The sequence below is a fragment of the Colias croceus genome, chromosome 10, assembly GCF_905220415.1.
Source record: "Colias croceus chromosome 10, ilColCroc2.1".
Lineage (NCBI taxonomy): Eukaryota > Metazoa > Arthropoda > Insecta > Lepidoptera > Pieridae > Colias > Colias croceus.
This window is the reverse complement of record NC_059546.1, coordinates 6,170,106-6,308,826: the sequence shown is the minus strand read 5'-3', so window position 1 is coordinate 6,308,826 and position 138,721 is coordinate 6,170,106. Positions and strand designations below refer to the sequence as shown.

The following is a 138,721-nucleotide window of genomic DNA, read 5'->3' as shown; positions in this document are numbered from 1 at the left end:
TGTACTGTAAATCTAAGATTTCGGAGTTATTCTAAAATAACTTATGAAACATGATAGTTTATTTACCTATAAGATTCACAAATAAATGTATTTTGCATTTATATAGCAATAAAAACACATTTCAAAATCTTAAATCTATATTCTGTTCTTATATGTCACACTTACGATACGAGCATCCTTCTTAAAAATTATGGAATTTAGTAGACACCAACTATCTCTTTACTAATGAATACCTAGGGAGAGATCACGACTTTATAAATCCACGTCTACCGCGAATCGTTTGGACGACGCGAGCGATGTGAATAAAGGATGCGGAAAAGGGACCAATAAAATATGCAGATTTGACTGTGGCCGTATTTTTCTCAGTGTAATCTGCATTATTCAGGCTTTGTCACGAACTTCGACAGTTTAACAGCGTTTATCTCTCGCCTTGCAAATTGAGCTACGACTTTAAGACAAACGGGAGTCACTTTCATTATCATAATGGACCTCGGCCGATTCTTCACTGGCGAGTCGTAGATAGATTGGAGCGGACATTTAAATGCGAATTGCATTTTTGTTTAGATTGTTTTATCCTCTCGCTTCGTAACAAGCTATGCTTTAAATCTCTGCAACAGGTCTTACGTAATTGGATACAGAATTAATATTGTAGCAATATTTTAGACACCGGGGATTTGAACTAGAACTACAACTAGTTCGAAAAATATTTTTATATTTTTATAAAATGAATGAAAATACACATGAAATACTATTCATATGTATAAAAAGAACGTGAATATATCTCCCATACGCTCCACACACACACACTTGAAACTCTATGCATCATAAACTATGAACTCCTTTTTCATTATCTTTAATAGAACAAGTATAATTTCATTACAAGAAAAGATGTATTTAGAGGTGACTTGCCTTCACCAATACCGTATATTTCCATTCTATTCCACCCTACTGTGACTTCCCAAACGTAATAGACTGGAATGTGCAGTGGTTTTATCGTAATTGATATCTACTCCTGAATCCAATATGATAACACGCTGCTTTCTATTCCGCTGTGCAACTGTAGCTTCGTAATATACTTTGTTTGAAAGAACATGATCTAATGCAATACACATAAAAGTTTTATAAACGAGTTGTTTTAACAGCTGCGAAAATTGTGATTGATAAAGTTATTGAGCAATTTATTTTAAAGCTTGAGTTTTGAGATAATGTATCTATATACAGAGCTTTGTTTTGTTTTCGACTGCATTTCAATGCTATTTAACTGTGTCTATAAAAATATTATGTTTCAACCCCAATTTTAGCTCTTCTTATTACAATTATCTTAGGATTTATTCTTAGGATCTATCTTTGTACCTATCAAAAGTCATCTAAATTCGCAGACTCATTCAGGTGCAGACATTTACGAATTCTAACCATTAAATTGGTTAAATTTATCTTTTCTGCGAAATCGAAGTTCATTCAGTATATAACTATCTTGTAACTTTCCCAGGGTTGCATTTATAACTTTACTAGGTAACTTTTTTAAATCTCTTTAATAAGCTTATGAGTTTACATACTTGCAGAGAAACAGACTAGACTTAACAGATAAAACATAAGACGTGTAGTTTTATAGTTGGACTATAGTTAGATATGTAAGTTCTTTCATAAAGACAACAAATGCAGTGCAATGCTCCGTGCAGTGGCGCTCGCGTCCGCTGTTCGCGGAGAGCCTGCTCCGGACGCGAGCCGCTTGGAGTGCACCCACGCATCATGCACTCAATTTGTTAAATAAATTCTTGCGTGCTAAATCTGAAGTGGACCTGTTTAATGTTAATATTGTATCGTTTGTCTCTAATTGTACCTTATTTTTAAGTCAAACTTTGTAATAATTGTTATCTTTGTGCGTGTTGGTATGTTTTGTACTGTAAGTCAAAGATGAATAAAGAAATGTAAATCTCTCTAAACGCTTTAACTCTAAAATGACTGAATCACTCTAAAAACAAAATATTATGTGCTTGAGATCACCACTGTTCAACCCACTAAGCTTCATTATTCGTCATCATGCTTAATGATACGCTTATCTTTACCATTGTGCAAATTTTGAGCCCGGAAATTTAGGTAAAATTTCACAGACCATAATTAGTAACTACAGGTGCAAAATGCGACATTTTGCTAAGACGTGTATAGTAAAATCAAAACTACTGAGATATCTAACTTACCCTTATTAAAAGGAAAAACAAGATAAAACAAGTTGTGTAATGTACTAATAGAAAAGAAAAGAAAAAATTCAAGCAAGAACTATTACATAGAAAAGTTCATAAAATACTGTGTTACGTGATAATAGTGCACTTATACACATAAGTAAAAGGCAAGGAATGGGCATGTGGTCACTAGACCAAAACTAATCGCTGATAGAATGGCCAGCCACTTGCCTCAGATTGAACTATTGATTCACAGACCACTCTAATGTAGAAATATGTACCCACACTTCCATTGCCTACACGGTTTTGCTTTAATGTGGAAAAAGAACTGTGTATCATTTGAATTCACCGAGCGCGGAACAACTAATACTTTCATAATATAAATAATACCTACATAAAGAAAAATTACAGAACAAAGTACAACAAAAAATATACAATGCAATTGATTATGCCGAAGATTTCTAATATCGCAGAACGGAACTCGTTATTAAGGTCTTAATAAAAAGCGTGAAATGTCTGTAAAAGGCTAAAAACATTGAATCTCGGATTTGTCGCAAAAAATGTGACAAGTCATCAAATCTACATATTTTATTAGACTCTCCCTCGCCAACTTCGACCCTCTGTTGTCGGTCCCGGCCGATCTCCGCAGTGATGTGTTCTTTCTTCCGTGTATCGACATTCACTCGCAATATCGGTGTTATTTCAGACATTGGCTGAATATTTCAAAATTCATTTGATAGTTCCCAAATTGTACGGAAAAAATTGTCTTCAAATGCAACCCGTTTTACTAAGTCTTGAAAGAAAAGTAAGTATTAGAATGTAATATTTCAGTTATTCTGCGCCGTAATTTCCGTGTTTATTAATTAAATCCCGAAGCTTGTTGAAGAGTCAAGTTGACTATCAGCTCACACTGTTCAGTGGTGTATCATTATCATCATTAATCATGTAATTTTACACTATTTTGTATAAAAACTAATTCAATATAAAATTAAATTAAGAAATTTAAAATTAGTTAAAAATACATATTGCTTAAACAAATAAACATACGACTGAAGTAAAGGCATCACTATCGTTGACGTAACATCACTACTCGATATTACAGGAGTTTCAAATAGGTATCAGCCGACCGGCCTCGGCTGCGGCGACACTTCATAAAGAATACTTTTATACTCAAGCCTTTTATTTATGGCACTCTTTCATATCTTGGAATTCTTTTTATTGTCTAATATACCAGACGTATTGTCAAGTGTTGGTTTTGAATATTAATTCATAGACATCTTTTAATGCTTTTACACTGAAAAAATTCAATTTCCATTAGATATTTTTTTTTTTCGATTCGAAGTCGTATTCTAGGTAAATCAAGAATTTTTACCTTGCTTACGTTTTATTACGCGTATTGAATTGAAGCTTTTTTGTGCATATAGCCCTTTGTGATAATATTATATTATAACCATGCTTAGTTATAACTTTCAGGAGTTCTGTAGGAAAGAATGTAGCTCAAACATATATAACCAAAACAAAGTTTAATAAGAATCCAATTGATGGAAATACATTAAGCAAACAACGCACCTTTCTCATGTACAGTAAAGAATTAAAGAGTTACTATATATTATTCAAATCCGTTCTAGCGGGTCTTTTTACTGTAGAGTGGCGGTTGCGCGCTACATCGCTCCGCACTTCGGCACGTGACCGAGGGAGTTGGCGCGAAATCACTGCATATATGTGTCTAGAAGGAACATACATTCTGCATTTCATAGACAGTTGCACGGGTATAGCTTGTGATTAGATTTGACAGAACAATCCTTGATCAATGTATTGAAGGTTACATCTTTCACAACGTTGTGTTTTGCCCGCAATTTTAAAAAATTGTACCACTTGAAAACCTCTTTACCTATATCATCAGTATTACATTTTCATCCTAATTTTATAAGGAAATGTCATACTTCCGTAAAGAAATAATGCTTTTCACTTGGGAAGTATCTTCTACTTGCTCTATATCAATGTACAAATGTTTTATTCGAGCCAGTGAAATGCCACGAATGGGTCGGGACCGAATTACTTGCTCGCAAAAATTGTAAGGTTAGCTTGTTGGAAATAATGGACATCCGATACCTACGTAGAAAGAAAACAAAACAAGAAACTCGATACCATAACAAGCAATTGTAACCAATATGTGCTGCCAACCTACGATCATAAAATATGGGATGTAAGTATTTCGTCCAGGCTTTTTATGATCTAGGTATGGGAATAAGTACAATAAACATAAAAAGTTTTGAGAACTGTATCTGCTCTAGCTGCCTACAAGAATATATAGAGAAGAATATATTACTATTGACCCGTAAAAAAGGGTTCTAACTATATTGTATTACTTTGTGCGGTTATAAACATAATGATTTTTGCTTTAAATAAAACTAAATTAATCAGCTACGCCAAGCCCAGCCTAATAGCAATTACAACAGACGCTATAAGATGCAAAATCATCTTATGCAACTCTAAATACAATTGTAAATTTTAATAGCAATTATAAATTTCAAACATAAATTGAAAACTATAATAGCTTTGGCTATTACATACTAGCAACTACAATATCTATATAAATTTATAAAGAATAGAAAAAATTCGATCACGAGGCGGGACTCGAACCCGCATCCTTTCGCGCCATTCCGAGGGGATGCCTGACCAACTCGGCCACTCCTGACCTTATTTATAAATTTATATCTATAAAAGCATTTGAATTCCATAAAACCAAAACTATTAATTTCAACTACAATATCTATTCAATTCATATCTATAGGAAACTTTAAACAAATAATATAATAAAAATCCATTACTATTTACATGCTTCCATTACAAGTTTTTTTTTATTGAAAACATAACATATTATATAGAAGAAAATCTTATTCGAGTGAAATCCTAAAAGGTAGGTATGGGAAAAAGCGTAATTTCAATATTATCAGTACGGAAAGTACAACATCAAATATGTTCGCGAGTATTAAAGTCACGCCATGTCGTATAAAAGACACCTGCGTTATATAACGAATGGATATTGTTCAACTGAATCCCTATTATTATTATTTAAGCTTAAAAGCAAAGAGATTTTTCATGAAATTAAATATTAAATCGGTGGCTGTATTGGTAAATCCTTAATGGTAATACAACAAGCTGCTGAAGAGTCCACAGTGTTTTAAATTATTTTCTGTTGTGTTTTAATTGTGAGATATACTTTCATACCTATTTAGTATAAATAGCATGTTTACTGGAATATCTAGTTGTAATTTAAAATTTCATTGGTTGTTTAACATAGTACCTATGTTGATGAGGATTGACGACATAGTGTAAAACGTACTTCCACATCTGTTTAATTTAGGCAACATTTACCACGTAATATCAAACTGTCTGTACACCAACTTCAATAGTACATATGTACATTGTTACAATGCACAGTTTGCAAGCCAAAGCAAGGTCATGTCAAATTAACAAAAAGTAAACATGCGTTGAACTTCGTGAGTTGCCAAGTTCTACACTATCTTGAAACTGAGATGATGAGCCTCGAGGGTGACTAACTTATATATTGAGAGCAGATTCCTTGTTTGAATACGAAATGTGGCGATGCGCTCCCAAATATGACAAGCTAGAACTTAAATTAATAATAATTATGCTTATGATGTCCCTGTTCGTATTAAAGTTAAGATAAAGATTAGTGTTTCATGTAATGTAGACGTAAATATCGTATGATGGTATTCACATAATTTAATTTTCAATAATTATGTATATTTCAGTAACCATATTGTAATAAATAAAGATTAGTGGAAGTACAACATAACTAAAATAATATAAGAAGAATGTGAGGGATTTTTTTGTTTATACAAACAACATTGCGACAGAATTTACTAAAAATTTCGTGAGAAACAGCTGTTTTTACTACAGCGCTTAAATCATACTCCAAATACAATTTCAGCGTTTAAATACCCGTTCTAAAGTTGCAATTACTCCATTTATTCGCAATGATAAAGCCATCAGCTATAGGCATTAATTAAAGTTAAAATCTTATCAAAATACACGTAATAACGTAACATATAGTATCGTTATAAAACTAATTACTGTTACATGCGCCTCGGCAGAGCTGGCAGAGGCATCAGGGTTCCATTGAACTGTGAACGGACGCAGACCGTGGAAATCTAACTAAAAACTTCCATGAAAATAACTTGACGCTTGTTTGTTCGAGGTAACTCTATTCGAGGGATCCGGCTCGCTTTAATCCCTGATTGAAATTTGAAAACAATTCTTAAATATCAACTCAAAGAATATCTAATTTGAAATGAAATTTCCTTCTAAAAAGTGTAAACGAATTGTTTCGCTACTGCCGAGTTTTATGTTTATTGAAATTCTGGTATTCCGTAACATGTTTTTGTTTGAAGAATTAATGTTTCTCTCAAAACTTTTCTTTACAATTATAGCCCTACTTTAGATTAATTCCAATGTTATCTTTATAAATATTAAAATTAAACTATATTTCTGTGCTTTTGTTATTTACAGTAGTAAACATGATTATTTGTAGAGGTATTCATGTAGAGGTATAATAGTAAAAAAAAAAATAAACTAGAGCTTATTGGATTTTATCTATGATCTTGTATTCTTGTAGATATAATGATGAAAACGTTATAACATTGTTATAACTTATAATGTTATCCACGCCAATGCATGACATAACTCCTCATTTCCGCAAAGAAAAAGCGTCATCTCAACACCGCCATAACATTTTCCCGGTACACAAGTTCAAGTACAAAGTTACATCATAAAGTTGAAAAGTGGCGTTGCTCTTGAAATCTGTGTCAGTCTGAAATCCTTTCGGAACTCGGCGACACTCATCTGACAGGTAGGCGAGAGACCATTAACGTTTACGGCGGCTCGGTAACGCGATGCGACGTACCACTAGATGCATGCAAGAATAATGTGTAAATGTGCGTTTTGCTCTGAGAACATTTCTTTTAAGATCATTCACTTCTTTAGCTTCGTGCGCATACTATGACATATTATTGTCCTAATAAAAGCCTTCCACATCATTCACAAATTGCGATAACGCCACATCGTCGCCGTTCGCTAGAAAATGAATGTATCATCTGTCTCGAATGATGTTATTTTGCTTAAATAACATAATATTACAATTATTTTAAACACTCTATTGATGATCGTAGTAATAGTGGAACTCATATAAAGTTCGCAAACAACCCGAAACTTTGCGGTAGATATTGATTATCTTACTTCAATATATTAAGCGTAGCACAGCACTAATACACGCTACACGAGAAATGCAGTTATTAAGCCCTTCTCTGTAGAAATACCAGTTTCGAATTTAGATATTATGTGTCTGAAACATGTCCGGAGTAAGTTTAGTTCTAATATGGATTCCTTACCTGTATTATGACATGCAATTCATATAAAGTTAAGCAATAGCTTTTGCATTGAGTAGTTACCCTCGCGTTTAATGACTGAATGTGAAGTCCTAATTTTCAGTAGTATTTTAGAACAAGTATTAGCTAGAAACAATTTCTACGTGTACGAGCATTGAAACATTATTATATTTCTCTTCAGAAGACTACATTCCTTCGCTGAAAGTAAACAAATGTAAAATATATTATTTCTCGACTATTTTCAATATATTGGAAGAACGTTCATATTGAATAATATAAATATGAAATGCTCATATTATAATCGAATACATCTACATCCAGGAAACAAAGCTTATATTTTAAAGGTAAATGACAAAAGTTCGTTTCCCCATTCCATTGTTGAAGTACATTGAATGCGTGGATGTATGTTAGACGAGATATCGCGTATTATTCAAAATAAGCACTGTACAGCTTACTGAACAAATAAATGGGCACCTAGTATAATGAAAATAGTTGCAGCACTGCGTGGCCGGTAGAGTTGAAATGAACAAGTTGTATCCGAATTCGTATTATAAATTAGGATTAATGCCGAACATTTGTATTGCTTCTTATTTAAACGTGTGCTATTTAACTGTGTTAATTAATTGATTGTTGTGCGATAAATTATAAAATCAATATATTTATTTCATTTACATGTTTGTGGTATACTCACCTTTATGTACTTACAACTATTAGGTAATCTCGATAGTGTGGAAGTGACAAAAATGAGATCCGTTAAATATCATATTCAGCAAATTTTGGAGAGCATACACTCTTTAAAATACAGTTTATCTCCAAAATATTCTAGTCAGTAATATGCTATAAAAACCACTAGTTTTACACTACATATATAAATTCTGGAAGTCTTCAAAATAAAACATTATTCTACACAAACGCATTGACGTGAGCTGCTCAGTACATTCCAATTTGTAGCTCACTACGTTCAACGCTCACAACTTTCCAATGTTATTTCAAATATTACTACAAAATTGTTCTACCTTACTCGGATTAAATAACATCACAAGTTTTACAGCTTTCATTGCAACGTCTGTTATTAATATGAAAGTATTTTTATTTTGTTAGCAAGCTGAAGTTCTACGGCCACCCAAATACAATAAGAGGTTAATTGGAAATAAGCTCGTTTAATTAAATAATTTATCAGAGAAGCCCCTGTTTAAAACCTCCTACTGATACTTTTCTAGGAGACTTTGACTCTTCACTTTTGCTCATATAAATAAATACAAATGATAACATGTAACGTTTTATTGCTTATCTATGTTACAGTCAAAACCCTGAACCAGTCAATAACGTTATTGACCGGTAAAATCAGTTAATAAGGATATTGACTAAGGGCGTCGGTTAATATCCTTATTAACTGATTTTATCTGATTAAACCAGTTAATAACGTTATTGACTAAGGGCATCGGTCAATATCCTTATTAACTGATTTTAAGTCGAGACATCTAGTCAATATAGGTTTTAACCGACGTGCCCAGTCAAAACTCATAAAAAGTTAAGGACGTTAGTGAAATTATACAAGAAAATCATTTAAAAAGGTTCATAAAACTTTTTAAAGTGCAATATTTTGAGTTTTATGTTTTATTAATTAATTCGGGGTATTGTTTGTAAACTGCAACCGCGCGAGAATACGTGCCCCAAAATATTTTTGAAGATGGCAATTGTGTTTTAATAACAACTAGGTTTCCGCCCGCAGCTTCGCCCGCGTAGTCAAAGAAAAACCGCATAGTTCCCGTTCCCGTGGGATTTCCGGGATTGCGTTAGTTTCTGATTTGATGGAGTGACCTGCAGGTGTACTTCGAAGACTGCTACTGGATCTAATAGACGAGTAGAGCTAGGAATGCCGAGTTTGGGCACGTTTTGTTAGTTATGTCGAGACCTTACCTCCGGACTTGATGGAATGACCTGCAGGTGTACTTCGAAGATTGCTACTGGAACTAATAGACGAGTAGAGCAAGGTGTGCCGAGTTTGGGCTCGTTTTGTTAGTTACGTTGAGACCTTACCTCCGGACTTGATGGAGTGACCTGCAGGTGTACTTCGAAGACTGCTACTGGAACTATTATACGAGTAAAGCTAGGTGTGCCGAGTTTGGGCTCGTTTTGTTAGTTATGTTGAGACCTTACCTCCGGACTTGATGCAGTGACCAGCAGGTATTAACAAAACGAGCCTAAACTCGGCACACCTAGCTCTACTCGTATAATAGTTCCAGTAGCAGACTTCGAAGTACACCTGCAGATCATTCCATCAATTCCGGAGGTAAGGTCTCAACGTAACTAACAAAACGAGCCCAAACTCGGCACACATAGCTCTACTCTTCTATTAGTTCCAGTAGCAGTCTTCGAAGTACACCTGCAGGTCACTCCATCAAGTCAGGAGGTAAGGTCTCAACGTAACTAACAAAACAAGCCCAAACTCAGCACACCTAGCTCTACTCATCTATTAGTTCCAGTAGCAGTCTTCGAAGTACACCTGCAGGTCACTCCATCAAGTCCAGAGGTAAGGTCTCAACATAACTAACAAAACGAGCCCAAACTCGGCACACCTAGCTCTACTCGTATAATAGTTCCAGTAGCAGTCTTCGAAGTACACCTGCAGGTCATTCCATCAAGTCCGGAGGTAAGGTCTCGACATAACTAACAAAACGAGCCCAAACTCGGCACACCTGGCTCTACTCGTATAGTAGTTCCAGTAGTAGTCTTAGAAGTACACCTGCAGGTCACTCCATCAAGTCCGGAGGTAAGGTCTCGACATAACTAACAAAACGAGCCCAAACTCGGCATTCCTAGCTCTACTCGTCTTTTAGATCCAGTAGCAGTCTTCGAAGTACACCTGCAGGTCACTCCATCAAATCAGAAACTAACGCAATCCCGGAAATCCCACGGGTAGGGAACTATGCGGTTTTCTTTGACTGCACGGGCGAAGCTGCGGGCGGAAACCTAGTTGTTATTAAAAGACAATTGCCATCTTCAAAAATATTTTTGGGCACGTATTCTCGCGCGGTTGTAGTTTACAAACAATACCCCGAATTAATTAATAAAACATAAAACTCAAAATATTGCACTTTAAAAAGTTTTATGAACCTTTTTAAATGATTTTCTTGTATAATTTCACTAACGTCCTTAACTTTTTATGAGTTTTGACTGGGCACGTCGGTTAAAACCTATATTGACTAGATGTCTCGACTTAAAATCAGTTAATAAGGATATTGACCGATGCCCTTAGTCAATAACGTTATTAAATGGTTTAATCAGATAAAATCAGTTAATAAGGATATTAACCGACGCCCTTAGTCAATATCCTTATTAACTGATTTTACCGGTCAATAACGTTATTGACTGGTTCAGGGTTTTGACTGTAACATCTATACAGATAAGACATTTTTTATTTATGTTTCACGTTGGATTATCTTCTTTCCCAAAACATCATTAGTACTTTAAATTGAATCTGGCCAAATTTTTTAAATGCTCTGTACTCAAAACGTGGGCTATCTATGTAAATGAAAATCACGAGGATTTCCAAATAGAAAACGCGTGCAGTGGGCCGGCAGAGGAAATTGAAACAAACATTGCAATCTCCCAGCCGAACAGATACGTATTAAAAGGAATTCGGCCTGTCCGAACCGTGGATCATGTTGCCTCTTTTGACTGTACAAACCAGAATTTTTTCATTTAAGTTCCATTGAAATAATATTTCATGTCGGTTTGTTGTGAAGCCTTTCACAATGGTAGAGATTTACTAAAACCTTACAACTGAAAGCTAACCTTACATCGTTTATACGAACAATTTGCGCTTAAATTTTATAAATTAAAACCTGTGATAGGATTTGTAGATACCTCCAATGTTCTTAGGATAAACAAGGATTAAATCAGGCTTATCCAGTTATACTTAGTAACTAATTTAGAATATAATTAGTTTGGATTAAAACTAAAGTTATTATTTCATTATTATTTAAGGAAAACTTATAACGTATAAAACTGTATCGCATATAGGTAATCACGAGCATGCCACAGAAACGAATCAATTTACATATTAGGTACTAAAATCATCGTATTGACCTCCTGTTGTATGTGTCCCTAGTCCCTACTGAGGGAAAAACGCTGTCCACTTTACGAAAAAAATTGCCAGATAAATGAAATGTTCTTTTAGTGAGCAATTAAAACATTATTCCTTTGTTACTCGCCGTTGCATCACATGTCGCTGCGCCGCACAACTTTCGAGATATATCGGCGACACTCTCAAACAAAGCGCTCCGCCACAATACCACCACTTGTAATGTGAACCATTCCACATGCACTCATTATTAACATTTTACTTATAATCAACCTTAAGTGTTAGCATTTAAGGGAGAGAATAACTTAGTTTTGTTTTATGAACGTTCACCTAACGTGGGCACATAGTAAGAGCCTCGCGCCACACGCGAGCTGGAGATAAGAACTCGTCATAAAAGAGCAGCCGTGCCGAAACTTTCCTTTAATTTCTAAATGGCCTGTTTACTAATCATTGAAGTTTATATTCTTGATCAACTTATGCCAGTTGATTCAGAGATGTTATCACATAGCCAACGGCAGAAAAAAAATTAAAAAGAACCAGCTAAACAAATGTGTTTTAATTTTTAATTCCTTTTATTCATACTATTCCTGTTAAATAATAACTCTTCAATTTAAATCATTTCATAACAATGAAATTTCATCAAATTTCAAACTCAGTGCACTGTGCTAACGATAATTAGTTATAAACTTTGCTTTTCCATTTATGTCCGAGATCATATTAAATGGATTAATTTCTGCGTAAAAATTCTACAAAAATTCTACTAGGTATGCTTATTAGACGTACCATAAAATTTTGAATAAATACTGAATTCAAAACATCGAAAACAACTCTAGAATAATGTTTTCATTGTAAAAATATTTCATAATCAAAGTAATTAAAATCAATCCTTTTGAAATGAGTATAATCGTGGAACGCAAGCGTATAAATAAAGTTATCTCTCTGAAGTAAGTAAACATACATTGTGTTAAGTTGAGCTGATTTTGTTCTAGTTCTCGTTAAGCCGGAGCGGATAATCAGGCTTAACGCATCATACATGAGCGCGTAGAAAAGTTTGGCATAACTGAGAACATTTTATACATTACTAGCTGCTCCGCGCGGTTTCACCCCTGTGGCTCTACTCCTGTTGGTCATATCGTGATGATATATAGCCTATAGCCTTCCTCGATATATGAGCTATCTAACACTGAACGAATTTTTAAAATCGGCCCAGTAGTTTCCGAGATTAGCGCGTTCAAACAAACAAACAAACTCTTCAGCTTTATAATATTAGTATAGATTAGCTTACCACCCGCGGCTTCGCCCGCTTGGTCTACAACCTAATAAATTATATACTAAAACCTTCCTCTTAAATCACTCTATCTATTAAAAAAAACTGCATCAAAATCTGTTGCGTAGTTTTAAAGATTAAAGCATACAAAGGGACATAGGGACAGAGAAAGCGACTTTGTTTTATACTATGTAGTGATAGTGAAGCTCTATAGTTCACTAGTAACATGGAGGACCTGATCATGGTAAGAAGATTATACAGTACCACCATTTGTTCGTACTAACTCTATTCATTTGGAATAATATTTCATGTCATAATTTCAACAGTTTGAATATTTACTGTTTAAAGGAGATTGCCCAAGTGACTATGGCACTTGGTATCGCAATCAAACTTATTGTGTCAAGATGAAATATAGCTCAATTTAAAGCTTGATGTTAGTACTTTTAGAAACGATTAAAGTTTTTATATAAATAAGCCGCAGTTCGCGACAATAAACTCAACACTTCAAAAAAATACTTTATCGAGTTTAAACTAACGATGAACGTTAAGTTTTACATTTATTACATAGGTAATATTTTAATTTACAAGACAAATGTGAAAAGTAAATCGTAATAAACATTACCTATTTCAAAATAAATTACGTCGAACATTGCGTCGAACACATTCATTCAAGATTCATTTCAAATAGAAACTATGACATAAGACGCAGGACGCTTGCAAGAGAGATAGATATATGTGTCAAAACAAAAACTTTTACTTTTATTCTATTTATTTGGTATAATTACGACTTAAAAGTGATAAATATGATCATTATAAATACAAATAGGAATGAACAATATCACGAACACGTGACACAATTAGTATTTTACCGATTCCATACGTGGTCATATATGTTTCAAAACACAAACTTTTAATATTATTTCAATTTATCCGGTATAATTAAGACTTAATAGTGATACATATGATCATTATAAATACAAATAGGAATTAACAATATCACGAATACGTGGCACAACTCAAATTTTACCGATACCACCCGTGGTCATTCTCCTTTATTTACTTTAATAATATGATCGTATATACAGCCGTAAACAAAGCGGAATAAAGAATATTAAGATTTCATACCACACAGCTGGTCGAATAGCTAACAGGCATACCACAAGCCCAGTTTAATTAAGACAAATACAGCGTCACTGTCCTCAGCCAGTAACAAAAAACCGTTGATGATTCGCTATTTGTCACTTACGATTCCAGTAGGTGACATGAGAAACGGTCGCGGAACGCAGCCGTAGTTGATTTAGTGGCTCAGTGCGCTACGATAACTATACCTTGTTTACAGTACATTAAACTTGTGCCAAGTGCCTGCGCTATTCGAGTCGAGATGCGGATTAATGGATTATTTTCTATATAATTTTATAGTTTAAAACTTAAGTAACTCCTGGAGATATCATAATGCGGGGATTGTGCGTTCGCTGTGTACAGAAAGTTTACATAATAATAATTTTGCCTTTCGATGTTTTAGTTTTGATTTATTTACACATTGTGTTTAAATTACAGTGGATAGATATTATTATTAGAATAGGCATACAATCCCGTCATCACGGTAGGTATATCATCACGGTCAATGTTAAATCTTAATTCAACATTGAAATCACAGAATTATAAAATCGATATAAAATTGAATCGCACATGTCAATCGAATGCCCGTACAATAGCGGCGTAAACTATCAAAACCGTGAACAAGTGTCTGCGTAATTTCTGAACATTTATTTGATTGTCGGCGCACCTTGCCGCTTACAAAGCTTTGACCGGCCGGACAAACAAGCGGTGGACGCAATAAGCTCGCAATTTCGGACCACCGCTCAACAAATTTACCGACCGAAATGAAGTCTCAACTGAACGAATGCTGTCAACAGGCCACCACTTTTATTACTCGCGCCACTATTGAATTCCGATGTTCCGTTTCAGTGTGCGACATCACGCTACGCCTCTATTCGGTCATTATTTAAAGGGACAATACTAAAGTTCCAAGAATCTGTGCTGGATAAATAGCTGGTTGAAATAAAACTGGATTTAATTGTACTGGGGTGAATAACAATGTTGGATTTAACAGAAATTCAATATGTTATTTTATATAGCTTATGTACAGATTAATTTGTTATGAACAAATAATTAGTTCTTAATCAGTTCGTACAACTGCTTAGGGGACCGTTCACTGATTGGTCAATATCGCTCTGATTTACCAAATGTTAAGATGTTATAAAATAAAAGCCTTTCTATTTCAAATGCTAAAGTTATTATAAATTCTAATAGTAGCAATATCTACAAATAACACATAGGTACCTAATAACACCAATAAAAAAACGGCCAAGAAAAATTCACATAAAATAGAATAGCAACGAAGTGTATGTTTTGTGATAGCCGGGTGCATCCGGAATATCCGGGCCACTCGTTTGGCGGCACATTAATTACCCGGCCACTTAACCGTATGGTGCCACAGCCCGACTGCTTATAATGGAGGAGAACGCTATTATCAATTTGCTATTTTCATATTTATGTGTGACGAAAATTCACTATGCACGGTTAATCTTTTACGATGCACTTGTGATGCATCATAATTTATCGAATTAAAAACTGTTATTACTACTATGATATACTCTGACATTACGTTATACCTATACGCTGTACCTATAAATTTTGCTTATACTATAGGAATTATAATAATAAACAGACAATTTTACGGCGAAATCGAAGGTATTATTCATATTTTCGATGTTGCGTAATAAATAACTTAACAGCGATAACGTGTCATGAAAATAGGTTATTTGCCTCTTTATTTGCAGTTATAAAGAATAGCTATTGGTTTTTCATATTTTTATTTGCGAACGCAACCGACACTCAAAAACAAACATGCTAATATTGAAAGCGTCAGCTTGGTCTACGCCATGTCTACGCAGCTACGCGGCTACAACACTTCTCGCTCCTATTTCTGCAAACAAGAAACGATTAGTTTTCCTTAAACATTTCAGTTTGGATTTAGATATAAGATTAATTATTCTTGATGACTATAGAACCGATGTAGTAGATTATAAAATTGACAGACTAATTATATTTATTATTTATTCAATCTAAAAATAAAATAAAGAATTTTTATCGTTATGTTACAAATGATATTTTAAATAAGTTTAAATATTAAATGGTACTATTTAAGGTAACTTAATCATTTCTATAGTAATCATGAATACAACTAAATGTGTAATTACTGATTTTTGCTCTGCTCTTTTGTGCTCACTTTCATTATTTACTCTGTTTAATGAACCATAGACGATAGAAGATACATGCCAGGCATATAAAACGGGGTCCTACACAATCGTGAGTGACTAATAATAAATCACTTTAACCACAACCATCACGGGTCTACATTCATCACAGTCTAGTACATTTCTGCATGCGTTACTTTTCTACAGCACGTAACAAAGCGTGTTTGGATACGTGAGCACTGAGCACCCGTATGCAAGTTTACTAAACCACGCTGTTTGAATAGCGTTCGTATGCCTATAGATTCGTTATATCCTCTAAAATATACATTCAAAAATTCAATATCTGTAACTGGCATTGTGCGTCATTTGTAGCATAAATCGTTTATAATCAAGTCTCGTGACGTCATCAACAACTGTCTGCGGCCTGACATGTAATTTCCCGAGCGTCAATTATCAAGATGCCTCGCGGTCGAAGGCCTACTGTCAAGTCTTTGATAACACCTTATTATTACTCTTAGACTTGACGAATAAATTATTTTATCATCTAGCAGTTACAATATTAAACACAGTATTTATTGCGAATGTTTTATTTTAACCATAATATACGTAACTACAAATAGTTTGAACACAACCATATTATATCTATAACCATTCACCACACTTGTGACATGCGTAGTTTGTGATCTTTTGTTCTATCGTTTGGGAAATGCTAAATAATTGAGAACTATTAATGTTCAGAGAAGAATATTTATTTAAGTTCTAAGAATATTTATTTTCTGTCAATTCTGACTAGGTACTTCAATTTATTTGTAATCTAATTAGACCGGACTCTCAGTGGAGTTTTGTTTGCAAAAATAGCGGACCTAAATCTGACTTCTGATATATATTGTATAGATCCCAGACATCCTATAGACAGATGTTGCCAACCAGTTTTGTGGTCCCCCTCCCCCCATCCCGGTAATTAAATATGGCACACAAAGAAAAAAATAAAAATTTCCAAAACATGCCGTGGACTATTGTTAATTATTTAAAATAAAAATTTAAAAAATATATTCATGAGTTTTCAATCTATAGTGGTTTAAAGTTAACTCAAAAATGGAGCATTTTCGTAAATTTTCTAAAAAATCTTAGAGAAAGTGTAAGAAATGTTATAGTATGCTATATATTCGTGATCTACTCAATAAGCTCTTTCATTTGATACCACACACGATGTGTTTTGGAAATTTTTATTTTTTTCTTTGAATGCCATATTTAATTACCGGGGTGGGGAGAGAGGGACCACAAAACTGGTTGGCAACATCTGTCTATAGGATGTCTGGGATCTATACAATATATATCAGAAGTCAGATTTAGGTCCGCTATTTTTGCAAACGAACATCTTCTTGGAGCCTGCTCTAAATACACAGCATAAGAAAAACAAATTAGTTCAGCTGCTACACAGGACGTCGTTCCTGACAATTATCTACGTAAACCTTATTACAGCGACCAGACAATTTTCCTACTAACCTAACATCGTTTGAGTAAGATGAAAGGCACACCCAAGGTAGCGGTAGCTTTAACCGGTTAACTGGCGGATAATCAATTATCCGTTGACCGGCTGCATCCGGCTGCAACGGAACTATGATGGAACAGATAAATGGCTCGGAAATCTGGCTCGTATATAGTTATGACTATCTTAATATTATGACACATTTTAATTCGTGATTTGTAAGAAATCTTACACTGAATAGCAGACAATATAAGTGTTAAGTACATATTATGCCTAAATCTTATTATAAAGAACGCTTCACACAACTATGTAATTCAGTATTATAGCATTATCAGCCTTTTAAACTTGTGGTTAACATGGCCAAAGTCATTGTGAGCTCGAATAAATTAAGTATTAAGACGCCAAGACTAATAATAACAACAATAACTCATAATATACACAGAGCCCCAAGTAAAGTTGAATAATAAAAAAAGTTACAAAGTTTCAAACTGCTTAATTCCACTCTCGTACTCTACTATACAAATTGTATAAATAAGTACTTATCAAGTTTTATCTCTTAAACTTCAACCACGAGACGTGTTAGAAACTTTCCGACACATCAAGTTTAAATCGCTGGCCGAACCCGAGACACTAATATATCGCCGAACTTATCCTAGGGCTTCTAGCTGAGGCAATCCCGATAAAACAACCACAGAAACTGACACCAACAAATCTCTGGCCCCTTATCTTTCAATCCGAGCCCGTAGGAATTTAACCCAAATAATTTCCGTGTCATTAACCCTCTCCTCGTCCTAAGCAAGACAGACAACATCACATTTAGATCGGTATCGTGTAAATCTTGCAGCTTAAAGATTAACTGATCTCGGCTGCAGAATTGGAGTTATCAACCACGGACGCGAAGAAATCGTGCTATCTCCCAGTAATGCAGGCTTTAGGGACTCCAATCAAACTAAACAAAGCCTTCTAATCGCGTTTCCATTGCGTATCTACATCTGTGGAGTTTCGTGAGTGGGATTAGTCTACAGACGAGACTAGTTACTGTCTCGTTACCTCAAATGACTCTAAATGTTGTGAGATTGCTGGCTAAGCTCACTGCACTATCATTACAATCTATTTAGCTTTATTATTCATTAATTAATGTAAGTCTCCTCCTTTTCAAAACAACTTTTAATTACTTTTTACAATTTTTGAAACCTTTTATTTATAATAACGCTGTTACAGAGCCCCATTACCAATCTTACAAAATAGAAAAAGTTACGAAAGTCTAAATTAAATATTTTAATATAAATCTCAGAAAATAAAGGATAAAGTTGTAATAGTTTTATACCGAAGTTTCGTACAACAAAAGCTTGCCAGTGTTATTATACAAATTTCAAGAATAAAAACTTCACTTTGTTTTGTCTCAATCCGTTAAGTAAGCGCCGCGATGTTGATGCTTATTTTTTCTCTTTTTGTCTAGTTCTTCTGAGCTTGATCCATGAAAATGCCAATTCCATTTTTATCTCATTCCCAACATTTTAATAATACGATTTCCTACGATTTCGTAATAAAAAGTATACAAGTAAGTGCAATGTCCCAAGCAGTGTCATACCCTACATCTGAACCTGGGTGACTTTTTGGTCCAGGTCTCGTCATACACACTGGACGAAAAAAATGCAATAACCTATTTGGTGTGTTAACACGTTTTATGGTATGTACGTAGTACTTACTGCACGTTTCTTTTTTTTTTTCGAAATGTAACGCATCACACATTTTCAGTTCCTAGAAGTATATTTGTAAACGTAGAAAAATAAATAAGGCATTAATTCCATCTTTTATGAGCCGCAATATTTACCTTTAAAATAATATGTTAGAAATAGGAGGAAAAAACATCCCTTTTCATTTTTTCTAATATTAATATTTAATTTATTCGTATAAATCATGAGGATACCTTTTAACATTTAACATAAAATAAATTAAATCAGTCTAGTGGACGTTACATTTAATAGTTAATTGCCCTGAACCGTTCCCAAAGGAACTCTGTATTAAAACTAACTTTATACATTTTACACTTTATCGTAAAGTTATTTTGTTAACGTCAGATTAATACGATGTGCCTATTACATATGAAATATGATAATTGTTTAAATCGTACACAAATTAAAAGCATAAAGCATCTAAAATAATAAACGGACAAGTAGCGTTAAGATAATAGCTACATTTAAGTTTAAATCTTAGAAGTTTGACACAATCCTATAACTTTGAATAAATATTATCTCTCCGATATTTAATTATAAGTTCGCTTAATTACTTACAGTTTGAAAGAGGTTCTACACATTAATTATCCCTGGCCGCCGTCTTAAAACTGACACGAGCTTTACAAATATCGGAAGCGTCCCAACAAGCCTTCAGTGAGGCTGCTTAGTCACCGCCACGGAACAAAAGATAACTTTCGATGAGCACGGGAACAATTAGCCGCGTTATCGTGTTACCACGTAAAAATACCATTGCTGTCATTTTTATCTACAGACTTTCCTTAGTATAACATTTTATTAATGATTTATTAGATATAAAACAGAAGTCTTACCAATTAGTAAAAATTGCGTCATTATTGTGTATCATAAAGCTTAAATCATATATAGTAACTATTATGGACAACAACAATGAAGCCAAACAAAATTACATGCCCTATCTTACAAATTGACTTATCAATAATGTCATCACGATTATTTTTATATAGCTACTCACGCGTACATCTTTGGAAGCTCTCGATGAAAGTTGCTCGTCTTGAAAGTTAAACCGCGGATCAAAGTTTACTCGTGGGACACGAAACTTGACTCGAATGATAAGATTAAAATATTACATCGGCTACAGAAACTACTGCAGATATCCTACTGACATAGTTACAGACACTTTGTATTAAAGTTATATTACGATAGTGGAGTCGAACGAGACGCTGTGTAAATAATAATAATTCTTGCTATTCCTATTGTATCGCACAATACTCAGCTTTGAAACGCTAACTTTTATAACACTGTATAATACAGTTGTTATAGTGGTCTTTTACTTGATATTTAACAAGATAAAAATAGGACTTTACAAGACGTGTATCACATTTGGAGTAAGTACCTATGTAGAGTAAAACATATTAATGTAAGTTCTATGTATGTACAAATCATTATTTACTGATGACATTATATTTGAACATGCATTGTAGCAATTAATTTAGCTGCTTCTTGTCGCACACTCACAGAATTGTTAAAATTCTCTTTAATCGCCAAAATTTTTGTATAGTTTATTTTAATAACATATAAAATTAAAAGAAAAACTAACTAAACACTTTACAATTTATTACCCGTCCCGTGCATTGAAATTACAATGTAAAATTATATACACATGGAAATAATTATAATCTAAATAAGTAAATCCAATTAATTCATTAAATCTTATACCGTTTTATTGCAAGCTGTCTAGCTTACATAGCTAAGCATATTAGAGAGGCATAATAAAACTAATTTGGCCGAGGACTGAGGATAAGAGTGCCTGGTATAGAAGGTAGCTGAGCGGTGACGGCCTCAGGCGTCATCTAATGAGCTTCCGCGTCTCACAATGTACCGAGATGATATTCCTCGGTACCCGACGACTATTATTATATTCCAAGCGAATCGCCCCGGGCGCGCTTGCAAGCCTTTTCAAAACTATGTTTCGCTATATTCGTGGGTAAGAGTTAACCACTAATTCTAAACAAGCCCTCTTAAATCATTCGGGATAAAGAGCCAAATAAACTCTCACGATGTGTTACTCACATAATGGCTTTATTTAGTGCTTCGTTAGTGAACGTATATAATACCTAGCTATATAAAGTTTATTTAAACTGGACTAGGAGATTAGAACGAGAGTTTAAAACTTCATTATCTGCTGAGGACGTAATTCATTTATTTTCAAACTATTCATTAAATATTCAGATGTGATTTATTTGAAACAAATACTTGAGTAAGATAACATCTACATATTATATTGCAAATCATTTCAAAATTTCCAATACTTAACAGTTCGTTACGTAAATATGTAAAAACATAAATAATTACCATGAATGCAATTATATATTGCTATAGAAACGAATAGTAAATAACAAATATGTAGTAGCAATAGCAAACTAAATCATAGATCTGCATCTCCATACACTGAGTGAATACCGTTGCCTCGTCCAAATCCGACCTAATCTCGGCTTACGAGAGATCACAGGAATCGCTACCTCTACCGTGATAACGCTTTTCAGTTAATACACAAATAAAGTAGCATTTCTACTATAATGTAATATCAAGTCGTTTATTTTTTAAAGCTTTTTAATACAAGGGTGATACAAGGGTGAAACTCAAATATGTAGATAATATTCTTATTTTTAATTCTCTGTTAATAATCATTAGTAATTTTGGTACCTACTTATTAAATCATATAATTTTATGCGATACGCATACATAATATGAAACATTCTTTATAATATTAGAAGAGCACATAAGGCTCATCCCGGTTTCTTTCAGGTTAAATTATAACACAATAACAAATACATTTGCGATTTATTGAAAAAAATGTTCATGCAATAAACACGCTAAGAAAGAAAATTGGCAATTTAAAATGTGAATGTAAAAAGTAATTGTGTTGGAGTATTGGAAATCCAGGATTCGACAACGCTCTACATTTTCCATCTTGCAAGTTGATGGAGAAATAAGCTCTTGAAAGACAAACAACTTCACAGTATTCTTGGAAATATATTTAAAGCTATATAATATTTACTTTAAATTAGCGTTTGCTGAGTAGTTAATAAATTATTTGAATAAATTGCATTTCATCAAAAAGCCCCAGCAAAAACTTAATAGGAAACGCGTAACTTCAAACTTGAAAGGGTTATTTATTTCTAGTGAGCACTATTATATTTTCTTATTATTTGATTAGATGTAATTATAAATATTTTTATAGTTTCGTAGATAGGTACTCAAAAAGCATTTACAAAACAAAATACGTGTGTCATAAAATATAAGTGTAATCTTGAAATTAAAATGATAGCAGAATCAACTTCTTTAACTTTTCATTTTTACTTAAATCAATTATTCAGTTCATGGATTCCATTTTCACTCTATAAAATTCCGTACGAAGTCAATAAGACTATCGAAAACAAAAAGTTTCCAAACTTTAAGTCAACTAAACTCAACTTCTTGTTGAATAAAAATGAACAAGGAAAACATTTTCAGTTACGTTATAATGGGAGTTTAAAATCTCCTTATATCTGAAAAGTTTAGCCGTGCACAGCATAATTTTTATTTTTTGTTAATTCAGGATACCAAATACATTTGTGAAGCCTATATTTCCATAAATTCCCTTCAAATATCAGATCCTTATGTATGTATATCCTTAGTGTAGGGCCTTAGACAAAGTAACAATTACAAAACGATAACGAAGTTAGAAATCGCAAAAATGTATGGGATTGACATTAGATAGACCACGTGATCTAACGCGGCGTATGTCAATACCATACATTTTTGCCTTTTCTAACTTCGTTATCGTTTTTGAATTGTTACTTTGTCTACGGCCTACATCAACGGCTTCGGATTCTCGGAGTAAAGCCGTATATTCAAAGCCGTTCTATTTCGTAATCAGTCCGAGCTAAGTATGTCTCAAACCTGGAAACGGTTGATTGTATTGTTGAATCTGGCTGAGAATCACCGGCAGCTTTCACACTGAGTCTAAACGCGACCATTTCATGAACTAATCCTCTCCCAGAGAGGCATTAGCGAACCCGAGCCAATGCATTGTCATGCTCTTATTCTAACGCTTTTAGACTTCACTTTACACTTAAAGAGATACTTTCCCAACATTTCTAAAAATAACGCTTAAACGCCGTTATTTTAATGGGATTTAGACGCGTTTTGTTAAAATCATCACGTCAATAATAAATTTTTAAGTCTCATCATCAATCATATCTTTATCTCTAAAATATAATATTAGAGGTATTCGATTTATAAACTATTTCTTCGTAATGAAAACAAAATTATAGATAATATAATAACACAATATAGGTATTCACAATATTCACTTATCTTTTACATTTCATCATTTACAAATTCTAAATTACACTAACAAATTCAAAACTTAATTCGTCCGTTAAATACAGAACACTATTTGATGAGATAAGTTTATCCTGCAGAAAGACTGGCAAAAACGGTGAATTTTAACTAAGATTTCAGAATGGCAAGTGACGTTAAATAGACTGGCTGCAGGGAATAATCCTCGGTATGGGAGAGAGTGAAGGGGTATTATCTTACTAGCTTCAACCCGACGTAAGCACCTGCAGAGTGTTCCTGTCTCACACTATTGAATGTACTTTTTACGCCAAGACACTAAGCTTAGATATCAACATTCTACAAGTGCTGTACGAGACGAGTGGACAGCAAAATACTGAGTACAAAAATGATTCTTGTTTATTCTAGTCTGCTACATTATTTGTAGTTTAGAAATACATTTTATTTTAAAAGCATGTAGCAAAAAATGTACTGAGTTTTTTTGTACACAAGGAGTGTTCTACAACATTACTCTATTAAATTATTTTATATACAACATTTTGTGAGTAACAAAAAATATGTATTTGAAATGACCTCTTTATTAGTAAAAATCCACAATATGCGATATCCAATCATTTACTTTCTGTTATCAAAAAGGAAAAGTCAGATTTTATTACCAAACAAATCTTCACACTAAATGTAACTCGTAAATATATTTCATGCGCAACTTTTAATTTATTGTGGAAAGGAAAATGTATATCTGTTGGAAATAGTAATTAAAAGGAACATAAATTAAGATATATTCAACCGGACATATTCATTATGAGTGCTTATATTTTGGTTCAATCCCTTAAAAGCTTGCCATTGTCTCGTGTAGATTGATAGCCACTGCCTGTAACAAGCCCGTATTGAAAATATGTTCCTGTTTAATATTAAGAATGGACAGACTTTTGTGATTAAAACAAAACGTACGTGCTTTATAGCGCTGTGAGAATGACTGCAATGACTGCCATGGATGTTTTCCAAAACAGCACTCTAATCTAGACTTTTTACCTGTATTGGAAAACATACATAGAAATAACCCTTAGCTCGCACACCAAATACATTAAAGTACGAATAATATAAATACTAAAAATAGATACGTATAGAAACAATTTCAAGCATATAATAATTTATTTTTTAATCTATATGTATCGTAGAATATTGCGGGTAAAATTGTCAACATAAATTATTTCCTTAGCAAAATATTAGAGGGTGATGATCATTTATTTTTCAATTTGTTTTTTTCTTCTATTATTGAAAGTGATTTAGCTTTATAGCCCAGAGATTTATGCTCGTGCCCTTTAATTGGAACCCATTCAAAGCAGATATTGGTATCAATGGAGTAGGTCATTTCAATTTTAGTGAAATATTGAGAAATACGAGTTTAATCTACATTTTCTTCAATTGGAGAATTCGTTCTGACATTGCCGGAGTTATGTACCTCAATCCGACTTACTTTATTCATTTAAAGAACTTTATTTATAACTTTATTAAGTTTCCAAATCAATCGCCAAATAATCAAAAACAAGAAGTCATCTCATTGAATTGCATATGGCGGTTAAAAGCAAGTCTGCTATGTCGTCTATGAAAGGCTTATGTTAGTAGTCTGAAGACGTGGTATTGAGTTCACAATGGGGCCAATCACGGTGCCAACTTCCAACACCCCTAGAGGCACGTCCTTGTACTTCCGAGTTGAAACGTAGTTGGTTTGTTCCAAAGGTTGTTACAAACTATGATTTAAGAAACGGGATAAATAGATCAATTGTTATCATTTATTTGTCATTCCGTTTTTTGTGAAAAATTATTTTTAGAACAAAACGCCCTCACATTCCTTGTCACAAATTGAAATTACAAAATTAATTGATTGAAGTGTCACTTTTGTCGATGTAGATAATATTAGAGTCAAATTAAAGTGCTTTAAATGGGTCAGTTTCAATTGTTGTTTTTACAGGGAAAACAAAAAATATGCAGAAATCCTTGGCAAGAAAGACACCGAGATAAACTAGCTTAATGTAGTGTAATAGACTGACGTCTAGCGCACTTTACATGCATTTTCAACAATCTTTGCCATGTTTACACAAGCATGGGTACAGAAATACGTTTAAAATATTTATGTTCATGAAGTTGTGAATTTAAGAAGAAAGATGCTTTCCCTCTTTCCGTTAGAATATAAATCTTACCTTAATTTATTTGCAAATGATTAACAATTCTTAATAAACTAATACTTAACTGTAATCTCTACTTTAATAAAAGCGTATTAATATCAGACGTAGAATGTTATTGATAACTTCCCATATAAATTTATTTTTTATTACGAAATCGATTTTTAGAAATCATAGCTAAGTCATTAATCAAAATTACTTTTTATTCGTTTCCAATTGATAGCCAACACAAAGTTGACCGAAACATCTGCATACACTGAGTCGATATAGACGTGATACTTCGTATCGAATCGCAATTTACATCACGTTATTTGCAAGGTAAGAACTTGGTACTTCGTACATGCTCGTAGTCAAAGTATCTGCTAAATCTCCAAGATAGAGCAAGCACAAAGTTAGTGTATAGCACTCTATTCCAATGTTCCCCTGTAAATAGGTCGGCTACAAGTTCCAATTTAACTTAATATTGACATAAAATACGTTATAATTGGAGGTACGTTTTAACACTGATGCATGCACCATGCAATTTCTTATAAGTAAGATTTAGTTTACTAAATCTTTTAAGAAATTATATTTGCAACAGTATCGGCAAGCCACACTATCCATTTAAAAAAAGAGAAATCCAAATGGCAGAGTCTAAGCTTCATAAAAATTATAAAGGCGGAGTATAATTTAAACTTTAAACATTGAAGAGCCTGCAGGTCTTATGGTTTAATAATTGTCCACCGCTTTACGCAGCAGATGTTAGTGGTTGAACTCTCATACTCAGTTATATAAACCTTTTTTAGAAAAAAATATATTATTATATGAATAGTTATTTAATACATAGATTTAGTTCATATAGTAAGTTCAGATCAAAAATAGTTTTTACACATAATTATATTAATCTAAGTAAAACCAACATAACACAACCAAAATAATTTTAACCAACATTACGCCCTGATTCACAATCACATCGATTTCGGGTGGACATCGATTATATCGAGTAGATACACATGTCCAAAACTAAACCGATATCGATAGCCAAATAAACTAGCAAACCACATCGATTACCTGTCAACGACAGCCCCTGAATGACCGTAGCATCATATCCGTTGGGACCGGCCAATACCAGCTTTAATACATATAATATTATTTGCGAATGGCGATACAACAGGATGTTCTTAATTGACACTGATAACAATAATAATAATATTACAGTTTTGAGAAAATGTTCCTTTTATAAAATCTTAAATATATCTTAAGCCAAATTTACAAATTTACATAAATTTACACAGAAGGCTGATCACCTACTTGTCCCTAAAGAAAAATCGATCAGTGAAACAGATGTAGATATGCATAATGCATCTGCCCCTTACCCCACTACGGGGACATGGGACTTCACTTAAGCCAAATAACAAAGGTTTGAATATACACAAGGTATTCAAAAAAGAGCTTTAAGATTTTTACAATTCTAAGTAATATAAATATTTCTCATGCCGCCTACGAGTTATATTTGGCTTGAAAATATTTTTTTCAGTCCGTTTTTAAACTTTCATTCAGCTAGTTTCTCTTTTTTTCTCGACATGGCCTGTACATTGATTGATGAGTTAAATGTTGAATGACAATTATGGATAATAGTAAAAAATAGTGTCAGGAAAATTCTCAACACTTGTACATAAATGAATGCGCGTTGTAGACATACTATGTATATCTACATAATTAATAACCATGTTCTTATGCTATTTTTTTTTTCTAACATATTTTTATTCGCTTTACATGTAGGTATCTACCAGTCATATACAAGTACAAGCATAAGTAGAAGTTCCCTATAATAGTTCTAATTTATTTTTCATATTCTTTCTATTCGTTCAGACTATAATCAAACCACAATCAAATACTCACATACATATTATAATATGATAATATTACAGCAAGTAAAATATTATGCATTTTCAAAGCTGTTATGAAAGTCCAATTCTTTTTTTCCGACTTGATGATTAAAGTTCTACGCTTTTTATTAAGAAGGCTATTCACTGCATTCTTTTCGTTCTGAGGGGTGAAAGGGACGCCTTATCGCAATAACTCGTGACACCAGAAAATTAAAAGTGCCCTGTCATGGTTCGGCTATCTTAGGAAACAGGGTGACTGCGCTCTTATAAAGCTTAATTAATTGGCGTTTCGGCACAGATGGACATCTTTTATAGGAACCATCTATAGGGAGGTTTTATTTAAACTGCGTTTATCACTTGCGTTGACTTCTAAATTGAATCATTTGACAATGACTGGATGGTGGGTTAGTATGAAGATTTTTTTTAAGAATTATAATTACAATTTTTACATGGTATAAAACAGATTTTTATGTCCTACATAAATTATTAAGTATTTTTATTCGTTAGTTTGTTATGATTTAAGTAAAAAACAGCTCTCTCTTTTTTTATTATTAATTTGTTGTGAGAAACTTAATCCTATCCTAATTTATCCTATAGTCTATACGATATAACATAATTTATATTTGGTTTAAGCATTTGTCACATTATAAGTATGTACCTACATCAGATAACACTTTATTTATTTCTCTTACCGTGGTAGGTGAAACTGGAATTAGTACCTACCTATTATGTCAACGAAAAAATTGGTTGATTTCAATCTTATTAATTCAACGAAATTCTAAAATTATATTTTACCAAAAAAACAATAATCTTCATTTTAGTAGTGAAGTCCTGTGTCCCCTAGTGGGGTAAGGGGCACATGTATTATGCATATATCCTGCATCTGTTTCACTCACCGATTTTTCTTTAGGGACAAGTAGGTAGGTGATCAGCCTTCTGTGTCCCGCCAGACCGAGATTTCTTCGTCTCCACCGGGAATCAAAACCAAGAACCCTCAGTTCTACGCTCACGCGTCAACCACTGTACCATGGAGGCGGTCTTCAATCTTGATTTCGGTCGCTGTAAAAAATAAAAAAATATTTTAAAAGCCTGCGAATATAAAAAGTAAAAACAGTACAAGTAATATATTTATTTACTAGCGGTTCGCCCACGGCATTAACCAACGCGGACATAGAAAATTCCCATTGGAATAAAATGTTCCTCCGCGGTATAAAGTAGGTAGCGCTCTGTAGAATCCGAACTATCATCAACCACAATTATTCATCATCAAACCGTGAAATCGATCTGTCGTGAAAGCAACGTGGAAGAAAGACAAATATACACTTTTGAAATTATAATTTTTTGCTGTGCCGCTCGGCATTTTATTGGCGGATAAATCCGGGGGGTAGGTATTATATTTTGCCCGTTCAGTGGTTTTTACATGAAAAAGTAAGAAACGTACATACACATAGTAAAAATAAAAATGTGTGCGTGTACTGTACACACGTAAGAAGTGAAACTTCTTTATGACCTTATTTTTCAATAAATAATCCATACTAATATTATAAATGCAAAAGTAACTCTGTCTGTCTGTCTGTCTGTTACTCAATCACGCCTTAACTACTGAACCAATTTGCATGAAATTTGGTATAGAGATATTTTGATATCCGAGAAAGGACATAGGCTACTTTTTACCCCGGGACATAGGATAGGTTTTATCCCGCAAATCCCACGGGAACGGGAACTACGCGGGTTTTTCTTTGACTGCGCGTGCGAAGCCGCGGCACAGAATACATAATAGTAGCTAAACGCTACAGAACGGACACTCTCCGCCTCCCGCCAAAATTAAACACTTACCTCACCCCGCACGATCAGACATGTTATGGTACCCATTTCCCCGCAAGGACGATACCAACGACGTCTTTAGACGAAACGCAACGAAGATTGACAACATTAATCAAATTGACTTAAAGCAATTTTATTATTTTGGATTTGTGATTATCGTTTTTCGTAGAAAATGGTTAGATATTGTGCTGTTTACGGATGTATTTCATCAGAAAAACGCGAATTTTTTTTACGCTAGTCACAAATGTGCCAACCATAAAGAGTTTACACACACATTTGCAGTCTCTACAGTGTGACTGTCAAAACTATAATTTTGTATGGAGTGTCCGGGGTGTGGCCGCGGGTGGAAAGCTAGTTTACTATATATGCAACTTTACAGAAATACGTCGAATCACGCGTGGTAGGGATAAGAAAAAGATGGCGCGTAACGGAAAAATGTCACGCGTAACGAAAAAATGTTACACTAAATTTTTTTCCAACCCCGATAAAGCAGTTTCGACAAACAAATTATCGGTTTAAATAATAGTAATATTCAGCTTAACTGTGCCACATTGCTCCCTTCTGTAGCTAAATGTGTTAGTTCGGAAAGATAGTATTTACTATATTTCTTCTCCTACATACTACCTATGCGTTAAGAGCTAGCGCGCACGAGCAACTTTGTCTCCGCAACTATTTTGTCTCTCCCACCTATGGGCTAGTATGAAAGTGCGCGCACGTAGCGACGCAACTCCCCATTTGATGGGAGAGAAAAAATAGTTGCGGAGACAAAGTTGCTCGTGCGCGCTGGCTCTTAACGTTAGTAACCACAGAGCAAGTAATATAGTACAGTCTGCTTCTGACAATATAGTGCATAGATAATAATATTATAGTGGTTTGCTTTTTCAAAACCTACACATTAGAGTTATAGAGTAATAGAACAGTACCAAATTATATAATAAAATTATGTATAGTGAATTTCAATATTTATAAAACCATAAAGCCTTAGCTTATAGATCTTAGATCATTAAGTAATGGATGGAGTACGCTGGCAAATGTTCTAACTAAACTTTCTGCTGATTTTGGTGCGTGAGGGTAACTCACACTATTGAAAAACCATCACACATTCACAAAAATAATTTGTGTCACGAAAGTCGTAAAAATTTACGACCTTTTAAGCGACGAGTTTAAATTTAACTCTATACTCATAAAGATTAAATTTGTATTTCATTCCAAGTTGTCTTGTGGGGAGTGCGGTTCAATATCGCGTTCTAAATTCAACTTTATAGCTTAGGTCATAAAGATTAAATTTGTATTTCTTTAAAAGATAGTCTCGTTAGGAATGCGGTTCATTATCGCGTTTTAAATTTAACTTTATCTCTTAGTTCATAAAGATTAAATTTGTATATTTTCTTTCCATGATAGTCTCGTGGGGCCGCATCAATGAACGAGTAAACATGACTCGATTATTTGTCTTGATCATATCGCTAAACGATACATCGACGATTATTAGAAATTGCATTTAATTAGAAATGTACGTTAAAAAATTAAAAATATATACACAAATGAAGGGTTATTCCATCTTTTTTAATATTCGACATGTTTGAATTGCTTCTGCAAGATTTGACAGTGCAAAACGGAATTTTTAGCGGAGCACTCGCAGACGTCCTTTCGATGTTTTACGAATACGCAGAGTATTTGTAATCGATTACGCAAGTAGTTTTTATGAAAGCATAAGATTTTTCGACTCGAATAATCTTATACCTCTGCAAAAGGGGAAACGCCTGCGAGTGTTATCCATTGATCTAAGTTATAGATATACCCACAGATATACCAATAATAGTATGAATTCTTTTTATTTACAAATGGTAACATTATGGGACGCTCTTTTGATTTTGACTTTTGCGACCTGTCACAAATTACGTCAAATTAATTACTACAATCTGTGACTACATTAATTCATTCATACATTTTGTGAGTTCTAAAAGTTTATAAAATTAATACGTTTTTATTTATTTACAAGGACAACGGTGTAGTAGAATTAAATAAAAAGTTATACCTATGGAAATCTGAAAAAAATACTCTAAATAATAATAAGGCATAGGTACCATGTAATACTCCATACCAAACTGTTCATTAGTAAACAGAAATGGACCAACAATTTTCATTGTCTTGGAACAATTTTCACGGGAATCTTAGCAAAGGTTTCGCTGGCTTATTAGGCAATGGTGAATTTGTCGATGTAACGATTGCTGTAGAAGGCCACTTGCTCCAAGCACACAAAGTTATACTTTCAATATGTTCGCCGTACTTCAAGAAAATGTTCCAATTGAATCCCTGTCAGCATCCTATTGGTAATTATTTTATAACCTTTCTGCTACCAAACCAAAAATTAATAATAATTTATTTATTTGTCACGTTTGTTGGTAATTTTAAACTGTTTTTTTTTTACAGTTGTACTCAGAGATGTCTCTCACAAAGCTATGAGGGATTTGTTACAATTTATGTATCACGGCGAAGTTAGTGTTAAAAGAGAAGATCTCACTAGTTTTATAGGTACAGCTGAAGTTTTGCAAATAAAGGGATTAACAAATAAAGAGGTGAGTTTTATCAATAATTATTTTATTTTATCATTTGTTGTAGTTAATCGTTTTAATTTATAAGTACCTACTCAATATTAAATCATCTAGGTATATGATCTTGTTCAACTATTTAGTAATTTATTTCAGACTGAAGAAGAATGTTGTGAGACTGAAAAGGAACCTCAACAAAACTTAGAAACTCATAATGATAATCCTAACACTGAATCCTGTGCCTCTGATACATATGATACCTCACCAAATGAAACTCAAGAAACAAACGACATTGATATATTTAAACAAAGGCAATTCATTGAAAAGCTTCAACAGATCAGCACACTCAAAAGAAAATCAGAAGAATTTCTTAAAAAAAACTTTTATACAGATTTACTCAACGCAGAGAAGAGGCAAAAGTTCAATGAAAAATTTAACTACAATAAACAATCTAACCATTCTGTACATAGTGCATATGAGAACTTGAAGAAAATATATGACGAAAATCCTGTAGATATAACAACTTCTTTGAATCCAATTCAGAGTCCCAGTAAAAATACCAATGAAAATAATATGAGTCAAATAGGGCCAGACACTCCGATTGAACTTAAAACTGAATGTGATGATAGTGATATTATTGTAACAGACCCAGCCGTGTGCACAACTCACGATACACAATCAGAAGGAAAGAAAAGCTTGATGATGCCGTTAGATCTGCAAACAACACAAGATAGTGAGTATATTTGATATGTATATGTTATTGTTTAGAATGTTTTTAACACTAATTTATGCTATTTTTCATTTCAAGTGAACTTAATTCACTCTAGTATAATTGATATATTGGGGTACAGTTGTTTTGCTTGTTTGTAATATGTACCATTTTATTTTCTCTATAGAATATATTCTGTTTAATCAGAATCATGAGAAAATTTAACATTTTGAACATAATGTAGGATTTTGACAAAATTGTTGAAATTTTTTTGTTCTATAGATTTTTAAATATTCCAGTGATTCTGAATAAACTATTTGCTTACTTATAATAAAACCTGTATTATAATGAAATCAAATGCATTTTCTATTATTAATTGATTTAGTGTTACTTCTGTGCATCCCGATTTAATAAAACTGTGTTTTTTATACTTATTTTTTCTTATTATTTTCATTTTGTTTGCTTCTATGGCTTCTGTATCTAGCAGTTTAGATTGTGTTGAAAATGCAATCATTAATTAGTTTTCATCAATCATATTTTGCATACTTTTCCTTTACAAATCTTTCATTCATTGAAAACACGATGGCATTTTCAACATCATCATATAACTGTTCTGTTGTTAATAAATGTAATTGAAAATGCCCATCGTGATTTCAGATTGTACCGGGTTGAGTACTCTTTTTTTGGATCTGAAAAATTTAGTAAATGGAAAGATATCAAATAAAGCAATAAGACCTAGTAATGAAGAATACACGAGACCCGCTTTAGACCATCGCCTCGTCACCATACCACAGAAAGAGGATGGGAAAAAGAAGTATCCGCAGAGATCGTGTCGGCTTTGCTGGCGAATAGGGAAACGTCGCGATACTAGATTTATGTGTAGTGCTTGTGAATTACCATTTTGCAAATCGCCATGCTTTGAAGTTCATTTTAACGACGTGTTTAAAGTGTCGCACCTCCAAGGAGATTACTACGCTAATTAGTCTTTTAAGCTAATTTTTTTTCCTCTCAAGAGGAAATTTATATTATAGAGATACAAAAATAAGTGATATGATAAAATACACAAAAGAATCAAAGATTCAATAAATTTGGGACCAAATTATGCCACAAATAAAAATATATATTTTTAAAAACATAATTTTCAAATAACAGTACAATTGTGCAAAGCTCTAAAAAGTTGCAGGGAAAATAATATTTTAAAATATGTTTTATAAATCTTATTCTGTTAAGAAGTATAATGCTCATTGTATTTTTAAGACTTAATGAGAGTTGCTTTAGCATGATTGTACTGCATTTCAAAAAAATAAAAGATAATATACCGTTATACACATAATAATATACCTATTTTATATATTTTATAATGCATATAATGTACCATTACAATTTCTTCATATAAGCTGTGATATAAACTCGGCTTTTGCGTGCCAATATCTATTTTTAGAATGCAGTATTATGCATACATTTTTGGTGCCATTATTCTTCTGCCATATTTTCAAGACTTTTTTGCTCATGTTCTAGTCTTTATTTTTGTATAATATCTGTGAGTAAATGCAATTTTTACTTTGGAACATTTTCTCTTTTTGGAAGTATTCTATATCTAATCTTAAGTGTGTTTTGTAACCCAGTGTTTTTGTATTATTGATCTCCAAATTTAAACTTTCTTCATAATATGTGACTTTTCTTAGTAATATGAAGAAAAAAACTAAATTTTACATTCCATTATGAATGTGGATTATTATATAAAATCCAATTTTTATAATTATGAGTACTTTTGAAGTGATTAAAATTTTGTATTGTGTGATTATTATCTAAGGTTTATACAAATGCGTTTTATATCCATATTTAAATTTAATAAATAAAATAAAATTATAAAAAAATATTATCTTCATTTTATTTCACCACATCTATATAATCATAATCTTTACATATTAAAATAAACCAACAAACTTATATTATACTGTACTATTTATTTAATATGACCAGTGTGTTGTATGTTTTTTGCAGGTGCATTATCCCTTGTTATTAATGGATCATCTGACAGCCAGATTCCAGTGAGATATAAGTATATATACAGCCGAAAAGGACACAAGCAATTAGTCCATATGAATTTTGTTTATACAAAACACTCAACAACTCATGGCAAAACTTCATGGAGATGTGTGCAATATTTTTCACTCAATAGATGCCCTGCTACTGTCGAAACGATAGACTCAATGATATATGCTGTCAATCATCAACATAACCATGAAGACTGTTATGAAAAACTTGTAAGAAATAATATCTATGAAATGGATAATTCCTCTAAATAACTAAAATTCAAGAACTTGATAATTATCATGAAAAGTTAAATGACTTACCTATATTGTAAAAATGATTTAATTTTAAAAACATCATATTGTGATCCTGCATGTCTTGTAAAAACAATTCAAAACAAATCTTCTGCACCAAAGGGCTATAGATTGATCCGATATCTTGACTATTATATGAGTGTACAGTGCTTACGTAAATATATAAAAGTGTAAAGTTCCTACTTTATATAAGAAACTGTAAATACATGTATTAATATTAGGGTAACAGTGTTAATAAGTAAAAATGTAAATAATAGTATTGTACTCATTATTATAGTTTCTGAAAATATTTTGAAGTATTTGATACTTATATTGGATTTTGTATGACCCTTCTATGACTTAAACTCGATATATATATTCGTGAGTGCATACATTCTGCAAAAAATATTTTATTTTTATCTAGTCACAAAATCTCTGTATATTTTTATTCATATATTATTTTATTGTACTTATGATTATGAGGGTGTGTACTGTGTATGTAATGATACAACTGGATTATAACCAAAAAATGTTTTATTTACATCCATTTACAAGAATATGTACATATTAATATTATCAACTATGACTTGGAGATTTTATCTGGCATTGGTTTAGAAGTCCACATTGCTGCCTTCCTTTTTCTGGGCCTGTGCTTTTTACTGAAGCCAACCCCTAAAACAATAATAAAAGAAAATTTTAACATTTTGTATATTATAATGTAATATCCACAGACTATGTGCATGTCAATCTAGAAGCGCTATGTAAATTCAAATTAATTCTTTACATGTATTTAACGTAAACAGCTGTCTATGTTGGTATTATAGTAAAGGTTTGAATTCTGATGGAGATTAACAAAAAGGCTCAATTTATCAAGTTAAAATAGACTAATTTCCTATCCTCATTAAAATTCTAAATTGTTTTACTGAAATAATAGTTTTTGAATAGTATAAGGTACATGAAACAATTCCATATACCTTGCATTTTTACTATCAAATTAGTTCAGTTATATTTTAAGTAATGTATAACTCTTACTTATATCAACATCAGGTTTTCCTTTTAGGCCAAAAGATTTAGCAACAATATCCATGTCCATGTTGAGCAAATTAAATACATGTTTCAATTTTTTCACTTCAAATGCTCTTATGTAACCCTCAAATGCTTCAACAGCCATTTTATGAAACTTTGGGTCTTCCATTGCAGCATCTAACTAAAAAAAATATTTCTTTTATTCACATTATAACACATGATATTTACTATTGACATTGATAAACATGAAATCTTACTTTTGGTTGTAAATTATTATATTTATCCCATGTCTCGTACTTGTCTAAGAAAATTTTTGCTTCATTCAAGTAGTTGACAAACTCCTTTTCCTCTGGTCTCAACAATAGTACAGCACAGCCTTCGGCCCCTAGACCTCTTGCTGTTCTTCCTACTCTATGAATATATTCCTGTAAAAATGAATGTTCAAGTTTTTTTTTTTTAATTTTAAAATTTGGTAAGTATTTATACAATAAATATAATTTAGGTGATAAAATTATACATATATTTTTTTTATTTAATATACCAATTATTAAGCATAGAGCATGTGGTCATCAACAAAAAAAAATTGAGGGTACTTAGGTAGTTAGTTGTATAATAATTTTTAGTTTCTTCTTAAAATAATTATGGATAGTAATAAAACTCACATTTGTATCAGAAGGTGGATCAAACTGCACTATCCAATCAACAGCTGGAATATCCAATCCCCTTGCAGCTAAATCGGTACAGAACAGTGCCATTTTATCCGCATTATAAAAGCTTGTCATTACATTTGTTCTATCTGCCTGGTTCAACTTGCCCTATAAGGATTATGATCTGTGAATTAGTCACAATTTTAAATACAAAAATTAAATAAGTATTAATTATGTTTATTGATTTGCAATCTATAAATGACTAGGGGTCCGCCCCGGCTTCGCCCGTGGTACATATTTCGCATTAAAAGGTAGCCTATGTCCTTTTTCGGGTATCAAAATATCTCCATAACAATTTTCATGGAAATTGGCTCAGTAGTTTAGGCGTGATTGAGTAACAGACAGACAGACAGAGTTACTTTCGCATTTATAATATTAATATGGATTTTAATTTTTATATAAATATGATACTTTAAAGTTTAAATTTGTAGATATTATATTAACCCATTGAGCCCCAAGCGGCCCGATCGGTCCACGCCAACAATAGAAAACGCCACAATAGATTTTCTATTGTGTCTGTGATCCCGGGGCCTGAGTTATTACAAAAGGTGTAATCTATCAAGGTTTTAATTAAATAAACATTTCTATTTTTACCAATAATTCACAAGGTTTTGTAATATGTGGTTTAACAATGTTTAAATAAATGTAATGTAGCTTACATGAATGCAAAGCACTGGCATATTGCAATATTTCGATAGGAACTCATGATGAAATATAACTGATTTACAGCTTGAAAAAAATACCATCACTTTTTGATTTTGAGTTTTTTTCAGCAGTTTATGTAGCCAAAATAGTCTGTATTCTGTTTCACATATAACATATCTGTAATCAATAAATCAATTATAGAATACTATTAGAAGTGACAAAAAGAACAAGAATGCCATTATAAAAATATATATATATATAAAATACCCTTGTTTAAGTCCTTCTACAGTTGCTCTGTCGTTATCTTCATTAGTATTTATTGTGTGGAAATCATCTTTCATTGCTGATTTTATCAATGCTTCTGTTATTTCAGAATGAGTTGCACTAAATAACATTGTCTGTCTATTCTCTGAAAATTTTCAAAGTTCATTCATTCACTGAAGTCTAATGACATCAATTATCGCACAAGCTGTTGAGATAATTGGTATAATATACATCATACTCGTAATAACATCATATAGCCACAAAAAATTATCATGTTATTAATACATGAAGTTAGCATGAAACATTATATATCCTCCTATATTAAATAAATAAAATAAATTATGGAAACATACATAGAAAAAGTTTATATGAATATTAATGCAAATACTTCACAAAGATATAGATTACTAAACTAGAACTTACTCGGAAGTCTATTGATTATTTGTTTCAAATCTTCCTCAAAACCATACTGAAATATTTTATCAGCTTCATCCAATACAAGACAACATACATGTTTATAATTAAACTCCTTGGTCCTCATGTGGTCAAAAAGTCTTCCTGGTGTTGCAACTACTATATGAACATCTGTAAAAAATAATTTATGTCTTAGACAGGGGCGTAGCTACCGCCGTATCTGCCGTATCAATTATACGGGGCCCCCGCACCAAGGGGGCCCCAACATGCGCTTTTGTGAGGAATCTTTACCCTTCCTAAGGGCCCCCAAACAAATTTTTATACGGGGCTCCGCCAAGGCACGCTACACTTCTGGTCTTAGATATAAGATCTGCTAATCTTGTTTTACAAAAATAACTTCTTAATTTGGTCACAAATATTTAAAAAGTGTCTACCTTGCGCTAATAAATTGCTCTGTCCTTTTCTACTCTCCCCTCCAATAACCAATGCAGAAGTCATTCCATCATGGAATGAAATTAAGTCTTGAAGTACTGTGTTGGTTTGTATTGCTAATTCTCTCGTAGGTGATACAATAATGCAACGGGTAGCTGAAAATAAGAAATTTTTGAAACTACCGAAAATATAATTAAGGGTTTATAATGTATATGAACCAGGTAAATTCTGACCTGATGTTTCTGTATCCATTACTTTTTTGACCAATTCTACAACAGGTATTAAAAACGATAGAGTTTTCCCTGAACCTGTTTTTGCTGTAGCCACAATATCATACCCATCTAGGGCTTTGGGCAACACTTCAGATTGGATATCAGTCATGTACTTAAAACCCATGCTTTTGATCGCTTTCAATGTTGATTTTGACACACGTAATTCTCTAAATTTTGGATTTTTATTTTCTGAACTCATTCTTAAAACTAAATAAATTAGCTATTAATTTAATTTTCAATTCAATAAAATATTAAAATACAAAATTGGAAGATTTGTTTATCACAATATAATTTTCACATGTTCACTTCAAGTTGCTTCAACATTGCTTCAAGTTCAACAAGCGTGATATTGACAGTGACAGTGGTCAGTGACTTTTTATTTTCTATGACGAGGAGGCTAGGTATTTGGGCTTTTAAGCTTCGTTCAAACTGAAACGCGGGACCATGAACGCAACGTAAAGCCGTCTTACCAATGAAATACGAAACAAGAAATTATAGTCGAGCCAATTTAATAGGCAACATTTGACGTCTATCAATTTTATCTTCGAAGAGAGGTAACCTGCTTAAAAACATCGATTAAAGTGTATTAATCGATACGGATTTGAAACATTTGTCAATCGAATTTATTAATTTATGATGATTTTTATTCACAATTACAGTGCGACACAAAAGAGATGACAAAAAATGAGGGCGCCACCGTCGCTCATATAGCAACACTGATACTGCGACGCAAGCAATCTTGATACTATAGAATAAAAATCAAAAAAATAAAAAGTAATAAATACCGCGATTTAAAGTTGTTTCATTCATCATCGTGTAAATTTAAGACAAAAATACATTAGTATTTTAAATGCCCTACCTAGGTCAAATTTTACTTAAATGTATTTGGAATTAGTTTATAGAAATCGGTCAAGCCATTTAGACTGCAGAGGCGCACATAGAATCAAACATACGAACAAACAAACATACATACATACAGCTCAAACCTAAGGCTCAAACACATTATGCTCCTTCTGGGTCCGTCAAGTAAAAAAAACAAGGTGATTTGAAAACTACATATTTTTATTTATTTTTAGTAGATATTCTCCTTCATTTTTACTCCCTTGCTCCACTATCCTGCGTACTGTGCTTTCAGAAACCCCTATAACAAACGAATTAAGATGAATAAAATCAAATAGTACATTTAACATATTTATTTAGTAGCTTAAAACTATTTTTTTTTATGTCGGAGGCCAAGACTCACTTTGGATCCCTGCGTCCACTCTAGTAAGTAGCAAGTAAGGATTCATAGATAGCTAAGGATATAAGTAATAAGGATATAAGTAATAAGGATATAAGTAATAAGGATATAAGTAAGGATTCATAGGTATGAAAATAGTTATCACTATACTATTTAAGGCTGGTTGGATTGGATATAACTTCTTGACTCAAATTGTGCTGGTCGCACTATAAAAACTAGTTTTTGTTTACATACAAATAACCTCAAATTAAATTTCAAAAACGTTATAATCGCCATAGATACGTACATTAAACACTCGTCACTAATGGAATATACTATTTTACGTAGTACTGAGCAAAAATAAATGGAATCTCACCGGTATAATCTGCTGTACGTCTGTAAACGTTTTCCAAATATTTTTCTCGTTTTTCAGCTTGAAATTATGAGAAACACCGAATGAAAACTTTATATATGGCATCACGGACACCGCTACGTTTAACCTTTTTCATGATTTCTCCTTTTTTGAGTAAATTTCTTGTTTAAAATAACAATTTTATCTCAACTTCACCAAATAAACAATAAATTTTTATTCAACTTGACAGCTGCATTGATAATTCAGGGTTGCCAGATAATGAAAAAAAAAATTAGTTCCAAATTAATTAATTTCATCTCTTTTATGTCGCACTGTAATCAATGCATTCGATTCTAGATGTCAGATTTCGATTTTTAGAGTAACGTCTCTAGTATTTAAAAAAAAAAAGGTTTATTGACACAAAATTGTAGCGACGTCAGTTCTTCAATTCAGAAATTGATTATTAGAGCGTTTTCACATTGTCCGGTCCGATATCGGATATCGGAAGCCGATAGCCGATATCCGATATCGGACACAATTTGCCCTTTCACATTATCCGATAATATCGTCCCGATATCATGAGTGTTGCCAGAAACTGGAAAAGTAGATATATGGAGAATTAAAAAAAACAGTGGATGCATTTATGTTACAAAAAATAAACTTTATTTTAAATAAAATAAATAGTAGTAAATAAACTATGTTTTTCAAACCGGTTTAATCTGCTGACTGCGGAGTTTGGATTTGTACCCTCTGCAGAGTCAGAATCTAGTTTCAATATTCAATTTCATTGTGAGGCTTGTTTTTTTTATATGCTGTTTTTCTTTTTTTAATAATAGAACATGTTTATTTATTTATTTATTTATTTATTCATACTTTATTGCTCTGACTTAACTTAACTAGGAACTTAATCTAATTATAAATTTAAACAAATGGCGGTCTTATCGCTAATTAGCGATTTCTTCCAGACAACCAGACGTACGGAAGGAAGTTAGTTTGAGGAGAGGAATAGGGCAGAGCATAAATATAATAAGTAAGAATATAATTATTAATATGTAACTATGAGATTATCGAGAAATACAATATATTATATTCACAATAGTAGGTATAGGAAGGAATAAATAAAGGCCATAAAAATATGTTAATAAATATATAAAGCGATAAAGATATATAATACAAAATAGATTACCTATTAAGAACGACAAGAAGAATGATAATAATCGCGTACCATTATTTTAAACATGTTGTGTGGTCGTAGTGAATTTTAGAACTTTTTTATATTAAATCATGTAGTTACGACTGTTATGTTCATAAACAAATAAAATAAAATAAAATTCAACTCAGTATTAAAGCGACGAAACTGGCAAATATAAATTCAAATTACATTTACAAATGTAGGTGCTGTTATTACAATTTTATAGTGCTAATAATAATATATATATATTATACCTATAAATAATAGGTAGAATGTACATCATTCTACCTATTATCTGGGTGTGCAAATATTTAACGAAATAAATTAAACTAAACTAATTCTTCGTTGTCACAGATTCCGCAATGTAATAAATTCTTGAATGTCATAAAATTGTTTCTCCAATAACTATTTCGTCAGTTTCTTCTAAAATATGTCATACTATTTTTGTTGATTTATTGTACATGTTGGAAAGTGCAGTATATTTTGATACCTCGTTAACATAATATGCAAATTTACTTTTCCTTTCTTAAAATATTCTGGGTAGTATTTAACAAATATTATAACTACCCCTTTCTTTCCAAGCTAGTACCTATTTGAAAAATCAGTAGATCACCCGAAAAATCATAAGGTCTAGCAACACTGGTCATCATGGCAAACTATAATAAAAAACTTTATTTGTTGTATTTATTATATTTGAGACGTAAAAAAAGATATAGATATTTTTGTTTACTTCAGTTCAGCCAATTGCCGTATATTATAGGACGGTATTAAAATAGCTCCCGTAAAAATAGTATTTTTAATGCCTTTAAATACTTAAATGAATGTTTTCTTAATAAAAAGGTTTAAAGTAAATGAAAGGATTTTTTTTTTTACATTCAGCGCCTAGAAATGACTGAAAATACACAAACTAGTGCTTTTTTTGCTGTTGGTATACTATCTTTTCGAAAATTGAGTTGGTAACACTGAACATTATCGTCCGATAGTTCACGGGAATATCGGTGTTGGCTCCGATATCCGATATCGGACCGGACAATGTGAAAGACAGGTACCTAAATCATACATTTTACTTAGCCTCCGATATCGGATATCGGCTATCGGCGCCCGATATCCGATATCGGACCGGACAATGTGAAAACGCTCTTATGTTTAGGATGGTTTATCAGTAAAATGAAATCTTAAAATTACTTGTATCGGTCATTATTATTATAAATATGTAATCGTAATTGAAATAAGTTAAGCAAATGTGCAGTTCTAACAAAACGAAATATCATGTTATTCTATGTCGTCGTTACTAGGTTACGTTGTTGAATTTTGTTGAACTGTCAAATGTTGCCTATTAAAATGGCTCTACTATAGTGAAATAAGTACGGTGTACTGGTTGGCGTAATTTTGCAGCGTCTTTTTAAATATTCACAGCCAGTTATGTAACTCGGATATTATGAAAGTGCAATATATACACAATATATATTTATTTATTCTTTATTATTCTGAGAATGTTACAATCTGTGGTTACAATAAAACTTAGGAATACATTTAAATAACATATTGTGAGCAAAAGTTAAGGAATTAATTGAGGAAATCTTTGAACTATAATATCAGAACGGAGATATTATTTGATTATGTATTTGTCATTTATTATAATATTCTTCTGGGTTTCTTATGTTTCTGCTTTAATAATTTAAGAATTTTAATCAAAACGACGTATATTAAGCCTGCGATATATTGTATCGCATCCTCTATTCCTACTTCTTACTCATCTTCAGGCTCGTCGTACATTTTATTGAAATAAAATTACGAATTTAGTTTGACTTAGCAAATACATAGTAGAAATACTAGGTACTTAGTCTGTACTACCTACGAAAAAATGAATGTGCGGCCATTGGTGAGGGTGAGTCAAAAGAAGCTTACACAGTTTATTAGTTTTCACAGGAGTTTCATTTCAATAATGATGCGCGTGATTCGCTTCTAGAGTTGGGAAGGAAATATGCGTAGTCCACATTATATATTAGAGCTGGTATAATGCGTGACGAATGTACACGGAGCCACCATGTGATTTACTTCCTGTACCTTTTTTTGAAATTAAATCATCGTGTTAGCCGCTCGTATTGCGAATTTGCGATCGTCGTGTGGCCGCGGCCGTCTTAGATCATTATCCATGTTAGCGCATTGCTGCATAATGGTCGATTCACACATATCAGTGAGCCCACAGTTCCGGCACAGTACCGCATCAGTGATAATTATTCTTTCAAATGATGTGATTCCTTATTCATTGATCATCTATGGCTCTAAGTCAACTCTAAGCTCAGAGCAATAAGGTTTATTGCTCTGAGACTCTAAAGTAGCCTACTCACGATTCAATTTCAGTAACAATCTGCTGACACAATCTGCAGTGAGCTGACAGATTGTGTCGTGAATAGTATAGTTGAGGGCACGTTGGGGGCGTAACCCAACATGTTGTGTATTGGATCGGCGCGGAAGCAACCCGACAAATTGTCTCAGCAGATTGTGTGCGTGTTGAAACGTGAGTATTGTGATTGCTCCAATCTCGGCTCAATCGCGCTGCGCAGTAATCGCAAAATGGCGGTTTTGAGATAAACGCGGGAAAGACATTTTTACATATTTGAGGAAGATGTTTATATTATATAGCCGTTTATACTTTATAGCCCTTGAAATCTATCAATAAAATTGGAAAAAATACAAGCTTTACAAAGATAATTATCTTATATTTCATAAATTAGTATATCCATTAATAATGCGTATTATTGCGTTGAGGTTTAGCATCAGGCCAGACCAAGGGCCAGACATCAACGTGACGTGCACACGTTGTGGCAAGCAATCGCGGAATGAAATTGTATCAGCAGATTGAGGGTTGGATGAATCGTGAGTAGAGAACGCTCAATCGCGACTTCAACAAATTGTGTCAGCAGATTGTGGGTTGTGTTGAACCGTGAGTAGGGCCTTTAAGTTTTGTATTGACATAATTGACGGCAAACTTAAAGGCCCTACTCACGGTTCAACACAACCCACAATCTGCTGACACAATTTGTTGAAGTCGCGATTGAGCGTTCTCTACTCACGATTCATCCAACCCTCAATCTGCTGATACAATTTCATTCCGCGATTGCTTGCCACAACGTGTGCACGTCACGTTGATGCCTGGCCTGATGCTAAACCTCAACGCAATAATACGCATTATTAATGGATATACTAATTTATGAAATATAAGATAATTATCTTTGTAAAGCTTGTATTTTTTCCAATTTTATTGATAGATTTCAAGGGCTATAAAGTATAAACGGCTATAAAATATAAACATCTTCCTCAAATATGTAAAAATGTCTTTCCCGCGTTTAGCTCAAAACCGCCATTTTGCGATTACTGCGCAGCGCGATTGAGCCGAGATTGGAGCAATCACAATACTCACGTTTCAACACGCACACAATCTGCTGAGACAATTTGTCGGGTTGCTTCCGCGCCGATCCAATACACAACATGTTGGGTTACGCCCCCAACGTGCCCTCAACTATACTATTCACGACACAATCTGTCAGCTCACTGCAGATTGTGTCAGCAGATTGTTACTGAAATTGAATCGTGAGTAGGCTACTTAAACTTTAGCTGAACCAATGAATATTGATAAAGTAGCCTACTCACGATTCAATTTCAGTAACAATCTGCTGACACAATCTGCAGTGAGCTGACAGATTGTGTCGTGAATAGTATAGTTGAGGGCACGTTGGGGGCGTAACCCAACATGTTGTGTATTGGATCGGCGCGGAAGCAACCCGACAAATTGTCTCAGCAGATTGTGTGCGTGTTGGAACGTGAGTATTGTGATTGCTCCAATCTCGCAGTGTTACCAACTCTCAAAAATATTTATCCCTAAAGTTTGTGTCAAAAACTCCTAAAAACGCCTAAATTATTCAGTTGTCCCCCTAAAAAAACATACAAATATAAATTCATGATGATTTAGAAATAATATGCTGTAATATGTTTCAAAAGTCTTTTTATTACAAGTTATTTAATACATAAAATATTTCGTCTTCATCTGAAGATTCAGCGTTTTTGAAATCATACATGTTGAATAAATTTAACATTTTATTGGATGGATTAAAATATGTTGTACAAGATCCACCATTTCGATTTAATGTAAATCGGACCATCATGATGCTTTGCAAAATTTTATTTAATTACGTACTGGATGTCGCTATGAGTCGCTAGGTCAAGAAATAAATATTAAAACTAGTTATGTAATTATCAATTTAAAAATATTAAACAGTCAAAAAAAAATCCCTAAAAATACCCCTAAAAATTTCAGACCCCTAAAAAATTCCTGTCTCACTTATTTACCCCCTAAATCTGGGGGGAAAACCCCTAAGTTGGGAACCGTGCAATCTCGGCTCAATCGCGCAGCCGCGTTGCGGCTGGGAGTCACTTATGAAAAAGTGTAACGCTCGGTAACGTTACGATGAGTCACCGAAAGAGGCACGCGGGCATGGTTAGCCCGCCTAAGAGCGAGAGAGACAGACATAAAAAGTCGTTGTCACATAAAACTTTCGCCCGTATACCGACTTTACAGGCAACCAATTATTTTTATTTTTGTTACATTTAAAGATCATCTAGAAAAATCTGCTTCTTCTAGAGTTTCAGTACCTATGTGAAGAATAAATTTCTGTGATAGAAATTTTGGTGTGTATTGTGGTTTGGGCATATTTAATGTAAAACCATATTACTTCACAAAATTAATTAAAATACGTCAAGCTAGAAGCTACCCGCCGCGGCCGCAGCGTAAAGCGTTGCCAATACGTAGGTACCTACTGACAATTATTGTTTTTGTACACAAATACAGAATAAACATATAACCTTTTGAATCATCAAATCATACTTTATATCAATAGTAATAAAGTTTATAATCAAAAATATTCAAGAAATAGACAAACAACGGAGAATTCCCGAATGTTCGTTGAAACAACATGACACAAAATAAATCTTCCTAGTGGTTGAATGTCGTACCTTACCACTAATTGAACTCATCTAAACCACTAGGAAAATCCACCAGCCACTAAAACCAATATTTGTCCGCTAAATGGGGGAGCTAAACCACCCAGATCTAGTGGAAATTCCACTGAGTTGGCAACACTGGTCATCAGATTGAGGGTTGGATGAATCGTGAGTAGAGAACGCTCAATCGCGACTGCAACAAATTGTTTCAGCAGATTGTTGGTTGTGTTGAACCGTGAGTAGGGCCTTTTAAGGAATCACATTAGTCATTGAGCTGAACTGACATTGACAATAATTTATTCCAGTACCCCACGTGAAACTTTGATAAAGTTCGGTGTAAATTTAATTAGCGCGTGTTATTAAATGAAAAAGTTTCAATTTTAACTCTTCAAAATGCCCATGCCAGACAAGATATTAATGCGAAAAATTAAAAAGCGGGAGAAGAAAAAGTTGAAATTGATCGCAAAGAAAAGTGCCGGAGAAAATGAAGAAGGTAACCTATTATTATTTCTTTCACGTTGTGTAAATTGCATTCTTGCATAAAATTCTTAATCAAAGTTACACAATTTAAGTGTCTGTTCGTACATCTCTTAAAATACACGAGAGTTGTAAGAACAGTTTTGAACATCTCTATTTTTAAATTTTAGAAAACAATCAAGATAACGTACCGTCCGTTGTATCAACGAAGAGAGCGTCTGAAAATATTGAAAACAATACTGAGGTAGTTCCAAAAAGTAAGTAGCTTGTTATGATTTATATTAAGAATAAGAATGTTTAAAAATATTATTTAGAAAAAAAACTCATGCGCCTCAACAAAATGTGTGAAAATTTAACTTGATTTATGTAACTTGTTTGCTTTATATTATTTTTGCCGTATTTTCGCTGTTTGGTATAAAAGCATTTGTTGAAAATATATGAACGTTTAGAGTTGATGGTATTCATAATAAAGAATTGTGTAATATTATCAGAAAAAAAGAAGAAGAAGCCAAAATCAGAGTCAGTGGTGGAAGAAACAGAAATAAAAGAAGAGCCAGTGGAAAACTCAGATGATGATGCTAGCCAAGATGATGATAAGAAAAATGATGAAAGTCAATGTAAGTTCTAGTCTTGAAATTTAGAAGATAATAAATACAAGATTTTGTAAATTACACTAATTTTATAACAAACATTTTTTTGTATATTCCTTTGAATTTTGTGATATAATATATCTTTACTTCGGTTGGAGTAGGTTAAATTCCTGGTAACATGTTATTATATATTTTATGTGAGTTTATTTAAAACTAGCGGTCCGCCCCGGCTTCGCCCATGGTACATGTTTACGTTTTCTCTCCATTAAAGAACCATCCTCGTACTTCAAGGAATATTATAAAAAAAGAATTAACGAAATCGGTTCAGCCGTTCTAGAGTTATGTGCTTACCAACACATTTTGCGATTCATATATTTTTAATGTTATTTATTTCAGTACCTGGATCCAGTCTGTGCTTAGGAATATTATCAGACCAGAAGTTTTCATGTTTGGATGGAAAAGTATGTGAAGCTACATTAATGGGTATTAAAGATATGGGTTTCACGACTATGACAGAAATTCAGGCTAAGGCAATTCCACCCTTGTTAGAGGGAAGAGACTTGGTGGGCGCAGCTCGAACAGGCTCCGGAAAAACATTAGCATTCCTCATACCTGCTATTGAATTGATATACAAATTGAAGTTTAAACCTAGAAATGGTAAGTAAGTTTTGTAACTAATAAATTACTGAGACTCATTAAATTTAATGCCTCAGCCCCCGGAATCACAGACACAATAGAAAATCTATTGTGTCGTGGTCTCATTGGGCCGCTCGGTGGTCAATTGGGTTAACAAATATTGAAAATTATGCAATGATTAACATGATGACAAAAAAGGCGAATGTGAAAATTGAACTCCACATGAAGATAATCAGTTTATTAAAATGAAAATAAATTGAGTCTCCGGTGAAAACTGTCGAGGCACATTTGTTATTATTTTAATAAACTGAAAATACATGTCACACTCATTTCATGAACGAAGAATGGATATCTGATGTTTCAATTTAAATTAACAAAAATACATAATAAAAATATCAATATTACAGTTTAATAAATTTTGTTCAAGGTACTGGTGTTATAATCTTATCACCAACAAGGGAGTTGTCTATGCAAACATTTGGAGTACTGATGGAGCTCATGAAATACCATCATCATACTTATGGATTAGTGATGGGAGGTGCTAACAGAAGTACTGAAGCACAGAAACTTTCTAAAGGTAATCTATTCAAATATTTTTTTTTGTAAATTCTAAAATAATCCTCAAATGTTAATTTTTTTGTATGATTAGATCGTAATTTGTTTGATGTTGACCTGCTTCAATTGTAAGTATGTTTATGTAGGTACATAGGTATGAAGATGAATAAATAAATTAAATGAAATAAGTAACACAAAAATAAATAAAATAATTTTGTTTTAGGACAAAATGAAGTAGAAAAAGCATCATTTTATTGTTAACTAACTTACCGCCCGCGGCTTCGCCCGCTTTGTCTAAAACCTAATAAATTATATACTTAAACCTACCTCTTGAATCACTCTATCTATTTAAAAAAAACCGCATCAAAATCCGTTGCAAAGTTTTATAGATTTAAGCATACAAAGGGACATAGGGACAGAGAAAGCGACTTTGTTTTTTATTATGTAGTGATTTTACAGGAATAAACATACTAGTAGCTACACCAGGAAGGTTACTGGATCATTTGCAGAACACTCCAGACTTCTTGTACAAAAACTTGCAGTGCTTGGTAATAGATGAAGCTGATAGAATATTGGAAATTGGGTTTGAAGAGGAAGTCAAACAAATTATTAAGTTATTACCAAGTAAGTGTAATTAACCACTTTTATATATTGCCTGCTGTGAAATTTACCTTTTCATAATAACTCAGCCCCCCTAGCCAAGTGGCTTTCTGTTAGCATAGCGTTCAATAGAATAGACTACGAATGTATGAGATTGACGTAAGCTGTAGATAACGTTTATCTACAGCTTACATCACTCTCATACATTCGTAGTCTATTCTATTGACGTAAGCTGTAGATAACGTTTATCTACAGCTTACATCAATCTCATACATTCGTAGTCTATTCTATTGACGTAAGCTGTAGATAACTTTTATCTACAGCTTACATCAATCTCATACATTAGTAGTCTATTCTATTGAACGCTACGCTAACAGAAAGCCACTTGGCTAGGGGGGCAGGCCCCGGAACCACAGACACAATAGAAAATCTATTGTGTCTGGGACCGATTGGGGCGCTTGGGGCTCAATGGGTTAAATAAATAATTAAATGATTGAATAAACAGTACCTAACTAAACATTTGCTTGCTAACATCCTAGCCAAACTTTTTTGTAAAAAAATATATCCATGTTGCTACTTTATGGTGTACAGCATAGTTTATAATTCAGAACTTACTTTTATTCCTGTGAGAATATACTTTTATTCAAGACTAATCTCCTTTTTAGAACGGCGGCAAACCATGTTGTTCAGTGCCACTCAAACAAAGAAGACAGAATCTTTAACGGCTTTAGCTGTGAAACATGAACCAGTGTATGTAGGAGTGGATGATCACAGGGAACAAGCAACAGTTGACTCATTGGAACAAGGGTAAGAATCTGAATAATTAACTGTGTTTTAAGTGTTGGATATTATAAAAAAATATGTCTGTCAATAGCTTTGTCTAGAGTTTAAAATTAAAAAAAAAAACAAGCTTTACTAAATCCTTGTGGTGAATATCCTTTTTATAAATTTTTTGATTTGATATTGAGATAAAATTATTGACAATTTTTTGTAGTAATGAATTCTCTGACACTGACTAGGTAAAAACTCATATTTCAAGATGTTATAATATATCATATAATTAAGAATGTAATTTTAATTAATTATGTATATTTTTAGGTACATAGTATGTCCATCAGAAAGACGCATGATGGTTCTTTTCACATTCCTCAAGAAGAATAGAAAGAAGAAAGTGATGGTATTCTTCTCTACCTGCATGTCTGTCAAGTATCATCATGAATTGTTCAATTACATTGATTTACCAGTTATGTCTATACATGTAAGTTTTTCACTAAAAATTACCCATTTTATTGATCTGAAACGATAGTCGAGTCGCATATAAAGTGATCTGTTCTTTTCTGCTTACTACTTTTACAAAATTATGTCGATGTTTCACATTAGCCTGGTGTTCCGTTAAGGCTCACATTTTTTCTAAATATACAAATCATTATATTCCTTTAAAATCTCCAACATATTTTCCCTCTATGAGAGCTTCATCTGAAAAAGTGTTAAACACCACACAGTGACACAATTTTTTTTTTTTCACTTATAAATAATATCATTTAATATTTCATTCAGGGAAAACAACAACAAGCAAAGCGCACAACAACTTTCTTCCAATTTTGCAATGCAGAGAGTGGAATTTTACTGTGTACTGATGTCGCCGCGAGAGGTCTCGACATTCCTGCTGTCGATTGGATAGTTCAGTATGATCCTCCAGATGATCCTAAGGTAAATTTAAATATATTATAATGTGGAATAATTTATAATTATATACCATTTTATAATAATCAACTGAAATAGACATTGAAATTTTTGTTGTATATATTTATATAGCTTCCAAATGATCCAAATAAAATTATTTTATTTGTTTATTGGATAAAAGGAAAGGTTTGAATAGAATTAGAATGGTTTAGTTGTTACAACGTTAAATTCTCATGAGATGACCTTGCTAGAATTATTGTGTTTTTTTTTAAAGTAAATAATTTATATTGTATGGATTTATAGGAATACATTCACCGAGTGGGCAGAACAGCCAGAGGTTTAGGCACCAGTGGACATGCGTTACTGTTCTTGCGACCAGAGGAGCTGGGATTCCTTAGATATTTGAAACAATCTAAAGTTACACTCAATGAGTTTGAATTTTCTTGGAATAAAGTTGCTGATATTCAGTTACAGGTAATGTACTTACATAATAATAAAGAAATATATTTTTACTATTTTTTTTAGATGTAGTCTGTGATATTTGTATACCAATAGAAAACATTGAGCCTAATTTATCAATAGTTTTTATTTTATTCTTGACTGTAAATCAATTTTCCATATTTTTAGCTGGAGAAGTTAATATCCAGAAACTACTTCCTCAATCAATCAGCAAAAGAGGCCTTCAAGAGTTATCTACGCGCTTACGACTCGCACCATTTGAAAACAATATTCGATATTGATACAATTGACATGGCTAAAGTATCAAAATCATTTGGTTTCACTGTTCCACCTGCAGTAGAATTGAAGGTGACTTCTAAAGGCCCTACACAGAAACGTAAGGGTGGTGGCGGATTTGGATACTTCAAGAGTTTAAATAATCCAGGACAAAAGAAAGACGCTAAAACGAAAATTTACAGACAAAAGGGCAACAATAAAAGGCCAGTTAGCTGAAGCTAAATTGGTTCACATTTGTGACTATTTATAATTTTTAGTTTAAAAGCAGTTTATTTCTAGCTGAATTGTTACTAATGTTGTATAAGCAATGATTACAATGATAAATACATTTGTATGTTAATATTGTTGTAAAATGTACTATTTTATATTAAGCAGCATTAAAAACTAGCCGAGAATTTACCATTCTTATATTGTTATGAAATGATACCTACAATGTAACTCCATGTCCCATATGATAAATAAAACAAATTTTTCATAAATATTTTTTATTTTTATTTAAACAACTAAGAGAACATATTTCTTCAGGTGTCATCGGGCCTTTTTGGGTTTATTATTTACTGAAATGTGTGTTAAGGAAAGTATAAGTGGCAGTGAAGTTTAAAAAACGTATAATAAACCTAAAATAAAACTTTCAAAAAGGATACAAAAATCAACATGTGGCTGTTCTAAAAATCCAAAGGATTTAGCTGCTAATTTTAAATCCAAATTGTTGATGTTAAAAACTTTACTTAGAGGGTGTTTCTTGTAGCATCTTAGGAACGACAAATAAGCTTTTCGAGCTAAGAGTCTTATAACACCATTATTTTGTATTAAGTCTTCTAGCTGTAAAAATTAAAAAAACATACTTAAGTAATATAAATCAATTATAATATAATAGAATAACGAATTAGCATCATCTTTTTACTAGCCATTTCCTGTACATCCTCTTGAGGTGAGTCAAACGTATATTTATCTAAATAAACTTTTTCTTTCTTTAGAAATTCAACAAAGTTTTCCTCTTCAGGTCTCAATACAATAACAGCATTACCAGTATTATTTAAACCACGTGCTGTTCGTCCTACCCTATGGATATATTCCTAAAAATAAACAAATTATTATTTAAATATAAAATAATAAAAACTACAACTACACTACAAACATGATAAGATGAATTTTTGTAGGATACTGTAGACATAGAGTGTAGACCATTGACTTTAATCACAATTGTTTCAAGTTCATATAACAATAAAATATTGCTGATCACAAATCTTTGTTGATCTAAATTCTAAGTCATTGAGATATTATGGAGACGACGCCGGCCGCCTACATCACTTATGTTCCGCTCAACATACGCCATATGGTGTAACTGCACGCTCATTTTTTATTTGTTTTAAAGTGAAACGCATCAAATATGCCTTCGTGTGTGTTACGATATTGCACAAATAAACGAAAAAGTGCAAAGAAATAACTTTCATCGGTAAGTAGTTACCTAACTAGATAATAATTTTTATACAGATTTTGTTTGTGGTGTCTCCTCCATACGTAGTAATTATCTCAATGATCTAAGTATCAGTTTTCAAACAACTTTCAAAAATTATAGACTTTTTAACGGATTTTAAACGCGATTTAATCATTATATTATTTTCCCGACGTTTCGAGCACTTTACAGCGAGCGTGGTCACGGGGAGTCTCCCCGTGACCACGGGAACGTGACACGTTAAAAAGTCTTTAATTTCTAAATGTATAATACTCGCGTAAAATCAAACCCTAGAGAATACTAACTTTCAAAAATAATAAGTTCTTATAATAAATTACCTTGACATCTGTTGGTGGATCAAACTGCACAACCCAATCAACTGCTGGAATGTCTAAACCTCTTGCAGCTACATTAGTACAAAATAGGACTCCACTTTTAGCTTCTACAAAATTTTGGAATGCTTCTTTTCTTTTAGATTGACTTAACTTGCCCTAAAAATTAAAATATATCTTTTGATTATTATTTTTTTTTTTTTACAATTTATGAATAGATGTCTATGATAGAAATTTTTATTTTTACAAAAAATAAAATTCACAATTTTATTAATAACTAGCTTTCCACCCTCGGCTTCGCCCGCGCAGTCAAAGAAAAACCCGCATAGTTCTCGTTCCCGTGGGATTTCCGGGATAAAACCTATCCTATGTCCCAGGGTAAAAAGTAGCCTATGTCCTTTCTCGGGTGTCAAAATATTATTAATATATTTATTAATTGGTTCAGTAGTTAAGGCGTGATTGAGTTACTATCGCATTTATAATATTAGTATGGATGTTAGTTATAATATTAGTTTGATGTTTATGAGGCTATATAAATTTTATATAATATGTAACTCACATGGATACTCAAGACAGGAGCTTTGCAGTGTACTCTGAAGAATTCATAATGAAAGTCCACTGATTTACATGATGAGAAGAACACTAATAATTTCAACTTTTTCGCCTTTTTTAACATTTTGAATAGCCATGGTATTCTCTTTTCGACAGGGCATATGAAATAGCTGAAAACAAAAAAATTGATCAATTTTATTTTATATTTTTAACATTTTGCATTTCCATAATCAAAAAATTATTTGCAAAAAAAAATTATCACATTTAAAACCTATTTTAAAGTTTACATAAAATATATACATTTCGATAATTAAATAGGTATTTCATTGTTTAAAAGTATTGATTGTTAAATGATAAATCTTTAGATAGTAATCATTTGTATGTATTGATTTATACTTATACATTTTATATTAAATTATTACCCTTGTTGAAGCCCCGTTACTGTGGACTGTTTTTCATCTGTGACTGATATTAAAATTGGATTTTCTCTCAACACTAAAGATGCCAAATTTCTTACTCTATCATCTATGGTTGCACTGAAGAGCCCTGTCTGCCTTTTTCCTAGGAAGATAAAATATAACATTAGCTGACCTAATATGCAACAGATTCAAGATAAAATAAGATGTAGTTTTAAGCAATTCAACAGCCTATCATTAGTCTAAAAATACTAAGATTATTTATAATAATCATGCGATTGTTTTGCTTTGGCAAATTTTGCAGAATTCTGTGTTAGAAATTAGCTACAAGTGCAGCTTCATACATTGCCTGATTACATTTCTATTACAATACCTATTCAGTTGACATTGTTTTATATTTGTATCATACTTCAATAGCACAGATAGCTTACTTGGCAACAGTTTTATTATTCCTTTAATATGTTTCTCAAATCCAGCTTCAAGTAATTTGTCAGCTTCATCCAAAATCAAGCATTTTAGGTTTTTGCAATTAAACTCTTTTGTATTTTCCAAATGATCCAATATTCTGCCTGGTGTTCCTACTACTATATTTACACCTAAAATATTAAAATAATCCATTTATTTCCTGATTCAAGATACAAATAATTTAAATAATATATAGTGCTAACCATACCTTGTTGCAGAGATAATAATTCTTTATTTTTCTTAACACCACCAACAATCAATGCATGTGATAAATTAATATTGACTAATAACTTTTCCAAAATTTTATGTGTCTGCAATGCTAGCTCCCTTGTTGGTGAAATAATGAAACATCCTGTTCCTAGAACAATAGTTTAAACGTCATATTTATTTTATTATGAAGTAATATTTACCTCGTACAACTTTGAATGTTGGTTTAAATTAAGTACTTACCAAGTTTTTTGTTAAAATTGCATTTCAGTAAACTATTGATCAGAGGAATAAGAAATGCTAGAGTTTTACCACTTCCAGTTTTAGCCGCTGCTATAACGTCCAATCCAAGTAACATGTGAGGTAACACTTTCGCTTGAATTGCAGTAGGTTTATCAAATCCCATTTTACCTATAGAACTAATGATTCTGCTGTCAATCTTTCCTTCAAGCATTGAAAAAGTGGAGCGACATATAATGTCGTCAACGTTCATCTTTTTGATGATTTTAAATTAGCAAACCACTAGTATAACTTCAGCATTCTTATGCTGAATCTTATTTCGTAAGAATTACTCTTATTTCCGAAGGACGTATGAACAATGAATTAAAATTAATTTATTGCGTTCTCAACACACAAATCACAATACGGTTAATTATAATTTATCAAATTACTTCTGTATGATATTTATTTAAAAATAAATAACAACATAACCTTAAAAATTATAATTTACAGTCAGCAGTCAGCTGTGTTTTGACATTTCTGATTTCTGCTTTTTTTCGTCTCTCTATTGATTGCCACTGGTAAAATAACTGCAAATATTACCCTAAACAACCTTGACCTAAGTATACAACGGTAAGTCTCTAGGGTCTCTAACAATAATATATAATTGAAATTTTATTAGATATTTATTTTTAGAGAAAATGAATGATCCAAATTCCCAAGAACCCACAAACAGGATACGTGCAGGATACGTCATTATTTTTAAGAGACAGGTCACAGAGAAAATAAGTTCCGTCATTGTCAAATCGTCAGCGGTCGGCTGTCGTTTTCTACACGTTCTATTTATCGAGTGTTATTTCACATTATTTCAGTTGCCGGTATAAGATATTAATCATGGTGTATTCAACTTGCTTGAGCAAGTTGCAATCTTTTATTTTAATATCATCTTCGCTTGTAATATTCGTTCTTTCCGATGTTCCGAGGCCTCGCGGTGTTTCATTATCAAAAGCATCGCTATATTCACCAACTAAAGATTTTACATGTTTTGATGGTACAAATACAATTCCCTTTAGTTACGTAAATGATGATTATTGCGACTGTTTTGATGGAAGCGATGAGCCTGGAACATCAGCCTGTTTAAACAGCGTGTTCCATTGTACAAATGCAGGACACCGACCACAAAACATTCCAAGTTCTAGAGTAAACGATGGAATTTGTGACTGCTGCGATGGAACAGATGAATATGCCGCACCAGATACGTGTTCCAATATTTGCGAAGAACTCGGTCGGGAAGCTAGAGCACAGGCACAACAGACCGCTGAGCTTCATAAAGCAGGTAACTCTATAAGATTAGAATTAATCGAAAAGGGAAATAAGAAACGAAGTGAAATGGCGGAGCAATTGTCACAATTAGAGAAAGATAAAGTAGATGCTTTAAAAATTAAGGAAGAGAAGGAAGCTTTAAAGAATGAGTTAGAAGCTAAAGAAAATGAAGCACTCCAAGTTTATAGAGAGGCTGAGGAGAAAGAAAAACAAAAGAAAGCAGAAATAGAAAAGGAACAGCTTGTTAAAGAAGCAACAGAACAGTTTAACAGATTTGATTCTGATAAGGATGGTATACTAACTGTTGCTGAAATTAAAGTTGTAAATGTTTTTGATAAGAATAAGGATGGAGAAGTTGATCAGGATGAAATTCAGTATTTCTTTGGAGATAATGAAAGTATGGATAAGGATTCATTCATTACATCCACTTGGTCATTACTAAAGCCGTTGCTTATGATGGAGGAAGGTATGTTCCGTCCTGCTGAACCAGAAGAAGCTGAGACAGATGATACTGATATTCCACATGAAGAAGCTCATGATATGGAGGGTGAAGGCGAGGAAGAAACAGAAGATATTGATCATCATGAAGATTTAAACATAGATGACCATGATCAAGAACCAGAACAAGATCATACAACAGAGTATGATGATGAGACTAAAAAGTTAATAGAAGAAGCAACTGAAGCCAGGAAACAGTTCACGGATGCAGAGCGTGCTGTCCGGGAAATTGAGTCTAATATAAGAAGCATTCAGCAAAACTTAGAAAAGGATTATGGTCTGAATCAAGAATATGCAACATTAGATGGGCAGTGTCTTGAATATGAAGACAAAGAATATGTTTATAAACTATGTTTATTTGAAAAGGTTACTCAAAAATCTAAATCTGGTGGTGCTGAGGTTGGGCTCGGAAACTGGGGAGAGTGGGCTGGCGAAGGTGATAACAAATACTCTATCATGAAATATACTAACGGAGTGACATGTTGGAATGGCCCTAGCAGAATGACAATTGTTCATATCTCTTGTGGACTAGAAACAAAATTGTTGTCTGTGACAGAGCCATACCGTTGTGAATATAAAATAGAACTATCTGCTCCAGTTGCATGTGACGATTCTCACTACTTAAAACAACAACAACAAAAAGAATCACATGACGAGTTGTAACATTGTCATTTTAAAAATAGCCTCTGGGTGATACCACTTTAGTTTTTAGTATCATTTTAGTTTTCTTTTTTCAATAAGGTAAAGTGATTCATACAGCCGAGCTGCATTTGTTTATATATTCCAGTTATTTATTACTACAGATAATGTTTTTATGAGATTTCCAAGACCTATTTGATTCATAGGCCATCTCTTGTTTTTCATACTATTTACAAAACAATTTACTATCCGAAATATTTTATTTTTCTATAGAAAATAAATCCATTAAATAATAAGAAATTGCATTTCATTTTGGTTAAAATGTATTTACGTTAATAATAATCTATATCTATAATAAAGACTGATGGTTTAACATGTAGTTCAAGTGGTTTTGTGATAAAGAAAGGAGACAGGCATACAAGATAATGAAGTGATGCTCACTATTATTCTCAGTGCATGTTTTGTTTTTAACATCACATGTTTATTATTAAATGATATCAAATTATTAAATTAGCCTTATTAAATGTATAAAACAATACAATGAAATAGGTGTGACTATTGAAGCTGCCAATTTTCTTATTTTTCACATTCCCTGGATATAAGGCTGTATTAGACAATTTAGTATTTTTTAGGAAATCAAAGAAAGAACAAAAGTTGTAAATTTAGTGATCAATAAATTGTTTTAAATTATTATGATGATTGTTTGATTTAATACTCCTATTGCCAATTGACTATTATATTATGTCTTAGAAAATAAGAAGGTTTTATGAACATTTCTATAGCCAATTAAAAGTCACATTTTTAGACATTTATTATTATATTTTAAGCATAATATATAGTTATTGACATCTTAAAGTAAGCCTTGGCGTTTCAAATCTTCATAGGTCTTGCGATTGACAACATTTCCTTGAGAATCTTCAAATTCCTCATCATTCTCAGCAACGAATCTCTCACCTTCTTTCTGGTTTTTAATTTTTTCCCATACTGAAACAAAAATGTGCAATAATCAATTTCAAAAGAGAAACGAGAAAAAATCTTCAATTAAAATTATCTATATGTTTATTAATATAAAAGAATGAGGTAAGTATAAAAGCTACTATGGCTTCACTACTATGGTTTTATAGACATGCAAATAGGTGTTCGATTGATGTTCCCACTCGATTCACAATGTAATAATACAGTTTATATAAGTGTAATTTAGTGTAGGTATGTAGAATAAAGTTCTACGAACCTACATATTGATTTGATTGAAGTGGAGTTACCTATTATATTTCAAAATTATGTTTTTGTTCAGTAAATTTTTTTGAAGTGAAACTTTAGGCGCGTTGAGAGTAAAATTTCGCGGTCGCATCATGGCTAACCGTCACGTCATGGAGTAAGGCGACGATTTTGGTATCTTTGAATTTTACCAAAGAAGTTTCATTTCTGACACGTGTGCTGGGCACACACACTATTTTGTATTGTGAATGGGGTTTTACTTACGGGCTAAGGCATCTTCAATTTGTGTGACATTAGCAAAATGCGCCGTATTCGGTATGCCCAGGCACCTCATGCCGTGTGCGTGCCGCCACTCGGCGAAGTGACGTTGGAACGCTTTCGGCCCCTTATACGTGTAGTTGCCGCAAATCTCGCACGAATAACTTATGTTCAATCCGTGGAGCTTGTATAGCCAGTACGGGATCGGCTGTGAATATGAAAATAATATAAATAAAACATAGAAAAAAAAGGTCTCTAGCGTATCAAACAGTGCCGCCTATAATTATGTTCTCTTGTTTAAATTTGCTTCTATTAGATATTTCGGGAATGTACCCAAGATATCTCGGTTGTTAACGCTATACAAAGGTTTTATCATAATATGGAACAAATGCACTGACCTATTAAGTATTAATTTTAATAGCGAAAGTGATAAAATATTTGTTTGCATATTATGTTATATTTGATAAAATATAGTAAACAGACACTTGGTGGTTGAAAGATAAGCTAGATATGCGCGTATAGTTGCACCTTCAGATTGGGCGGGTTTCGTTAATTTATAATCCAGAGTTCTCTTTGATTTTTAAATCCGGAAAGACAATGCTTTTGGTGGACTTGTATAAGCAAGAAGTATCTTATATACTTAAATATAATCAGCCCTGGGAAATAAGTTTCAAAAGCACATAAATTCTCTATTCCTTGATTTATTGATGCAGATATTTTGCAGTCAAAATGTTATCATAACGAACTTTCATCTTAAACAATAAGATAATAACTTAAGATCGTATTTTTATCATCGGGAGAACTGATATAAGTAACAATAACGATAAATTGCATCAATTTCCTTATTATTGTGTATTTATGAATAACAGTATAATTATCACAATAATTATTTAATTATGCGTATTCCAAGATTGGAAATAAGAATATTATTGGCCTTTATATAAAAGCGTAGTTACAATTAATAAGAACGGAATAACGTTCTCAACATGTACGTCTCAAGAATATGTAGCTATGTAGAATGTAGATCAATGAAACAACAAATGCACATGTGCGTTATATCTAAGAATAGGTATTAGTTAGAGTTAAAGTGTATAAATCTAAGGTAATATTTGTTACTCTTTCACGCGAAAACCACCGTACGGATTGTGATGATATTTCTATCATTATTTATTTATTTATAGAAAAATGTAACCATATAAACGCGAAAGAAAAAAAAAACTGTTTGTTCAGTCCCTGGCGCGGGCGTAAGGAGCAGGAGTCAGCCGACACAAATAATAAGGAGAACATCGGAGGTATCGCTCTCATCTTTACACTCACGGTGAATAACGTTGGTCCAATGTTGCAATATTAACCTTAATTTTTGCAATACTACCAATGTTCTTTTGTTCTCTATGGGTCAGACAACTTACCTTGCCGTCCCATCCCAGCGGCAAGTTCTTAGGGTTGTACGGCACTTCATCATCATCGGAATCAAGGTCCGCAGCCACAGAGGTGTCACTCTCATCATCGCTCTCGTCTCTACGCTCGCCGGCAGCGCGCGCCGCGCGTCGTGTCACGTTCTCTATGGTCGCTGCGCGCGTACTGCTCACAATGCCCGCGAATCTGTAAATGGTAAATTGGTAAGTGTTGTTTATGGTCGAATGAAAAAATAAATTTGTGTGGTATGAATAAATTAATGTGATAAAATTGATTATTTGAATTAATAAGTTTTCAATTTTCATAATATGTATCTTAATTAGATAATTAAGAGCATTATAAACTGCAAGATGATAGAAGTTATGACCATTATTAATAACATGGGAGCTACATCATTTATAGTGTGGAGTTTTGGGTAAATAAAAAAATTAGACAAATGTATACTTAAAACAATTTTTTTAAATACATACACCTATTATGAATTTCTAAAGAAAAATTACCTGTAAACTTGTGCTTCAATGGCGCCAATATCTTTGTGCCTTTGCTGTGTTGAAGCTTTTGCCTTATTTCCTCCCTTTTTAGCCACCAAAGACTTGTCTAGCGCGGTTTGTCCTTTTGTGCTGAACAATCTAAAAATAATCGAGTTATAAAATATTAATCCATATGCTAATTGCTTTGATAAGTATATACTATGGTAAATATTCTTATAACATTAAAATTACTGAGAATTTGTACAAAATACTTTTTTTATTGAAATGAAATGAAAATTTATTCGTCAGAATTGAATTTTACAGACTTTTATGTAAACATAATAGATCAAACTATTCATGCTTTATCAAAAAACTTTAGTATATTTATCACTTTAGTATATTAAACGATTATACTTATAATTACGAGTTTAGATACCTTTGTGCTCTTTCCTCCAAAGTGCCGCCACATTTCAAACCTAAGGCCATCAGAGCAGACTTCAATCTATCAAGCCCTAGAGATGCTAGCTCCTCCCAAGATGAAAATGCAGATAGATCAAGATGAGCACCCACATTGGTCAGAGCGCCACCTGTTTCTTTCTAATAATGATAAAAATAAATTATTTTATTTCTGATAAAATAATACTAATTAGAAGGAGAAAGATGCATGTAAACAAATTTGCATGATTAATTTATATTATTATCCGAAAATAACCTTTATTCGAAATTTACTATAGATACAGATGACAAAACGAAATCATAATCATATATATTATACTAGCTTTCCAACCGCAGCTTCGCCCGCGCAGTCAAAGCATACCCGCATAGTTCCCGTTCCCGTGGGATTTCCGGGATAAAACCTATCCTATTTCCCGGGGTAAAAAGTAGCCTATGTCCTTTCTCGGGTATCAAAGTATCTCTATACCAAATTTCTTGCAAATTGGTTCAGTAGTTAAGGCGTGATTGAGTAACAGACAGACAGACAGAGTTACTTTTGCATTTATAATATTAGTATGGATTAAGACTACAACTAGCTATTTATCAATTTTACATTACATATTATATTAACACCAATTTTTATAACAGCATGTGACAAGATAAAACAATACATACAGGCCATCCAGGAAAGGAGCCAGCTTCCCATTGCTTAACAAAATCCTGATGAGCTGCTGCCATCTCTTGTGCCTGATCAAGCAGAGGCTTGACTCTGCTCACAAAGTCTTTCAAATATGTGAGAAGTGCACGGATGTAGTTCCTATATTCACTATTCTTACGCTCTCTTGGTATGTCAAAGAGATGATCAAAGATACTGAGATATGTTATGTAGTCAACTTTCTAAAATGAAAAATAAATATTATTTTAATTTGTATCATTGTATATAGGGGCTTGTTTAAAAGATTAGTAATATTTACCTCAATACCCTTCAAATTGATATATTTATCATAACATTCATGTAAATCTAAATATTTTCCGTAACCCTCTTCATCAGTAAATTCCACAGGGGCTGAAATACATAATTTAATATAATTAGAATAATTGTTTTATATATGAATTATTAATAATATAATCATAATTTGAATACATATTTACTTGTGTAGTCTTCAGAAGGATTTTCTCTTATTTTTGCCATTTCTTCAAACTCAACAGACATAGGAACACATATCTAGAAAAATACACATAATATGTAATTAATTTACCACCTATTTGAATAAAAAGGAGCATGGGTGACAGAAGTGAAACTTATTTGACAAGATTCAAAGAACCAAAATTGTTACCTTTCACCATGACATGATTGTATTCAAACTCAAACTCAAACTCAAACATTTATTTATTCAATTAGACTTCTTCGAGAAGCACTTTTGAAACGTCAATACATATTTTTAACATTTACCACCGATTCGGAAAGCAGTATCTATGGAGAAGAATCGGCAAGAAACTCCATAGTTGCTCTTTTAAATCATTTCAGTATTACAATTTAATTTTACAAAATATGTAAGTAACTGTACGTATATATCATAATATGCCAAAGAACTGTCCTGTGGTTTTTACGCGACAACCCTCCATGGGTTTTTATCTTCCATATATTCCTTAATGCTGTAATAGGCTCTCTGAACTAATACGTTTTTTACATAATTTTTAAATTTAGCACTACTAAACTCTTTAATACTATGAGGAATTCTGTTGTAAAAAAGTATACCTTGGCCCATAAATGAATTTTTAACTTTAGCTAACCGGTAAAATGGCATTTCAATTTTATTTCGGTTCCTTGTGCCATAACGGTGTCTATCTCCTACTCTTGTGTGTAAGTCTGCGTTTTTGTGTACATATAAAATATTATTAAATATATACTGTGATGGTACTGTGAGGATACCAGTATTCTTAAAGAGATCTCTTAGTGAGTCCCTAGCACGTAAATTATATATAGCCATATTATTGCCATGACGCAACCTTGAAATTGCACTCTCAACTTGCCTAAAGAAGTTTCACATCAAAAACGAACACGTTGCAAGTTACCACAATAGAAATAAGTTTGTACCTCATTAGGATGTTTACGATGAAACTCCTTGATCTGTTTGAGTCTAGCATAGAATTCTGAAAATTCATTTGGTCCCGATAGTGCAGCAATTTCCTCTTTTCTTAAACCGTCTTTATCTTCGTACAATTCTTTAAGCCTTATGGAGGACTCAATATATCTCTAAAATAGAGGGTGAATGAATATCACATAAAAAATTATGCTATTAACTAAGTATGTTTATTAATACTTACATCATGTAAATTTTTCATTCGATGATCACTGTTTATTGTTTCTCTGTGCTGAAAATGTAAAAATACAAAATTGTTTATGAACATCGCGAGTTAGGTAATAGATATTTTTGATTTATTTAATTGAGTTACATATTGCAGTTATTTTCACAGAAACTTACTTAATAAAAAGAAATAATACTTACTCCAGTTTTCTTGTGCAAAACCTCTTTAACCATAGCATCCATCGTCCGCTCCCTTTCTTCATGATAACTTCGTTGTTGTTCTAATATTGTTTCCATTTTTGGTAAAAACGAATACAGCTACCTATTATTTTTGTCTAACTATGTTAAGCTTATACTGTAAGTTCAATTCCCTAAATTCAAATTCGAGTTTACGAATTAAAAATGCATGCACGCATGACGCAACCCAAACACGATATAGGTAGCTTGGAATTTGGAAATGTCATTACATGATTGACATTGACAATTGTGAATTGATAAGTGACGACAGTTGACTGAACAACAGACAACAGATAAAATGATACCAAACACAGAGTAGGTAGGTACGTAAAATACCACGCTATCAAAGATTTTGCGATAATAAAGCGAAGCAACAGGGAAGCAACGAACGAACGTTATGCCTCCTCCACATTACTCACGAAGTTGAACGAGATTAGACAAATAGAATAATGTAGAGAGGCACTTCGGCTTACTTCGTCCAACTTTACTTCGCCTTTTTTTTTTTTTTTTTTTTTTATTATTTGATAGGAAAGCGCTTGACCACTATCTCGCCTGATGGAAAGCTGAGATGTGGCCTAAGATGGAGCGCGCTTTCCTAGAAGGTACCTGTTCACTCTTTTCTTGAAGACCTCCATATTGTACTCGTCGGGGAACACAGACTCAGGAAGCATGTTCCAGTCCCTCGCGGTTCGAATGAAGAATGTCGATCCGAACCGCTTTGTCCGGGTACATGGAACGTCCACCATATGGCGGTGCCTAGAGTCTGTGCGCCTCGACGAACGATGGAAAAACGGGGATGGCGGAATTAGATCGTGCAATTCCGCAGCGCACTCACCAAAGTGTATCCGATAAAATACCGATAAACTTGCCACTCTGCGACGATGGGCGAGGCTCTGGAGTTTTTTGCCTACTAGCTCATCGTCGTTTATTAGCCTCTTGGCACGCCTCTCTATCGCCTCAAGCGCCTCCAGCTGGTACTTGGCTGATCCATCCCAGAGGTGAGAACAGTATTCAATGCACGAACGGACTTGTGCTTGATAGAGATTGAGCAACTGTCCCGGACTGAAATACTGTCTCACCTTCGCCAGAATACCAAGCTTTTTTGAGGCTACTTGGGCTTTTGATTCGATGTATGAACCAAAATTAAGAGTAGGCGTTAAGGTGATACCAAGAAGCTCGAGGTGGTCAGTTATCGGCACAGATACACCTTGGAAAAACGGAGTCAGGTTGAAAGGACTCCGTTTAGCGGAAAATAGACACGCCTGGGTCTTAGTCGCATTGAACTTGACCAGATTGGCCTCGCCCCAATCGGAGACTGCCTGTAAGGACAAGTTCAAGCGATCGACCATCGCCTCCCGCAGAGACTGGATTTGTGCCGTACTAGCACGCGCGTTGGATACGTATCTCTCCACAACAGTGCTATCGTCTGCGTACCCATAGATACCGGGTTTCAGCAGATCGTTAATGTGTAGCAGGAATAGTGTTGCGGAGAGAACTGATCCCTGAGGGACCCCGGCGTTTATAGCCAATTGGTCGGACGAGCAGCCGTCGACGACTACTCGTATCGACCGGTCTCTCAGAAAATCTGTGATCCATGCGCAGAAACCAGCAGGCAGACCGTACGATGGAAGCTTGCCAATAAGGCTATCATGCCAGACCTTGTCGAAGGCTTTCGAGATATCAAGGGAGACAGCAAGTGCTTCCCCATGATTCTCTATGGCCTCGCTCCAGATATAGGTAGCACACGCTAGAAGATCCCCAGTGGACCGATTTCGGCGAAATCCGTATTGGCGGTCACTGAGTAGATCGTTCGCTTCTAGGTGTGCCATAAGCCTGCTGTTCAGTACACGTTCCATAGTCTTGCAGAGTATGGACGTGACTGAAATTGGCCTATAATTGGAGGGGTCGGCACGACTGCCTTTTTTGGGCACAGGCTGCACATTAGCAAGCTTCCACGATTTCGGTACTTTTCCAGTCGTCATCGAAAGGCGAAAGAGGCGTGTCAGAACAGGAGCGAGCTCAGGCGCACAGGTTTTTAGTACTATGGCTGGAATACCATCAGGGCCACTAGCTTTATTCACATCAAGATTCCGCAGCGTTTTAAGAACCTCAGTCTGACGGATGCGAATTTCCGGCATATTCGCCTCGCAACCAGGTAGACTGGGAGGTATGGCGCTTGCAGGATCCAGACGCGAATTTTCTGCGAACAGAGTAGCAAATAGGTTCGCTTTCTCTGCGGCAGTGTGAGCTAGCGTCCCATCCGGTCTCAGCAGTGGAGGAAGTGAGGGGCGGCAGAAATTCGATTCAACCGACTTTGCCAGGGACCAAAACGCTTTACTACCGGAGGGGTAAGAAGCCAGTTTGTTCCCTATACGGCTAACGTGGTCAAATCGAGCTTTCCGTAGAGCTTTCTTGCAGGACTTGGCGGCCCGGTTAAAGGCTTTCTTCTTCTCTGATACGTCCTTGGCCTTGCGGTGTCGAGCATCAGTCCAAGCCAGATATGCCTCATGCTTAAGCGCTTCAGCGCGTTTGCACTCGGCTCTGAACCAGGGCTGAGCTTTACTGGACGTGGCTACATCGGAGAATGGAATATAGTACTCCATTCCCTGCCGCAGCACATCTGTCACAGCATCCGCACAGGTCGAAGGGTCTTCGGAAGAAAAGCAAACAGACCGCCAGGGATAAGACGCAAAGAAGGAACGCATCTCGTCCCAATCTGCTGACTTGTATCGCCACACGCGCCGAGAGCCCCTGGGACTGGGATCGGGCGGCGAGTAGACAGATACAGACTTCACCAGACAGTGATCGGAGCTGCCAAGCGGCGCAGAAATCGCAACCGAGTAACGGTCCGGATCTGTTGTCAGCAGAAGGTCCAAGCAATTGGCTGTATGGCTCTCAACATCAGGAACCCGCGTCGCTCCTTGGACCAGCTGGGTGAGATTTAACGCTATAGCGAGCTTACGCGTCTCTCTCCCAGCGAGATCAGTGCTCTGGTACGGGAATAGCCACTCCTGGTGGTGGGCATTGAAATCCCCCAGTAGCACTAGCTGAGCGGAAGGGAATTTGTGTTGAGCAGCATCCGCCGCCTCACTTAGGTACTCTGTGAGCCTGATAGTCTCCTGGTCTCCGCTGTGCGCTCGGTAGACACAAGCATAGACAAGCTTCTCTAAGCCTGTGTCCACCAGCATCCAAAGTACAGAGAAATGGGGGTCTTCAAGAAAACGGAGACGCCGACAGCAGATGTCGTCTCGGACGTACGCGCACACACCTGATCGAGCTTTAAAATTTTGCTCCAGTGTGTAGCCGGGGTAAGTCAGGTACGCCAGATCAGACGGACACCTTATCTGCGTCTCCGTGAGGAACAAGATACAAGGATTGCTAGTCTCTAGGTGGAAGTGGACTGAAGCGAGGTTGGAGTGTAGACCTCTGATGTTAGTAAGGTCTACTTTCAGCGAGAGGGAGTGCTGCCGCTGTACAACTGTGTTCCTGTATCTTGCTTTTTTCATAATTTGTTTGGAGAGTGAAGTAGGTGTGAAGACGGCAGTGAATCGAGGCGCTTTACATCTGGACCTGAGACACACACTTAGAAGCCGCAATGACGGGGACTAGTCTGGAGACTGCGGGGACGCCCGAGCCCCCCCAAGTTGTCCATAGGGCCCTCTCATCCGGTCGCCAACCGGCACTATGGCGCAACTTGGGATTTTTCGCTGGTTGGCGGGGCAGCCTTTCACATGTGGCTAGCACGCTACTTGGGCCCCCTACTGACCAGCGGTCGGCCAGCGGTGCACCGTGCCTCGGATCCCGCTACCCTCCATGACTAGCCACCGGAAGCAGCAACGACAGTGAGCGTCAGATCGTCCTGATTGTAAAAGCGCAACTGATTCGACCCGTCTTCACTAAGGCTACATCAGCTTCTTCGTGCCGGAACACGGACGCTTGGCGCCACGTCTTCAGCTGATGGGTGGTCATTATAGCCGCGACAAATGTCTCCCACCATGTCACCTGTTTAGCACCACCCAGGGGCCACGTGTAGGGATTCAGAGTTCTGGGTATACTCCTACGGACGGAGGTGACTCGGCCGACTTCCGTTTGTTGTCGGTTTTTGCGCCCGAGTCAAAGGGCATGAAGTTACCCGAAGTTCTTTCTGAATATGAACGTATGCGCTCCTCGCGAAGTTGAACGAGTGTGTAGTGTAGCACCGCGGACTTCAGTCAACTTCGGCCGAGTACTTCGCCGAGGAACTTCGCGAGTAGTGTGGAGGAGGCATAAGACACACTACTCGCGAAGTTCCTCGGCGAAGTACTCGGCCGAAGTTGACTGAAGTCCGCGGTGCTACACTACACACTCGTTCAACTTCGCGAGGAGCGCATTTGTGTAGCGTTACCGGTACCCTGCGGACGTTTATTAAAATTCTTGTCCTTATGACTTTTCTCACTGGGGTCCCAAATAAAAGGCTCTGCTTGAAGTTTTTCAAGAAACAACATAGTTTGCTCCTGTGACCACTGTATGCCGCTCATAATAGTCTCGCATATCAACGAAAAACACGTGAATTCAAAACGACCGCGACGTCTTGACGCGTAGTCGTACTGAAGTCGGCCGAGTAGTGTAGAGAGGCACTTCGAGAACGCACTTCGGGTAACTTCGCGCCCTTTGACTCGGGCGCAAAAACCGACAACAAATGGAAGTCGACCGAGGCGAGGTAAAGTTGGACGAAGTAAGCCGAAGTGCCCCTCTACACTATTCTATTCGTCTAACCTCGTTCAACTTCGCGAGTAGTGTGGAGGACGCATTAGATTGACTGAGTAAGAAGGAGTAAGCAACCGACAGAATCGACTATATGGCGCAAACGACAACTTAACAAATTCTTTGATTGTATCAAGGATTGTATTATTATTACTTTTTTATTATATATATAATACACACCACATTATTATTATTTATTGTATAGTACTATGAACCATAAACCAACTAATAATTCATCCTCTTTAACCTTTTCATCTCGCTATTTGCTCCAATGGGCGTATTCAGAAAGAAAGCTTGAAACTTATAAGCGCTTATAAGCGCTTATCGGCGCTTATCGGCGCTGGTAACCCGCGCAGGAAAATATATGAACATGCGCCGATAAGCGCTGATCGGCGCCGACAAGTTTGTTGAAACTTGTTGGAACTTGTCGGCGCCGATCAGCGCTTATCGGCGCATGTTCATATATTTTCCAACGCGGGTTACCAGCGCTGATAAGCGCCGATAAGCGCTTATAAGCGCTTATAAGTTTCAAGCTTTCTTTCTGAATACGCCCAATGTCGTGACTTTTTTTATCATCTTTAGCATGTCACTTTATATTTCTTCCTCTGTGGTCAGTGTTATTGTCATTTCCTTGGTCATTTCCGGTCATTTCACATTTGTCAAGATGTCATGTTGTCACGTCTTGTCAGTGTCAATAACACGCGTATCAGCGGATGGTTATTTACAAAAATAATTTAACTTTTGTAATCTTAATTAATTGTCTGCTTTCAAGAATAAAGTTATGCACAAGCCTCCGAAACATTAACGATGGCAGAAGAGAAATCAAGTAGTCAAATATTCGCCGGTGCAAGAGTTTTAGGTTATGTTAGTACACATGTTCCATTTGTTGCAAGATTTATTAAAAGAAGAGGAGAAACATTATTATGTACAAGCGTCGGGAGGTGGTTTCATACTTATGGATGTAATAAATTTCGATTACTAAGTGTGAGCGGTGAGCATCCGGGACCTATAACATGTATGAGTGGAGACGGTTTTCATGTATATACAGCCAGTGGAAATAACATTTACGCATGGCGACGAGGCTGTGAACTAAAGCATGTCTACAAAGGCCATAATGCCGATATTCACTTGTTGTTACCATTTGGTGTTCACTTGATTTCTATAGACAGAGAAAATGTTTTGAAACTGTTTGACATAAAAGATGAATCTGAGTTCTTGGAACTCAAGTTCGGTGAAAATTTCACAGTTACTACAATTTGTCACCCTCCAACCTATCTAAATAAGATCTTGCTTGGTAGTAAGCAAGGAGAGTTACAGTTATGGAATATTAGAACATCAAAACTCATTCATACTTTTAATAAATGGAAATCTGCAGTTGTGGTTACTGAACCAGCTCCTGCTGTTGATATTGTTGCTATAGCATTAAACAATGGAAAGATATATCTACACAACTTGAGGTATGATGAAACAGTTATGGAATTTCAACATGATTGGGGAAAAGTTACTTCTTTATCATTTAGGATGGACGGTGTACCAATGATGGTCACAGGAAGTAAATATGGTCACATTGTGATGTGGGATTTGGAAGAGAAGACAGTTGTATCTCAAATAAAATCAGCTCATTTGGGAAAAATAGCAGGACTACAGTGTTTAATGTCTGAACCATTAATGATTACAAATTCTGAAGACAACTCATTGAAAATGTGGATTTTTGACATGCCTGATGGTGGAGCAAGACTTTTGAAGAAAAGGTTATTTTAATTATGTTTTTTAAATAATTATTCTTGATCTTTTATATTAACTATAATTTATTTCTAGAGTTTTGATGTGCTTTATGCATATAAATCACTAGACCAAGTTAATTTGATTTATATCCTCTGATAAATCTGATGTATAAATTATCCAGCTAATGATATAAATTTTCTTACAGAGAAGGTCATGCTAAGCCTCCTCATCTAGTGAGATATTGTGAGCCCTCAGGAGAGAATCTACTAGCAGCAGGTGGAGACAGTACTCTACACATTATGAATACTGTTACAGAAACATTCAACAAAAACTTGGGGAAAGCATCTTACAACAGAAATAGTTCAAAGAGGAAAAGTTAGTAACCTGTTATATTATAAGTACCTTCTCTATTAAAACAATCCATTTGGTTCAGGAAATAGCTTCTTGAAATGAACTTAAACCTAATAAAATATTTAAAATTAATTTTTTTTTGCTATTGGATAGCAAACAAGCAGACGCGTTTTAAAGCAAATCAAGGTTCAATCATCACAATTTTGGACTTTTGGACTGCAAATTACAAATAAATGAAATATGAATACAGGAGTTATTCAATAAATAATACATAAATTGATGTGATTTATTCATTTACAGAGAGATTAGAAGTGGACACTAAAATACTAGCGCCAATATCAAATCTTAGTTCTTGTATGCAGCGAGATAAACAATGGGACAGTATTGCGTCCCTGCATAGAAACATGCGGCTGGTAACAACATGGTCTTATAATAAGATGCGGCAAGGAAAGCATAAACTGTTACCACCAGATTTAGTGAAGGGTGTGCAAGCAACATGCCTTACAGTCACACATTGTGGGAATTTTGTAATTATTGGTAAGTTTTTGTTGTGGATTTTGTTTTTAATACTTTTTGAAGTAGATTTTGTTTATTTGACTAGCTGTGTGTTTTTATAGGTTAATTAACTTTATAGCTCATAAGTAGTTGTTTCAAAATGTTATAGTTACTTGGTATATTCAACTATATTAGTTGTATTTTATTTTTAATTTAATTCAATTTAGCTTACATGTACAATAGAATGTACATGTGTACAACATTAAACTTAAACTTGTATGTAGAAGATATCAATCACTTAAGGGCACATAAAATGAATATTGTAAGATTACAGGCATAAATTACATGAACTTTTCTAGGTTACAGCAATGGTGAAGTACACAAATTCAACATGCAGTCTGGTATTTACAGAGGACATTATGGCAATGAGAAAAAAATTGCACATAAAGGCGGAGTTAGAGGTGTCGAAACTGACATTTGCAATCAGAGAGTCATAACAGTGGGCGCTGATGAAAAATTAAAGTTTTGGTACTTTAAATCAAGTAAGTATTAATCTTGTTAAAAAAAAAATCAACTTTAAAACAGCTTTGGTTAAAAACTAAATTGCTATTCAAGAAAAAAAGTCTGAATTTTTCGTATTTTGTTGAATGGTTCACCATTCGCTTAGGATGTATACTGTATAGTATTTATTTTAATATGCTCCTTTAAAAAAACCGTATTTTTTACAGCGGCAACGCCATACCATGTATTAAGGCTAGAAGAATCAGTATCACACACTAAGTGTCATAGAGAAAGTGGATTGCTAGCATTGGCTAATGAAGACTTCAGTATAACTATAGTTGATATAGATACTATGAACATTGTTAGGAAATTTGAGGGACACATTGCAAAAATTAACGATATTGACTTTGATGCTCAAAGCAGGTAAAATATTATGATTTCATATCAATATTTCACCCAAATAATGTCTTTTAAAACTCCCATTATCATAAAATTCCTATAAAATTGAGTTGGAATGGGAGCCAATACATTTTATTTGTACCAGTATGAATAAATAGCAAGAAGCAGCACTTGAAAATTAATAAAAAAAAAATATAACTGAATGTAATAATAATATACATATAATAATTAATTGATTCTTATCAAAAATTTAATTGATGAATAATTTACAGATGGCTTGTAAGTGCTTCAATGGACTCAACAGTGTGTACTTGGGATATACCTAGTGGAAAATTAGTCGACATATTTTCGGTGAGTTCAATACCTATTTTCGTAATAATAGAAGGTCGTAATTTGAACAGTGTTTTTTTTAAACTTTCTGAAATTAACATTTTGTGAAATATTGTGGCAATGTAATGTTAATACTACCTACTTAATTGTTTTAAATATTAAGAAAATTTATTAAATTCGAAGGTTGTTACGTTTTATAAAAATGTTGGAATGTTGTTTCGTTAATTTAAAAATATTTTAATAATTAGAAAAGTAGTTGAATTTTAATAAAATCTTATTTTAGGTTGAGGACCCATGTACTTCGTTAAGTATGTCGCCTACGGGCGATTTCTTGGCGACAACTCATGTCGGTGAATTGGGAATTTTTCTTTGGGCAAACAAACATTTATATGAAAGAATATTCCTAAAACCTGTAGAGAGAACGGAGGCAAATATTCCGAAATTGAGTAAGTATAACTGGATATTACAGTCTACTTCCAGGTGGCTTATATATTATAAAGTTTTTGTCTCTATAGATGTATCTAAATTTGTGTGTGTGCGTGTTTTGCTTAAATATCAGCTTTCATTATCAGTTATTGAAACTAAAAATTTTTTCAGAACTACCCACAACAGCACCTGAAAAGCCAAGTATAGAAGATATAGGAACAATTGACTTAGGTGAAATTGAATATAAATCACCAGAACAAATAAGCAGTGAGTTGCTTACTCTCTCGGGAGAGTCTACTTCCAGGTGGCTTAATTTATTAAATCTAGATATTGTAAAAAAGAGAAACGCACCGAAAACGCCACTAACAGTACCAAAATCTGCACCGTTCTTCCTACCGACTATACCAAGTCTTGGCTTAGAATTCGATCTTGAAAAGGATAAAAACACAAACAAAAAGCTTCTCATGCCAGATTCTTTGTCAACATTAACACCGTTTGCCAAGAAGTTAAACGGGTGTGAAAGTGAAAGTGATTACGAAGTGTGCATTATGAAGCTAAAAGAGATGTCTCCCGCAGCCATAGAGGCAGAAGTGTCAAGCATGTCTCCCGAAGTTGGCGGTTCAATAGATGTCATGAAACAATTTCTCACCATGATCGATATAATTTTAAAAAGCAATAAAGATTTCGAGCTGGGTCAAGCGTATTTGGGTCTATTTTTGAAGACGCATACGAAAATTTTATCACAGAACAAGGAACTAATAAGAGAATTGCAATCAGTGGAGGAATCGTCAGCGGCGGCGTGGTCACGGTTGCAAAATAGTTTGCTGTATAATATATGTGTTGTAAAGGCATTAAAAGAAATGAATTGAATTTATAATTAAATTTTTAAGTTTTATTTTCCTGTTAAATCAAGTCACATAAGATATACTTTTTTTATTACGAAGAGAATAATCGAAACTCGAAAGTACGATTTCGAGTGAGAAGAATCTTTCAGAAATAATTAGGTCAGATTATTCATTAAATCAGACTGCGGCTTGCTTAACTTTTGGTTCATTGGATCAAAATGCCCTTTTAAATATTGTGTTAAAATTTATCAGCAATTTGCAATTTTGGGTTCAGTACATATGGATTGTAGTTTTTCTTCTTCTAAATATCTTCAATGAACAAAAATATACATGACTGATAGCTAAATTTATTAAATACTAGCTTCCGCCCGCGACTCCGTCTACGCGGAAAAATTAAGATTAATTTTTTTTCTACATATTTTTCCGGGATAAAAAGTATCCTATTTTATGCCCAGGATAATAAGGTATAATTGTACCAATTTCATCGAAATCGAACCGTAAGTTTTCACGTGATGCCTTCACATACAGACAGATAGACAGACAGACAGACGGACAGACAGACAGACAAAAAATTTTTTAATCACATATTTGGGTTTGGTATCGATCCAGGGACACCTCCTGCTATTTATTTTTTCAATATTTTCAATGTACAGAATTGACCCTTCTACAGATTTATTATATGTATTATAGACTAGCTTCCGCCCACGACTTTGTACGTGCATCCCCATTTTTCCCCGTTCCCGCAAGAATTTCGGGAAATCCTTTCTTAGCGGATGCCTACGTCCTAAAATCTACCTGCATGCCAAATTTCAGTCCAATACGTCCAGTGGTTTGGGCTGTGCGTTGATAGATCACTATATCAGTCACATACATGTTTACGTTTTCTCTCCTTATATACCAACCTCGTACTTCAAGGATTATAATAAAAAATGAATTAACGAAATCGGATCGGATCTACTTGTAGGATAACTGGATAAATATCCTACAAGTAAATCGTTTGCATTATTCCGTTTCGTATGATAACCGTGTTTAGTTTCGGTATTAGGTACCTACAGATGATCACAGTGTAGGTACATTACGTTATTTCTAAATATGCAAAAACCTTTACAAAACAAATAATAGTTTCGATAACGCTGCGCTGTTATGTACACACAAGAAAAGTAAAATAATAGAACATTTTTTGAATTCAGTTTTCCCCAATGATATCTAATATATAAAAATCAATGCCACTTTTCGTTGTAATTCCATAACTCGAGAACGGCTGAACCGATTTCGATAATTCTTTTTTTATTATATTCCTTGAAGTACGAGGATGGTTCTTATGTAGAGAAAACGTTAATATGTACCACGGGCGAAGCCGGGGCGGACCGCTAGTTAGGTATATAATATAGAAACAAGGTTTTCCCTGCAAAATACATGTAACTACTTGCACGATAATTAATATAAGAAGTACAATTTTAGGTACAATGATGATAGAGAAACTGAGTTTTTACAGTAGAGCAACAGCTAAGAGCAACACAACAATTAATAATTTTATAATAATAATTCATAATTCATTAATAGGTAAGTATTGTAGGTTTCTAAAGCAGGCGTAAGAAGAATAGGAATATGCTTATTTAAAAAAACTTAGTGAATAGGTACCTACCTACTTAAATAAAAAGCATTTTAGACCCGTTGTTGCATCGTTTAGATTATAGATAATGTGGCTTTTATTTCGAATAACAATAAAATGAAATTACCTGCCCCTGATCGGATTCTAGCGGAGTTTCTTAATGAAGTTTTTTACCTCATTAACTTTTTACAGGTATTGCTGTCAATTGGGATTTCCTAGGAGAATGTAGTTTAATTTAAAAATCTATTTTAAAATGCAAGTTCATTTCCGATATTATTAGTTATAGACATATTAGCTATTTACTAGAAATGGAACAGTAAAGTTAAAGAACTGTTTTGTTAGCTGCACAACTTTCGAGTTATTCTTTCTATCACAAGTTATAACAAAGTGATCTATATTCGTGTATTTAAGCAAAACTTCGGTAGAAATAGAGTTTAACATTCTCAACATATACCCGACGCTTTGAATATTAAGATTATCGTCAGTTTAGTGTAAAATTCACATATACCGAAGAGCGTCGGCCTCCTTTATTAATTAAAGGTGCGAACGTGGTATCTTAGTAAAATTCACCGGTTCGTAGGCATTTGTATTCCGAGCACAGCTACGTGTATCAAGTTATCAGGATAATCAGGTATGAATATTGGATTTACGTCAAATAGCAAACTAAGTATGTACACCCATGAGCTTTAAAGGAGGTAGAGAGTAGAGCGCAGCTTTTAATTACTTGTTCACTGATACGTATTTCCAAAAATTAGCTATTGCCTGCGACGTTTTTTAAAATTGCAAAAATGTAGTAACGTAAAAAAGTAACGCAAAATAAACATACCTATATTATAATGAGCTATAAGCTAGGTACGCGTCTACAACCTAATTATTATTAAATACAATTATTAGAAGAAGGTTATTGTAAACAACAATAACCTTCCTCTAGAATCCTTCTTCTACTTCTTCTAATAGAATTTATTAAAAAAACCGCATGAAAATCCGTTGCGTAGTTTTAAAGAATTAATCATACAGACACACACTCGGCTGAAAGCGACTTGGTTTTTTGGGTAGGTACATACAATGATAGTTAAATGAAATCATGCAATTGTCTATCCTTAGATGTCTAGAATGGTAGTTCATAGTACGTGTCAGCATCTAGGTTCTAGATCGTTTCAGTTGTGCTATGCGCAATCCATTAACGTGCTACGTTATTGCATACAATCGAAACAGATATCTGGCAACATTTCAAACTATCTTGAAATCTCATTTTGGTCTGAACTATGAAGGTTTTATAGTGAAAATAGATGAAGAAAATATAATATTCAAAGTAAGAAATATCGGAATAGTAGGTACCTACAAGGTACCTACTTACTTATCAGACCGCATGAGTAAAAGTTTTATTTTTTTTTATATTCGAATTGTTTTTCATTTGCAATTTTTTACCATCCTTAGGAATTTGTAAAAAAAGAGTTGCAAAGAAGTCAAATCTTTTGAATTTTAAAAATTTTTTGAACAATACACAATCAACAACAACTTTTGCAGTGAGAATGAAAATGAAAAATCCATAAAGTAGTTAGTTAGTTTAAATGTCAGACGGTAGTGGTTGCTATTGCAAATCAAATCACAACTTTTGCATTACGCGGCTTTCTAGATTCATTCAACACATTAACTTCTAAGACTTTTCGCACTTAAAACTTTCCCGTACCCCGTCGCGTCGGTGTTGTTAGATTATATCGCCGACATTCCGACGTATTGTTGTTACCGGGGACAACTTTAAACAACATATTATGTGTGGAAAATTGTGCTACGTCGTGTTTTTCAACGATCCCAATTTAACCTCGCAAAGTAAATTTTATGATTTAACGTTTATTTTGTGTCATTGTTTACGTTTTCTAAATGATACCTACTTAAGATTTTTTTTGAAAATGATTAAAGTCAGGTAGATAATGTTATGTTAGTAGCAGGATCAAAGCTTAGGTTTACTCGACCACAAATTTTAATATCTTTGATTCAAATCTTTAAGATGGACTTTGGCTGTAATAAAATTTTATTTAAACAACATGAAGCTTTTGTGAAATGAGTACTTACGGTTATCGTTGATATTCACAAAGGAGTGTAGGTAAGTAAGGTACCGTATTTATAAAATAAAAACAATACTTTCTGGAAATTGTGGAGAGAAAGTTTTCCAATTGATAATAATTTTCATTGTATGCAGCACAAAGAGGAGCAGAAAAGTATGAAGTTGTGAAATAAATTCTTAATTTAAGAGCTGACTGAACGCCGTGCCGCCTGAAAGAAAAGTCGGGATTAGAAGAACAAAGAGTGCGCCCGGCCCATTGCGAGTGTTTTTTCACCCGCATTGCCATAGCTGCTGTTTATACAAATTGGCACTTAAAACTTTAGAAATAAAGATTACTTACTGCTTTATGATCACGAGAGCCATATTTTAATTATCAATTGACTTGAATACTTGGTGGAGCTTGAATTTATCATGCTTTCTTAGGAAAGTTTATATTAAGTCATATTATTTAAAAATAATCATGCATCTCAATAACGTGATTAATATAGGTTTGTTTTTTGTTTTATGAGATTGGAAAATAAATCTTTTTTATAATTTACTTTGATTCTGGAATATTTGTTCCCAGGATAGAGACACCTGCGGTGGTTGTCGTCCATAAGCCATAATCTGCTACGCTCGCGCTGGCCAAGTTCGTGAACTTCAGATTTGACTTGTCCTTTAATTAATTATTTTGACGCATATTATGCTTCTAAATAATTAATTAAAGGCAGTGGTGGCTCAGTGGTGAGACCTCGGACTTCGAATCGATAAGTCCGTGGTTCGAGACCAGGCGAGCGCGCAGGAAATAAATTGATTTTTCAATTTATCTGCGCATGTTGTAACATCACCACTGCTCGAACGGTGAAGGAAAACATCGTGAGGAAACCGACATGTCGAAGAATTAAAAAAAAAAAAGTTCGACGACATGTGTCATCCGCCAACCCGCACTTGGCCAGCGTGGTGGATTATGGCCTGTACCCTCATAGGAGGCCCGTGTCCCAGCAGTGGGAACGTATATGGGCTGATGATGATGATGATGATGATGATATTATGCTTCTTGTTTAGGACAACAGATAATATAATATGTACTATTGCCAGAACCTTAACCACTGAGCTACAGCTGCTCATCTGGTACTTACTACTTAGTCTTGTACTAAAAATGTGGATGTAGATTAAATTATTTTCTTAATACGCACTTAGTAATAATATTTATTCTGAAATATTTCCTTTATTTACTTATAATTAACCTTAATAAAATTCTTCTGAAGATTCCTTGAATTCTTATCAAACTTTGACAACTTTGTACCGAATTGAGGACAACTGTGTTCCATGCAGTACCTACTTTTTAGGTATGAATTAATTTAATAACAATTTACAACTTAGCTGCAGCCTGTCCCGTTTTGGGTCACGTAATGAAACAGTTATTTTTATTGTATTTTAATTTCTTAATATATATAGGTAGGTAATATTTTACCCACTTCTTTCAATAATAGTATAAAAATTTCTTAAAATTTCTTATACAAAATCAAAGACACATTGATCATTGACAATTTGAAATGAAGGGGTGGCTTTCTCCCAGATACATGAAATGTACCTACAGATTACATTTCAACGCGCTAAGTGTTGTACTCATTACATAAGCATCACGATGCAACACATTCGAACTGAGTTGGTAGCTACAGGTTTTTGGGAAGTAGGAGGCTAACATTGCACAAGGCTCTTTCTCCGACAGCCCCAGGTATGCAGGAATAGGCATTGTAACAACATTTTTCCGAATGCTAAAAATAGGTTTACCTCTCCATTCAATCCTCTCCAATTTATGTGGGCGATGTAAGCAGGATGTGGATACTGGATCATCCAGTAAAATGTTCATTTTCCTTCAATCCATAAATAATAATATAATTTTAAGTAGGTAGATATGTAAATATGTATCGAAAGTTCAAATAGGATGGCCCAAATAGCGCGCCTTCGCTCGTTGCGGTCAATGCATTCAGTTACAATTTGATTTCGTTGTTTCGGTGACTTACCGTGTGGATTGGGATTACCACGTCGATAATTAAACGCCATTGCAATACATCGCGATTCATACATTTATACGAAAACGTTGGATATTATCGTACGTAAAATTCGGGTTATTTTTGGCATACAATGAAAGAGGCAGTTGACTGTTATTACGTTCACGAAAATGGTAAAAATATGAGATGTAGAGAATTAAAAGGAAGAGGATTTTAATCTTTATAAAATATAAATTTACCTATATTAAGTATTGAGAGTTTTATAAATGCAACGATTGGTTTCCTTATAGCAATTATAGGTAGGTACCAATAGGTACCAAATTCTGTACCAACTGAGGTAAAATCTATTTTAATGTACAACATTTGTGATGGTCAAGTTACAGCATTGAAACCAACATTGAAACGATGTTGACGTTATACAAGTGAACGCTATTAACGCTCTTTTTACTACTTCGAGTACGTACATTTCGAATTTAATCTATATCATGATATCCGTACCAAAGAATTTCATAATGAAAGAGTAAAATAGTTTTAGACTAGCCTATTGTGATGTTGCAAAATAGTAGGCTTTCAAATTTCCTAGAAATAGCGCGTATAACGTATTATTAATAAAAATCTGTTTCATCTCATTTCTAATAAATTATTTATCCACGTAAATCCTTATTGTATTACGAATATTACGATTCCGACACAATATAATCCGCTTTCTATTCTTCATTAAGTATCTTTGTTAATTAATTATTTCATATTTTATTAATTAGAGCATGCCCATGTGCCACTTGGTCGAAGGCAGAATAAGACTAAGATTAACCTACATTGAACTGGAAAATCGGCAAAGGAAATATGTAAAAATGGATTGCTATAAGTGAATGTAGGTCGCAAAAGGCTGAAAATCTCTTATGAGTCATGTATCTTCATAGTAGATGCTGAACTTAATCACCAAATGGATGCGGTTTGAGGGCTATCGCTTGTACTCTAGCCTGACGGTAAATGAGAGAAATGAAATGGGGATTGCAATTACTTAGGATCGGTGTAACTAATATATTTACACTTCTTGTCGCTTTCCTGATCCTTGTTCGTATATTTATATAGATATTATTGTGAAAGCTGTAATTTCACCGCAAATATATATTATATCCCTTAATTTACCTAGAATTCAACCTAGTATGTCTAAACCATGACTTACTTGACTTGACTTATGTTCCTGTGTCCCCTAGCTGGGGCAGAGGGCATCCACAGTGCTCCGCCAGGCGTTTCTGTCGAGAGCTTCCCTTTTGATTTCGCTCCAGGTTTTCCCGATTTTCTTGGCTTCGTCTATGACTGTCCGCCGCCAGGTTTGTTTAGGACGACCACGCTTACGCTTTCCTTGGGGGTTCCAGTCTAAGGCTTGCCTTGGAATATGTTCAGTTTCCCTTCGGAGCGTGTGGCCAATCCAGTTCCACTTGCGGCGTTTAATTTGTTGGTCAATCGCGATCTCACCACAGCGTACCCAAAGCTGGTCATTGGATATCGTCTCGGGCCAGTAGATACCGAGGATTTGACGAAGGCAGCGGTTCAGGAAAACCTGGATTTGCGAAGAGATGTTCTTTGTCACCTTCCACGTCTCGCAGGCATACAGCAACACGGTCTTGACATTGGATCGAAATATCTTTAGTTTTATTTTGCGTGTAAGTTTTCGTGATTGCCATATATTTCGGAGCTGTGCAAAGGTTCCTCGGGCCTTCGAAATCCTAGAGGCGACATCTTCTTCTGATCCTCCATTTTCCGACACTACACTTCCGAGGTAAATAAACGAGTGGACGCGTTTAACGGTGTCTGTAGATATCAGTAACGGAGAAGAACTTGTTGTTCCGCATCTCATCTCCTGGGTCTTTTGTGTGTTCACCCTTAAACCTGATTTTGCGGCTTCTTTGCGTAAGTCATCTAGCTTTGCTTGCATATTCGCTCTAGTATGACTGAGAAGGCACAGATCGTCAGCGTAATCTAAACCATGATGTGTACTTAAAATAAAATAAAAATGTGGTGTCATCTGCGGAAGTTCAAGGCAAAAATGATCACATTATTAAACGTGAAACACATATTTTCTAAATTTAATTTTATCGCATGACCCTTAGCGAACCTTGATGAAAGTACATAGAATTAATCACAGCGGTCCCTTGTAAATCGAAAAGAAAAAGGTTTCATCAGCGGTATGCTAATTACAAAAAGCAGAATACCTACAACCCTTTTAAAGTCGTCCATTTCAGTACGAATATTTTATTCAGGTTATGGTGCAAGGGTGATTTGCTAAAAGGTTTGTTTTTAGCTACATGCGACAAATGAAAAGGACTGCCAATGGCGGTATCTGAATCTATTTCCCATTTTGTATATTTCATATATTCATTTCTCTCGCTAAAAATGTGCAAGGATGTAGAGATTAAGACTACCATGAAGTGAACCTTATAGTTTACTACCAAATAATTGCTAGTTTAGTCTTCTTCACTTTCTAGAGACGATATTTAGTATATTTGATTAAATAGTCAAAATTAAATAAAAAAATACCTACAGAGTGATTTTATCTTTGAATGGTCATGACGAAGCCTTATTTTTGGAGGGTTTCCTGCATATCTCCAGGTAATTTGAATATTATCAGACCCATTAATGGGGTGATAATGTATAAAAGGGATTTAAGTGGAGCAGTAGTCAGTATCAACTTGCATAATACATTGAGTTAGTGTGAAAAGGTTTGTTTTGATTTTGAACTTTCTGTACTTCTGCCGCAGAGGATTGCATGTACTAAGTGAATCTTTGTTCATAAATAACTATCTATAAAAATATTAATATTTATTTATGTATGTAATTATTAGATATGAAAGGATCAAACCTCGCCCATGGCCCGAAATGCGATAGATATAGCGCGCCGAAGTTTCAACACCCACACAACCAGCGTGTGGGTGCGTTGTATTATGACGTAGATACGTGTATTCATTATTTGTTTTAAATTTGTAATATTATTTAAAATTAAATTTAATTAAAAAATCTGACGAAGAACACACCATCTTCCTTTGCTTAAACCGTGGCTTTGTTAACTGAATAATTAATAATTACTTCTCCTAGATTTAATAGTGTGTCCAATTTAACACGATTCATAGATAAATTAAAAGTAATTATGTTTGCTATTATTTCTTATTTTACGTAAGTATTATATTAATTAAAATATGTTTAACAATTTGCTTCTAATTTCTCAGAATGTAGGAAGTTACAAATGCAAACAAATACAATTTAGCTCATAAAATTAAATAAATAGATGATACGCCCATGCTATGAATTCTAAAGCAATACCTACAAAATATCATCAACAAAACTCAATATTGTTTAATAATAATCAGCGTCTCTGTTACAGTTCAGATTTCAGACGTTTATTCAAAAACAAACGGCCCGTATAGCTGGCTGAATTAATGTCAAAGCGAAAACTACTCCGGAATTGCCTCTTGACTCTAGTTCAACTTTGAATTTCCATTTATAATCACCATAAGTCCTTTCTACGAAGTTATCGGAGTATTTTACTTTATCACATCACTGCACATACTCCTCACCTACCGTTTTGCGGATTACGAGTAGGTAGGTAATATTAATATTATACAGATACCTACGTATTAAACTAAATCCTTTTAACGTTACGTAGGTATAAAGATCTAAAGTTATTGCTAGTTTGTTTGAGATGTTATATCTAATTATAATTAAATAATAGGACACTATAAATTAAAAAAGCAATGATTCGAAACTGTAAATAAGTTTTAAAAAATATAAAAGATTAAAAGTCCCATTAATTTATATCAGGACCAGAACACTGCTCTATATTCAGACGCTACATAAACGAAATCACATTCTTCGCAGGAAAATTCTATTGTATATCTATCAAGATGTTATGATCCTATAATCTTCTTTTTTGCATTTGTAGAGATCACCAAGGTTTTTGTAAGAACTCTCTGAATAAGTAGAATAAGAAAAGTAGAAAAGAATATTTATTTACTAGGGGTAATTAAAATGGAATGGTCTACAGATTAGCTATAAAAATAGGTTCAGGGTCCTCTAAGTAATGAGGTAGTCACAAGAAATAGTCACTTAGTATTCCGTAAAACAGGCCACTAAGAGAATATTACTCTATCTAAAACACATTTCTAATTCTAAACGTAATTGCAAAAGCCGGGAGTTTCTCCTTTATTCCAATTTGTTTCCTGAACTTATTGACAAAGAGGCTCCATTGTTGATTTATACAGTACTTATTAAAATGCTAATTGGTTCTCTTAATTATTGTAAAGGTTTATAGAGCATAAAATTAATTATTTTGATTTTTATTAAGATCCTAAAATTACAAACAATGCCTTTGTTTATAAATTTAATTAGGTATTATAATATTAATAGAACACATAGTACCAGACAGATAGATAGGTATTTAATTGCGAGCAAAATTCCATAATTAATTATTACGTTCGTCGCTATTATAAGCGCTTTACAAATAAGTAATTTACTTTTCCACTTATGGAGTTCGCGACTGTGAAACCTAATGGTCTGAAATAAAACATCGGTAATGTAAGTATGACCAATTTAATTTCCTTGTTATGATTTATGACTGCTAATAATTTTCAATATTTTTATAAAAAGGTCTGGATTGTCGACCTACGAAAATAATGTGTAAAGGTAAGGATAATTGGTTATAAATTAAAGGTAGAAACACATTTACGACTTGGTTGGAGATTAATGAAAACGTTATTCTTGAGAGTCTCAGAATGTATGTTGAATGAATGAATATTTTGTTTTCATTTTGTAATATAAGTAAACTACATCACAAAAAATTATGCTATTTTATTCTTCATCATCTTTTTCTTCGTGATAGTGTTTGTCCAGCTGGACGGCGTCTTTGTCCTTATTTTTTTACAGAAAAAAACTTTAAATATACACGTTATTAAATCAGTAATAAAGGAAGGTTTCATCTGAAAGGAAATTGGTAGCTAGCGATAGATATTCATAAAACGAAGAAAGCACAATCAGATTTTCATTGCAAGCGTCTCTCGTCGGCGGCGAAGAAATGAATACTTATTGCGAAGCGACCGATTAATGAACGTTTGCTCCGTTAAAGCGATCGGCCACGATTTAATCTACTTCGAAAAATATTCAATAAACGCTTCAAAGACACTCTTGGATCATCAGCAAATAGACTTCGGTACTCAAGGGTGAAGCTTGGAGTTATTAAAATTATTGCTTTTCGGCTACGCATTTGTAAGCTGAAAGCAAAATAGAGCATTGTATAATGTTTTAATAAATCTCCGTTGAAACATGGAAAACCTTTCCATGTTACACAGCATTGCGGCTACACAAATTGTTTGCCTCACAATAAATGTATTTTCGGATAATTGGAATCTTTGTTCACATTTGTTGTATTTACAGTTCACTATTTAGGTCCACCTTCACGATATTTATCAAATTCCACGTGCCCAAACCTGAAATTCAAAACAATGATAAATATGCGTACTTATTCATATTTATTTTTTTCCTATCATGCTATCTATGAATTCGTAAAATAAATAAAAATAGTTGAGCTGCAGGCACAACCAATTCCTTACCGAAGATATATCACAGTAATATGTAAAGTACCTCGTGAGAGCAGATGTGACTCTTGAATTAGTCGTATAGAACCACTGAATAAAAGTTGCTTCTAGTAAGTGTATCTACTTTTGTGGGAAATACGAATAAATTGTTAATTAACTTGTATTTAGGAGACCAAAAAAAATAAATTGTCATCATATCTGTTCTTTAGTATTTTTTAAATCTGTCTTTTCTCTTACCTTGTTGACTGTAGTCGCTAGAATATTTTTAGCAATAATTAGGTAACTTAATATTAGATAGTAAATAAAATTTATATCTCAGATATAATAATCCATTCGTATCAAAAGCGGTGTTTATCAACAGTCGATGAAATGAAATAAAATTCATTTAACAAAAATAATTGCCCTCAGCCCCCGGAATCACAGACACAATAGAAAATCTATTGTGTCTCGGTCTCATTGGGCCGCTCGGTGGTCAATGGGTTAATTAAGCTTCTACTCCATTAATATTTAGTACAGAAAGGACGCAGGTAAATTCAAGTTTGCAGCATTTATGAAGTTTACATAGTTTCTAGATAGTACTTTGTTGATGCAGTATTGATTATTATAACTGTTCATTGAAAGAGCTTTGAGTTCCTCTCTGCACGGTACCATACTACTTTGTATATAATATGTTCATTTATGATTCCCGAATTGGTTTGTGGCGTGGGCGAGGTTAAAAATGATTCTCGACAAGCCAACGGAAATAAAAAAGTCTCGGTCTGGCAGGTAGCTAGTTACTGGCCCGTGGAGCATCGATCAGTGAAACAGATGTTCAATGTTTCTGTTCAAGGAAAGTCCCTTATAATTAGCTTATAATTATTTATAAGCTTTTACATTCATATTGATGATATAAATCTATAAATCAACGACCAACCCATTCAACTGAAATCAATGTATAAAATATAAAAGTATAATAGAAAACATTATATTGCAGGTCACTCCAGGCATTCATAACTATAGTTATAGTTAGTTATAGTTATATATTCTTTATTGCACACAATTTTTAATTTTACAATACAAGGATATCAGAAGCAATTGGCGGCTTTATTGCTAAATAGCAATTACTTCCAAGCAACTAGTACCAAGCATGAAATATTTTGAAACAGCTCAATATTTTTTTTTATTTCAGGGTTAATTTTGTTTTTCATGTAAATATGTACCTATGAATAAACTTGAAATTATGTAGTCCAAATTAAAGCACCTCTATTGTATACGTTTTTATTATCCATAAGTATGTTTGAAGGCCTTTATCTACGTTTGACAAACGAAAACAATAGCTGAAAATTCGCAGTCACAGTTAAAAAAAGGTATTTGCTTTCATTGTAGTGTAAGATAAAAATTAGGATCCCCGAGGTGGTGCAGAGGGTTTTTATCAAAGCCTAAAAACAAAGGGTTGTTGAATGGGGGTATTAGTGGGAAGTCAGGATAAATTCGAGATCGTTAGAGCGGTCTTTGTCGCCGCTGTATTGTCCCGTGACCGTCAGTCAACTGTTCCAAACTTTCATTGAATAGCACCTCAGTATTTATTTCATTAAGTCTCTTGAGGATAACAATGACTGTCCGAATCGTCAATTTGATGCTTTTAACTGAATTATCTACAATAATATTATAAAGAGGAAAACTTTGTTTGTTTGATTGTAATGAATAGGCTCATAAAATATTGGACCGTTTTTAAAATTCTTTCACCATTCGAAAGCTACATTATCCACGAGAAATATAGGCTATGTATTATCACGCTAAGACCAACAGGAACGGAGCCACGCGGGTGAAACCACGCGACACAGCTAGTAAGATATAAATTAAATATTTTTTGAGCACTGCGTTATTTATAGTTTTGACTATTTATTCATTATAAATCCATAAAGAATATAAAAAATTCACGAGGCGGGACTCGTAATTTATATCAAAGATCATGTTTTTGTTTAAATGTGTTTAGGAATAGATTATGGTTATCGCCCAGAATTCATCATCAATTTGATAATGGACGTGGACATCACTGTTACTGGTTGCATGTTATTGTCTCCGAACATAGCCGACATTCAAGCCTACTCCAATTCAAGCATGGTCGGTGTTTGTATATTATTGTAATAGAATTTAATAATCGACACACAATTCTGGTTACACCTCTATGGTTTTGAAATGCTGTATCATATTTGAATTCATGTGAGAAATCTATGTAATTATGTGAGAATTATTTATAATTTGTCATAAATTAACATATTTTTGCGGAAAGTTGATACGAATGGCAATATATACACTTTAACCACTTTAAATGTTATGTGATATTATCAAAAACATTTTATCAATCATACCTATATATAAATTTGTATATAATTTATACAAGATAATAACATTTATAATCTATAAGTGCATTTCCTAATAACATGTTATTGTTGATACACAATAAATTATAAATTTATTAAATATGTAGAAATTATTTGAAATGTGAGTTTAATACAAAGAATTCAGAGTATTCTATCAGGATTTCAGTGTTGCATTCTAGTAAGCATATTTACTTACCGAAGTAAGAAGAATGTACCGACGATCCATCAATAATCCCAGAAATCTGTCGCTTTGCAAGCCTTCTTTCTACAATGGAGGAAGAAGTGTTTAAACTAATAATTTAAGTAAATATTGGTAAGAATTAAGAATACCTAATTACCTAGTAATAAATCCTAAATTCTCACGAGTGTTTCCTATAAATGGAAACAAATGTTTTCTTACATTGTTTCGTATTATAATGAAATAATGAACTATTGTTTTACCTTTAAAAATACTGCTCAAAAGTTAGCCACATCATATAATATGTTGAGTGAAATAAATTTATTACAGTCCGTACAATTTTTACAAAAGCTCTCTGGAGTTGTATGGAACGTTTTGAGAAGCCTGCGATGCAAAAGTTGTAATTTGATTTGCAACAAAACCACTTACTGCGCTCATATCTATGTCTGTAGTAAATGTTATTTAGATTACTATTTTACATTTTTGTTTGTAGTAAATATTTGAAAATTGCTATTATTTATGAATGAATAATTCATTATTTTATCAAAAATTAAGTTGAAATAATACAAACGCTTCTAATCTTATGCCATAAATTGTTTAAGATTGTTTCAGTCTGACGGTATTCCTTATCTGGGTGTAGAAATTTAGTCGTCGCAACGTCTGCAATCCAAAGACCAAAGTTTCCACGATTTAAACATTAAACCCCCGATGCACAATAAATATCTTTGTGTTTGATACTCTTGAAAATTCTATCCCTATAAAATACATTTAGAAGTATAAACCTTCCGTAGTTTTCTCATTGTTGCAAATAATAGCGGCTTTCAGTGACCATACAATAAATCTGTTCTACATTTTCGTATTTGTGTATGCTGTGGATTTGTGTATGTATGAATAACGGATTTCTAAGAATTGTACATATTGTGCATAGATATCAGTGATTATGGCTTTCTGGTTGCATAAAATTCATGCAGGTACGTATCGTCGATCTGGTTATAAAAAAACCAGTTCAGTAAATTAATATGTAAGAACAATTCTTAGTAATTTCTGATATAATAGTGGTATAGGTAATAGAGGAAAATTTAGTTTTACCTACAATGATTAATATAACTTAATAAAGGGCATCAATATATATAACAGAAATTTTGTTGTCTCAGATTTGTACTTACTAGATTATCCTACCCTGAAAGAAAGATAATAAAGGGTTCTAGAAAATAATAAAATTGTAACTTTAATACTAATGGTGTATCAGTATTTAAGACTGATATCAGTAATTACGTAAGCAGACTTCAAATAGCAGAAGTACTAAACACATTACGTCGCTTGCGTAAAAAGCATGATGTTGCTTTAATCTTTCGGGCTTTTACAGGCGAGAATATGAAGGGTATCCAATGGTGAAGTGTTTGTGTCGGGAAAGTAATAACAGGGCCCTAATGGATTGTGCATCGCGTCATAGACACGATTTGCACATTAGCTTGCTCTACGTAGGTAGTGCACACGATAATATTAAATGTAATGATAATATGATACGAAAGGAACTCCTAAACAATGAATTCTATCACATACGTAATCTGAGAGATTTATTTTCAGAAAGAAATATTAAGGAATATAATATTATAAACATCAAAGTAATTTTAAGAAAATAATTAAATTTCCATAAATGCCTTCTCAAGATACGACGTTATTACATTGTAAAATCTTAGAAATTAAATCGCATTAGACCATATTGTAAAATATTTATATTTTAAAAGTAGGTGAAATATAATATACCTATACGGATGTACCTTTGTTACTATTGCTAGACAAGTGCTTTTATGTATACATATATTTATAATGCTTTATAAAATAATACCCTCAGTTTATGCCCCAGGGCCAAAAATACAATCAGAGTTTTCATAGCGAGAGCTCCTGTTTTTTATTATTTAAGCTGGCATTACTGAGAATAAGACGGTATTTACTTGCAACTTAACTTTAATTTCAAACATAACGACTGACATCAAGGAAAGCTGATGTAATGAGTTAATCTTATTTTACGATATATTACATTAGCGTTTCCCATCTTGTCATTTAATGTGCCTGTTGACTAAAAATATCTTTAACAAACCATTCAGTTACGTGCGCTACTAATCAAGCGTATCTTTAAAAGTATTGAAATACGGTTTCATAAATACATTAGTATTTATGGAACAATCAAGCATTCGCATTAGCGAATAGAGTTTATGAGAAATAGTACCTACGAATATGCTAATATTCACCATACAACGTATGCTTTTACGGTTATTGTGGTAAATCAAGTTGAATATGAAACAGGGCACAGACTTCGTCCGGCACACAATGCTGGTAGCATTTATATTTTGATTGCTCTACGTCACTTAGCACAGGTAGCTTCTACGAATTTTATGAATGGTGCAGAAAGGAGTCAGAGTTCATGGAACTCAGAAAATAAACTATAATATGTTTATATAAAGCAATCTAATATGTTCATATTTATTTTTAAGCAAATATAAATGTATAAAGCTTTGTGGTAGAATCTACTTAATCTCAATTTATATGTAGGTACATGCAAGTTTTCCGGGAAATTAACGCTTGTAATATTCTTGGAAGTTATATTCTATAGTGATATTTGAAATGTATGAAGAAGTATAATACCACAGATCACTAAATAGTTACTACGTAAATAATACGTAGGTAGCTACATGCTTCAAAGGCGATGCTAAAGTCATGTAACTTGTACCTACTCGTACGGTGTTATTGATATTTTGTACCGTAAATGCTGCTGGCTAGCTTTTAAAGGGCTTCCACGAAACGTTGCAATCTAGCTTGGCTCTTGGTTCAGAAAACAATAGCCACAACAAACAATACAATTTTTTTATGTTTAAACTGTACACGTAATTTATAGTGGGGTGTTATAAAACCAATACATTCACAATTTCGTTTTATGTTTTTAAATTGTTATGTACGGAATCGGTGCAGTACTGCGCGAACCTCGAAAGCGGAAGCTTTTTCGCTCGTAAATTCAGACGAGCGAGGCTCTTCCGCTTCCACGCCCGCTCACTGATTAAATTCTCCAACATTAGCGCGATGGAAGGTATCAGATAATACGTTCAATCAGCCCGAATCACAATGTCGTTATTGATTTCAAATATTCCCTGTTTATTAATATTTTCCACTATTCACCCGGGGATATTTTCCCAGTTTTTATTGCGTTCTGAAATTTAATTATCATCCATTGTCATAAAGGCTTTGTGATTTTATTTCAGTTCCGTTTATATCTTTCAATCCAATACAGACTTTTAAAAATTGTTTTTTCTATCAAACTAATTATAAAATAATTAATTTATATTATTTTAAACAGACAATCACAAAGACTCATAAAGGTATTAATAATACTTAAATAAGAATAGAATGTAAATAAAGTTTAAGTTTATCGATAATGCAGAAACATTTTTTAATAGGTACTTATTAGTGATGCAACGAATACTACTTTTACGAATACGAATACGAATATTAAATCTACTATTCGGCGAATACGAATACGAATACGAATATCTCGCCTTGGCAATAAAAGACTTATTTATTTAATAAATGTTTACAATAGGCTAATTTTTATTTAAAAAACATAAAATTCGTAGATATTCTGGTTTTAGGCGATTTTTTTTTCAGTCTGGATGTTTCCAGCCGTTGAAAAAAGTTTTTCCGAAGAGACTGTACATGGCTTCAGTGAACAATATTTTTAAGACTTGGAAAACGGTTGTTGCGGTTAAGGGCCTCTGCACACGTCATATTTTTACGCGCGATTTTTAAATCTGTAGTAAATAGAGTTGCGTACAAAAATATTCGTTTTTAAATATTTGTATATTCGCCGAATACGAATATTCGGTAAATGTCTACTATTCGGCGAATACGAATATTCTTATTCGTATTCGTTGCATCACTAGTACTTATTTTAGACATCTTTGAGATTTATACCATAAATTAGATAAATTCGACATATCTATTAATTTTTTCAAGTTAACAGTTCTTTTAGTATTGTATTTTATTCAAGCACACACAAGAGTGTTATTTTTAATAGACATTTTAACCAGCCAACCTCCGTAGAGTAGATATCTCATAATTGAAGCTGAAACATCTACTTACTCAATGGGCTTTTCATGTAAACTCACTAGATCAATCAATTCATCCCTCCAGAAATGTTTTTATTAAATTGATTAAAATTGCGAAGTTAATTCTGAGAAAGTTAAAGAAATCGACGCAAGAGAAATTAATATTTTCTATGTTATAAAGAAGCAGGTAATAGTATATTTTTGAAGTTAAAGTAAAATTCAATTGTCTTGACTCAAGACTCTTGAGTATAATATGACTAAGTTTTTAGACAAGGGTTGCGTTGTTATTTTTCATATGTTAGTTCAATCTATTCTACTATTAATATTAAATAAGTTAAGCGATTCTTTGAAAATATTAAAGACGAAATCTGGAATAAATCTTAAATGAATAACTGAATTCTATTTAATTAATTATAAAATTAAAAATAATTAAATTCTAATAATTAAATTCTATTTAATTAATTTAAATAATTATAAAATTAATTATATAAAATTTAATCTAACAACAGCAATTAGGAGCGAGCGAGCGGGTTGTGGGTTTCGGTTGGATTAACATCTTTTAAAGATTTATTTAGTTCTCTTGCTTCTTTAAAAATATATAATCATTTAATATGATATAGCTTTCTTTAGATTTTACAGAAAAGTCTAGATAGATTTATTTCGTTTAAAAATGAATAAATACCTTAGTAAGATTAACAACCCTGGGTGACCGGGCAACTTTCAGCGCCGCCCTAAACTTGTGAAATAAGATTGGGCCTTGCATTCACTGGTAATGGCTTTGTTGTGTACCATTTACAGTTTGACGGTAACTTAAATTTAAATCTACAAAGTATGCAGTTACGGGGACATGTGTAGCAGTCAATTTGTTACTTGAAAAGCGCTGTTTGTTTGTATGAAATGAAAATTGTTATTTTTACGTCATGATAGTAAACGAATTTGAATTGTATATTCTTATTAAATGGTGCTTGTGTAGATAGTTTTTGAAAACTCTAAAACAAACGTACTTAATGTCTTTATTATTCTACGTTGAGTAGATACATATACACTTGAGCGCCTTATACATAATGAATTTTCTAGGTATGAAGATGTGGACGTGAGATTGGACGACAAAACTACAAAAACATGTAGATACATGTTTTAATATAGATATATTGTAACTACTTAGTATAACCTTCACAGGATCTGTTCCAGAACATGCACAATTATACAATAGGTAAATCAGGCATTAAAAACTAGATCAATAGTTTGAGTACATGTTATATAGCGTTATATAACCACTTTTAACATTTCAAGCAATATTGCCATATTATTGTTTAATATAAAAGCTTACATTTTCCTATTGCTCGCAACGCATTTGCGGCGTAACCGTGCAGGTACTTATGGGCGGCGAGAGTCATTAACTTTAAATCCGTTTCCTACCTCAGTGTCTACGATAAAGGTACGATTAAACAGAACTGAGATAAATTAAAAATAAAGACTTAAAAAGTTTATAGAATAAAAGGTTTTGAGTGTAGAAGTAAACGTCTAAAAGCTTAATTTATGAAGATTTAACTTTAAATTGATTTATAAGTAAAATTATAATAATATGTTGATGATAGTTGAGGGGGTAAGAAATAAAGAGAAAGTAGAAAAAAGCAGCGTTTTATTTCGTCCTAACACAATGTAGAATTCGAAAGATGTGCACTACAAAATGTAAAACTATACGCTGTAAAATCATGCACAAGACAGCAGACGGTCGGTGCCGACCACAAATCAGAGGTAAATCAGATTTCGACCGTGCCCGTGATTGCAAACGAATCGTGTTGTGCCGCCCCATCCACTAACAATGTAAACGTGCACCTTAAATCGCCTGGCTCTATGCATTTTGGTTGATACGGGAAGATAAAATAAAATTTTATCACTATTTTGATGTTCGCATTTTTAAGTGTAATTTTTATAGTTGCTTTTTGCATACAATAATATCACAATATGTTTTAAACTATTACATAAGTATAATATAGCTAATACTAGAATCCATGGTAGGGAAACTGAAAAAGCGGAACCCTGGATAATACAGGAAAGCAACTTAGTTCTCATGAGAATTATAATATCCTGATTTAGGGTACGTATGTACTTAATTCTATAGTTGCTGACCGACAAACGTTGTTCTACCTAACTCTTTCCTTTTATTTAGGAGTATGAAAAATAGATTGGCCGATTCAAAGCCCTACCCATAGGCATAAAAATTTCATGAAAATCGGCCCAGCCGTTTTGAAGGTGTATGGTAACTAGCAGTGACACGAGAATTTTACACATATAGAGATTAGAACTTTTTATAGCACACCAGACAAAAATAAAGTAAACCTTTATTAAATTACATTAATTATGCAACTATTAAGTATTAATTACTATAAATTTAAGTATCTACTGAGAATATTGCATTTAATGAGACTTTCGAGACAAAAGGAGTACTGAAAGGAGAGATTTCCCTCCATTAATATTGCCGCAAATCGAGGTGATGTTACTGCAGATAATAATTGTGATTGTTATGGTTTTTAATTTTGTTGGTTAAAAAAATAGGTATATTATATTTCACATGATGATAGCTGCACTTAAAGTTATTATTTCGAGGTCGAATCAGTTTAAGTAAACGTGCACATATAAGTATTTTATATAATATCCTCCTGAATCTACCTATTTAGTTTCTTATAATATTTGCATAGTTTATTACCATTGGAGGTTGTTGATTGTTTGCAATAAACGTCAGAAACATGGTAAGAACAATACATGACCCTCATAAAAGGTCTGTTGTAGGAATAAAATAAGGCTAATGATTATGTCCGTACATTTACTTTTTAAAGTACATCATGAATATTGGTCATGTGCGACGGTCTTTACAAAGCGTATTAGAAGAAAAGGAATGGGTATAAATTATTGGCTGTGTAATTCTTATCATCGTCTGTTATCACAGGAACCAAATATGCAGTTTGTCGCTGGCCATAACAGTTACTCGTAAGGGATTTATTGTGGCGTGGTTCGAGCACGCGTGTGCAATGGTAATGGATAATTTTTGCTTAGATAAAGGGAAATTTACATAGATATACATAGATGTCTTTTTGTGGACGCATTTAATAGAGAATTAAGATTGTAAGGGTTGATAGTAAGGTGATGTACTTTTTTGAATGAACGATTATATGAAACACTTTAAATATTTTCCCAATATCATAAGAAAACTATGAGAATGTAATAATCACCTCTTTGAAGGTTCATTCGAGTTCAAATTGATTAATTAAAATTGTATTTTTGATTCACGGGATAAATTTAAGGTTAGAAAATTTAAAATATATTTCGACAATAACAATTGGTGTATAATAATATATAAAAGTAAATATGCTTTTTTATAAAGACACTAGCTTTCCGCCCACGGCTTCGCCCGCGTTTTCAGAGAAAACCCCGCATAGTTCCCTTTCCCGTGGGATTTCCGGGATAAAACCTATCCTATCTCTCAAGTTGGATCGAACTGCACATGGTGTGCGAATTTTATTGTAATCGGTTAAGTGGTTTAGGAGTCCATTGAGGACAAACATTGTGACACGAGATTTATATATATATTAATAAAGAAGATAAGTAATATGTCCATGGATACATTGAAAGCTTATACATGTTGGCAGAAAGCAAACACGGCGATCGCGTGTGTTATTTTTCCTCGATAATACATTAAAGTCAAAACTAATGTGGAACAGTTTATGTTAGCCAATTATGCCCTTACAGAATTATTGTCTGTAACGACCTCAACAAAGGCAATTTCTGTGTTTCCATATCATTTAAATTAGTTTAACACTACAACGGAAAATAAATAACCAATAAATTGTAAAAATATACATTTATTCTTACAGGTAGTACCTAAAAGTTTATTTCAGCCGCGTTGAACGTAGTCTTTTTTTACGAGGCTGATAGCCAGTATCACGACTTGTTGACTTGAGTTTTTGTACATTATTTGTCATCTAAACTGACAGATAAGCTAACCGGAATATATCAAGGATTTGTGAATCTAGCCATTATTTCAAAATTTGCACGCCGTTGACGCAATATAAACCAATTCAACAATCCATACTTAATATTATAAATGCGAAAGTAACTCTGTCTGTCTGTCTGTTACTCAATCACGCCTAAACGACTGAACCAATTTGCATGAAATTTGGTATGGATATATTTTGATACCCGAGAAAAGACATAGGCTACTTTTTATCCCGGGAAAATGACGCAATCCCGGAAATCCCACGGGAACGGGAACTATTTACGGGTACTATATACGGGTTTTCCTTTGACTGCGCGGACGAAGCCGCGGGCGGATACCTAGTAAGTTCACAAAGACTGAATTAAATATGAACTTTCTATAACGTAACGTTAATAACAAATACGTACTTTTAATTTAGTTTTTAAACTTCTATCAAGTTAAATAGATGATAAATGTTAAAGAAGGTAGTTGTTAAGAATTTTTTACAACTTCTCCGACTGAGACAGAAACTTTAAAAATTGCTAAAGAACTGTCGTGCAAGTTACTTGTAACTTGTAGCAGATTTGCGATGCAGTATTTACTTCGGATTGTTTGCATTTCATTAACTCCGGTCAACAAGACTCTAATTTATCTGCTTGTACTTTACGATTGCTGTATTTTCTGTTTAGCAAAATTGTTGCCTACTTACCTCTAATTTACTGGGTCAATGTACGTAGTAGTGTTTATTATATCCCTGAAAACACTTTAAGTATAATATAGTATATGTTTCAAAAATGGTTGCAATAAATATTTTGATATTATTTGATTGGATTTGAAATAACAATTATTTTTTTTAAGTACAGTCTTATCTATTTTTATATATTCATACCTAAAAGTGCGGAATAATTATTTTACATTTCTATTCAATATTTATAAAATTATCTACAGATTCATTCAAAGGTTTCTCGAATTCTTTATACTAGAAAAGCAAAAATATAGTAAGCGGCAGTATTAAGCTGGCGAAGTTGCGGGTACAGAGCTAATTTTTACAATAATACACATTACTATTTACATATTGTATCTACATAATATAGTGAAAGATAAAACTTTTAAAAGTATGATTATAAGGCAACTTCACTATACCCATAATAGCGACTATAAAAATAAAAATAGGAAGTGAATAAAGACAATTTTCGCTCTACATAGCACCTTCTATGTCACTATAAGTTTGTTACGCTATGCGAGTAACTACACGATCAAAGAATCTTTTATCTTTGAGACATTTTATACCCGAGTGTTACAAAAACTCTTATTTGTGTTTGTCTTCCCACATGTGACATAGTTAGAAGATTATACACATTTCATAGCATAATATAGAGTGTACTTTATCATTTATGACAGATGTGAGCTTACATTAAGGCTTCTAATTGTTGCGTAAATTGTTTTCATGTTGTACTAGGGTTACTGTAATTTGTTGTCTAGGCAAAATATTTTAATTAGAAAATTAATAAATGGTTTGGTAAAATAGGAAAAGTTTTAATGATCATGAATAAACACTATTTGTATACAGGGCAATAATACGCGTGCCAAGCACGTGTATGTAGTTTCTCGTATCATATTAATGTATTTTAGTGGAATAGTTTGTTGACATGTACATGTAGTAGTAGTAGTAGTTTAACGCGAGAAAGTTGTACTTGCACTATCCAATGTTGATTAAAATAGTTCGCACTTATACTTTGTATATTTCAGCCTTCAGGTAACTACTTCATTCAAAATTAAATGGTCATATTTTATTTTCTCGTATATTTATTTCGGTTTAACATGCTTTAGATTAAACTAACAACTTTCGTATACTATGCAGATATCATCCACCTGTTCAAAGCTGAAACTAGGTCTATATTTTTTTAAATAAGTGTCTAGAGTCTGTAAGCTGCCATAAGTGGCGATATTTGCTATTTGCAGATAATTTAATAATTTTTCATCAAATCAATCACAAGACACAATCATTATTTTTGCTTTATTCGTCATTTTCACATATTATCACGTGTTTGTATGCGAATAGAATATTAATTAAGATAATTTAAACATAATTCGAGCTGTAATTAAATAATTTATGCTAAAATAAATTTATAATTAATTTCATCAACACATTCAGACTTGTTTTAATACAGCTTTGATATAAAGAATGTTAATTAAAAACACACTGTTTGATAGTTCATTGTTACATATTTATTTTATTGAATATAATTAGACTGTAAATATTAAACTCGAAATTTAATGTAATTTTCTATTTTTTGGCAAATTTATAAAGATAGAAAAATTTCAACAAATTTTGTTTGACTGGCGGTATTAAATTGTAGGGACAGGTAATATTATAGTGAACTATACTTATTTCTGTATAATATGTAGGTATATCATTTAAAAGTGTATTTTCCTCAAGTAAGGTTACTCGCCTTTAATCCCCTAAGACCAGACAGTCCGAAAGGCGTCCGTTGCTGCTAAGCCGATAAAATAAGGATTGTGTTATTATTTAGTTTCTCGAATAGAATGTGGGTATTTTAAAACGATAAGACGATTAAGATAGTTAGGACGTTTTCAGGTATTGTTAACGAGCAATATCTTTTGTTAAATACTCAAGAACTATCTTGTTTGATGTTCTTAACTATTTTCAGGATAAGTTTACATAGAAAATTGTTGTTAGTTTCTGATAACAAGAGTGTTAACTGTTAAGTATATTTGAGTATTAGTACCTTAATGTTGTAAGCTTAAAGTTTTGATGAGTTAATATATATTAATATTACGCAAGTACTTAAAGTTTTCTTCATACCAAAGGGTTCTAGCCTTCCTTAATTTTGTATATCTCTCATACTTTGCCGACCTTTGCAAAGTTTACAAAAAGGTACATCAAAGATATTCACATCGCTGAATATGATATTAAAACACAGAACTTTTAAAGGTATTATGAATAGTGTTTTTAATTAAACGCAGCGTGGTGCTCTGAGCGATGCCCGTTAATAATTGTCCAACGCTGAGACTGTTACCTTTTTGTTAACATTTTTAACGAAGTCTTTGTTCTGTATTATTTTACATCCATTCAAATGATCGGTACCAGTTTCATCCTTCTTCCGAAGCGTAGTTATGTTTTAAACGGTGATATACTTACTCAATAAATTATTAGAGAGATATTAATAATAAAATCTCTTTAACATAAATACCACAATATTTAACGTATTTAAACCCTCAATTGTTACGGCATAGAACGTAATGATAATAAAACCACAAAGAGGATTATCGTTTTTCCAATCAAATTGCGTTGTCAACGGATAATTTACGAGTGGCGTACATGTAAGCAAACATAGAGTACATTAAGTGCAGTAAAATTGTTCATGAAAAGTGTATGGATTGTATGGAGCTGGTTGTTGACAAGAGGTTAATTGAAAGTAAACAGTTTGGAGTTTACTTTGTCCATCGCCGCTCGTCCCTCTATCTCGCTTACGTTGAAATAAGCTTTGATTTTGATTGTTCTATTCCAAATGTAAATATAGTTACACATCTATTGTTATGATTGAGTACTAATGCAAGGTATTGACTTTTATATTTCGAGTTCCATTTTACCGGTGTATTTTTATGAAAATATATGTTTTGAAATATACAATCTAGCTGTTGTATCTATATAAGCACTTATATAAATCATAATAATGATTAATGATACATGTTTAAGTTTAAAGTATCACATTTTTGTAATGTTTGGTTATTGAAAAAATTCCGCATATTTACCTACAAATATTTTTTTTTATCTTTCTATGTTTCTTTTTAAATATTCATATTCATATTCATAGGTTTTAGTTAGGAAACATACCTACGTAGAGACATAGTATAGAAATAGTTTTCTTATGAGAATTGTTCTATCTGTTTTTTCAATTATCTGTCAATTTTTTTTTAATTCAACTTAATAGGTACCTCATATAAACCTCAACGTTGATTAAATTTCTCAAAATATACTCCAATCGAAATCAAAAAGTAGATATGTGATATTTTTAGCATTATTTTTAATTCTTTATGTATTTTGAAGACTGAATATTATATCCCTCTATATTTTTAAGAATTCAGAACCCTTAAAAATGAGAACAAAATTGATAACGTAGCGAAAAATAATGAATGAATCTATTCGTCAGTAAATGTTTAAAATATTGAACAGTTTTAAAAGTAAAATTGTGAAATTTGAAAAAGTATTTTTATATTGTCACCATTGTAACATGGTTAAAAGTGTTTTTTAAAATAAAATAGATCAATATCAAAATAAAAATCAGCGAAGTCATTTTGCCAATCGTATCTGTCGTTTTAGGAAAAATTATAACTTATATGTATAACTTATATAAATTGATTATAACTATTATCTTATTCTGCTCATAAAAGGCTCATAACTATTAAGTTATGAGCAGAAACGTTTACAAAGCAAAACGTCTCATTATATGGTAGTTCGATTTATATAATTCTATGAGCATAAATATAAATGTCACAATGATTTATAAGGATTTACATATTTCAAGCAAGAATAGTGTTTATCTAGAGCAAGGTTTGCGCTCTGATTTTATTTAAAATTCGACGTAAAACTAGTTTCTGATAACTTCAGGACCATTCCAAGATGCAAAGCCTGGAGTTTCCACCTCTGGGAAAACCGCTGGAATAACCTCCTGCCTGCCAGATCCTCCTGAGGAATGTACACAAAGAACTTTATTACCCAAGTTACCGCTTACATTTTGTTTATTGGGTTTGACCTGTTTTACATGTAAGAAATTGTTTGTTGGTATTATTTTATTTGACGATTTCTATCCCCAACAATGTGTTGTGTAGGTGTATACGCTTTAGGGATAATATCCATTCTATATGTATTGTTTTATTTATATCTTTGCTAATTATAAGATAAAGCAAATTAAGTCGTGGTGGGACTAAAAATAAGCAACGAGATTCTGAGTTTGTAATAAATACATAGTTTTTTGAAGTACTTATTAAATTTGCTTTATTTGTGGACTTATTAGACAATTTTAAAATTAATTAAGACTAGCTTTTCACTCGCGGCTTCTCCGGAAATTCTCATGAAAATTAGATGTTTCACCGCGCTAAAATATTATAATATTACCTAGTAAGATTTAACGTACAATTTCCATTTCATAAATTTCATTCTATGTAAAACATCGTAAGCTACTGTTACTTGATTCCTATGTAAGAAAATATTTAAATACAATTATTTTGATCACTTAATATTCAACACAAAAAGTAAATAAAAAGAAAAGAAGAACAAAAGTTTATCGCTCATCGGGCGTTTTATCAGAAAAGTCATAGAAAATAATGATTACTTGAAATCTCAGACTACGAATTAAGAATACTTTTGCTTAAGTAAACCGACCGGAATAATATTCTGAGTTTCATGTTGCCATGCCGACAAATGATTTGATGGGCTTCATCAAGGCAGAGCGAGCACAGATTATATTTCGCGACCTTCAATAAAAAAAATAAATGAACACTAAAACAAACCATTCTTTTAAGGTATATTTATGTTTTCAAATATTGGTGGTAAGAGTGTATTGCAATATCCTTATTCCTTATACAGCGTACATTTTGTCCGACGAAGCTCTGAATAGTCGGCCAGTTTCTTTGATGGCATTGAAAGAGAAAATGCTTATCGCACCATCACAAGTAAATAGTGGAATGGGTGTCGGGTTTCTCTACACATGCTACGAAAACACACTTATCCTTTCTACTTAAACTGTTTTCGCGACCCTTCTCAATACATTGAAACTATTCACTGAAGTTTTTGCTCCTTAAGTGTATAGGTTCTGCGAAATGTGAATTAATGTTCTACGGAATTAAGTAAAAGCTCCCGTTCATATTTCAATCTGTGAATATCATAGCACAGAATTATAATTCTCTTATCAATACCACTTTATGCTCACCCTTGAGATTGAAAAAGTTAATGGTTCGGAACAATCCAGGCGGTTAAAATAAATCGATGACATTCCATTTCCTACGAAAGTAATGCGTTTTCATGGATTCGTTATATTAAATTTGTTTTATTTGATTTAATCACAGACCTCATTACCAAAGAATTGAACCAAAACAAAATTTTAATTGTTTCAATGGGTACATTGTTAGTAACAATTTCCGTTGCTTATTACTTCAGCTATATACGTTCACTTTCTTGTATAAACTTTGGTTTATTCTTTTTGTTATTTTTAATTTTCTTTCATAACTAAATACAGTTTGAGTAACTTATGCTAGCTGCTCGCCGGTTTCGACTAATTTAAGAAGCGCAGCCTCTGAAATCGTGACTGCACAGAAATCGTATCAACGTTGAATCCTCAATTTGTGCAATATTGTTCTAAACTAATTTTTTGTTAATTATTATTAATTATAAATCCCCGGGGATCAGGGTAAAGACTTTGGTATAAATTACGTTAGTTGGTTTTCATGTAAAGCATACAATACATGCTTGGTTGTTACATGGTAAATTGAATACAAAAGTATTGCTGTATTGTTCACGTCAAAACATTATTCATGCCCAAGAACGAGCCTAGCTTTGTATAAAGGTGACACTTAGCTTTATATCCCTGAAACGCTGAATATGATTAACATCGTAACATATTCGGTACAGTATCATTTGTCTTTGAACACAAGTGCCGTTACTGGTTAATCGGTTAAGCCTCTTTGTACATACCGCGTACATAGTGTGATGTGCCGGGAGCGATTGTTATCACCGCCGTGATAGAAGTGCTCGTTTGTTTAGGATTTACTACCTATTCGCTCTTTACCTAGCCCATGCATTACGCACTAATGTTTGTGTAAATTATTAACCTGTTTATTGTTACGGTATTATAAACAATAAATATACCTTGGATCATGTATACGAATTTGTTTGCCTCAGCGTCCTTCGTTGTCATATATATTATTATACTTAACTCAGCTAAATTTTATGACTAATAGTTTTCAATATTAATTGTAGAGTTTGAATCATCATCTATATAATAAAGCTGAAGAGTTTGTTTGTTTGAACGCGCTAATCTCAGGAGCTACTGGTTGAAAAAATCTTTCGGTGGTATTTATCGAGGAAGGCTATTAGACTATAATATATTATTATCAACACGCTAAGACCAACAGGAGCGGAGCCACGCGGGTGGAACCGTTCCGGCCATTTCATGTAAAAAAATTATGCATGCGTGCATTATGATTGTAAGTCACTTTTATAATATAATATTACTCTATTACACAGTATAACACATTATAGATGGATGGTACAGCACTGGCGTATCTTAACATAATGACATCCGGAAGTGACTACTAATGTGACATACGATGATAAATTATCACTTGACTGTATTCACTTCTTGTTCGCTTTAGTGGGGCGGCTAATATTCGTCATCATCACTAGTATAATATTATGTTTTTTATAACACCGCTTTTTTACTGTAAGCTGACAAGGTTAGGTTTGATTCTTTTTCTTTACGTGTTATTAACTGCATTGCATTGTCTGACTGCACTAATATTTGACCTGAAATGTTTAACGCGGATAAATATGTCAAATAGCTAATCGTCTAAATTTAAACGCAAATGTTTCAAACTCAATGTAATTTAACATTGAAAACTATCAATTTATGTAACACGTCTGTTAAATACTTACTGACTACGTAAAGAAACGTTCATACTTCGTTATTATATGTATATTAAACAATAAAAGTTTATTTGGTAACAATTAACATTTAACAAGCGAAGTTAGGTGCTAAGTTTAAATCTCGTGTTTCTACGTTATTTAGCAAATTAATTCATAAACTTTATCTCCAAATACGCGAACGAAAGATGTTTGTGTAGACGGAGTTACTTCATAACTTGTTAATTTTAGCTTAAGTCGTTAAAAATTGTTTCCGGATTTTCCGCAGCATTTTTTCTTTTATGAACGTGAGTCAACATGGGGTCAACTTAAGTTGGAATAATTAAATAAATATAAACATTGCAGACTTTCTTTTCTACATTTCAGACATTTTCACTGAGATTTAACACTAAAAAGATGATCTGATCTAAATATATCGAAGATGTTTACGCAAAGCCAGTTTTAATTTGTTTTATACATACTAACAAATGAAACTGTTCAATTAGTGTCTTTCAAAAGGTCAAACATACTGGAAATCTGTGTCTTATAAAGATTTCTAAATGAGTACTTACTAAGATTAGAATATAGGATCAGCTAATAGAACAGTTATTATTAAAAGTATTGAGAAGGTATTTTTGAGTATACACGTGTCTACGATATACATTTATAAAGAATTAAAAACAGTGGGTTGAACAATTATTAGGTACCTACTCAATTTTTTCAATGTTATTCCAAAAGTTGTTTACAAGTTTGTTAAGCTCGTAATGTGAATGGCCTCTTTCATAAAATCTTACATCATTGCGGAATGTTTAAATAGATTTTTTATTTTAAGCACAATAAAACATTCTGTGGTATCCCTGAATTTATTGGACTTGTTTGGTGGTATTACTTATTATCAATTTGGCATAAATAGATTCATATTTTATAGATTTGAAAATTATTAATTAAGAAAACATAAACTTTTTAATAACGTATAATATATCTGTATATAAAAGAAGGAAATTATATTCAAAGGAAACACAGTCCTTTTTACTTATAAAGTTAAACTGGGATATCTTTTTCGCGTTTAACGTTTCTCTTATAGAGAGAAACTCCAGCTTTTAAAGGATTTTCCGATACGAAGCATTGAACAATTCAAGTTTTTACTATGCACTTACAGTCCAACTAAAACATTGCAATTCTAAAGTAATTGAAAATTAAATAATGCAAAATCTTTTAGTATTATCCTTACGACACTAATTCTGATTATATTGAAATTAACAGTGACAAAAAGTCATGCGATGCCAAATATCAATAATTGAAGCTTAGACAATTGTAGCACATAATCAATTTAGAAATATACGAAAGAAAAAGATTCCAGACATTCTTTATTTAGTAGCCTTTTAAATAGTAAAATCTTATTCAAATTTGTAACCCGAGCTCGGCGAATGTCTCCATCATTTCTGTCTAATGTGCCTGTTTTTCGAGAACTAACGACACTTAGTAAGAACTCCTTATCGTTAAGTCCCGAGAAGACAAGTGACAGATAAAATGCAGTGGAAACCGTGATTTATTGATGAGATCTCGCCATGTCTGTCAAACTTGCTAAGCTGTTGGTTGATATCGATTTAATGCGTTATTAGTTATTTGTGAAAAACACAAATAACTAATAACGCATTATTAAACACTCTTCGGTGTAACGCAGGCCTTCATAAGATACTTGGGTCCAAATTATTGAGCAGACGTACAAAGTTTCGAATCTATAAAACCGTGATAAGGCCGATTCTTATGTACGGCTGTGAAACCTGGACGCTCACCCAAAAAGAAGAAAAGAAGCTTCTCGTAACGGAACGCAAAATACTCCGTAAAATATTGGGCCCGATACCCTTAAACGACGGTAGCTGGAGAATCAGAACCAATAAGGAGCTGGAGGAACTTTTTGCTGCACCAAACATCTTAGGCGAGATTAAAGCGCATAGGCTACGATGGTTGGGCCACGTTCTGCGGATGGGAGATGATCGGGCTGCTAAGCGGGTTTACTTGGGGCGTCCCTCAGGCCGACGGCCGGTTGGCCGTCCTAAGTATCGCTGGGCGGACCAAGTGAATAACGATCTCGTGGCACTGCGCAGAAGAGACTGGCAAAACATCGCACTGTGCCGGGACAAGTGGCGTCTTTTGTTGTCGGAGGCCAAGACCCACTTTGGGGTCACTGCGCCAGATAGTAAGTAAGTAATTAGTTATTTGTGTATGTTCTAAGTTGTCTGATTGAAGGTAGTTTTTAACCGACTTCAAAAAAAAGGAGGAGGTTATCAATTCGGCCGGTATGTAGATATGTATATATTTATGTATTATTTTATGTAGATATATATTATAATATGTTTTTTACATGTTTGAATGATGAAACGTCTTTATTTTTCTGTTTTTCTTGCTAAGTACTATTATTAATATTATTTTTTTTTCTCTGTTCTCGTCCCGCCATTTTAGTGACCTCTTTGCTTGTTACCTTTTACCGTGGTTGCCTGGTAGAGATCACTACTTAGTGATAAGGCCGCCAAGTTAATTGTACTCTGTTAGGGTTCCGTACCTCAAAAGGAAAAAACGGAACCCTTATAGGATCACTTTGTTGTCCGTCTGTCCGTCCGTCCGTCCGTCCGTCTGTCAAGACCCTTTTTCTCAGGAACGCGTGAAGGTATGAAGCTGAAATTTATATCAATTACTCAAGTCTACTGTCCCTTGAAGCTGTGAAAAAATCAAACTTCTAAGCCAACGCAATCAAAAGATACAGCCGTTTATGCCGCAAATTTTCGACACTTGCAAGGGAATCAAAACCTACAAGGTGCTTCCCGTGAACTCAGAATCTTGAAATTTGGTACGAAGCAACGTCTTACAGCATAGATAAAGGAAAAATTACGAAAACCATAAATTTTTTGTTACATCACATAATATATTTTTTTTAAATTGTAAACCTTGCAGGTTTGTACGGAACCCTCGGTGCGCGAGTCCGACTCGCCGGTTTTTTTTAGATGTAATTAATTCTAAGCCTCTAAGGTTTCCTATTTGTACAATTAATTAAGTGTAAAATAAATAATAAATAAATATGTTTTTTTATTTATGTACACCGATTACTCCGAGGTTTCTCAACCGATTTACGTGATTCTTTTTTTTATTCGATGCGGGATGGTGTCGAATTGGTCCCATAAAAAATTTATTCGGTTATGCCCAGTAGTTTTTATTTTATGAGCATTTTTGTCTGTATTTGTAAATGTTGCAAGTGCAAGTTTGAAGTCGGTTATTTTTAACGCAGTTTTCACTTGTCATGTTAATGGAGAGCGGGTTCGTAAATTTTGTTACGGTTGTTAGTTGTAACTTGTAAGTAATTTTTCCTTGAAAAGGGCATACTTAGATATTTTTTTATGATTTGGTTTATTGTATTTGAAGTATATGATTATTTTAAAACATCTTCCATAACTTATCTAGATATAAAATGCCTGTGAAGAAACAACGTGGTATAATCATTCTATAAATAAATATACCTTCTTTTTTATTTTATTACTGTGATACATTCAACAAAAAATAAAGGTACAAATAGATTTTCCTACAAGAAAACAATGTTGCCGACGTTGTAATTCCAGATAGTTTCCACTAGTTCAACTGATTAGTACCTAAAATCGTTCGAGGGATAAACATTGAATGGTCTAGTTTATAGAATTGTTTAGGTATTCCGTGTACATAGAATTGTCAAAGTTGTTTGGCTATTCAATAATTTACACTAACTAACTACTACTACGACTAAATTCTGAATTGTTTACCACCTGTAGTTATAGGTACTTCATATTTCAGGAGTTTACTAGAAGCTTCGAATTTTCAATCATGCTCTACAGTATAATTTATCTAAATATGAGCTAATTCTTAGGTTACAATGCGACAAACAAGCGAAAAAAATAACTTAAGTACTTATTATTTCCGCCAATTACCTGACGGTTACCACCAGCAATTATATTAAACTTTTTTCATAAAGCTGAAAACATTGAAAAAGTGGTACGTACTCGAGGAGCTAAACAACGTCAAACGTAGGTAGCAACGTTAAGCGTAGCGCGTAATCGAAGTGCACCCAATTAATCAACTCGGTATAACAAGTTTAAACAATCCTCAATCATGGGAAATTGCACGTTCACTGCGATTCAGTGCAGGTCGGGGCAAAGCAAACAACCAAACATCCGGCCATGAATGAAAACCACGCCGTAATGGAAACAAAATGTAATTATACGAGCTTTCCCATGTTTCTATCAATTTGTTTATTCATATTTTATGAATTATAAAATGCCAGGTGTGTCATATTATTTCCACAATTTTCACGCGTGAAGTTTACACAACAGTACACTACGCAATATTTTAATCTGATTAAATCTGTTAACATAATATTACCGTAATTTTATTTGCTTTTAAAGTTTTATTAATTTTGACTTACGATAATTGCGAATCGATAGCATTATAGGTTCGGGTTGAATGGGCTTTTAACCAATAATGGTATATATATCAACTTACGGTTACTATCTAGGTAAATAAAGCATAAAAATAAGTACACATGATAAGATATTATTATGAAAGAGAAACGCATTTGGAACAAGTGTTGCCCCTTGTTGTAATAAGAAAAAGTAATTTAACCCAAAGTACTCTCGTACATAATTTCCTAGCATATTCTCATGTGGCCAGAGTTTTAGTTTTATTATGGTCTAGAATATACACTACACAGATGCGTTGCGAGCATAAACCCTTCTAATAATTTACTTTTAACGGTGTGTGAAGTGGTATGTTTATGTATTTTAAGTTTTATTATACACAGTTTGCATTCCATATTTGGAACAAACATATTGTTGACTGTTTCAAAAACTAAGAGTAATATATTGGTCAAGTAGTAGATAGTAGTGATTAAGTATTAATTATTTACTATTTAGTAAAGTGTAGTAGTAGTATGAGTATCATTATTGTAATTTTGGCTTCATTTGTCATTATGCTGATGACGAATTCCTAGTATTGCATTTCAGTAGTAGAGCAAATTACTGAAACAAACAATGCGTAATTCCTTAACTTTATGATTACAATATTTTTTCATTCATTCAGAATGGACTTAATCAAACTGTACTGGTCTATAAATTGGAATGAAAAGAATTATTTTATATAGTAAAAAATAAATCAGCGAGTCTGTATACAGAGTAAACCTTACATAGCGGATAAATAAGTGAAGAAGAACTGACAGTTCCGTTATTTACTACTATGGAAATTACCACCCAAAATGCTCTAATAAATCTTGCCCAACCATTTCAGAGACAACTGGCCTATTACCAAACAATTTTGCCTCCTTTTATGACTGGATTTCTTTAAGAAATAGAAGACCATATAAATGAAAGGATTGATAATTATATGTATAAAACACAAAAATTCACAGAACCATGCTTACAAAATAAAACAGTTTTGACATTGCCCTGTTTATTGGAGCTTTGGGCGCACTTATGCCTTACATAAATGGATGTTGGAATAGAATTATTATTAAAAAGTTTCTCAATAAAATAAAGAAACTTCTATTGATAAACTACGTTAGAGGTATCTCTTGTATTTGATTACTTAAAGCTTACTTTGGTTGAATTACCAACTTAAAACAAACTTTGTTTTGTTTTTGAACTTGATTTTCAACTAATTGAAAGAACCCACTATTAGGATATAATAGATATCGGTACCTAAAAATATAAACAAAATGATTTATCTAATATCTCTTTGTAATGCATTTTGACAACCCTCCGTGTAATTATGTCAGACGATTAAACGTGTTAAAAATTTTGTCGAAAATCTGTCAAAACTGATGAACAAAACGAAATCTTTGAAGATTTAGAAATTAGAAGCGTTCTTTCAATTTTCTAGACGGCTAAATATTTTTCTTTCAAGCGAGAAAAATACAAAACAACGAAAATTAATTGTTTCTGTATGGGTTTGGAACAAAGCAAACGGCGCTGTTGATGATCGATAAATCTATTCTGAAAATTTATGAACAAAGGAAATGTTTCGAAAAATTCACTTCCATTCGCGATAAAGGAAGCTCCAAATATTAAATGGTGATTAACTTTTTACCGGCTTATATTGTAGCGTTTCAATTTTGTCAACGTTTCGTGCGCGTAGCAAAGAGGAAAGTGATTGATTTTTCAGTGTTTAATATTCATTAAAACTTCATTATTTTTGTAATGATTAATATAAAGAGCCATAATTTATTCATATGGATCTCTGTACTCAGTAATTTATTTATTTTTATATGTTAATTTAAATATTGTACGTTTATTTCACACTAGCTTCCGCCCGCGACTCCGTCCGCGCGGATGTCGGTCTTCGCGTGGATGGCTATTTCTCCATTTTGAGTACCTCTGTCAATAACATCTTATAAATATCTATTGGACCCAATTCCCAAATACGGCTAGGCCTATAATAATACGCAACGTGTGTTCGCGGTTCTACGGAACAACGTCTATGGATAAAACTGAAAAATTAAAATTATTTTTTTTCTACGTATTTTTCCAGGATAAAAAGTATCCTATTTTACGCCCAGGATAATAAGGTATAATTATACCAAGTTTCATCGAAATCGAACCGCTAGTTTTCACGTGATGCCTTCACATACAGACAGACAGACAGACAGACAGACAGACAGACAAAAATTTTTTTAATCACATATTTGGGTTTGGTATCGATCCAGTAACACCCCCTGCTATTTATTTTTTCAATATTTTCAATGTACAGAATTGACCCTTCTACAGATTTATTATATGTATAGATAAATATCACAAATAAATTTGTTAACTCTGCGTTGCACGTTAAACACGGTTAGTCAGTTTATTTTTATAAACAGTTATTCCTAAAGGCAGTGAAGCTGGCGTATCATTAAAAAAACCTATCAATAGTGAGCGTGCATTTCCAATTAATACCTCATCGAGCATTTATGATACTCGCATCAAAGGTTCGATTCATCTATTGTGGTCGAGTTTAATGTTAATAGGGGTCGATTTTCCTGCTCCGTAGATGGGAGAATATCCAAATGAAAGAGTGCTTTGATACATGTATATGTAACTGCAGTGCGGCAATAGTATGCTAGAAATAAAAAAAATCTAGCAACGTGAGAGCCCAGTGTTTTCCATTACGGTAATGGAGTTACTTTTCACTAACATTTTTGCGACCAAAATTTAAATTACTTGGCTTTTTGGATGACGCAATGGATTAAATAGAGGACAGTTTTATGGATTGTTTTGAATTTCCGAATGTTAGTGGTCACCAGGTGTGCACTCCGCCTAATTAAACCAATTTTAGTTTTTCCATGTTCCATTTCTTCGTTGGTGTATTCGCGTTCCCAATTTACAATGTATTTTTAGTATTTTTGCCTTTGTATTAATTAATAACTGTAATATTGCTTTGAGATACGTTTATACCCTTTTTTATATACATATTTTACGATACGAAATTATAAATAAGCTTAACCATATTGAACAAAAACTCCCATTTTATGTATCGCTTTGAGTTTATTTCTTTCCAACAAACGTTAAGATGACACAATGCACAATGAGCAATAATTTAAGTAACACATTACTTTCTTTAGCACAGGTTTATATTAATTACAACACAAATTTTAATATTAGATGTGTTCAATACTCAGACGCTAAGATGACACACTGACAATGCATATTACAATTCGCATGAACAAAAATATAAAATAAAGTGACGGTAGGTCGTAAACATACAGCCCACCAAGGACAAATTTTCACAATTTTCCTTAATACAACTATACCATACAAAACGTAAATACCAACGAACATCTTAGCGAATTTAACACCAAAACCAAAAATACAAAATAAAATATTACCACATACATAACTAGTAACAAATTACTAAACCGAACATAATATAAGGCTTAAGACAGACAACAGAAAAAAAATCAACATTAGTTGGTAACTGGCAAAAAACACAATTTAGAAACAGGGCGTTTAATTACATTGTTTTTACATTTTAAACTGACAACTCGCGTAATTCCGTCCAATCCGGGATGTTTTTCAACTATAATACCATATAACCATCTTCCAGGTGGAAGACCATCCTCTACTACTAATACTAAATCTCCAATTTTAGGTTCAGGAAAAATATTATTCCATTTATAACGATGGTAAAACTGAGTCAAATATTCATTTGACCAATTTGCATCAATTGGGGACCGCCGTGAAATGTTCTCTCATGAGCATCCGCAATAATCAAAGTTGTAAACTGTGATTTACGAGGAAGAATGATAGGATGTTTTCTCTCATCACTAAGGATTGCCTGCTGCAGTCTGCCACCTACTCGTAGGATACCGTCTTCGTCAACTATTGGATTGAGTGAGGTAAGTTTACTTTTTTTATTTATTTCTTTTTTATTTCTTAAATCTGCAAGCTCTTCACCGAAATGTTTTTCTTGGCATCTTTTAACGCATATTTTTAAACTTTCTCTTATTTCAAAACTTGTTATCCAATCCTTCTGATCCTCTACTTCCTTTTTTCTCATTCTTTTAATTAGTCTTTTACAGAGTGCAGTAACGCGGAGCAGTCTTCTCAAAGATGAAAAGCGTGAGTATATTTCTTCTTCAAGATCTGCTTCATCACTGTGAGTATTAATTAAACAAATTTTTATTTTTCTTTCTTCTAGATCTGTATCTTCTATTTGACCTCTTGTAAAATTTATATAACTTTTCTTGCAGCCACTTTGGCCCTTCCTTCCAGAGTTGAACATCCCATTGCGTACTGCCACGCGATGCACAATCTGCAGGATTATCCTTGGTAGATACGTGTTGCCATTGCTGCGGTTCCAACGAAGTAATAATCTCCGACACTCGGTTGGCGACAAAGGTTTTCCAACGACTAGGTTGTCCTTGAAGCCAAGCGAGCACAATTTGTGAGTCGGTCCACGCATGAATAGAAGATTTCTCCAAACCCATGACTTGAGACACTTCAAGTAGCAGTCTTGTGAGTAGTACAGCTCCACAAAGCTCCAATCTCGGAATCGAAACTTGTTTAATGGGCGCTACCTTTGTTTTGGAAGCGATTAATGCAACATTAACTTCCCCATTGGAATTAACTACTCGCAAGTACACAACTGCCGCAAATGCAACATTTGAAGCATCGCAGAAGCCATGCAATTCGCGAACTTTATCATCATTATTGATGTTGATCCAGCGTGGGATACTAAATTTGGTAAGTGTATCTAATTCACTTCTATACTTGAGCCAGTCCTTCAGTAATTGTGGAGGAAGTTCATCATCCCACTCAATTCCCGAGAGCCATAATTTCTGTATAAAAACTTTGGCTGAAATTATTACTGGCGCAAGCCAACCAACAGGATCAAATAATCGAGAAATTTCTGAAATAACCTTTCTTTTTGTTACAGGAGGAGAGAGTTGTGGAAGTTTTACTACGTATTCAAATTCATCGGTTCTTCTGTTCCAGGTAAGTCCTAAAATTTTCATGATTTCATCTATTTTTAGTTTCAGGTTTTCTGCTTGATCTTCAACATCTTCGTTAATTTCTTTAATTATTTCTTCGCTATTACTGCTCCATTTTTGCAAGACAAATCCACCTCCTTGTAGAAGTTGTGTTATTTCCTTATAAATTTGCTTACCTTCTTCCACAGAAAAGCAACCCGACATAAAATCGTCCATATAAAATTCACGAAGTACTCTTTCAGCAGCCAGCGGATACTTTACTCCATCGTCGTGTGCAACTTGCTGTAATGATTTCACAGCGAGATAAGGTGCTGAAGCCGTACCAAAAGTAACTCGTAAGAGGCGCAGATGCTGCAGTCTTTGATCTGGATCTTCACGCCACACAAAACGTTGAAAATTTGTATGTAATTCAGATATTTTCACCTGTCTATACATTTTTATAATGTCAGCGACAAGACAAATTGGATATTGACGCCAACGCATTATAATGTGACGTAAGTCAGGTTGTAGTGATGGGCCTACCATAAGTTCGTCATTCAATGTGATGCCATTGGTTCCTGGACAAGAAGCGTTGAAGACAACTCGGACTTTAGTAGTATCCTTATCCTCTCGGATCACTGCATGGTGAGGTAAGTATACAGCATCAGCCAAATCTTCTTCATGTGATGGCACAGTTTCCACGTGACCTAAATTTTTATATTCTTCTATGACAGCAGCATACTCAGCCTTAAGCTTAGGATTTTTTAATAAACGATTCTCAAGCCGATTAAATTGTTTTATTGCAATAGCCTTTGAATTACCATATTTGCAATTTGGATCATCGGTTCGAAATGGTAAATGTACTATATAGCGTCCTGAACTATCTCTCCTAGTAGTTGATGAGTATATATTCTCACATTTAATTTCTTCCTCCGTAAGAAGTGATTTATCAGAGGCAAATTGATCCGATTCAAGCTCCCAAAACTTCTTCATAAGTTCGTATTCATCATTTTGATGAATATGATTGCACCAAATAGTGCTGGAGCTCGATCTGGATTGAATTGGACCCGATAGAATCCAACCCAGCTGTGTATTTTGCGCGATTAATGAACTGGGTGAATTCTTGATCAGACCTTCAAGCAAAATCTGACCATAAACATCTGCTCCAAGGAGCATGTCAATTTTATTTGGTGTTGTAAATAAAGGATCTGCTAAAACTAATTTAGATACTTCAGGACTAAGATTAACAACAGCATTCTTTTCCGGAAGTACTGAGGTGAGCTTATTGAGCACAAAAGCTTGGACGCAAATTTTAAAGTTGCAATGGCGTGATTCAATCTCAATTTCTACCCTCGCTTTAGAGGCAACAGAACTTGAGTGGTCACTACCCAAACCAATAATGGAGCTTTTGTGTGGAATCTTTCTTAGCCCAAGAAGTTGAGCAGCGGCTTCAGTCAAAAATGAAGCCTGTGATCCTTGATCAATGAGACATCTTAACGTGATCAATGAGCCTGTGTGTGACCTGGCATTAACTAATGCGGTGGCAAGTAAAACTTGTCCACTGAAACGCGAAAAGCAGGCTCTGATATTATTAATATTTTTTACCTGTGTTGATGTAGATGCTGTTGCTTCCTTAGCATCTGGTTCTGCCTCACTCATTTGAGGCACCGATGGGAGCGATACATTTTTGGGATGTAGTAAAGAATGATGTTTCTTCTTGCAAATACGACACCTGGAAGACTGGCGACACGAATATACATTGTGACCTGCACCAAGACAATTAAAACAAAGATTTTGTGATTGGACAAAATTCCGTCGAGTATCAGTTATTTCTCTTGAAAAACTTTTACAATTTCGCAAAATATGATGATCGTCAGAACAATAAATACATTTTAAATTTGAAATATGAAACGCTTTCGATGTAGCATTAGTTCTATATTGTTGACTATTATGTTTAGCTACCTTAGGATCAATAAATTCTAATGAACGTGAACGGATTTCTAAAAATTCTATAAATTCCTTATATGTTGGTAATAAATTACAATTTTTACTACTTTGCAGTTCCCACTGCTTACGGGATTCGGAATCTAATTTTAAACTTACAACATAAATAACAATAGTGTCCCAAGTACTTACATCTATTGACAAATTTTTAAGTGCAAACATACATTCATTAGTAGTATCTAATATTTCGCGTAACGCTGTAGCTGATTCAGTTGTTACAGTTTTTTGATTCATAAATTTCTTTAAGATACAATTGGCAAGATACTTTTTGTTGCTGTACCGATCCTCAAGCTGTTTCCAACATAACTTATAATTTTCTGCAGTTATTGGTATGTGTCGCAAGAACTGTTCCGCTTCTCCAGTGAGTTGACATTTTAAATAATGTAAGCGTTGAACGTCATCCAATGTAGGGTTACTATGTACCAGTGACAAAAACAGGTCTCGAAAGCTCGTCCATTCTGCATATTTCCCGGAGAAATGTGGGATAGCAATCTTTGGTAATTTAAAACCTTGTTGATTCGAATCTGTAGCTGTGGTGCTGCCATCTGGCGCATGATGTACATAGGTTGATTTAACAGTTAAATTAGCTCGAGCTTCCCGCAACTCATACTTATAATCGATATATTGTTCTTCACAATTGCCATATGTATCAGCTTTGACATAAGTAGTAGCATTCAATTTATCACTTTCCGAAACTTGAATAATTTGCGTGTGAGTTTGCAAAAACTGAGACCAAAGTTCCTCAAGCGCATCCAATCTTGTCGATAAATACGCATCATTCGCTAAACGTTCTTTAGGCGATTTCTTAAAATTAGATCTAGCTTTTGTAATTCGATCATATATATTGTTTTGCACTTTAATATAAGATTCCATCTTTAACAATAAATAAAATTAATATATAAAAAACTTTATAAAAATCTCAACGTGAAATACCTATTTGAAATATGTAATCTAATAAATCAAATATATTATTTACTATAGAAAATCCGAAATAGATTTATAAATTCAATGTTCATAAAGTGACAATTACTTATTCACAGATTATAATACTTATGTAAGTACTTATAGGTAGTTATTTAACTATACTTAGATAATTGTTTTAAGATTCAGCTAAACACGTAACCTTGAACTATATATAACAAGTTCACATTACATCAATCTTTAAATTACAAATCAATTATTTGGTTATAGCAATTAGCAAATTTTATATACGATTTACACTTAAAGTCCCAATACAATATTAAAGTCCAATTATTACGATATTGCGAATGTACTCACGGTTTGTCCACTTATTTACTCACTCACAGCACTTATACACAAAATAACCTCCAGATGCAGATGTGAAGACACGAAACACGATGATAGAACACCCAACTCGATGTCACGTATTATTAGTCGTAATCCACCAACAATTACATCGATATTGTCGTAACTCCAAAGCCAGTATTCTCCAGAATCGTTATATATTATATCTTATATCTTATATCCGGCAATCGTAAGGACCATGAACAAAAACTCCCATTTTATGTATCGCTTTGAGTTTATTTCTTTCCAACAAACGTTAAGATGACACAATGCACAATGAGCAATAATTTAAGTAACACATTACTTTCTTTAGCACAGGTTTATATTAATTACAACACAAATTTTAATATTAGATGTGTTCAATACTCAGACGCTAAGATGACACACTGACAATGCATATTACAATTCGCATGAACAAAAATATAAAATAAAGTGACGGTAGGTCGTAAACACATATAATGAAATAAATGAAATCATTTTAGTTTGAAAATTTTACGCTATCGCATGTTAATCAGCAGTTTGTGGCTTATTATCTCTTCTTAAATCCCGTGTTAATTTTGAGCAGAATTGTTACTATGATTTAGTTGCAGTGAAGACTAGGTTATGTAGGTGTGTGCTATAAATTAGCAGCTAATTACTGCTAAGTGTCAAAAGCAAAGCCACAGTGGTGCAAGTTTGGCCCATAAGTCAGTTGCGATCGAGATATAACCACGATATTGCCAAATATTATTACTTCTTCCTTATCACGTGGGAATCAGATGAGATGATTTTATTAATTTGGAAACTAATATATTGCTAAACGTTGAGAATTTATTTGTGCTTCTAACCTTTATGAATAGATTCTTAGCTTTTCCAAATATTTATTAAACGTCAAATGTTCATTGGGAACAACATATTTTGATGGTAGTTAAAAAACGATTATGACTACGATTGACTATTCAGAAACATTTCTAAAAGTTTGCATCAATAAAAAGGTTCTGAGTTTAAATGTGCTTGGATTTTTGTAACTGAAATAAAGAGCACTTTTTTTAAATATATTATTTCAGAAACTATGGTTTGATTGAGGGAATTATAATAGTAATAAAGGATCTTTTTATTTGATGGATGTCCTCGAATATGAAATAAATAGAAAAAAAAAGCTTTCAATTAATACTTTCCAAATTAGGTAAGTTCAAATTGATAAAAACAAAGACGTATTTTCAACGAGAAACTTCCAAACTATCCGTGAAGTAGTAATTATTTAAATCAGTACACTAATGGAGTTTAAATGAGGGTGCCAGCTTGCCCCATTGATACCTCCACGAATACGAACCGTTGACGTTAATCACCCTGTCAGACTTGATTAAATCTGAAATACGAGCCGTGGCGTCTATTGAGACAAGTAAATAAATAGCTGCCTTCAAAATCGTCGCAACTTGCTAACGGGTCAAATATATCTTTAAGTGACAAAAGCGTTCCCACCTTCGAAACAAAAGAAATACAAACGACCGTGTTGCCATGAAATTAATTTAAAGCGATAGGGACGAAAACGTATACAAAGGCACGCGAAAATAAAAGCAAAAAAATCTTTAACAATTTCCGAGGTCCCTCTAGATAAAGGTCGCAATTACTGATCTTAAATCGACGATCCTTATAATAAATGGAGCAGTGAGCGTTAGCACATACTGTTCAGGAAATTCTTAGTTTCTTGCTTATTTCGTGAACAACATACTCCGAAAGGGACATCGCTTCGGCTGCTAGTGACATAAATGTTGATAACGGTACTTAGACAAGTTTGTGTATTAGACAAATGAAAGTTGTAATAGTTATATGTGAACCGATGGAGCGTAATGCGTATACCGGCAAGTTGTTTCTTTCTCACGCACTCATACTTACTTACAACTGAACGTGCTCGGAGAAGCGTAAAAATCCTTTTTCTAAAACCCTTTTACGATGAGTGAAACAAAATACGTAAAAGAGAACAAACGGAAATATAAATAGAAACGAAAAAGATCCGGAGTCATTAAGTGAACGTTTTGTTGACAAATCTTCGTAATATTCCTTTTTGTTTTAATGTCAATTTTTTTTTTTTGGATAATCTAAGGCATCATCGGTAAAAAACAATTATAGCGTTACAGAAATTATTTGATCATAACATTTTTATGTTTAGAATGAACTTATTGTTATTAGAACATTTTCAAAATAACACAAGTACTTGTTTAACGTTTTCAATAAAAATAAGAGCTTGCGAAGCATAAATGGACAATTAAAATAAAAAAAATTCAAGCGAAAAATTTTCACGCAAATTTCAAAAGTGAATTGCATAATTTACCGAAATAAACTGCTTGTCTATCTCACGCCTATTATGATATTTACACGCGGTTTTCATTTGAAAAGCGCTGTTGCATTCACGTCAGTGAAAATACGACGGTACACATACTAGAATTTCCTGAGTTAAAAACCTGAAAAGTGTACATCGAGCACATTGTGCGAGTTCCGTCAATTTCACGTTCATGTTCATGAGAAATGTTTTGTGAAATGAAACGTACAGGGATTACAAACAATAAAGTGTTTATCCACTCGCCATATCGCCTATTCATTATTCAGGCTTTGATTTCGAGCGCATTGATGAAATATATAACTCCCTGGTTAATAAATATTACGTCCGACGAGTTCATTTTATAATTTATACGTAATTTAAGTATTCAGATGCAATAACATTATTTAGTAACGATACATTGAACACGCATTTAATTTTGTATTTATTAGGGCGTCTGTTTCATACATCTTGGAAAAAGAAAAGGAAACGTATGTTTGTTTAGTCGTAAAAAGCGGTAAGGTAAATGATCTGGAACGACGATATGGTCTGAAACAAGCACTGTCTGCCAAAGATCTAACGGTAAATTCTTTTCAGGTTAATCGACTGAAATTAACACGTAGAGTTTTTAACGTAATTAAATCATTAACCATTAAACGTAAGGATAATAAAATAAATGATTGCAATTCGAATGAGATTCATTAAACATAAATCATCATCAATGAGATCAATCAAATTAAAAAATAATCACTATAAATTGCTCATTATATCTATAATTTATTATGTGTGCGATTGTTTTGTATGAAATTATTAATAACGTTTAGAATTTATTGCACTACAATAAAGCATTAAATCTTGTACATTTCCGTTTAATTGAAGCGCTGGTATTGTAACACAAAAGCCTGTTTTAAGTTGCCTATTTATAGAAAGGAGTATTTGTTTCATAAATAAGCAAGGAAGCTTCCAACTCAATTACGATATTCGAAAAGAACGAGTAATCAACAAACAATGAAATGGAAATATTAATACGGCAAGTTATATGAGTATAACTTATATTTTAGCGAAACGACAAATAACAGGCAAAACAATGCATTATTGTCATAGCCTCATAATTACACCACAGGTACACCTTCATTCCTTACGCTCCTAAATCACGTTTTTGTTTGGCGATGGCAGCTCTTTGTTAGAGATCGCAATGCCCAACGACATGTAACCCCAGGCATATACCACGATTCGTTTCACGATCAAGAACGTACGTTATATACCTCCAACAAACAAAGGCTCTAAAAACATTTTTTATTTGACCCGCTCGAAACAATGACGATACTGCCCAGGCCTCTGGCATATTTAATGACGCCTATTGTGCGGAAGTCATATTTGCAATTATTGCCGAATGCATCTAGTATTTTTCTAACAACTTTTTTCATAGTAACAATTTGCAACTCAAAACAATCACGGTGTAGAATCTACAGCGCTTAGTATCGTCATGTAAAGTATGCATATCTTTTGTTTAATATCAAGGCATTATTCCGGAGAGATTTTAATTTTAAAGAATGATAGTTTAATATTAAGTCGCATATTCTTCTCATCGATATCTTGGCACTTCTCCAGTTTAATGTTTCCGCAACAGTTTTAAACTTTTATTCAACGTATTCAAGTTCCACGTCTGTAATTCATGCGCTGTTATAGGTATTATTTATCAAGTTAATAGCGAAATTAAAATATAATCCGAATTCGTGAATTTGTCGAGCGCAGCTGTTGAATGATAATCCCGAATAACGCAAGTCTCTTGGTGAATATATTTTTAACGCAAATAAATACAGATTCGTCGCACCTGGCTGTCTAAATGTAGCGAATAATTAAGCAGAACATCAAGCGAAATAATACAAATTACTTAGGATCTTAATTCACCCTTTATTTGTGAAAATGCGAACACGTTAAGAGGTTTTCATTATAAGTGTGTACGCGTGAGGTGACAATTTGATATTACGTTACCACACAATAAACATTTGTTTTTAACATCATTGTTATTGTCTTCCTAGTATCTACTGAAAAATTTGAAGAAGTGTAACATTTTTAAACTTTTTACTTTCACAAAAGCATTCAGGAAACGAGTTTCGAGTTATATGGTAGATTCATCTATTGATGAACTATTTTTCTTTACTATGATGTTGTTATGATGTTTTTTGAACAAAATTGTAATAACAAAAGAGGGTTTTCTTTTAACAATATTGAATATCAAATGTATCTTCCATACTTGCATTAGATTGTCTACACATATGTATATTATGTAATACCCATATAATATAAGATGATAATCTCAAAGGATATTATCACATTAAACAAGCAGATGGTTTTATACGATAGAATTATATGTTCCATTCGCATTTTTGGCTTTTATGCTTACATAAACCACAATACAGCAGATAAACAACAATGTATAAATCTCGCCAGTCCGATTTTAGAGCAGCAATATGTTGAACTTACAGAATTTGACACGAGACACACATGATAGCATTTGCATTGTTTATTTATATAGGTACGAGCTGTTGTTCAAAGCCGATTCAATTTATTATAAATTAAAATGGCAAAGCAAAAGTATTTAGGGCGACCGCCAAGAACCTCTCCACAATAATTTTCTGACGGCATAATCTTAAAATTACCTTGTAGCTGTTGTAGAAATATCATGACGTGATTGCAGACGGGTCGAGATCGTAATTGCTTCTTCCGCCTCTTGACATCATTATCTTTGCCATTATGCACCGGACTGAGCTGTGACGACTTCAGTACTTTCGCAATCGTTTTAATAAAGTTATATTCTTCATCTTCATTGTCAGAAAATGTTTCAGCTCATATTTGGGATCAAGCAAGATAACATTTTGTTTGAACATTTTAATCCATTAGATTGGGGTTTTGTTTTTGACTATTTAAATAGAGTTTTAAAAACAATTGCAATACAATAAACGCAGTATAATTTTACGATCTTACTGAAACTTGATCGGGAACAGAATGCTAATGTCTAAAAGTTATATAGCCGATGTTAACGATGCAAGAGATAAAATTGTCAGCCATTTCTCAAAGTTGTGATCGTAAAAAATTCTATGCGATATCAGAACGAAGTCGGCGCGATACGTTGGGCACATAAATAAAGGGCCGTACGTTGTATTGTGGGTATATTTTGACTGACCCACGGCTATCTAACCCGACCGTTGTACATGATTCATATTGCGTCTATTGCAGTAGCTCTTTTTGTTTCTTTAAGCAATTTCGTATAATTGATTGTTTATCTTACGCTTGGTATGTATAGCTCACGAAATTTTGCATATTGTACGATAGATATTGAAAATCATAATCACATCATATCGCTATCATATCGGTTTCGTCATTAGCTGTATCTAATATTAGCTTCCAAAATAAACAATGCGAAGATGATTTATTTAGAAAGTTATAATTTAATAATGTATGCTGTGATAAATGCCTTTGTATTTCAAATAAAAACAACAGATTTGTTTAAGGAAATCAAAACATACTGTACACTATTTAGTTCTCAAATGATTTTATCCAAAGAATATTATTTTTATTAAACACTTTAGCTTTTAGTTGGCTAGAAACTGGTGTAGATTATAAAGTGGGTTGTTTCAAGAGTTTTAATGTCATTAATGAAATGAATATTTGATGAAACAAGCTGAAATAGCGGAGAGATAAACATCTACAAAGCGAAAACTTTTCGGAACGGATTTCAAAGTAGTTATGTTTGAAGTTTTCACTTAGCTATGTTGATGTTTTAGATGATTCGTGAAATACACGCTCAGATGAGTATGTTAATTTCCTAATTAACAAAATTTATTAGTTAAGTTATATTTAGGTAGCGATTTTATGAAAACAACTGTACTTTTTACATGTGTATTCAAAATTTTCGGGCCTGCTATTGAACTGCTGCAAGTACTAATTCCAAATTCTCTGAAGTACCCATGTAGCATATTGTTATACTATAAATTGAATGTTAAGTTGATTATAAAATGTTTATGATATATTCAAGGATGTAATCTAGCCATTATTATGGCAAAGGACCATGTAAATAAAAGAAGTTAAAACAGAAATATGGTCGCAAAAATAAACTTATAAATCATTATTACATAACACTGTTCAATCACGTTATCGCGTGAAAGTTGTTCTATAAATACAAGTTTCCATCCTTTATTTCCCCGCCTAAAGGCACACTTTTTGAAATAATCGCTTATATTTTTCTGACTTCAAGTAACATGACTTTATTTCATTGTTTACTTGTAGAGCGTTAAAGACGAGCTTTACAAACTTTCATATAAAACTTTAGATAATATTACATGTGTTAAAACAGTTGACAATACCTTCGTTATTAATTGGTTTGCACAAAATAACATGAACAATACAATATTCAACGTTTATTTAGACAAAGCAACCTTTCTAAATTAAAATTTACCATCGAGATTGAATGGGCCTACGGTGCCGCCATATATTATTGTAATCACTCCGGCTCGCGTGTTCTATTTTGTGTGTCCATTTGAACCTTCGTGTAAAGCCCTTACTAAGATAATTAGCCAATTCGAAAAGGTGACTTGCTTTTTGTGTACCTGATTTGAAACGGATTTTTATTTGACACCTACGTTGCTTGAAATAAGAGCTCAATTCTGTACTAGAATGGAATCAAATAAATGCTTAAAAAAAGTGAAGATATTTAATAGAATTAGAAAAAAAACTGAGAATCTACCTTTTATTTAATAATCTTATCCTTTTCTTTGAACACAGCAATATCAATTTATGAATTCATTTTTAAAGTAGCAAAGATAATTAATAGAAATAATATACTATTATGTATTTAAATAAGAGTGTAGTGTTAATTTTAGTAGGTACACAAAACTTTTTGATTGACTGCTTGGTTATTATATAAACATCAAATGTTTTCATGGAATCTATGAAATATAATACTCTTTTGATTCGAAGCTTTGTTATATTTTTATATTTATTTAAATGACGATATTGTTCGAAAACTAAACATTAAGTATTATTAAAAAAATAGGAACGTCATCCTTATATTCATCAATTTCTTTTTTTTATACATTTTGTCCAATACCAATATTATTTTAATCTATGGTACAGGCTTTAACCATAGAGTAAAATAATATATCTTTAACACTCAAAATATTTATAGGAGAATAAGGGAATACGATGAACTTAAACATACGTAACCTTTCCTGTAAAATAATAAATCAATGGATATAGTGACTCGGTTCAACAAGGACAACCCTTACCATTAAAACCTTAAAAGTTCACCGATTGACATTCTCTTGAATGACACTATTATTTGCTATTATAGCCGTTTTGAAATCCGACCTTCATATAAATTGGTGGTAATTTAGAGAAGATTGCTTTAAATTGCTACAAAATCGATTTACATGTTCATTTTTAAGTAAACAAACAGTGGTTGTAGATTTTGAAACGTTTTATTTATGGTTACTTATAATGAGATTGAAAAAAAAATTCAAATAATTTTACATTACAACCACAAAGTATATAATATAAAAGTAAGTTGTATATAAATATTTGTTTTTATGTTGAAATTGGGAATATCAAGGCTACAAAAACAGACGGAAAACTTTCTATCATCTGACTAATTTATTTAAGTTTTGATGTAATATGAGATTCAAATCTCATACAGTGAAGTTTCGTAACGCAAGGAGCTAGTTTGTTAGTAATTTGTTGTTAAATGTACGATGTGGGAGGTAAGTGGTAGAAGGGTTGTGGTAAGTGAGACGGGCGTTCGTGATTGCAGACATTTATCTTGTAGCTGGATAATTAGCCATTGTGAGGTGCTAGCCAGAGGTGAAGTCGATGCGTGCTTAAATTTCTGAAATAGCCTCTATTTATAGATAGTTTAACCGCTAGGTTGTATTGTAGAGTAGCGAGATTCGATATATTGTACGTTGAAATCTTAATATGATATGGCAGAGGAGTTTGAATTTCATGATAATAATATTTAAACATCATAATTAAATAACACTTTGTTTGCGTTGGAGATAAAAATATACGTCTCCTCAAGTCTAAGCATTGTACGTTCTAACTTCTAAGATCCATTGCTTTTCAACGGAAACTAAATTAATCAATTCTCAGTAGCCGTGAAGACTATTTATTTAAGTAGAAACTAATTATTTTTTTAACTTTGCCTTCAAGATAAAAATAACATTTACGTATTGTTATTTATATTGTGTATAACATAAATCAAAGAAACTGTAGCAAAACCAAACCCTTATAATGAAAAATGTACAGATTGTAAGTATTAAATGAGCAACACAACCTTTTAGTGAGCAAGAGAAATACATACCTCCAGTTTATTTTTAAAACTCAATAACCTTTTTATACTGACGTTAAACAACGATATTCTAATAACTTTCCGTACTTAACTGGAACGTATAACGTTACTGTTATACTTCAAGAACAATCTCTTGAGTATGTAGGAGGCACTGTGTAGCAAACGCGCTCAATATCTTCACGATGTTTCGCTTTGTCACAAAGCCAAAGCATTTGATTTTTATTTGCTAACTATACTAGATTTTATATAATCTTTGACAACAAATAAAGCTTATTTTTTCCTGAGATCTTCGTTGACCGAATTGTATGTGGTTTTAAGATTTAAGAAAAGTAAGAATTATGCAAAAATGGTTCGATTTTTAATTGTACTTTAAATGTTAGTCGGCGAGCATTTAGTAGTAATTACAATTAGCAACACGAATTTTGTATGAGGGAACAACGAAGTCAAAGAAACATGGTGGTGCGCAAAGTAGAACCTCGCATTCAATAAAATGTATATGATTACGAAAAGCAAACAATGAATATTCAGTAAATGATAATTGTTGCTGAAATTAGATAAATTTCTTGAACAATAAGCAAGCCAATAATAACAATTTCCAGTCTAAGCCAATTAAAGGGTATTTAAATAATATTGAAATTTGTGGAACGGGTGATCCCGTTGAAACGGACTCCTGGTAAGCGCATAAATATTTGGATATAATAATTATTAACATAATATTATATTCGTTACAATTATTTTATATCAAAATATATTAATAGTACTGGGTATATTATTAGTAATTATATTCCTGTTTATGTTAAATAGATTTTATATAAACTATTTTCATTGAGGAATATTGACGAATCGTACGATAAAATCAATTTAGCTGTATTTGCGTGATTTCGTAGTTTGCAGACAAAGTTTTACAACACAGTACCTACCTACGAAGCTACGAGTTAATGTTAGTAAACTATAGGAATATGAGAACCAAAACATTGAACACAGTTCAACTTGTAAACGGTTAAGAACCATCGAAAGTTATCTTACAGGAACATATTATATTGAGTTTGTATAAAAAGTGGTCTGGTTCAAATTGTATACGGAAAGAAGGATAGAAAGTTCGAGATCTTTTATATATAGCCTGTTTTATGAGTGCAGTTTGAGTATGCAAATTGTGAAGGCATTTCGCCCACCGCGTGTGTTAATGAAGCCCACTGAGCGGACGTGCAAGCCGTAAATACTGCGCCGTACTGTTTTTCCGTTTCCTGACCACCGTTACCATTACTCCTGCTACACGTCTTATTCAAATTACACGCTCACTTAATTTTATACTTATGCAACTATGTTAAGTGCTATTTCATAGTTATAAATGTAAATCGCAAGCGATAAATTTTGTACGTAACACCGCGCCTCTAAATTGCTGTAATTAATAAATATCGCATTTATGATTAATTTGTGTAAATGAAGTGATAATTTATGTGTAATTTTAGATATGTTAATAACCAGCGACTTGTTATATTAATTGCCTTCTATAATATGATGTATATATTTATATTGGTTGAAACAGTTATTTATATTCTAAGCGTTTAGTTACAACTTACAATATTTGTGACTACGTAGTTTGTTAAGCAAGTGTTAGAGCAGTGGTGGCTCAGTGGTGAGACCTCGGACTTCGAATCGATAAGTCCGTGGTTCGAGACCAGGCGAGCGCGCAGGAAATAAATTGATTTTTCAATTTATCTGCGCATGTTGTAACATCACCACTGCTCGAACGGTGAAGGAAATCATCTGTAGCAAACCGACATGTCGAAGCATTAAAAAAGTTCGACGACATGTGTCATCCGCCAACCCGCACTTGGCCAGCGTGGTGGATTATGGCCTGTACCCTCATAGGAGGCCCGTGTCCCAGCAGTGGGAACGTATATGGGCTGATGATGATGATGATGATGATGAGTTTGTTAAATTTGTTTAAATATTTAATAGAATTCCTAAAAATAAACCACGACAACAGCAATGAAGATCGATTAAGTATAGGCATTTTATATGTCGTAAAAATGAAGCCTTTATCGCATCTTACCCTCATATCCTTGTGATGTAGACATTCAGAATCGTATCGCTGCCTAGTAAAATAAAACTTTATTGATATTTTATGGCGGAAACGTCAATGTAAGGGTCAACAAGTCCTTGTGGATCAGCTTCCATCGCGTACTTTTCTGTATTTATGACCCTTACGTTGTACTTTTAATTTGATGATTATTTTAGAAAACAAACAACGAAATGTTTTTGTGGATTGTTTTATTGAAGTATCATTTGTAAGTAAGTTAGTGGATATTCGTTTTTTATCTATAATTATTTATCATTTATTAATATCTACTCTAATGCTGCTCTGCAGTAGGGCCTGCATAAAGCATGCATTGAGTGATGTTGAATGAATTTGTGAGATTCATGCAGCTTTCACCGTCTGTTTGTTTCGCCTTTATAAAGTTCAATTCTTGACCTAAAAAACGGCGCGTTTTATTGCCGCGTGCTATTGCAGCGTTTGTCCACCACTTGATAACGCCGAGTGTAGTAGCCGCTTATAAACGCGCGAATGCACGATGCACGCAGCGTTCTTATACACAATAAAACAGATACATAACTTTATTAAGACGTGAGTAGGTACTAAAAATGGCTCTGAAAAATGAATTTTTCCTTCAGAATGAATATTCTGAAGATAAGAATTTATAACAATTAGAAAAACAAAATCTGTTCTTTAACTATGGCTATGAAAAATATAACTTGATTGTCTGACTTTGAATGTCTTTATGAAATTTGCGTTAATAAATTCTAGAAAATAGCAATATTTGATGAAATTCTTTTTAGATTCCAGACGCGAATAAAGTAGAATATATTGTTTAAATTAATATTTTTGATGAACGTGAATTACCATGTAACATAAAAGCATAAATATTAATATGGATGACATACCCTAAAAGAGTTATTACCTACAGTGGAAGAATAATGAAGTCTGTCGCGTTTCCTACGGTGATTGAGGGTAACTGGAGATTCACACCTCCCCTCTGGTCTTCTTACTCTATTCCTTTCTAAACGCTCGTTGACAATCCCTTTTGAGAATGATAACGAATCTGCAATTAAATACTGCCCGTATGAGCTTATTGTTGCTCATCATAAGCCCGAACGCCTGAGCATGTACTGAATTGGCTACAGCGCATGGAAACAGCAATGTATATAATATTGTTAGTTTATACAGAAAAAACAAATTTCCTCATTAACTAAAAGTACCGATGTGGTATTAGTAGTACCAGTAGTATTGCGCCAGAATAACAAAACTGCTAAAAATATTTATGCTACAAGTGTTTCCATTTATTGTTTTAACTGAGGCAAATGTCGTTGTTTTAGGAAGGGTTAAAAGGTATTGGTTAGTGTTTACTTTAATCGAATGATAAATGTTGATTTTATATTATAAAATGTCATGTTGATTTTTGTGAAGAAGATCGTGTTTATTTTTAAATACCCTGAAAGCTCCTCCAAGTGCAATGTTTACGCTGGGCTGGAGTGATATAATACAATATGAGACTATTCTTAATCATGGAATTTGGAAAAATGTAAAATATTGTTAACATTTTTTTTCGATACGTGTTTGATGTTAACTAATTTGTTCTAAATAATCAAAGTAGCTTGGAGTGAAGTGCTACGAAATAAGCTACGAGAAGCTATAAAACTGTTGGTCTTGTCTCTATCTAAGATTTTTTAATGGTTGCAGATATTTTCTAATAGAACATAATATTTCGTTATTATTTTAAAAGTCAATAAAAAACTAATAGAAAATATTTGTAATCAACTTATTGATTACTTGATTAATGATTATAATAAACTTAAGGGAAGGTTTACTTTAGAAATCTGAAAGAAGAATATGCTTTTAATTTGATAAACTTTTAAATTGTTTGCATTGTCAACGATCGTCGGAAAGTGAACAAATTTGTCATTAAATCGTTTCATAATCGAACCTTAAAAAGTCATGATGTAGTCAAAGGAGTCCATTACAACCAAACATACAGTTGAAGTTAAAAGCTGGTTTGTAAAAAATACTACTTCGTCAAGACAATATATGAGTGAACGTCAATCACATACTGTGTCACGTAATGGGGTGAAGCAAACACGAAGAGTGTGATAAATCTAAATTCGTCGATCAGCGAGTGCAGCGAGCGTGCCGTGCTCGTTCCAGTAATAGTGTTACAGACTACAAAATGCAGATACACAACAGATCTAGTGATGAAATATCTATTTATTTATCTTTGTACCGCGTGTAATTAGCGGATACGTATTACATTGTTCCTTTTTGAAATTGTATCCTTATGAGTTGATTTTTTTTCTATAGTGAATTGAATTTTCTATTATCTTTAGGTTAGGTACTAATAGTGTTCATTTATAATTTTTTAGTCAACCCCATTGTATGAACGCTTTAAAAACTTAAATACACAACCATCTTGATTGACAAATTTTTATTACAATAATCTTTAATCATACTATTTAAAGATACTACGAGTATATACACTAGAAAAGTTGTGTAACTACTTCAATGTATTCAAACTACTAGCGCCAGTTTTCTATTTTCACTCGCAGGAGAGTAAAAAAATGGAACAAATACACATGCCACTATCCTGTACCCTACGTTGCAGTTAATCGGTGTGATAGAGCAGCAACTATACTTTGTCACGAAGGTACGGACGTGATGGGCAGTTTATTGCTACGACGGCACTATCGCACTCTTTGATTGGCAACATGGATGCGTGAATAAACATTGATCCTGCTTAATCGACTTCAGAATGAAACTTTCATTTATCTTTATTTATGTTTAGTGGCGTGTTTGTGTACTGGACGAGGCGATTGGCTCATTCCGCTTTGTATGTTATTACCTATATCGTTTATGTTGCTTCGATAAAGTTTTGGTATTTTGGTTGGAGTTCAGTTTAAGACACTGGATATAGATGATAAATTTTACGTTGATATGATACTTGAGTATTATTAAAGTTAATAAAAAAACATTTATCCGAGGCTTTGTAAGATTCTGTTGTGTAACTAAGTATTATTCTTTCATAATAATACAGTACCTACAGAGCAAAAGTGTGAACGTGTGTTTGTTAGAATATAGGAGTAGTAATTCCTGGAATTACTGAACCAATTTAGAGAGAGAAGATTGCAATATTGTTCCACGTTCCCACTGAGCCCAGATGAAGTCGGGGTGCGCAGCTAATTATATGATATCATTCCAAAGTATATACTCTCACAAAGAAGTATTTTCAACAAAATGTTTATGCTGCTTTTTTGCTGAGCTCTTTTTAATTTAAATACTCACTAATAACTACAGTGAAAACGTTGGAACGTATTATTTTTATTTTATTAAAGATGCAATTTATACAAATCAAATTATATAAGTAATGCAAAAATTCTAGTTTCTTTTAGTAAGTGGGCTCGAAAAATAACAAATTCATTTGAAAGTCAGATGAAACATCGCACCAACGTAAATATAAATAAAAATACATTTTTAGGAATTCTTAACTTTTTTAGAAAACCCAGGTAACTTATAGTTCCCGAGGTTAATCCTCAAAGGAAACATTTTATTCTGAACACTAAAAAAGGATACCTAGAGGTCTGAAAGAAAGAAATATCTTTAAATAATATATAAATATGTTTATTATACTTTTTAGCATTGTATTATTAAAACGAACTTGATTATTTTTAAAGAATGTAAGTTGGATCGTAGACGGCTTTCAGATCTTTTATTCGAATGCTATGGATTACATCCGTGTTTATATTCACTGGAATAGTTTTCAAAGCTATGTTAATTAAAAGTTTTTATTTCTTAAAGCTCGTATATAATCTAAAGTTTTGCGAAATCTCATCTATTAACGAATATTATACAGGGTTACTTGTAAAACACCAGCAACCTCGCAGGACAAGATAGCTAACATCATAAGTAACGACATTTGTTCTACGACTATTGATAATTTGTTAGATTTTATTTTCATACAAAAATAAATATTCATTTAAATTTCCGTTTGAATAATATTATAAAACCTACGCGCATCCCAAAAATTACGCAAACAAGAAGCGAAAAAGAGGGGGAAGAAGCGTGCGTGGGCGTCGCGTCGTCCTTTCGATGAATAGAACCTACTAACAAATATTAGGACAGTAAAATAAAAGCTTAAAAAATCATTTAAAAATAATTTATTGCGTTATGCCAATAGTCGTAGAACAAATGTTGTTACTTATGATGTTAGCTATCTTGTCCTGCAAGGTTGCTGGTGCTTTACAAGTAACCCTGTATATGCATAATAAAATAGGAGATATTAATGTTAGTCCCGGTACACGAGGAAACTACCTGAAACTACGTGGAATTTTGAATTCTCAGAATCGTATTAGAAATTAGAATAGCCTTGATTAAAAAATATACTAGGACAAATCCATAAAACAATGTAAAATCATCATCAAACAATAATATCGTATTCTAGACCGATTACCGTCCGTAGTTTAATTGCTGTAATTACGGAATCTATTTTTTAATCTTTACATTAGTGTAAATTATCAGTAATGATACCAAACTATTAATTAAGAATCATTATCTAGCATGTAATTATAAATTCTATTATATTATCACACTTATAGGGTGTACACACTCACAGTATCACCTGTTGAATGGTAAAAAATATTTTTATATGGTAGTTACCTTTTTATTTGTTCGGTAGTAATATATTAAATTAGTTTTTCTTTAACTTTTAAATATCCGAATAAATAATGGTGATGATAATGTTTATAAATAAAAAAAAAAGTTACACCTTAAATATAATATTTTAACACTGAAAATCTCATTTCAGATGTCTTTAATTATATAAATTAAATCAGTATATATGCATTAAACTTACCCATGCTTTTCACGAGAAAATCATCCCAACTTCATGTATGATGTAGGATGCAAATTTACTTAGACTATTCGGTTAGCTGAGGAACATGAGTAGTTTGTCACGAATAGGACACGTACGTGTGCAGTTTATTGCCGGACCTCGTCTGATTGAATATGCTGACACATAAACATTGATATAGACATATCGTAACAGGTAATATGAGACTTCCTTGTCAAAATAAAAGTGTAGTTTAGGCAGGGTAAATAATTGGAGCATAGTTATAAACTTTTGTACCTATTATTGTGTTTTGATAATAATGTTAAGGCAATTTACGAACAAACACACCAACGCCCATCCTAAACAACTAATGACACGAAACAACAGAAGTTTGAATTTCCAGAGTATATTGATGGATGATACACCTACATTCTACAAGTATTATTTCTGAAAGGATTTCCACAATCAAAGTATGACAAATTATTTCTGAGAGAAGATTAAACGGATATTTTTTCATTTCATACGTCGGTGAAAATTACGTCCTCAATATAAAAGTTGGGCATCAAAAAAATTTGCGTTGAAAACATTGCACTACTCATAGTGGATTGGCGGATGAATAGACAGCTGCAAACTTTGTAGGTCGAGAGAGTATTTACCTTACAGCTTCGCATGCGGGCGGATATCCGGATATAAAACAAACATTTGATTAGTTCAAAACTTTTTAGTATTCATACACGGCTATTTCCATTAACGAATTGATTCCCTATAATATAATTGATAAAACACATTATTAAACGGAAGAAAATTAAAATAACTTTCCCCAAGCGTATTTATAAGACGAAAGAACAAAGGAAGGGAAATGCGAAAACTATTTTATATTTCTTCAACATTTTACAATAATGAGTACCCGTGCAATCGCTGTTGGCTTTTAGACTTGCACTTATTATATCTTTCCCTTGCTCTATTTCTGTAGAAAATTATTACTTAATCAATATTTTTTTTAATTCCTGGAATTAAAAGAGACGCATGAAGAACTGGTGGTCTATAAAAGCATCCGTTGATTTTTTCTTCTATTTCAATTCTGAGAAAGGTTACTTACAATATGAAAGTTTACCATTGAAGAGTATACCTTGCATTCTGACATTGAACAAATGAATCTGAAGTTATTTAAACTAAAAGTGAACTGTAAGATATAGTCGAGCACTCTTGACTGAGGGGTAATATTTTCTTTCCTTTTTAATTCGCTTCGCTCGGGTTAAATGCACACAACGAAGTTATCACGTACAAGTCGTCTTATCTTAAGCACGTAGCTCTCTTGATGCCTATTTTATTAGCCATTGGAGTCCTTTGAATGCCATTGCATCTGCAGTGCACTAAACATGCTCTTTTTAATGCTCTCTTTCGTATGTAGAAAATTCCGGTGAGAGAAAATGTAGATGAAACAGCTGGATAAGAGAGTGTAAAATCTTGATGGCGGGAAATTCTTGCACGGAAATACTAAGATAACTCGATATTAAACACACACCACTAACAGCATAGTATTAGCACAGATAATAAAATACTATGTTATACCTACATACGTACTGATGCCTGTGCTAAAACTATGATAGAATCAAGAATATTAATCACGATGAAATGTTTGTTTTATGAATGCAATGTAATGAAAGGAGCGGTAAATTTCGATACGATGGCTCTAGCTGTTGTCCTGTGCATTTGAAATAAAGGAGCATAATTATAAAGTATTTAAATTTAAATGTTATTGATATGATGAAAGAATAAATTATATAAAGCACACGATAATAGGACCGAAATAAACGAAAAATAAATATTTGTTTTGATAAAAGATATATTTTTTAAGTGTCCATTTATTATAATTCCTGTAATAAGATTTGTTCCTTCACACGAAAGCAATAATTATACACTTAAGTAACTTATCGCAAAAAGACGGTGAAATGATTTTAATTTTGAAGTCGTAAATACATTTTTATCAACACCCTCATTTAAAACGAATATAAATTTTTCTTTAGTCCGACTAACCTTCTTTGCTTTAATTGAGTAAATCCTCTTAGAGACATTTCTTTCGATAAAATCTTTTTGGAAACGATATCGTTTTGAATAATTAAATATGCGGAAAAGTAGCTTATTCTGCGATTTTATCAATTAGTTACCTCTGTCTAATTAGTTATAGGCTCACCTTTATTGAAAAATGTATATTTTGTTAGGGCTGCTAAGAATTAACCCAATGTTTTTATAAAAAAATCAGTAGCTTTTTATAAACAACAAGCAATGCACCATACTATTAAACTATTTCCGATATTTGAGAGAGAACGTTCTATTAAAAGAGTAAAATTTAGAACTTAAAGATTGATTGGTATTTTTGGGCAGGCGGGATCAAAAAAAAAATAGTTCATGATACGGTATTTTAAATGGAAGGTATAAATTAAGTAACGTGTAAAGCACTCGTTTTTATTTAAATTAAAACCTTTTCATGGTTATATTTTTTTCAAGATATATTTTCATCGTTTATTCAAATCTAACTCTGAAAGAACGTTTAAATCTAAACGTTTACTTGGAAGTTGTAAATATGATTTGTATCTAAATTGCTGTACATAATATACTGAGCTATATTTCTCGTTATGTTTATTACGCCTATTGTGTACACATGTGGGTGATATAGCGCCTTAATAACTCAACTTCGTTTTCACATGTACTATAATTATGTGGCCACGGAAGTTCGCCTAATAACATGCCTAGTGATAACGTAAATAGCTATTTCGGTACATTACAACTTCAGTTTGGTTTATTAGGATGTTATTTATTTTGTTGACCCAATTAGAGCAGGTTTCATCACCGTTGATCAGTGATCTACAGTCTTCAGTTCTTCAGTTTCTTCATTCAAGAACCTATACAAACGATGAAATTTTTCCGCCATATAAAAATCTACCTACGTATAATAAATATTCTTCCTAGAATTTAGCAATCATATGAATCACTTGAAGTTTTTCGCGCGTGTAAGACTTGTAGGGTCGATTAATATTAAAATAATCCATACGTCGAGGGTCGGGTTTTATGATGAAGGATAAATAAATATGTAAATATTTAATCCAGACTTGAGAAAAGTCTTTGTTGGGGCTTAGCAGCTTTAAAACAACCAACAAATAGGCGACCCTCCAACGCTATAAAATGTGATTTATATATTTAATGTAGTTGTATGAAATCCTAGAACATACAGCCTAAAGGTAATGTAAACTTGCCTAGTTTTTAATATAAAGTTTTAATAACGTATAATCTAGCTAGTGACTTTAGTTCATGAGGCCAATGTGAAAGTTGAAAGTTACGTAAACTTTGAGGAAAACTTTAGTGTAACTTATATTTTTTCACTCACTGCATATGGTTATTGTTTGAAACTTTATAAGTGCTGAATTATGGACAATCTTAGTTTAAACGGAATTCATCATCAGATCAGAATAGTATCTAATTAATAAATCAATAAACATTCAACGATCATAAATCTATACATATAATAAATCTGTGGAAGGGTCAATTCTGTACATTGAAAATATTGAAAAAATAAATACCAGGGGCTGTTACTGGATCGACACCAAACCCAAATATGTGATTAAATATTTTTTTGTCTGTCTGTCTGTCTGTCTGTATGTGAAGGCATCACGTAAAAACTAACGGTCCGATTTCGATGAAACTTGGTATAATTATACCTTATTATCCTGGGCATAAAATAGCATACTTTTTATCCCGGAAAAATACGTAGCAAAAAAAAATCTTAATTTTTCCGCGCGGACGGAGTCGCGGGTGGAAGCTAGTAATGATTATATAAATAAATATCAGACATTTCAATTGCCAGTTATATTGTATTATTATAAGATGTTATCCATAAATAACCTGGAGAAATATTTGTAATTTTATGCCTGTGCCTATAATTTTGTAAATACAGACCTAAATATTTAATCGGAATAGTTACGTATAACGAATACATATCCACTATTTCTGTTCTGAGAGTATCTACAGTTCAATTAGGCATAGTTCCCAATATGCATAATTATAGTTACCGTTATCTGCCATAACGATTAAAGTTATCTTATCTCTTAATTAATTTTGTAAAACAGTTAGGGCGAACATTACAAGAGGGAATGTAATGTAGGCTCGGTTCTCGTAAACGGCACTTGCAAATCCGTTTATGTTCCCGCAAGCCCACTTTCGGTGAATTGTTACGGTAATGGTTTAGGTGTTGCACACACGACGTGCTTTACAGGGAACGTAAGGTGGAACTAAAAATGGTACCGTGTACACAAAGCTTTGTAAGATTATTTCTTAACAACCTTTCTGGCAACACTAACAACACTTCTGGTGCTAAAAGGTTTGGTGAAGTAAGTAGTTTGTTGGTTTTTACAATGTTTGCAGTTTACTTTTTATGTTTGAAGTGAAGCAGATATTATGACCTTACTATTGAAATTTTGTGTAGGTACTTTTACCTTTTTTTTACCATTTTCGATCGAACGTGAATTTCCTTCTATCTGTTTAACCTATTGATAAGTATATTTAGAAATAAACTTAAGCCGACGAAAATAATATAATATAAATTCTTTTAGGCTCTATTCCGTTAGATATTACACCTATTTGGTTGAATCAACAATAATTTGAATACAGCACAGGTGCAACACTAGGATCATTACTTTAAGTACAAGAGTACAAGTCATAGAGAATAATAAAATACGCCACAGTATTACAATATATTTCCTACTAGCGGTCCGCCCCGGCTTCGCCCCTGGTACATATTTCGCAATGAAAAGTAGCCTATGTCCTTTCTCGGGTATCAAAATATCTCCATACCAAATTTCATGCAAATTGGTTCAGTAGTTTAGGCGTGATTAAGTAACAGACAGACAGACAGAGTTACTTTCGCATTTATAATATTAGTAGGGATATTGTAATACTGTGAATACGCTATTGTATATTCCAGCCAATATTGTAACTAGTTAATTGTTCCAATTTTATTTATTCATTACCCTGGTATTTCAGTAATAAGTGTCCGTTGTAGGTCACCTGACTCTGTTTCAGACCTAAACGATCGTGCGTGCTCAAAATAAGTGCGAGAGGCTAATAATATTGCTTAAATTGTTACATTCAGTAACAAAACTGAAGGTTTGGCCGTTATTTTAACACGTGCCAGTTGTTCGTTAAATTGAAATCGTGCTTTTAACGAGTTCGGATGGTATCGCAGTCAGATCAATAATAATAATTAAAAAATCACCCATTTGTTAGCGGCAGTTTATTTTTGATTGACCGTTATTAAGGACGATTATAGAAACACGTTTTAAAAGTGTACTTTCCACACTTGGATCGGGTGATAAAAATAATTCTTGGTTAAGTTGATTTATTACTTACGTGTAAAGAACGTAAAAAGAGGGAAGAGTATTAAACAAAATTTTATTAATTATACCTATTCTTTCATTCCTTGTTCCATAGAGAGAATAGTTTTACATATCTATTTCTGTGTTCTATGAATATTGAAAAGTGTTATTTTTCTATTAGGTGTCATTTCCTTATATCTTTAATTACATTCCGATCCTCTGTAACTTAATTCAATTTTATTCATATTTTTTGTAGAATTTCGATATTAAAGTAATATTTATATAAAATTAATTACATAGACGAAGAATATCAAGCGTTATACTGGTTCGAATGTACTCCTTTATATTTTATTATTATTGAGCAGAGTACAAATTGTTATAAAATATATTCTCTCACCATAAGGTATTCTATTTTTACCTTCCTCCAGGCGATCCTTAATGAAATAGAAATACGTTTCTAGAATATGATTATTTCTGTTTTAGCTTCACTTTTAAATATTTTTCTAATATGTAGAAGAAAAATTGTATATATCTGTAATGTTATTCGGACAATAACATTACAAATGTAAGTATAGATATATACATATATTTCATAACTTTATTTCCATTTGAAACATGTATTGAAATGGTAAATTATAATATAATAGTGTAGTTATTACTCTACATAACAAAGTCACACCATGGACAATGAAAATCGATACCAAAGTGCGATACATCGCTACATTTCACTACAGTTTCAGATCACGAAGTAGTCCTGTGTCAGATTTAAAGTAAATTGCTTCAGTCGTGCTCGAGTAAGGCATCCGGAGTCGAGACTCAGGCCCTTTGGGAGCGATTGTCGTTTCTTTGCTGCTTGAGAAAATCTATACAAGCTTTAAGAATCTCATTAGATTTTAACGCTTTCCTTGTATGTCAAGAGTCACGCTACAATAGGTGTAATGGAATTGCTCGTTTAATTGGAAGTAGCTTCATTTAATACATCTTAGAAAACTGACTTTTGTTACTCGATACTATTTACAAAAGCGATTTATATTTAAAACGAGTATGTATAGGTTGAAACTTTGTTGAAACTATACAATTAGTGAGCGGGTTTGAAACTAAATCTTTGTCTGTTAAATAAATTCAAATTATCGACTACTTTATTATTTACACAATTGTTTGTTATGGACTCATCCCAATTACCATCATCCACTAACTGATGATTTAACTATGCACATATTATTCCATTTTACTAGTTATGCAATATTAAACAGTATGTTATTGGTGCTCT

At 33.2% G+C, this 138,721-nt stretch overlaps 8 protein-coding genes across 11 annotated transcripts; 4 read left to right on the top strand and 4 right to left on the bottom strand.

Moving 5' to 3' along the window:
- Positions 1-31,532: 31,532 nt before the first annotated feature.
- LOC123694782 (kelch-like protein 20) lies at positions 31,533-35,759 on the top strand. Of its 3 annotated transcripts, XR_006751862.1 has the most exons (5): positions 31,533-31,955; positions 32,056-32,201; positions 32,331-32,907; positions 33,541-34,423; positions 34,888-35,759. XR_006751862.1 is itself a non-coding variant. In XM_045640347.1 (4 exons), the coding sequence occupies exons 1-4, from the start codon at positions 31,751-31,753 to the stop codon at positions 35,190-35,192; spliced, it is 1,233 nt and encodes a 410-aa protein (XP_045496303.1). In that variant the 5' UTR covers positions 31,533-31,750; the 3' UTR covers positions 35,193-35,759. The 3 variants fall into 3 exon arrangements, 2 of the variants coding, with proteins under 2 accessions (XP_045496303.1, XP_045496301.1); XM_045640347.1 differs by lacking the exon at positions 33,541-34,423; XM_045640345.1 differs by lacking the exon at positions 34,888-35,759 and having other exon boundaries at positions 33,541-34,762.
- On the bottom strand, positions 35,727-39,285 carry LOC123694779 (probable ATP-dependent RNA helicase pitchoune). The gene is made up of 9 exons (XM_045640342.1): positions 38,932-39,285; positions 38,701-38,853; positions 38,276-38,437; positions 37,856-37,997; positions 37,603-37,765; positions 36,899-37,051; positions 36,494-36,661; positions 36,243-36,417; positions 35,727-35,882 (listed from the first exon to the last, which is right to left on the bottom strand). The coding sequence occupies exons 1-9, from the start codon at positions 39,167-39,169 to the stop codon at positions 35,791-35,793; spliced, it is 1,446 nt and encodes a 481-aa protein (XP_045496298.1). The 5' UTR covers positions 39,170-39,285; the 3' UTR covers positions 35,727-35,790.
- A 7,754-nt stretch (positions 39,286-47,039) lies between these two features.
- Positions 47,040-52,489, top strand: LOC123694990 (probable ATP-dependent RNA helicase pitchoune). The gene is made up of 11 exons (XM_045640659.1): positions 47,040-47,227; positions 47,382-47,468; positions 47,703-47,828; positions 48,198-48,458; positions 48,865-49,014; positions 49,452-49,616; positions 50,258-50,399; positions 50,691-50,850; positions 51,150-51,302; positions 51,579-51,749; positions 51,903-52,489. The coding sequence occupies exons 1-11, from the start codon at positions 47,128-47,130 to the stop codon at positions 52,224-52,226; spliced, it is 1,839 nt and encodes a 612-aa protein (XP_045496615.1). The 5' UTR covers positions 47,040-47,127; the 3' UTR covers positions 52,227-52,489.
- Positions 52,490-52,517: 28 nt separating this feature from the next.
- LOC123694991 (ATP-dependent RNA helicase DDX18-like) lies at positions 52,518-56,179 on the bottom strand. Of its 2 annotated transcripts, XM_045640661.1 has the most exons (9): positions 55,682-56,179; positions 55,440-55,589; positions 55,198-55,362; positions 54,773-54,911; positions 54,358-54,520; positions 53,805-53,957; positions 52,919-53,086; positions 52,655-52,832; positions 52,518-52,567 (listed from the first exon to the last, which is right to left on the bottom strand). In XM_045640661.1, the coding sequence occupies exons 1-9, from the start codon at positions 55,929-55,931 to the stop codon at positions 52,539-52,541; spliced, it is 1,395 nt and encodes a 464-aa protein (XP_045496617.1). In that variant the 5' UTR covers positions 55,932-56,179; the 3' UTR covers positions 52,518-52,538. The 2 variants fall into 2 exon arrangements, with proteins under 2 accessions (XP_045496617.1, XP_045496618.1); XM_045640662.1 differs by lacking the exon at positions 52,518-52,567 and having other exon boundaries at positions 52,680-52,832; positions 52,915-53,086.
- Positions 56,180-56,446: 267 nt separating this feature from the next.
- Positions 56,447-58,810, top strand: LOC123694893 (glucosidase 2 subunit beta). Its single transcript, XM_045640503.1, has one exon. The coding sequence runs from the start codon at positions 56,552-56,554 to the stop codon at positions 58,139-58,141; it is 1,590 nt and encodes a 529-aa protein (XP_045496459.1). The 5' UTR covers positions 56,447-56,551; the 3' UTR covers positions 58,142-58,810.
- Positions 58,811-58,903: 93 nt separating this feature from the next.
- LOC123694894 (splicing factor 3A subunit 3) lies at positions 58,904-64,665 on the bottom strand. The gene is made up of 11 exons (XM_045640504.1): positions 64,425-64,665; positions 64,243-64,290; positions 64,013-64,171; positions 63,067-63,139; positions 62,889-62,980; positions 62,590-62,811; positions 61,916-62,076; positions 61,510-61,638; positions 61,003-61,195; positions 59,600-59,801; positions 58,904-59,101 (listed from the first exon to the last, which is right to left on the bottom strand). Exons 1-11 carry the CDS (start codon positions 64,518-64,520, stop codon positions 58,968-58,970), a joined length of 1,509 nt encoding a protein of 502 aa, XP_045496460.1. The 5' UTR covers positions 64,521-64,665; the 3' UTR covers positions 58,904-58,967.
- Positions 64,666-69,868: 5,203 nt separating this feature from the next.
- Positions 69,869-74,312, top strand: LOC123695072 (WD repeat-containing protein 36). Its single transcript, XM_045640771.1, has 8 exons — positions 69,869-70,954; positions 71,134-71,303; positions 71,580-71,816; positions 72,134-72,316; positions 72,503-72,698; positions 72,947-73,025; positions 73,288-73,450; positions 73,602-74,312. Exons 1-8 carry the CDS (start codon positions 70,011-70,013, stop codon positions 74,297-74,299), a joined length of 2,670 nt encoding a protein of 889 aa, XP_045496727.1. The 5' UTR covers positions 69,869-70,010; the 3' UTR covers positions 74,300-74,312.
- A 37,665-nt stretch (positions 74,313-111,977) lies between these two features.
- Positions 111,978-116,130, bottom strand: LOC123695203. The gene is made up of 3 exons (XM_045640969.1): positions 115,422-116,130; positions 112,523-115,019; positions 111,978-112,437 (listed from the first exon to the last, which is right to left on the bottom strand). Exons 1-3 carry the CDS (start codon positions 116,128-116,130, stop codon positions 111,978-111,980), a joined length of 3,666 nt encoding a protein of 1,221 aa, XP_045496925.1.
- Positions 116,131-138,721: the final 22,591 nt, after the last annotated feature.

Coding starts and splice junctions, on each gene's coding strand:
- LOC123694779 (XM_045640342.1), bottom strand. CDS start 39,169: ATGAGTTCAGAAAATAAAAATCCAAAATTTAGAGAATTACGTGTGTCA. Junction 37,998..38,275: donor AATAATCAATAGACTTCCGA/GTAAGTTCTAGT, acceptor GAAAATTTTCAG/AGAATAGACAGACAATGTTA. Junction 35,883..36,242: donor AAAACCTGATGTTGATATAA/GTAAGAGTTATA, acceptor TTATTGTTTTAG/GGGTTGGCTTCAGTAAAAAG.
- LOC123694894 (XM_045640504.1), bottom strand. CDS start 64,520: ATGGAAACAATATTAGAACAACAACGAAGTTATCATGAAGAAAGGGAG. Junction 64,172..64,242: donor GAATGAAAAATTTACATGAT/GTAAGTATTAAT, acceptor CCTCTATTTTAG/AGATATATTGAGTCCTCCAT. Junction 62,077..62,589: donor GCTCCTTTCCTGGATGGCCT/GTATGTATTGTT, acceptor TATCATTATTAG/AAAGAAACAGGTGGCGCTCT.
- LOC123694782 (XM_045640345.1), top strand. CDS start 31,751: ATGGACCAACAATTTTCATTGTCTTGGAACAATTTTCACGGGAATCTT. Junction 32,202..32,330: donor AGGGATTAACAAATAAAGAG/GTGAGTTTTATC, acceptor AATTTATTTCAG/ACTGAAGAAGAATGTTGTGA. Junction 32,908..33,540: donor TCTGCAAACAACACAAGATA/GTGAGTATATTT, acceptor TCGTGATTTCAG/ATTGTACCGGGTTGAGTACT.
- LOC123694893 (XM_045640503.1), top strand. CDS start 56,552: ATGGTGTATTCAACTTGCTTGAGCAAGTTGCAATCTTTTATTTTAATA.
- LOC123695072 (XM_045640771.1), top strand. CDS start 70,011: ATGGCAGAAGAGAAATCAAGTAGTCAAATATTCGCCGGTGCAAGAGTT. Junction 71,304..71,579: donor AAATAGTTCAAAGAGGAAAA/GTTAGTAACCTG, acceptor ATTCATTTACAG/AGAGATTAGAAGTGGACACT. Junction 71,817..72,133: donor TGGGAATTTTGTAATTATTG/GTAAGTTTTTGT, acceptor GAACTTTTCTAG/GTTACAGCAATGGTGAAGTA.
- LOC123694990 (XM_045640659.1), top strand. CDS start 47,128: ATGCCCATGCCAGACAAGATATTAATGCGAAAAATTAAAAAGCGGGAG. Junction 49,617..50,257: donor AATTATTAAGTTATTACCAA/GTAAGTGTAATT, acceptor TCTCCTTTTTAG/AACGGCGGCAAACCATGTTG. Junction 51,750..51,902: donor TTGCTGATATTCAGTTACAG/GTAATGTACTTA, acceptor CCATATTTTTAG/CTGGAGAAGTTAATATCCAG.
- LOC123694991 (XM_045640661.1), bottom strand. CDS start 55,931: ATGAACGTTGACGACATTATATGTCGCTCCACTTTTTCAATGCTTGAA. Junction 54,521..54,772: donor GTAACGGGGCTTCAACAAGG/GTAATAATTTAA, acceptor TTTTGTTTTCAG/CTATTTCATATGCCCTGTCG. Junction 52,568..52,654: donor ACAGCCACATGTTGATTTTT/GTATCCTTTTTG, acceptor CACACATTTCAG/TAAATAATAAACCCAAAAAG.
- LOC123695203 (XM_045640969.1), bottom strand. CDS start 116,130: ATGGAATCTTATATTAAAGTGCAAAACAATATATATGATCGAATTACA. Junction 115,020..115,421: donor ATTAGATACTACTAATGAAT/GTATGTTTGCAC, acceptor GTCTTGGTGCAG/GTCACAATGTATATTCGTGT. Junction 112,438..112,522: donor CCAAAGTGGCTGCAAGAAAA/GTTATATAAATT, acceptor TAATACTCACAG/TGATGAAGCAGATCTTGAAG.